General features: G+C 40.7%; 1 protein-coding gene across 3 annotated transcripts; it reads left to right on the plus strand.

Moving 5' to 3' along the window:
- Positions 1 to 427: 427 nt before the first annotated feature.
- Positions 428 to 105,893, plus strand: ylpm1 (YLP motif containing 1). Of its 3 annotated transcripts, XM_080202307.1 has the most exons (22): positions 428 to 1,046; positions 18,112 to 18,192; positions 30,252 to 30,518; positions 37,327 to 37,512; positions 43,319 to 44,658; positions 45,697 to 50,484; positions 57,275 to 57,389; positions 58,046 to 58,271; positions 63,480 to 63,569; positions 64,524 to 64,695; positions 65,148 to 65,296; positions 68,851 to 68,999; positions 72,134 to 72,196; positions 75,485 to 75,604; positions 78,331 to 78,507; positions 79,572 to 79,655; positions 82,044 to 82,127; positions 83,271 to 83,381; positions 86,682 to 86,733; positions 100,455 to 100,588; positions 101,447 to 101,623; positions 105,502 to 105,893. In XM_080202307.1, exons 1-21 carry the CDS (start codon positions 597 to 599, stop codon positions 101,591 to 101,593), a joined length of 8,985 nt encoding a protein of 2,994 aa, XP_080058433.1. In that variant the 5' UTR covers positions 428 to 596; the 3' UTR covers positions 101,594 to 101,623; positions 105,502 to 105,893. The 3 variants fall into 3 exon arrangements, with proteins under 3 accessions (XP_080058433.1, XP_080058434.1, XP_080058435.1); XM_080202308.1 differs by lacking the exon at positions 18,112 to 18,192; XM_080202309.1 differs by lacking the exons at positions 86,682 to 86,733; positions 101,447 to 101,623; positions 105,502 to 105,893 and having other exon boundaries at positions 100,455 to 100,582.
- Positions 105,894 to 144,179: the final 38,286 nt, after the last annotated feature.

A 144,179-nucleotide genomic window follows, 5' to 3' on the forward strand; every position in this document is an offset into this window, starting at 1 on the left:
TCTGATGGCGGCAGGAAAAAAAGCTGATTTGAGTTGGTTGGTAGGTTTTTGTATCTTTTTTTTCCCGGACGTAAGATAATATGACCCAGATGCGTGGAAGAGTCCTTGATTACACTGGCTGCTTTTCCCGAAGCAACGGGATGTGTAGACGAAATCAGTCGATGGGAGGCTATGGGATTGGGCAACATTCTGGTCCTCGGTCCGCGCACCGAATGAAACACCATTGTGCCTGCAACAAAGATGGCGCTCTCAACCTTTCAAAACGTCTTCACTGAAATCGCTTTGCCAGCGTGTCGTAAAACGAAAGAGCGAGGGGCTCACCAAGCCGTTTGCGACGTCGGTGGGAGCGCGTTCCGCGCGGGGGGGGGTGGAGCGTGACGCGATGACGCGGAGCGTCTGTTTCTCTGGTTCTTCGTGTAATGGCGGCCGTCAGCGAAGAATGAAGGAGCGTCTGAAATATTGATCGCCGATTGTGAATGTTTCGGCTCTGATTTGACAGGGGAAGCCTGTCAGAATTTTAATAATTCCCGTCATATTTCACCCCTGTTGAGTTATTTTCCTTGGTTTGAAGTGTTTGGTTTAAAGATTAAGAGCCGATGTATCCGTCGTGGGGTCGGTATGGTGGGGGAGGGGCACACCTTCCATACTATGGCGGAGCTGCAGTTCCGCCGCCAATGCCTCCCGGGCCCCGTGTGCCGGCACCGGGCATGGTGGTTGGCGTCGGCGCCACTCTGAGCCCGACCACCGTGCCCCCGCCAGTTCCTGCTGCCGGCTTAGCGTCCAACTTCCAGACGCTGAGGCAGCAGCACCTCCAGCAGATGCAGCAGCTGCAGCAAATGCACCAGCAGCAGTTGCAGTCGGTACTGCAGCATCCTGCCCATCAGAACCTCCCGCCACCGTCCATCCCACCCCCACCGTTGCCGCCTCATCTACAGCAACCTCCACCGCCACAGAACCTCTGGGACACCAGCAACACCCAGAGCCAACTAACTCAGACTAGCCAATCCACTCAACAACATCATGATTACTCCTCCGTGGCTTTGCAGGTGAGGTGAAGGGAAGGAAAAAGAAGTATTTCAGATTTGCCACCACGTCAAAGACTTTAAAATACATGTATTATAAGCTGAAAAACATCCAGATAGCTTGCTTGATTTGATTTATTATTGTCACATGTATTGGTCTGTAGTGAAAGGTATTGTTTCTTGCACATGAAACAACATATCGTTCATACAGAAGGTGTAAGTGCAGCATGTAGTGTTACAATCATAACTAGGGTATAGAGAAAGATCAACAATACAAGGTAGGTCCATTCAGAAGTCTTAGGGACTGACATTTATAATTTGTAAGAAATCAAATCACTTATGTTTAATTTGTTCTCTTTTTAAAAAAATCAATAGATATTGGAGTTGTGGAGTGGGGAGAACGTTCCTTGAATCACAACCTTGGCCTGTGATCTGTTTGAACCCTTCAACAAAAGTCTTGAAAAGTTTCTACAATCTAATGTAGCACTTAGCAGCAGAAAGCAAATGATCGGATCACTGAGAAGGAATGATTGCGTACTTTACAATGTTCTTACCAGCTGGACACTCAGTATTCCTGAAAATAATATGAATATTGACTGATGAGTTGGAGTTCAGGTTCTATACCCGTGAAGTCATGATGACAGAAATTACGTAAATGGACCAATGTTCAGATTGATTTTCCTTTTCTTTCCTTGTTTCCCTTCCAACAGTTTTTTCCCAATGGAGAATATGTTGGGAGACATATCAAATTTCTGCCCAGTCGTGCTTTTAAGACAATTGATTTGGAGGTAACAAAATAGTTCACATAATAGCCAGTTGTCATGTTTTTGGGTGAGAGCCTGATTTCTGGTGCTACTGATGATGGCATTGTTAAGATTAGGAATTCTTATTTGGAACCGTAACCTGGTTTAATCTTTCATTGGCTTGTTCAAGACATGTAAAGTTTGTTGTTAAAAAACTTTGATTTTCAAGAGATGAGTGATATGCTGTGATAGTTTACAGGATTATGTAAAAATGTTTTGATTGGTGTACAGAAACAGAAAAGTTGACAGCTACCAATTGTCAGTGCAGATTGCTGTTTGAAATTGCAGCTGAAGTTTGGAAGATAAATCATCTTATTTTACAGTACTGGGTGTCATGTTGAAAATTTTTATTTCTCATTTTTAAAAAGTTGGAAAAGGATATATGTTCTATTTTTCCAATTAAAACCAAAGTATTTTTTTCACAAAGCCTGGATAATATATCATTGTAAAAGCTTTTGGTTGTCTTAACTGTGTCCGGACAGTAATTCTTATATTGATAGCTGCCAAAATATGTTGACTGTATTGGCAAAATTTGGGTGAAATCATGCAATGATACTAACTTTTGTGCCCCCCCTGCTGAGGAAAGATTCCTTTAGTTGGTATTACCCAGTGATTGAAGTTGGCAAGTTTTTGTGCATAATTATGAGCAGAAATATACATTGAGCTGTTTGAAAGAACTGTATTATTTGTTTTGTAATTTCTAATAGAACATAAACAATCTGGTAGAAACAGTTACTGTGATGGAGTTACAGTGATTTACATTTCTGATCTACATTATTGTTGAATGTACAGCACAGTAACTGGCATAATAACTTGTCATGTCTGCTGCAGCAGCTGAATTGGAAGGAAGTAGGACTGACTGGATTAGAAGATTTTAGAAGTCAGTAAAATTCTACTTTTCAGATTTTTGGGGCAAAGTGAGAATGTTGAAAGTAGAAACTGATCACTTGTGTATTTAAAATTGCAGTTTATTATGTCAGACAGATACAATGTAAGGGTAAAATCTAATGATGCCATGGAACAGGAAATATGTGAATATTGTATGCTAATATAATGTTTGCTCGGGCCATTTATCTTATTCAGAATGCTATCAAATGAATATGCAGACCTACAAGTTTTGAAAAATCCTTCTATTACAGTTGTTGAATTGGAATTTAGATAGGATTGATAAACACCTCTTAAGATGAAGCTCACCAAGTTCTAAAGATCTAGTTAGCCAAACAAAGATGCTGGTGTGATGGACGTTCAGAGTAGTATATTGCTCCCTGAACATTCTCAGTATGCTATCCTGCTCTGTCTTGAAGTTTACTTGTCTTTTCCAGCATTTTTTCAACTATCTTTCCTGTTCATAAAGTAATGTTATTAGCTTTAATAAATATTATCCATAATCTTCTTGTTCCCCAGCATGTCTAAAGTATTTCAGAAATATTGTAGAAAAGATTTATCTAATGAACATAAGGTAAAATATTGCAAGTACTGGAAATCAGAAATTTAAAATAAGGTCCTCAAAGCATTGAGTAGCTCAGATAGCCACTGAGGGAAAAGGAAAATAGGATTAACATCTTAAGTGTTCTTGCAAAGTGTCCCAGATTTGAAGCATTTAACTGACATTTCTGTTTAACAGTTGAGCTCTGGTAACAGTAATTAGTCATAGTTGATGAGGAACCATAAGCATCTCTCTCCATTAGAGGCAAGTGGTTATCTAGCTTGAGAGGCACCACTCCACATCAAGCATGCACAAGGCAAGGACGTAGTCATCTATGAACTACCCCAACTAGTATAGGGATTGATATTGGTATAATTCTGCACTACACTTTAGCCAATTGAGTTAACCAACCTCTACACAGGTGAATTATGAAGAAAAAATGTCTTGGATTCTATTTTAGACCATGCTGAGATATCTGTTTTCAGTCAAAACACAGATGGCAGGACAGCACAATTGACTTCAGCATCTCGGTTAAGAAAGTTTTCAATGCATGCCACTTCTGATAGTGACTAGAGCTAGGATTACACATCAGTGGATAGCAAATGAGGAGATGATTGGGCTTCATGTTTGAATAGCTGTTTCAGCTGAGTTGTAAGTGCTCGTTCCTTCGAAGAAATATTAAAACATTAATTCTACTTGTGAAACTATAACACAAATTACAATGCAACAGGGAACCAGTGCCTTCAGGAAATCAAAGTTAATTGGTGGAAGAGAAAAGAACTTGTGAAAACTTCGTAAAACATTTTCTTTCAAAGATGTGAGTTGTCTGACAAACCTGTCAGTTCAGGTGGTTCAACCTGCTGGGTTGCTCCCTAATACCACTGAGAGCATCCAAACATGACAGAACAGATTTATTGAAAGCAGTTTTGACCACTGTTTTGGATTAGCCGAGGGAATGTACCCATTTAAATCCAAGCAAATGTACCATTGACACAATGATCAACTAGTAATATAATTTCAAATTTTTGATGCTAGTAAGTGACCAGTAAGAAAAAGTGGAAGGCAATAAAAATAATGTGCATTTCTACGGATCATCTCACATCAGTTCTTAAAAGGGTACAGTGATGGATAATGAGCATGGAAGAGGGAAAAAAAAATGCAGCGATATTAAGGAGGCATTTCAAGAAAACAAAAAAGGTAGCAAACTGAAATTGTTTTGGGAAAATATTTCAAAAGGCAGGGACATAGTGAATCAAAGGCTTACAAGGTGGGACAGAGAGATGAAAGAATGAACAGTAAGCTGGTATTAGCAGAGTGAAGTGTGTAGGCAGAATCATACAATTGCTCAGAAGGTGCATTAAAATCATACAGTATTTGAAATCTAACACCTTGAAGTCAATTTGCTGGACACAGAGCTGACGGTGCCTGGAAATAATCGATTGATGGGTATCTTGAAGAGTTCTGTATTGACTGAAGTCCTTGAAAACTGGAAATTAAGAGGTCCAGTGAGGAATGTGCTGGATCACTCAATCCTGTGATGTGAAGGGGCATGGATAGGGGGTTAGTTAGGCAGTCAAGTCCACGTGGACATTGATACCCTTGGGGTTAATTAGGCTGCTGTGGTTGCACTCTGAAAGGTTTGCACCAAGAGGGTAGCTAAGCTGGTTGATCGGATCAGAGCCAGAAAATGTGGCAACATGGGGAGATGGTGGTGTACTGCTGATGTCACTGAGCTGATAATGCAGAGGTATTGGCTGATGCTTTGGGGAAATGGGTTTAAATCCAATGTCAGTAGCTGATGAAATTTGAATTCAATTAATAAAATCTGGAATAGAAAACTAGTCTAAGTAATAGTGGCTGCCACCATCATTGACTGTCATAAAAATCCATCTGGTTTATTAATATCCTTTATTGAAGGAAATCTGCCATTTTTACCATGTCCAACCTACATATAACTCCAGACACACAGGAATGTGGTTGGCTCTTTGAAATTGCCCAGCAAGTTACTCAGTTCAAGGGTAGTAAGGATGGATGACAAACATATTTTAAGATGTCTTGGGTAAAAATTGTCTCCAAGGTGATAACTAATCAGGGGGTTTGCTGAATTTAACTCTATATTTAAAAAGCTTGCTAGAAAAGTGCAACTGCACCCAACATAAATGCCCAACATCCATTTAATAATTGTTGAAACAACCCAACTGATACAGTATGGTCAGTATTGGTGCTGTGTGTAGAATTTTTTGCATTCACAATGTGATCCCTAATTAGTGGAAAGTTAAAAGAAGAGCAGATATTTTAACAATCAAAATTAGCTAGGAGGAAACACAAGGAAATATCTGCTGGATGACTTTCAATTTACTGGAAACAAAAACATGACGTGGTTTAAGAGCAGAGATGCTTTTTTACATCAAGTATTGGAAAAAAGAAATCAAATCCTTTGGAGAAATAAGTGGAACTCAGGGAAGAAATGAGGAAATGAATTGAAAGACTGAATGAACTAAATAGAATGGTAACCATTCACCCCAAAAGGAGAAAGTAAGCACAGCAATACTAGTGGCACAAATTTTGCCACCAGTACTTTGTGCTGATCTTTGTGCCAACTCAACATCTCTCCCCTAGACATTAATAGATTTATCCTGCAATTATAGCGCTTCTTTTTGTAGAGTGAAAGGAGATTGTAGTTGAGATTTAAAGGAATTAAAACTATTATTCAGGCAGAAGGTTGCACAGTACCCAGGAGAAAGAAGATGTGGTTTTTGGAGTAAATATTGAGCTTCACTGGAAAAGCGCAGAAAGCCAGGCTAAGAAATCAGCTCGAGGCTGTGGCTCATTGGATAGCACACTTGCCTCTGAGTCAGAATGCAATATGTTCCTGTTCCACTCCAGAGACTTGAGCATAAAATATAGGCTGATACTCTGTATCAGCCAGTACTGAGGAATTGCTAAACTGACAGTGCCATCTTTCTAATGAGATGTTAAACTGAGACACTATCATGGGTAAAAAATCCAAATATTTGAAAAAGATCATGGGAGCTTTTGCAGATGTCCTGGCCGCTATTTATTTCTCATCAATGTTTAAAATAGATTATCTGGTCATCATCACTTATCTGTTAATGGGAACTTGCTGTGTGAAAAATGACTGCCATATTTCTTTGATTACAGCAGTATTTTATTAGCTTTGACGTGCTTTGGGGCACCTTGGCATCAAGAAAGACACTATTTGCGTTCAAGGCTGTTTTCTTTGATGCAGGGAAATTGAAATGCCAAGTCACTGAGGTCACATTCACACATATATAAGAAAAAGGTGCTCAGGGAAACAATCATTGGATTTGCGCTTGTTTGCCCAATGTAGAGGAGAGTGTAGTGTGAATAGTGAATGCAGTATATAATTAGTTATAGAAAATAAATGCAAATTACTATTAAAGTATAGGCAAAACGTCCAGGGCTTTGAATTGTAGAATGGGAGGAGGTGAATTAAAAGATATTCCACTTCGTTTGGATGGGAAAGCACTGATGGTTTTCTGTAGATGGTATTGGATGAGTGAACTGGTGTGTCACAGAGGGAATTAATATTTGTGTTGGGTGTGGGAGAGGGATCATGTAGTGACCATGGTGTGGAAACTAGAGACAAATGAGTTTTTTTTCTCAAGCTGGCACTGGAGCGAGGTGACTTTTTGCAAGCTGTGCCCAGCATACCTTGTAATTTTATCTTTTACTGTCATTCTGTGCTTCGAAAACTTCATTCTAATCAAAAATCAGAAAAAAATTAAGTAATTCCCTTTGTCAATTCTGACTTTTCATATTCATTACTGTATTCATCAATTTTGGATGTATTCATCAATTTTAAAGTTTGAATTTGGACAGCTAAGGTAGATAGATCGTGTTGCAATTGCACATTACTTTATCTGTGCAAGGTAATTTACGTCATGAAGTCTTTATAGGTACAATATACCAATAAGAGACAAATGTTTGTATAAGCTGGTTTGACTTTGTCAATTATCCACTTTCTGTACTTGAGTGGTTGTGTATAAATTCTCCATACCAAAGAAGTTACTACTTTTTCTAAGTTTTATAGATCTGTGACTCTTTTATGTTGTCGATGTTCAGTCCATAGTGAGATAGTCAATCAAGTCATGCTTCTTCCTTTGGTATGAACTGGGATTTCTTGTGATTGGGAAAATATGCTCTTAAAGAACTGGGCTCATAATATAAGAACTAGGAGCAGGAGTAAGTCATCTGACCCTCGAGTCTGCTCTGCCATTCAGTAAGATCATGGCTGATCTTTTTGTGGACTCGGCTTCAGTTACCCGCCCGCTCACCATAACCTTTAATTGCTTTGCCGTACAAAAATTTATCGTTGTCTTAAAAACATTCAATGAGGTAGCCTCAACTGCTTCACTGTGCAGGGAATTCCACAGATTCACAACCTTTGAGTGAAGAAGTTCCTCCTCAACTCAGTCCTAAATCTGCTTCCCCTTATTTTGAGGCCATGCCCCCTAATTCTAGTTTCACTGCCAGTGGAAACAACTTCCCTGCTTCTAGCTTACCTATTTCCTTCATATAGATTTTTTATGGCTCATGGAATAAAATGAGCTACAGCAGAATGGATATGAAATTGGCCGAGTAACAGGAAACAGAAATAAAAACAGAAAATGTGGGGAAAACTTAATAGGTCTGGCAGCATCTCTCCATGGATTTGTTTCCAGCATTTTCTGTTTTTATTTCAGATTTTCAGCATCTGCTGTATTTTGCTTTTATAACAGGAAATAGAAAGTAGTCCTGAATGGTTGTTTTCTTTTTGGACCAGAGGAAAGTATGCAGTATAGTTCTGCGGGACTTGGTACAAGCTTCTTTTGTATGTATTAATCACCCAGACAGGTCCACTACAGGGCAAAATATGCCAATGACACAAAACTTGGAGGGATTCTGAACAGTGAGTAAGATGAACTTCATGAGGACATAGCCAGGTTGGTGGAATGGGTGGATAAGTGGCAATTGAAATTTAATGTAGAGAAATGTGAAGTGATTAATTTTGGTCAGAATAACAAGGCAAGAAATAGAAAATGAAGGATACCGTTCGAAGAAGCACTGGAATGGCAATGTCTTGGAGAACTTGCACACCAGTTATTGAAGGTGGCGAGGCAAGAGCAGCAGTTAAAACACGTGGGACCTTGAACTTTATATTCAGGGGCTAGGTGACAAAATGAATGAAAGCTGTGAAAAACCTTAATAAAAATTGGTTTGGCGTCAATTATTGTGGGTGATTACTGTGGCCTTCTCCTGTACTTGTAACTATTCATAGGAATACAGGAGGCCATTCAGCCCATCAAGCCTGTTCTGCCAATCAGTATGATCATTGCTGATTGGACACACCAATGTCCTTTACCCACACCATGGTATTGTGTCCATTCTGAGCACCATACTTCAGGAAGGATGTGAAAGCATTCAAGAGGGTGCAGAAAAGATTCACGAGAATGATTCCAGTGATGAGGAACTTAAGTTATGTAGATGATTGGAGAAGTTGTTCTCTTTGGAGAAGAGATGATGCGGGAAAATTCAATAGAGGTGTTCAAAAACATAAGCGGTATAAAAGTGCAGGTAGGGAGAAACTTTCTGATTGGCAGAAGGGGCAAGAACTCAGACACTCTGAAGGTAATCAGCAAAAGAATTATTGGTGACATGAGGGAAAAATTATGCAGCAAGAGATTGGGATCTAGAATGCACCACCCGAGAGGGTGGCATTGATAGATTCAATTGAGATTTTTCCACAGAGAATTGCATTATTATCTGAAGAGAAAAAAATTGCAAAGCCATGGTGGAAAGTTGGGATTGGGACCAGCTGAGCTACTCTTGCAGAAATCCATCCTGGGACATGATAAGCCAAATGGCCTTCTCCTGTACTTGTAACTATTCATAGGAATAAGAGGAGGCCATTCAGCCCATCAAGCCTGTTCTGCCAATCAGTATGATCATTGCTGATCAGGCACATCAATGTCCTTTACCCACACCATGGTCATGGTCCTTTATGTTATTGTTAATCCAAAGTCTATCCCTTAAATCAGTGGTCTCCAAACTCCAATCTGGATGTGGCCCGCGTGCCGTTGTTTGGCGACCTCTGCCTTAAATATACTAAAGCATGACTCAGCTTCCATAGCCCTCTGGGATGGAGAATTCCAAAGGTTCACAATCCTTTGTGTAAAGAAATTTCTTCTCATTTCTTTCCTAAGCTGCTTCTCTCTTATTGGATGATCCTAAAAATGCCTCGTAGAGCCGTAAAATGTGTGCAGCATAGGAAGAGTCTATTTGACCCATTGAGTCTGTGCTGGTTGTTTGAGAAAGTTACTCAATTGGTCCCAGTGCTCTGCTTTTTTCCCCATAACCATGCATTTTTTGTCCCTCAAATATTTTATCCAATTATCTTTTAAGAATTCTTTCCTAATACTACCTCTTATTGAAAAACCCTTTCAGAAAGTTCGTTCCAGATATTAGCAACTTGCTGTATTTTTTTTCTATGTATTCCCTAAAACCTTTCAAGATTTTGAATACCTATCACATATCCTCTTTATCATTTTCTACCATGTGGAGAGCAATTCCAACTTCTCCAAGCTCTCCACATATCTGAAGTACTTCAGTCTTATGGTATAATTCTAGGAATTCTTCAATGCCGCCACTCTGGCCTTGACATTATTCCTAAAAGGGGGTGTCCAGAATTGAACATGGTTCTCCAGTTAGTGCCTAACCAGTATTTTACGAAAGTTGAGCATAATTTCCTACCTGTTTTATGCTATGTCACTGTTAATAAGGCTGAGAAGCCCCTATGCTTTTCTTAACAGCCTTTCAACTTGTACTACTTGTGTCTGTCTGTGTACCCTGAAGACTGTCTTCAAAATTGTTCCATTTGGTTTATACCTACCAAAATAAATAACTTCACAGTCTCACCTGCCGCATGTCTATCTATTTTACCAGGTTATTTATTTTTCCCAAAATCTGTTTTTATATTCTAGTTTTGTGGTATGTACAAATTATAAAATTATGATGCAGGAATAATGCCATGATTTCAGAATTATTCCTCAGTGGAATTTCAGTAGATTGGAAATTATGGGTTAGGTATTTGAGGTGACTTGAAGGTCACTAGGTTTTTAAAACATTCACAAGCTATGAGTATCGTTGGCAAGCCCAGCATTTATTGCTTGTACCTAATTGCACTTGAAATGCTGGTAGTGTGCTAGTTGGAGTTGAAGAATGACATTGAGATGAAAGCTTGGCCCATCTTTTAAAGTCTGTAACATTTCTTTAAAAAAATCTCCAGTAACCACTTATGATTTGCTGATGATGATTCTTCACTACATCACTAAATTTAATATATCAGTTGGAAAATGATAAAGTAAAATGATTTCTAATCTTTGCGATAGACTTCTATCTTGTATCTCTCTGTTCTTTGGGAAATGCAAATGTGGCATTGTGGAGCAAGTGTCAGTCTGGGTCACTTGGAGTCTTTTTTTATTTCTGATAATCAAATGTAGATTGCTTGTTACTTAGTGATTGCAGTAAATATTTTAGTGCAGGCACAAAATAAATCAACTACATAGTTTGATCTAGCTAATGTCAAAGAGCATATTTATGTATGTTCTTTTAAACTAATGCATCGACTTTCTTAAATTCCAGTATAAAGAAACCTAAAATTGATAGAATGATAGAATAATAGAATGGGTGGCACAGTAGTTAGCACTGCCGCCTCACTGTGCCAGGGGCCCAGGTTTGATTCCCGGCTTGGATGACTGTGCGGAGTCTGCACGTTCTCTCTGTGTCTGCACAGGTTTACTCCGGGTGCTCTGGTTTCCTCCCACGGTCCAAAAGATGTGCTGGTTAGGTGCATTGTTGATGCTAAATTTTCCCTCCGTGTACCCAAACAGCTGCTGGAGTGTGATGAAGGGATTTTCACAGTAGCTTCATTTTAATGTTAGTGTAAGCCGACTTCTGATACTAATTAATAAACTTAAAAAACTAGAATGTTGCAGCACAATCAGCCCATCGAGTTTGTGACAGAATTATCCGATTAGTCCCCAACCTTTGATATAACTGGGAGCAGTTGAGAAAATATTCTCCCAACTCATTTCAGTGATGAGGCTGTTATGGAGAAGTGTTGAACAGGTTGGGTCTGTATTCATTGGAGTTTAGAAGAATAAAAGGTGATCTTACTTTGGGGCAGCATGGCGGCACAGTGGTTAGCCCTGCTGCCTGACAGCGCCACGGACTGGGGTTTGACTCCCAGCTTGGGTCACTGTCTGTGTGGAGTTTGCGCATTCTCTCTGTGTCTGCGTGGGTTTCCTCCGGGTGCTCTGGTTTGCTCCCACGGTCCAAGGGTGTGTGGATTAGGTGGACTGGCCGTGCTAAATTGCCCTTTAGTGTCAGAGGAACTGGCAGGGTGGATGCGTGGGGTCATGGGGATGGATTCTGGGTGGGATTGTGATCAGTGCAGACTTGATGGGCTGAATGGCCTCCTTTTGCACTGTTGGATTCTCTGATTCTATGATTATTGAAACATTTAAGATCCTGTGGAGATTTGACAGGGTAGATACTGGGAGGAAGTCTCCTTAGATGGCTGAGACTCGATCTCGGGGACAGGGTTTAAGAATGAAAGGTCACACTTTTGAGATGGCAGTGAGGAGAATTTTTCTTCTCAAAGGTCATCAGTCTATGGAATTTTCCTCCTCTGAAAGGAGTGGAGGTTGTAGGTCATTGAATTTATTAGATCGATTTTTGATAGACCAGAGAGTCAAAGGGTTTGGAGGGAAAGAGGAGAGTGGAATTGAGGCCACAGTCAGATCAACCACAATCACATTGAATGCTGATGCAGGGCCAAATGGCCTACTCCTGCTCCTAAATCCTGCGTTGCCATGTTCCTATGTTTTGGTGCAGCTCTCCCTCAGTACTGCACTGGAGTGTTGGCCTGGATGATGTGCTGAAGACTCTAGAATGGGGACATGGTCCCAGAAATTCTTGACCCATAAGTCAGACCATTTCTAACTGAGTTTCAACAGAGTCTTTTAAGAGACTTTTAGATAAGTGCATGGAATTTAGTAAGATAGAGGGTTATAGGTAAGCCTAGTAATGTCTAAGGTAGGGACATGTTCGGCACAACTTTGTGGGCCGAAGGGCCTGTATTGTGCTGTAGGTTTTCTATGTTCTATGTTCTATTTAAGAACTTTGGATGGAATGGAAATGGTGAAGATTTGCACTGATTTGGTTATAAATAGGAACAGATGGGAGGCCAGGCTCCAGATTTATGCATTAAACATAGATCTCAGAGATTCTCTGCTTGGAATATTTTGTGTAATTATCACCTTTAAATGGGAATGCAAGGCAGGAAGTGTCCAGTTACTTATGAATCTCACACCCACACTACACTGCATGAATAGAATGTCTTTATGTGTAAGGGGAGGTACTCAATATGGATTCACCATTCTGTAGACCACCTAAGAGCTGATTAAAGTATTCCCAGTCCTCGTTCTGTGTTACATCCGGACCTGATTATTCCAACACTCCCATGATCAGTCTCCCATCTTCCGCTTACCATAAATTTCAGCTCATACCCAACTGCTTTCAGTATCCTAACTTGCACTGAGTTCCATTTAGACATCTGAAATGTGGAGTTTATTCAAGGAGCAGCTACTGCGAGTCCTTGATAAGTATGTCCCTGTCAGGCAAGGAGGAAATGGTCGAGCAAGGGAACCGTGGTGCACTAAAAAAGTTGGTTCGCTGGTTAGAAGGAAAAAGGAGGCATATGTCAGGATGAGGCTTGAGGGCTCAGGTAGTGCACTGGAAAGCTATAGATTAGCCAGGAGGGAGTTAAAGACTGAGTTAAGAAGAGCTAAAAGAGGACACAAGAAGACTTTGGCTGATAGGATTAAGGAGAATCCTAAGGCTTTCCTTAGATATGTTAAGAATAGAAGATTGGTTAGGGCAAGATTAGGGCCAGTCAGAGACAACAGTGGGAAGTTATGTGTGGAACCGGAAGAGATTGGAGAGGCACTGAACAAATATTTCTCTTCGGTATTCTCGCAGGGAGACGTAAATGTAATTGTGGAGAACACTGGGTTACAGGGTTGTAAACTGGGTAGTATTGCAGTAGATAAGGAGGATGTGCTAGATATTCTTGAGGGTTTGAAAATAGATAAGTCCCCTGGGCCGGACGGGATTTACCCTAGGGTTCTCTGGGAGGCAAGAGAGACGATTGCAGAGCCTCTGGCTCTGATCTTCAGGTCGTCGTTGGTCACAGGTATAGTGCCAGAAGACTGGAGGATAGCGAATGTTGTCCCATTGTTTAAGAAGGGGAATAGAGACTTCCCCGGGAATTATAGACCGGTGAGTCTTACTTCTGTTGTGGGCAAAGTATTAGAAAAAATTATTAGGGATAGGATTTATAGTTATTTAGAGAGTAATGGATTGATTGGAGATAGCACGGTTTTGTGAAGGGTAGGTCGTGCCTTACTAACCTTATTGAGTTTTTTGAAAAAGTGACCAAAGAGGTGGATGGGGGTGAGGCAGTTGACGTGGTATATATGGACTTTAGTAAGGTGTTTGATAAGGTTCACCATGGAAGACTTCTGCAGAAAATGCAGATGTATGGGATTGAGGGTGATTTAGTTAATTGGATCAGGAATTGGCTAGCTGATAGAAGACAGAGGGTGGTGGTTGATGGAAAGTATTCGTCATGGAGTTCGGTTACAAGTGGTGTGCCTCAGGGATCTGTTTTGGGGCCACTGCTGTTTGTAATTTTTATAAATGATCTGGATGAGGGTATAGAAGGATGGATTAGTAAATTTGCTGATGACACCAAAGTCGGAGGAGTGGTAGATAGTGAAGAGGGGTATCATAGTTTACAGAAAGACTTGGACAAGTTGCAGAGCTGGGCCGAGAGGTGGCAGATGGAGTTTAATGCGGAAAAGTGTGAGGTAATTCACTTTGGCAGGAATAACAGATGTGTAGAGTATAGGGCTAACGGTAGGACTCTGAATAGTGTTGACGAACAGAGGGATCTAGGTGTATATGTGCATAGATCCCTGAAAGTTGGAAATCAAGTCGATAAGGTTGTTAGGAAGGCATACAGTGTCTTGGCGTTTATTGGTAGGGGGATTGAATTTAGGAGCTGCAACGTCATGTTGCAACTGTACAAAACTCTGGTGCGGCCGCACTTGGAGTATCGTGTACAGTTCTCGTCCCCACATTATAGGAAGGATGTGGAGGCATTGGAGAGGGTGCAGAGGAGGTTTACCAGGATGTTGCCTGGTATGGAGGGAAAGTCCTATGAGGAGAGACTGAGGGATTTGAGGTTGTTTTTGTTGGAAAGAAGGCAGCTAAGGGGAGACCTTATTGAAACATACAAGATGATTAGAGGTTTAGATAGGGTGGACAGTGATAGCCTTTTTCCTCGGATGGAGAAAGCTAGCACGAGGGGACATAGCTTTAAATTAAGGGGTGGTAGTTATAGGACGGATGTCAGAGGTAGGTTCTTTACCCAGAGGGTGGTGGGGGAATGGAATGCCCTGCCTGCTGCAGTTGTAGATGCGCCTAGTTTGGGGGCGTTTAAGAGATCCGTGGATAGGTTTATGGATGGAAAGGGATTGGTTTAGGTTAGAGGGTCATTGCTTTTTTCTTAATTGGTCGGCGCAACATCGTGGGCTGAAGGGACTGTTCTGCGCTGTAATGTTCTATGTTTACAGAACTCTTGTCCCAGGCCTAGATTTTTCTCTTACGTATTTATCCAATTCTGTCTTGAAATTTATCAGATCTGCTTCCAGCACTTTTTTATGCAATTCATTCTAGTTCACCATAACTTTCCTATGTGATTTTTCTTTTCTCTCCCAAGCCTCTTCTAGTTATTTTTCCATTTACCTTAAATCTATATCCTCTTGTTTTCAACCCTTTCTGCACAGTTTTCCCTTATTGATTCTCATCAAAAATCTTTCATGCTTCTGAACATCTCTATCAATTGCCTCTTAACATTTTTCTATAGAAACAATTCTCTAATTTCTCCGTGTGGCTGAGGTATTTCATTTCTGATACCATTCTAGTAAATCTCTTGTATATTCTGTCCTAAGGTCTGAGAGTATGATGGCCAGCATTGGCCTCATTACTCCAGCTTGAGCCTTACCAATGTACTTATAAAGGTTTGGTGTAACTTGATTGTTTTTATACTCCATGTCTCTATTTATAAAATTCAACTTGTGGCAAGACTTGGGATTTTAGAACATCGAAAAACTACAGCACAAACAGGCCCTTTGGCCCACAAGTTGTGCTGATGATATCCATACTGACTAGGCTTACCTATAACCCTCAATTCTATTAAGTCCCATGTACTCATCCAGAAGTCTTTTGAAAAACCCTGTCATATTTGACTCCACCACCACCGATGGCAGCGGATTCCATTCACCCACCACCCTCTGAGTGAAAAACTCACCCCTGATATACGACACGACAGCTCAGTGACTGTCACTGTTTGCTGTGCAGATACATGGATTTGGGCCAGTATCTGTGGGAGTTTGCGCATTCTCCCTGTGCTTGTGTGGGTTTTTTCCGGGTGCTCTGGTTTCCTCCCACACCCCAAAGATGTGCTCTTAGGCTGATTGGTGTAACAAATTGTCCCTAAATTAGTCTCCCCTCAATCTGGTTTCCAATGTGGAGTGCCATAAGCGTAGACAAAGGTCATGGGTGGAAGAGGAAACTCACAATGTTAAAATGGCGGCGCGGGCTCGTTGGGCCGAAGGGCCTGTTTCCTGTGCTGTGTTGTTCTTTGATCTTTGTTCTTTGATATCTCCTCTGTCCCTACTCCCCAGCACCTTAAACCTGTGTCCTCTTGTAGCAATCATTCCAGCCCTTGGAAAAAGCCTCTGAGAATCCACCCAATTTATACCTGTCAACATCTTATACACTTCTATCAGGTCGCCTCTCAAAATTTTTTTAATTTTAATTTTGATGGTTTTAAACCTCTTGTTTTTCCAAGTATGTTATGACACCATTTGGAGATCCTTGATTTAGATTTATTATCATGTAATCACACCATGCTTTGCGTCTTTAATGTAGAAAAGATGTTTCTCAGGAGTGTTATCAACAGAATCTGACGCCAAACCACATAATTTTTTTGGGGGAGTGGTGTCAGTGGCGAGAATGATGGCTTTTAAGGAGTGTCTTAAAGAAGAGAAATTGAAAGATTTTGGCAGAACCAACGGGATGAACGAGTACACTATCAAGGGCAGGAGTCTTAGTAGTGTTGAAGAGCAGAAGGATCTTGGGGTCCGGGTCCACAGGACTCTTAAATCGGCCTCGCAGGTGGAGGATGTGGTCAAGAAGGCGTATGGTGTACTGGCCTTCATTAATCGAGGGATTGAGTTTAGGAATCGGGAGGTAATGCTGCAACTTTATAAGACCCTAGTCAGGCCTCAGTTGGAGTACTGTGCGCAGTTCTGGTCGCCTCACTATAGGAAAGACGTAGAAGCTATTGAAAGGATACAGAGGAGATTTACAAGGATGTTGCCTCGACTGGGAGGCATGCCTCATGAAGTTAGGTTGAGGGAGCTGGGACTCTTCTCCCTGGAGAGACGAAGGTTGAGAGGCGACCTGATAGAAGTTTATAAAATGTTGAGAGGAATAGATAGGGTGGATTCTCAGAGGCTATTTCCCCGGGTTGAAATGGTCGCTACGAGAGGACACAGATTTAAGGTGCGGGGAGGAAAGTACAGAAGTGATGTTAGGGGTAAGTTTTTCACTCAGAGGGTGGTGAGTGAATGGAATTGGCTGCCGTCAGTGGTGGTGGAGGCGAACTCGTTGGGGTCTTTTAAAAGACTTCTGGATGAGTATATGGGGTTTAATGGGATTGGGGGTTATAGATAGGTCTATAGATTGGTAGGTGTTGATGTGATTGGCGCAACTCGTGGGCCGAAGGGCCTGTTTGTGCTGTAGTGTTCTATGTTCTATTTAGCAAGGGAATTCTCGAACGTAATTGTCACCAATGGTGCAGTAATTGAGAAGGGAATGCGCAAAAGGAGATATTGAAGGACTGTAGTTATCTCAGAAGATTTTAGGGCTGGATGAGATTGGAGGTACGGAGGGTCAAGGTCATAGAGAGATTTAAATATAAGTTTGAGCAATGTCTTGGATTTTAAATACTCAATCTAGAGCTACTGTGGGCGAGGGAGAGGGTAGATGGAACTTTCTGCTAATTTGACTATGTGTAACAGAATTTTGGATGAACAGTAGTAGGAGCTGACAGGCTGATTAAGGAGCTCATTGAATGGTCAGCCCCAGAGGTTGCAAAGGTTTTCAAGAAAGATACAAGAATACTTGAATGGGCCATAAACACCAGCATGGACTGGTTGGACCAAATGGCCGGTTTCTGTGTTGAATATTTTATGTAATCCTAGGCAGTTATAGCAGCAGAATCAACTGATAAGATGCTGAAATTCAATACATTGTTTTCAGAGGAGTTAGAGTTAATAACTTTGCACAAGCATTAAAACAATTTGGTTAATAGAAAGATCCCACATGAAGGATTCTATAAAGATAATTTTGGGGTTAAGAAAATGCTAGAAATATTCAGCAGGTCAGGCAGCACCTGTAGAGAGAAATAAAGTTAACATTTCAGGTCAGAAGACTATTCGTTGGAATTGATTTAAGATCACCTTTGATTTCCTAAAAGAATAGAGAAGTAACGATTTATGTTTTCCTTGGAAAATTTAGTAATTTGTTTGATCTAAATTTTGCTGTTTGTTGTGAGAGAACATTGTATTACTTCCAAAATACACATTTAAGCTCTAGTGAAAAGCCTACTGTACTTACATTCCTAGTTTCCTATGTATTTCAGTCAGTGACAGCGAACACTGTGACGGCATCTGGTGACAAGAAGTCAAGTGATTTCTCCAAAGCAATAAATGGCTCCTATCAGGTAAGTATAAGACATCCTTTTACAAATCTGTGTCGCCCATTATACGATGTATATCAGCTACAGGTGTGTGGGTACAGTGATGCTGTTTTAGCCACTTCATGTCTGCATATTTCTGTGACAAATATCTATTACTATGTGGCAAGCAAGGAAGGCAGACACACGATCAAAAAAATCACACATTTTGCAAATAATGCCTAAAAAGGTTAAAGATGTACCCAACAACAGTAACCCATCATTATTTTTGTTTACTAATCAAAAATTTAATATGCCATATCTGGATTCCAATTTCACCGCATGTGGCCAGTGGCTAACGTATTGAACAGCACGAGTGTAGATAAAGTATTAGGAATTTCGTACTATGAACAAGGTACTTTGTTTGAAAAGCTCCTTCCTATACTTTATGATCCGACAATACGTTCATGTTTTTAAAAATTAATTTATGGGATGCAGGCATCGCAGGCTAGTCCAGCATTTACTGCTCATCTCTAATTGTGCTTGAGAAGATGGTGGTGAGCTACCTGTCGGGCCACAGCAGTCCCTGTGGTGTAGGTGCACACATAGTGCTGTTAAGGAGGGAGTTGGAGGATTTTGACCCAGCGATAGTGAAGTAATGTTGATATTTTTCCAGGTCAGGATGATGAATGGCCTGCAGGAGCAATTCCAGATAGTGGTGTTCCCATGTATCTAGTAATCTTGTTCTACTAGATGGCAGTGGCCATAGGTTTGGAAGGTGCTGCCTAAGGCACCTTGGTGAGTGCCTGTTGTTCAGCTTATTGTACTCGCTGCTGCAACAATATTCCTAGCTTCTGACCTGCTTTTGTAGCCACAGTATTTATAAGGCTACTCCAGTTTCTGGCAACTCCCATGATGTTGATAGCAGGTTATTCAGCAATGACAATGCCACTGAATATCCAGGAGCCATAGATTCCCACTTGCTGGCGATGGTCATTGCTTGACACTTGTATGAAGTGAATGTTACTTGCCAGTTGTCAACCCAAGCCTGGGTGTTGTCCATTTCTTGCTGCATTCCTCGGTATCTGAGGAATCGCACAATTAGTGCTGAACATTGTACAATCATCAGTGAATATCACTATTTCTGAACTGATGATGGAAGCAGCTTATAACGGTTAGGCTGAGCACACTACTCTGAGGAACTACTGCAGTGATGTTCTGGAACTAAGATGACGAATCCCAACATCCACCATCATGATCCTTTATACTAGTATGACTCCAGCCAGTGAAGAGTTTTCCCGTGATTCCCATCGACTCGTATTTTGTTCGGGTTTCACGACAATACGCTTGGTCAAATGCTGCCTTGGTGTCACGAGCAGTCACTCTCACTTCACCTCTGGAATTCATCCCCTTTGTTCATGTTTGAGCCAAGACTGTAGTGATGTCAGACGTTGAGTGACCTGGCCGAATCCGAACTGACCATCAGTGAGCAGATTATTACTGAAGTGCCAATTGATAGTACTAGATCAAGTAGTTGGTCTGGTTGCATTTGTCCTGCTTTTGTATTCAGCACATACCATGGGCAACTTTCCGCAAAACCGGTAAATGTCAATCACTAGCTGCGGTAGAACAGCTTGACTAGGGGAACAGCAAGTTCTAGAGCACGTCTTCAGTATCATTGCTGGAATATTGTCACGGCCCATATCCTATGCAGTATTCATTGCCTTTAGCAGCTTCTTGATATCGCATGGAACGAATAGAATTGGTGTCTGTGAGGCTGGAATGGATTATCCACTTGGCATACATGGCTGAAAACTGTTCTGATTGCTTCAGCCTTATTTTGGCACTGATGTACTGGGCTCCTCTGTTTTGCATTGGGGATAATTTTGAAGTCTTCTCCAGTGATTTGTTTAATTGCCACCACTGTTCACAACTGGATTTGGCAGGACTGTAGAGTTTAGATGTGATCCGTTGGTTGTGGAATCACTTAGCTCAGTCTTTCACTTGTTTATGGTGCTTGACACAAGTAGTCTCATGTTGTAGCTTCACTACGTTGACACATCATTTTTAGGAATGCCTAGTACAGAGTGCAGGATGGCATGCCAGAATGCTTGGCATGCCATCCTGCACTCTTGCTTGAACTACTGTTGATCCCCTGGCTTGATAGTAATGGTGGAATGGGGGATATGTCAACTTATGATGTTACTATGGTGAAAATAGTGCAAGTAATATATTATTTTTAAGGGAATGTTAAAAATTCAGTTTTATGTTACAGGCAGTCGGTATGTCTGGAGGGCATGTAGCTCAGATTTTGGGAGAGGAGGATAATTACTAATTTCAATCTTGCAAGTGTTTATTTTAAGTAGAGCTAATGGCCTTTTGTTTTCTTAAGTTTCCCTGGGACTTATGATTTCAGTGATTGACAGGGTTAATGTGCAGAGCTGGGTCTGTAGCAGAAAAAATTTGCAGAAAGCAGTTAGTTGTAGTTGAAGCCTGGTTGAAGTTAGAAGAATTTTGCAGGCTTCTGTAACTCTATTTCTCTGAAAGCTTTAAGACTTAATTTATAGCAAGTACGCTGGGGTTTGCTAACTATTTATTTGAAAGTGATTTTGATCTATGCACGAATGGGGATAATTTGGAACTGGAACAGTCTTAGTGTTTCATTTTTAAATATTGTTCAACTGTTAATGGCTAAGCTGCTTCATTTATCAGAATTTATTTGCGTTGGCAGCAATGATGCACCCCCTCTCCGATGAGTTTAATGCATTCTATGCTAGTTTACAACAAGAGGTCAGTGGGAGAACATCATCCGCCCTAACACTCTCGGTTGAACAAGCATCCAGGGTCACATCACTGTCGTCAAATCGGTCTTCTTGAAAGTTAACTCATGTAAAGCGATTGGCCCGGACGAGCACTCAGATCCTGCGTGGATCAGTTGGTGGTGGTATTCACAGACATTTTCAATTTCTCCTTATTCTAATCTGAGGTTCCTAACTGCTTCAAGAAGATGACCATCATCCTTGTACCAAAAAAAATCCAGGCAGTATGCCTTAATGACTACTGAACGGTGCCTGACACCTATCATCATGAGGTCCTTTGCAAGGTTAGTCATGGCACATATTAGCTCCAGTCTCCCAGATTGCCTAGACCCACTATAGTTTGCCCATTGGCGCAACAGGTCCACAGCAGATGCCACTTCCCTGGCCATATACTCAACCTTGGAAAACCTGGAGAGCAAGAATATTTGCATCAGATTCCTTTTTGTTGACTACAGCGCAATCTTCAACGCCATTGTCCCAGCAAAACTCATCTCCAAACTCCATGGCCTAGGGCTTGACTCTTCCCTATGCAACTGGATTCTAGACTTTCTAATCTACAGACCACAAAAACTAAGGATAGTTAACAACACCTCCTCCATGATTATCCTCAACACCAGTGCCCCGCAAGGCTGTATCCTCAGCCCCTTACTATACTCCTTAGAGACTTATGACAGCAAGGCCAAATCCTGCTCCAATTCCATTTTTAAGTTTGCTCATGACACCACTTTGTGGGCCAGATCTCTAACAATGCGAGATGAAGTACAGGAACGAGATAGAGAATCTAGGGAATAGTGTGATGACAATAATCTTTTCATCAATGTCAGTAAAACAAAAGAGATAGTCATCGATTTCAGGAAACGTAATGGAGGACACGCCCCTGTCTACATCAATGGTGATGAAGTGGACATGGTCAAGAGTTTCAAGTTTCTAGGTGTTCAGATCACCAACAATCTATCCTCGTCCCTCCACACCGACATTATAGTTAAGAAAGTCTACCAATGCCTCTATTTCCTCAGGACGCTAAGGAGATTTGGCATTTCTACAGATGCACCATAGAAAGCATCTTTCCAGTTGCATCACAGCTCGGTATGACTGTTGCTTGGAGCAAGAAATTAGAAAGAGTTGTGAACGTAGCCCAGTCCATCACGCAAACCAGCCTCACATCCATTGACTCCATCTACACTTATCGCTGCCTTGGAAAAGCAGTCAGCATAATCAAGGACTCCCGAACATGCTCTCTCCCACATCCTTCCATCAGGAAAAAGATACAGAAGTCTGAAAACACGTACCAACCGATTCCAGAACAACTTCTTCCCTGCTGCCATCAGAATTTTAAGTGATATCATAGCACATGAGCTGATCTTTCTTTTCATCTTATCATTAACTGCAACACTATATTCTGCACCCTATCCTTTTCTTCTCGCCAGTGTACTCTATGAACAGTATGTTTTGTCTGTTGCAGCTTACAAGAAACAATACTTTTCACTGTATCCCAGTACATATAGTAAATCAACTCAAGTTATATTTAAACTGTTATTAAATAAAGTTTGCTTTACTGTAAAAGCTCCCTACCATGTCAGTTAAATCATTCCTGGAAAGAAATATCCTATCCCTTCATTTATGACAAAAAGAAAAAAATGTTTGAGTCCAACCTAGCTAGGATGTAACTTGAGGTTCTGGTCCAGGCCACTAACATGACAGATTGTGATTGAGTGCAATTTTACTGCTGCTGAACATCCACCATGCCTCATGGATGCCCAAACTTGAGTTGCAAGATATGTTCCTGTTTAGTACTGTGGCAGTGCACCACGACATGATGGAGGCTATCATCTATGTGAAGATGAGACTTAGCCATTTGAATGGCTTTCTAGACAAAAGTCAACCACGTTACTGTGGGTTTGGAATCACGTGTAGGCCAGACCAGGTAAAGATTTCAGTTTGTCTTCTCTAAAGGACATCAGTAAACCCGATGGATTTTTATGACAATTGACAATGGTTTCATGATCATCATTAGACTTAAAATCCAGATTTTTGTTGAATTCAAATTTCATCATCTGCTGTAATTAAATTTGAGCTCCTGCTCCTGGACCATTCCCTTTCTCTTTGGATTACTAGTCCAGTGGTAATACCATTGCACCTTCATCTCCTTTAGAACTGTTATGAACTTTTAAGTGGGAAAAACAAAAGATATATTCATGCTTGATTGGATGCAGAAGGAACGCATGGCTCCCACGGTCAGTATTGTGTGCGTAGGAGGGGCATTGGTTTAGTGGTATTATCGCTAGACTATTAATTCAGAAACTCAGTTAATGTTCTGGGAACCCGTGTTCGAATCCCACTACGGCAGATGGTGGAATTTGAATTCAATAAAAAGAAATCTGGAATTAAGGATCTACTGATGACCATGAAATCATTGTCAATTGTTGGAAAAACCCGTCTGGTTCACTGATGTCCTTTAGGGAAAGATATCTGCTGTCCTTACCCGGTCTGCCTACATGTGACTTGAAAGTCACAGCAATGTGCAGTTGACTGTCAACTGCCCTCCAGGCAACTAGGGATGGGCAATAAATGCTGGCCATCCTGCGACGCCCATGTCTCACAAATGAAAAAATAAAAAAATCAGCACGGATTTCACTTCACGTGCCCTTGCTTTACATGCATGTCACTTCAATTATATCATAGGAAAAATGCTACGTGGATTGAAACCAATGGAATGTAACAACTTTGCTTGTGGGCAACAGTCACGAAATGTCTTGTAGGTTGCACTTAGAACACTGATGGATCGCATGCGGCCCCCCCAGGTTGCCTCCCACTGCTCTACTGAATAACCTGTATCAACAGGCCAAATGATAGTGTTTTATATAATTGTGGTTGTTTCAATCTAATGTTGCAGAGTCAGGAAAGTGTCAGGCAGGCTGAATTGAAACAAAGGTGATGGAGTTGGAAATAGGACATGAGCTGGAAGAGAAGTTGCATACTCAAAATTTTTGGAAACAAGCTTCCCAGAGATTAAATCTTCTAATTTTTTGATCAAGTGGGAATTGGTGCTGTATGCCTAAAGTTTAACAAATTGAGGGGGAAACTAGTGGTCGGCAGCCTTCATGTAAAAAGTATAATTTTCTAACTAAAAGGAGAACACACAAATCTTGATGAAATTGCGATTTTAATTTATTTTTGGATACGTACAATAGGTGACCCAGCCCTGATGGAATTGTAGTCATTTTTGTAAGCCAGTGGAGGTGTACATCGCATATCTGAAGCTTGACATAATCTAAACTGTCACTTCAGTACTGACTGAGTGCTGTCTTCCTACTAAGATATTAAACCAATACTCCAATCTACCCTTTTAGGGTAGATTGCACGTTCCAGTCCTCTCTGGCCCAGGCCAATTTTTATCTCTGAACCAACATCACTGACAGGTTAACTGGTTCAACTCAGTGTTTTGAGAGACCTTACGTGCAAATTAGTTGCTGCATTTTTTTCACATTACAACAGTAACAACATATCAAAATGTTTATTGGCTGTAAAGCACTTTAGGACAAACAATATGAAAATGAGACCTTTCTTTATGGAATGCTGGCTCCCGAATATAACTGAGATCCTATTTTGTAAGATGCCATCTGAATTACAAACTGATTTCTTTCACATGATTGGCTTTGACTCTGCCTTTCCATTAAAGTCAGCCAGCTAAAGTTGAGCAGTAAAATATTATTTACGTTGTCACAACCTTACAGAGAACAAGATGGTGGTGATGAAAATTTTGAGTCCTGTTACTACAATGTATCTTTCTTCAAAGATTCATTTGTTTCATAAATGCTCATGATTAAGGTCATTCTTGATTTACTTAATATGCTGCAAGCTCCTAATTGGTTATTGTATCAATAAAAGTAGCTATTGGAAACTATCTTCTGAACAGCTTAGTTGTACACAGGCTCCATATTGTCTACATCAACCTTATTATTTATAGACCTAATGTATTGAAGTTCCTTTGTGAGCGGAAGCTGTTAACTGTGTGGTGAGATTGGGAGGAACAATATATTAACTTGTGTGGAATTAGATAATTATTAGTAGCATTGAGAAACAGCGCACTGATATGTATATTTATGTACCCATGTATTTCAACCATTACAATGTTACTCTTCCTATGTACGAAATCACTTCTTATGCTACGAAAATAATATTAATATTCAGTGACATTTGGAAATAACAGTATCTAGTTACGAAAAGAAATGGGCCAACAGTAATACATTACAGCCATGCATTCATGACTGAAGCATCTGAGTCTACTAGGTAGTTTCATTACCAGATTAATCTGGAGTTGGATAAAATCTAACTGTGGCTGTTTGTGAATTTGAATTTAGTTTTAATAAAAATACTGGCAGAAAAAGCTGGTATCAATAAAAAGTAAATAAAACTGTCAGATTATCATAAAAATTCATCTGGTTCATTTATGCACTTCAGGAAAGGAAACGTGCCATCCTTCCCTGATCTAGTTTATAAGTAACTCTATTCCCTTACTAATCTGACTCTTAACTGCTTGGAAATGCCATGGCAATTCTTTAACTGTATCAAATTGCCAAAAGTAAGAAAAAGCAGATAGCCCACCCAGCTTCAAGTTAAGCATCAGATTTGAGTACAGTAAGGGTACAACCAGTTGAGTTGACCCTGCAAAGTCCCCCTCACTAATGTGGTGACAGGGCCAAATTTTGGAGAGTTGTTTCTGTTCGAAAATAGAGCTGGTTTAAACAAGTTCATATTTGTATTCTGGATATTGCAAATAATGTATCAGTTTAAGTATAATTTGCGTTTCTGTACTTGTGTGCTATGCCAAAGAAAGGTACCTGCATGTCTACTGATTTTGGTTTCACTTTAATTGTAATTAATGTTTATGATGTAAAAGCAATTATATAGCTTATAGAGAATTAAGCTGTTGCATTGGCCAAGGCCCACACTGAAAAACACACTCAATTAGGTTGAGTTGGCACCAGGTATTTGAGAAGAAAGCAGCTCTCGCAGAAACGGCCATTAGAAACAGGACAGGAAGTAAGGGGCAGAAAGCAAATTCCAGAAGCTAAAGAACAAAGTTCTAAAACAAAACAGGGGAAAGAGAAGTCCCAGGAAGTTTGAAGTCAAAGGAACAAAGAACTGAAATCTGAACAAGGTATTGTTCATGGAAGTTAAATAAAGTGGGAGAGAGAGAGGCTGCTAGTTAAAGATAGAACTGCAAGGTACAGACCTGGTGATGTTGGCTAGTGAGAAGCCAGATATCGGAAGTAACCCTAATGTTAGTGACACCTTAATATAACCTGTGAAGCGGTAGTGTTCTGTTGGACTAGAAAGGGCTCTCTTGGCATGGGCTGGGTACCTGAAAGATTATGTGGAAGCTTGAATGTGTATAACAGTCCAAAGCAGAGGAATACTGAAAGGTGAAGTTGGAATTCTGGATGTAGATCCTTGTGATGGCACCAAAGAGCCTTGTATGAGATAAGATTTCAAAATGTGTTCTTTGAGAGTGGTGATTGGAAACCTTCAAGTAAAAGTCAGAGTTCCAGTGAGACCTTTTGGCACACTGTGACAAGCATCTGGTGGGATTTGATGAGAAATTCACAGAAATTGAATAGCGTGACATCTGTCACTTGGTTTCAGAGGGTAGTGTGTCAGACTACATATCACCTATTGGTTTACATGGACTGTGTATTTATTGAGAAAATTAGAGTACAAGCTATTTTGTAACTTACAGATCTGTGTATCTGAAGGTGTAATGGGAGTGAAGGAATAAATGTTTTATTCTTTTGTTATAAGTCAGTCTGCAGTCCTGTGACTCTGTTCATCCACATCTCTAAACAAAAATAAAAGTTACAATATGCTGAGTCAGAGTTCCACTCTGAGATCTGACTGTCTGGTAGTGACATCATTTGGGATTATAACAGTTTCACGGACTAAGCAGGCAACAGCCTGATGTGATCATGCTCAGAATCATGTCTATCTGACAAGGTTCCAGATCCTCCATCGCCATTCACGCGTGTGTCTCGCCTCACGAGTGGAGCAGACCCACACGAGGTGGCAGCACATTGGGTGGAAGTGGCCCTGGCTCAGAAACCATCAAGTTTCATGGAATAAGATTAAACAAGGAAAACATCCGATTCCCACCTCTGGCTTCCCTCACTAACAAGTAATCACTCCTCGTGTTGAATAACACTTGGAAGAAGTTTGGACTAGAAGTTCTTTGGATGGGAGACTTCAGTATCTCCCATCCAAAGTGGTTTGGGAGTACTACCATAGACTGAACTCTGAAGAATTTAGGTGTTAGACTGGATACGCAACAAGTGGTGAGGGAGCATTAAACCTGCCCTGGTCTTTACCAATTTACTTATTGCAGATGCAGCTGTCCATGAAGTTAGTGTTATTAGGAATGACAGCATATTTGCTGAGACAAAACCAAGTCTTCACACAGGACACCCTCTGTTGTATTGTTTGGTGCCACATTGTATTAAGTGAGATAAATGATAGTTGAAAATTGAGCATACGTGTGATGCTGCGGGCCATTAGTAGAAATGTATTCAACCAATACCTGTAACTTCATGGTTTTTATAAAATCACTTCTCCAACACCACCTGGCCAATCTTGGTTTGATGAGGAGTTCATGCTAGGAGTAGCACCAAGCATACCTGTTAATGAGATGCCAATGTGCTGAAACTAGAGCACAGACTTAATTTTGAGCTAAATAGCTTAATCAGCATGAGATAAAGCTAAGCAATCCCACAACCATTGGATGAGATCAATGCTGTACAGTCCTGTCACATCCAGTTGTAGATGAATGGGGGGCTGTTGAGTAATTAATTGGATGATTCTATGACTAGAAGCTTCTAATGCACAAACCTTCAGCACAATAAACAGGAACTTGTTGGGTGTGATGGATGGATGTAGTTAACTCTGCACCATCCAGATTAAAACGACCTGCTTTATTGGTAGCCCATCCACCACTTCTAAGTATTCACTTCATCCATCACCGACACAACATGCTTACTGTGTGTAAAATTTAAAATGTGTACTACAGCAGTTCCCCAAGGCTTCTTTGACAGCACCTGTCAAATTTGAAGACTCTGCCACTTGGAAGATCAAGGGCAGCGAGTGTACGGGAATACATTCAGCTCCTAAATTCCTCTCCAAATCACACACCATCTTAACTTGGACATATACCGCTATCCACTCACTGGTGGGTTCAAATCCAGGAAATTCTCCCTAGATAGTTTGTGCGTGACTGACGAATGAACGTATGGACTGCTATCCTTCTGCAAAGCCTAGCCTTTCTGAAACCTGACACAACCCTATCTCCTTCTCTTCACAATTGGTGGTTTTCTAATGAAGGGTCATAAACCTCAAATATTAACAGTCCACAAATGCTATTTGCCTTGCTGAATATTTGCAGAATTTTCTGTTTTTGTTTGAATGCATGGATTTGATAACTGAAGGCTCTTCACATTTTGTAGATCAGAAATATGTCAAAATCAAGTATTTGTTTGTTTGATTGGAATCTTACTTGTAGCTCAGTGCACAGAATTGATTTATTCACTGTTTCTCAGAATTATGAGGAATATGTTTTATAATTCAGCATGCTACAAAGCTTTGTAAGGATTGTTTACTATCCTCTCCTGTTCCTTGGAACAGATCAGTGAGGTTCCAGAAAGTTGCCAAGCCTTTCTTCCAATCATGAGAATCCCTAGAGTGGCTGATGGTTGAATGTAATTAAGAGATATATAGGCTAATTATTGGGCAGTATTACCAAAGACTGTAGATAGCTTGAAGCCAATAGAGATAACTTTAAGGCGTATAGCGATATGAGAGAGTTATGTTCAAGGGACAGTTTAATGTTGAAAATTGACAAGAAGAATGTTTTGTTTAACATTGAGAAGATTTGTAATTACTGTAAATCTTTCAATGCTCTGTAAATTTGTCTTGGAGTTATAGCTTGAGCAAAGTTGGTGTTGTATATTCCTCTGTGCCAAAGGATCTAGATAGGCTAGATAGGCTGGGCGAATGGGCCAGGAAATGGCAAATGGAATTTAATGTTGGCAAGTGTGAGGTGGTCAGGAAGGCGAATGGGATGCTGGCCTTCATCGCGAGGGGGATTGAATATAAAAGTAGGGAGGTCTTGCTGCAGCTGTATAGGGCATTGGTGAGGCCGCAGCTGGAGCACTGTGTGCAGTTTTGGGCGCCGCACCTGCGCAAAGATATTTTGGCCTTGGAGGGAGTGCAGAGGAGGTTTACTAGGCTGATACCGGAGTTGAGGGGGTTGAGCTATGAGGAGAGGTTGAATAAACTAGGCTTGTACTCGCTAGAGTTTAGAAGAATGAGGGGAGATCTCATTGAGATGTATAAGATGATGAATGGGATGGATAGGATAGAGGTGGAGAGACTCTTCCCGCTCAGAAAGGATAATAGGACTAGGGGGCGCAGCCTCAAGATAAAGCGGGGGCGGTTTAGAACGGAGTTGAGGAGGAACTTCTTCACTCAAAGGGTGGTGAATCTCTGGAATTCTCTGCCCGTTGAAGTGGTGGAGGCTGCCTCGCTAAATATTTTTAAGACGCGGGTTGATGGGTTTTTGATAAGAGAGGGGATTAAGGGTTATGGGGAGAGGGCAGGAAAGTGGAACTGAGCCACGACAGATCAGCCGTGATCTTATTGAATGGCGGGGCAGGCTCGAGGGGCTAGATGGTCTACTCCTGCTCCTATTTCTTATGTTCTTATGTAAAGACATGAAAGTTATATTGTGATTTTCAGATCTTTCATATGACGTAATGATCAGGCAGATTGGATTGTAGAAGTTGTTAGGACTGGATAACCAGTTATGCTAGATCAGAACAAACATCTTGCACTGGAGCAGAAAAAGGAATTGGATGATTGTATAGTGAGCAACCATCGAGTGAGTAAACAAAGTTTTGAAATCACTCCCTTGTTCTGGGACACACTGTAACTTAGTGCGGTCAAGACAGAGTAAGACATAATTTATAAAATGGGAGAGAAGCACAGGATGAAAAGTGCAATATTATTGTAATCTTTTTAAAAGTTTAAAATTGGTGCTACTAGGTACTAGAATTTCCCATATCTAAGAATATATTAATTTGATGAGAAAAGTGCTCTTGATATAATGTGCGTTTCAATTTTGGAATATTTTGTGTTATGGTACAACATGGATTGCATAGATCATCAACCCAGCAGCAAATTTACGCTCATGACCCTTGAGTTGTAAATATAAATTAACATAAAATATCTGCATTTCCTTGGCAGCAACAGCAGTATTGGTACCAGCAGCACTTGCAGAACCTACAGAAGCATGGAAACAAACAATATGGAGGCCAGCAGGAACAGAGCCAGGATCTAGAAGTGAACCAGACCAGTGACTCTGTGCAGCAAAAGTCAGATGAGACCAAACCCTCTTACACTACTCAGCCACCTTTGCCACCAGCTCCACCTTATGAGGCCCCCAAAACGCAACCACCACCCCCACCGCCCAAAGAGGAGATACCCCCACCACCACCACCTGAAGAAGCAAAGGTAGGCAATACCTTCTTATATCTTTCGTGCAAATTAATGACGTTTCCTTTGTTTCCATATGGAAGGGAAATGTTGACAGAAGTATTGATGAACTTGACATTATCAAGTTATTCTAAGGATACCTTGGATAAAGGTTGAGGCTTGTGAACCCATTTTTGCAGTTCCATCTGATTGCAAGGAAATTATCAATAATTTTTTTTTCTGGTGATTTCTGATAGTGTATTTTTAAGGGAGCTATAAAAAATGTGCAGTGATTAAATGGATGATAATTGTTTTGAAGTCATCAGAGTAAATCACACAGTAGGTCTGGACATTAGTAACATAATTAGTTCTAAATATTTGACTCCTTTTTGATGAAGTTGCCAGAGGATTGAAAAGAATAATGTGGTTGATGTGCATACCGATTTGTTAAGATATGAGATAAAATGCCGCACTATAGATTTGTTAACATAATTAAAACCCATGGAATTGAAAGGGTAATGGCTGTGTGAGTCAGAAATTTGCTAAGGGACAGAAAGCACAGCAGTGGTGAATGATGGTCTTTTTCAGATTGCAGGGAAATAGTGTCACCCAGGAGTCAACACTGGGATCAGATTTTTTTTTTAATGACCTGGACTTGGGTCTACAGGGGGATTGAAGAAACAGAAAATGCTGGAAATGCTCAGATCTGGTAGCATCTGGAGCGAGAAACAAAGTTTCAGGTTAATTTTTTTATATCAGAAAAGGGCAAAATGAGAGATGTAATAGGTTTTAAGCAAGTGAAAGGGAAGAATGGAAAAAAGAACAAAGGGAAGATCTATGATAGAATTAGATGGCGAAAAGGTTCTCAATGCAAGGCTAAAGGGAGTGGTAATGGGACAAAAAAAAATCCAGAACGGGTGTGGAGGACAGTTGTAAGCAGATGCTGCCTGAAGGCAAAAAATTGGAAGAAAAGAAAATATAATTTTAGATATTGATCTCTGCCCTGCTGCTATTTTGTTCCTACTGGTTTTGGTTTCTCTTTCAGGATTTAGCCGTCTGCATCTTTTGTTTCTTGTCCATTATCATTATTTTTGACATTAGACAATTACATGTTTCATCACAATTGCATTATCGATGTTTGATAGCTTGAATGTTGAATTGTGGAAGATTACAAAGGGGGGGATGGGCATGGCCATGAGGGCATTTGCATTGAATGGAAACATCAGGAGTTTAAATTTGGATTTTTGAGGAATGCAATCTATTGTAAGCCGTTGAGGACAAGGTTGGATGAGTGGAAAAGAAAAATGGTAACGGCTGCAAGATTTTAATTGTGTTGAAGTTTATGGGTGTAAGTGAAACTGGAGGTGAAAAAGGATATCAGTAACAGAAGGTTGTGTTAGGAGTTGGAGACAAATTATTACAAAGGTTCAAGTAGCTAGACTTTGATAACAAGGATGTGACGCGGGAACTCACCATGTGGTTGCTAAGGGTACATCAGTTGCAAATAGTTTTGTTCAATCATCAACAGTGGCTAGATTCAGGATTGCAGTCAGTGTTAAGTTACTTAAGGGACCAATGGAAACCGAGTGTGAAAGATCACACCAGAGGGTGAAGTCTTCTCAGGCAGAATTATCGAGCAGCCATGTTACAAGCACGTATGGACTAGAGCTGTGCCCCAGGACAGCCTTAATCTGCAACCCTCCTGTACCTAAATCCCTCTTATCAACAAATACTTTTTATTTCTAACAAATTCTGGAATCTCTTGACGATGCTAGAATGCCACAACATAACATATTGGTGACGAGGTGAATCAATTGGATGGTACAGCCTACTGTGAGTACCTGGTTTGACTGAAGTTTGGAAAAGAGGGATATCCACCAGAGTGCCTGTTCTAAGCGAATAGACTCAGTAAATTGACTCAGAGGGTGTTGTCTAGATAGTGCCAGATCCTGAGCAGATGAAGTAACAAACCCAGTGTGGCCAGCGATTCAAAGAAATTTGGAAATATACAAGAAAAATTTAAATGGAGAGATTAGCCTTCAGGAGCAAGGGAAGTGTAACCTGATAAAAGCAAAAAAAGGACAGGACTTTGAAATAAAAGGAGGTTATACCCAGCTAGAAAATAGCTGTGTTTCAGATTTGAAGAGTAGAAATCTGGAAATAAATTTTTTAAAGAAGACATTGGCTGCAGTTAAACAAGTTCAGAAGTAAAAGGAGAATAAAGTCTCAAGGAACTGCAAAGCTTGTACTAAAAGCACAGAAAAGTAAAAAGCTGATATCAGCAGATCTTCTCCTGATCCGAACAAAACCTACAGGAAACCATTTCTGTTCCCGCACTAAGGACCTACAGGCAGAGAAGTCCGAAAGTTTTCAGAAGAAGAGAAATCCCTCAGCTACTTAAAAGAATAAAATCTGTTAAAACGTTAGAAGGTAATGGCCCAAAAATGGATAGCTCCTGTATCTGAGTGAAATTAACAGAAAGAGCAGCATCATGAGAAGAAGAGAAAAATTATCTTCAGCCAACCAAAATGAATAAAAACTGCTGAAATTATTGTACAAGTTGTCCATCAGCTGAAAAGAAGAAATTATACAGTTTACAAAGGTACAAGAAGTGTGGGTAAAGCACAGACGCAGAGAGAAACACCAACTGTGGCTGTTTAAAAAAATTAAAATGGTAAGTTTTACAACATTTAATGAAACAGCCTAAAGAAGGAACAAAGGCAAGGGACAAAGAAAATCAGTGATGACCCCAGATAGAGGGCAGCTCTAAAAAGAGAGGAAGGTGGGTAGTTAGGAACAGTGATGAGGTCCTGCAGCAGCAGTTTAGGGAGTTAGGTAGAGAGTTAAAAAGCAGGATCTCTAGGCTTGTAATCTCAGGGTTACTCCCTGAGTCACATGCCACTGAGGCGAGAAGTAGGAAGATAGTAAAGCTCAACAGCTGGTGTAGGAGGGAGGGTTTCAGATATCTGGACCATTGGGATTTCTTCCAGGGCAGTTGGGACCTGTATAAGGAGGACGGGTTGCATCTAAACTGCAAGGGCATAAATATTCTGGCCAGGACATTTGCTAGTGTCCACACAGGAGAATTTAAACTAATTTGGCAGAGGGATGGGATCCAAAGCAAAGGTCAGTTAACTGAAGGGGAACCAGAGAGTAAGGCTAGTAAAACTCAAGAGAAAGAGCAGGCAAGGTGTCGTTGCTAATCAAAGATAGTGTGGTGGATTGAAGTGCATTTATTACGATGCAAGAAGTGTAACAGATAAGGCAGATGAATTTAGAGCTTGGATTAGTACTTGGAACTATGATGTTGTTGCTATTACAAACCCTTGGTTAAGGAAAGGACAGGATTGGCAGCTTAACTTTCCAGGACACACACGTTTCAGGCGGGACAGAGGAGTGTGTAAAAGGGTGAGGGGAGTTACACTATTGATTAAGGAGAATATCACAGCTATACTGCAGGAGGACGTCTTGGAGCGCTCATACAGCGAGGCAATATGGATAGAGTTCAAGAATGGGAAGGGTGTAGTCACAGTGTCGAGGGTTTCTGATACAACAGCCAGAGGGAGATAGAGGGACAGATATGTAGGCAGATTTGGCAAGATGTAAAAGTAACATGATTGTTGTGGTGGGAGATTTTAACTTCCCCTATATTGACTGGGACTCACTTAGTGCTAGGAGTGTGGATGGGGCAGAATTTGTCAGGAGCATCCAGGAGGGCTTCTTGAAGCAGTATGTAGATAGTCCAACAAGGGAAGGGGCTGTACTGGACCTGGTCTTGGGGAATGAGCCCGGGCAGGTGGTCAGTCTTTCAGTATGGGAGCAGTTTGGGAACAGTGGTCACAACTCAGTAAGCTTTGAGGTACTGATTTGGGGAAAGGCTAATTAAAACAATATTAGGCAGGAACTGAGGATTGCAGATTGGGGGCAGATGTTAGAGGGCAAATCCACATCTGGCATGTAGGAGGTTTTCAAGTGTAAGTTGATAGGGATTCAGGACCAGCATATTCCTGTAAGGATGAAAGATAAGTGTGGCAAGTTCTGGGAAGCTTGGATAACAAGAGATATTGTGAGCCAAGTCACAGAGAAAAAGGAAGCATTTGTCAAAGCTGGGAGGCTGGGAGCACACAAAGCAAGTGTGGAATGCAAGGAAAATAGAAAGATACTTAAGCAAGGAGTAAGGAGGGCTAAAAGGGGTCATGAAAAGTCATTGGCCAGCAGGATTAAGGAAAATCCCAAGGCTTTTTACACATATATAAAGAGCAAGAGGATAGTCAGGGAGAGGGTTGGCGCACACAAGGACAGGGTAGGGAATCTATGTGTGGAGCCGGAGGAAATGGGTTAGGTATTAAATAAGTACTTTTCTTCAGTATTCACCAAAGAGAAGGACTTGGTGGATGATGAGTCTGGGAAAGGGTGTGTAGATAGTTTGAGTCATATTGAGATCAAAAAGGAGGTGGTTTTGGGATTCTTGAGAAACATTAAGGTAGAACCCAGAGTACTGAAAGAAGTAAGGGGGGAAATTGCTGGGGGCTTGAGAAAAATCTTTGTATCCTCACTGGCCACAGGGGAGGTACACACAGTAAGAAGTTTCACAACACCAGATTAAAGTCCAACAGGTTTATTTGGTAGCAAACACCACTAGCTTTCAGGGCTCTGCCCCTTCGTCAGGTGAGTGGAGAGTTCTGATCACAAACAGGACATGTAAAGACACACACACAGTTTACAGAATACTGATTAGAATGTGAGTCTTTACAGCTAATCAAGTTTTAAAGGTGCAAACAATATAAGTGGAGATAGCATTAAGCATAGGTTAAAGAATGAACACCGCTCGACAATCACCAGGCAAAACTGTTCTCTTCCTGTTGGTGAACGCTTTAGCGGTCACGGGTATTCGGCTTCTGATCTTCGGATAAGCGTTCTCCAAGGCATCCTTCACGACAAACGACAGCGCAGAGTCGCTGAGCAGAGACTGATAGCCAAATTCCGCACGTATGAGGATGGCCTCAACTAGGATCTTGGGTTCATGTCACACTATTTGTAACCCCCATAACTTGTCTGGGCTTGCAACATCTCATTTACTGTACTGTCTGGAGACAATACACATCTCTCTAACCTGTGCTCAATGCTCTCTCCACTCACATTGTCTGTACCTTTAAGACTTGATTAGTTATAAAGACTCGCATTCTAATCAGTATCCTATAAACTGAGTGTGTGCCTTTATATTCCCTGTTTGTCATCAGAATTTCCCATTCACCTGATGAAGTGGAAGGGTAGCAGTGGAAGAGTGCGTTTCTGAACGGAGGCCTGTGACGAGTGGCATTCCTCAGGGTTCAGTGCTGGGACCATTGCTGTTTGTAATATACATAAATGATTTGGAGGAAAATGTAACTGGTTTGATTAGTAAGTTCGTGGACAACACAAAGGTTGGTGGATTTGCGGATAATGGTAAGGACCATCAGAGGATATAGCAGGACGTAGATTGGTTGGAGACTTGGGCGGAGAGATGGCAGATGGAATATAATCCAGACAAATGTGAGGTAATGCATTTTGAAAAGTCTAATGCAGATGATAGGCAGAGAGATCTGGGTGTACAGGTACACAGCTCACTGGAAGTGGCAATGCAGGTGGAAGAGGTAGTCGAGAAGGCATTCGGCATGTTGCCTTCATCAGCCAGGGCATTGAGTTAAAAATTGGCAAGTCGTGTTGCAGTTTTTTAGGACCTTAGTTGGGCAGCACTTGGAATATAGTGTTCTGGTTGCCACACTACCGGAAGGCTTTGGAGAGGGTACAGAAAAGATTGATTCGGATGCTACCTGGTATGGAGGGCATTAGCTATGAGGAGAGGTTGGAGAAACTTGATTTGTTCTCCCTGGAACGACGGAGGTTGAGGAGCGACCTGGTAAAAATCTACAAGATTATGAGGGACATGGACCAAGTGGGTAGTCAGAAGCTTTTTCCCAGGGTGGAAGAGTCACGAGGGGGCATAGGTTTAAGGTGCAAGGGGCAATGTTTAAAGGAGGCAAGTTTTTTTTTATACAGAGGGTGGTAGATGCCTGGAACTCACTGCCAGGGGAGGTGATGAAAGCAGATATGATAGTGACTTCTAAGGGGCATCTTGACAAATACATGAATAGGATGGGAATAGAGGGATATGGTCCCCGGATGGTGAGGGGGTTTTAGTTCAGTTGGGCAGCATGGTTGGTGCAGGCTTGGAGGGCCAAAGGGCCTGTTCCTGTGCTGTAATTTTCTTTGTTAAGAACATAAGAACACAAGAAATAGGAGCAGGAGTAGGCCATTTAGCCCTTCGAGCCTGTCCCGCCATTCAATAAGATCATGGCTGATCTGTCGTGGCTCAGTTCCACATTCCCGCCCTCTCCCCATAACCCTTAATCCCCTCGCTTATCAAAAACCCATCAACCCGTGTCTTAAAAATATTTAGCGAGGCAGCCTCCACCACTTCAACGGGCAGAGAATTCCAGAGATTCACCACCCTTTGAGTGAAGAAGTTCCTCCTCAACTCCGTTCAAAACGCTCCCCTCCCCCCCCAATCATGAGGCTGTGCCCTCTAGTCCTGTTGTCCTTTCTGAGCAGGAAGAATCTCTCCACCTCTACCCTATCCATCCCCTTCATTATCTTATACGTCTCTATAAGATCCCCCCTCATCCTCCTAAACTCCAAATATGGAGGCATCAGGATCTTTATGCTACGTTTTCTGTGATTCATGTATGTGAGAATTTAAAAGCGATACCAATAATATCATAAGTATAGAATTCGTAGTTTCGCAAAATACATGAATTTGTAGCCTTGCAAAATATTTGCTACTCTTACATAGTGAATGTTCTTTTAGCCTACTATCCAACCTCCAGAGGATCCAGAGGAAGCAGAGAGGTTGAAGATGTTACAAGCAGCAGCAGCTCAATGGCAGCAACAACGCATAGAATACCAACAACAGAACATGATGCAACAGCATAATCAACTTCAACAACTGCTGCAACAGTATCAGCAGTTGATGCAGCAAATACAACACATACAGGTTAGTGTTATCATAACTAGTTCTATCTGGGAGTGTTGTGGTAAATTTTCTTTTTCTTGACGTATTTATTAAGTATTGCAATGTTTTGGCACCACAATATAAGAGGAGCAAAATAGTGTGGATGCTGGCATCTGAAACAAGAAAAGAATATGCTGGAAAAACTCAGCATCTGCAAGCATCTCAGGCGATAGGTGCTTTTCTCTTGAGAGGTGCTGATCAGTTGAGTTTTTCCAGCACCCTCTGTTATAACATAAAGGAGATCTTGGTTCTGAGACTGGAGGAATATTTTGATTTGGCATGGATAACTTTTCCCATGGAAGATTGATATTTATTACTCAAGATCCCAAATGCTGGGTACACCATTTTTAATGGCATCCCATTCATTAGTTAAGTAACCTAACGTAAGTATTCAACATTGTAACAATATTACATCAGAATGTTCATTTTTTTGCTACTTTAATTTCCCCACCTCCCATCTCCTAGTCCCTCTTGTTAGGCATCTTTTGTTGGTTGCAAGGATCATTTAGAGATCCCACAAACTTTTCCAATTAAGCTGTCTGTCAGTCAGTCATGGGGAGAAATGGCCCAAGTTATTGGGACCTCTGATTTTTACAGTAATGCAGGTTGAATTAGACCTGCATGATTGATGTATTCCACTGTCAAATATAGAACATGGAATATAGAACTTATCAGCACACTAGAGGCCCTTCAGCCCCTCGATGTTGTGCCGAGCTATGTCTGAACCCAAGATCAAGCTATCCCACTCCCTATCTGGTGTACTCCATGTGCCTATTGGCTTGATTTCATCACCCTACACTCAGCCCCCTCCTCCAGATCGTCTATATAAATGGTAAATAGCTGAGGCCCCAGCACCGATCCCTGCGGCACTCCACTAGTCACCAACCGCCAATCAGAATAGCACCCATTGATACCAACTCTCTGCTTCCTCTTAGACAGCCAATCCTCTATCCACGCTAACACCTTACCCCCAGCTCCATGCACCCTAACCTTATCAAACGCCTTTTGGAAATCTAAAAACACCACATCCACCGGTTCCCCTCTGTCTACCACACTAGTGACACCCTCATAGAAATCCAATAAATTCGTCAAACACGACTTCCCCTTAACGAATCCGTGCTGCGTCTGCTCTATCAAACCATTCTTTTCCAGGTGCCTCGCTATTTCTTCTTTGATGACGGATTCGAGCATTTTTCCAACTACAAACATTAAACTAACCGGCCTACATTTTCCTGCCTTTTGTCTGCTACCTTTTTTAAACAGCAGCGTAACATTAGTCGTTTTCCAATCTTCCGGCACTTCCCCGGAATCCAGCGAATTTTGGTAAATAATTACTGAGGCACCCACAATCACCTTTGCCATTTCTTTCAGAACCCTGGCATGCATTCCATCCAGTCCTGGGGACTTGTCCACCTTCAGTCCCATTAGTCTATCAAGCACTACCTCTCTAGTGACAGTAGTCACATTCAGGCCCTCAACTTCTACCGTCCTTCTATCTTTAAGATCTGGCAAACTATTTGTGTCCTCCGTGAAGACCGAGGCAAAAAACTTATTTCAAGCCTCAGCCATTTCCTGATCTCCCACCGCTAAATTCCCCCTCTCATCCTCTAAGGGTCCAACGTTCACTCTAGCCAGCCTCCTCCTCTTTATATATTTGTAAAAACTTTTACTGTCCTTTTTTATATTTAGTGCTAGTTTAGCTTCATAGTCCATCTTTCCTTTCTTTATCACCTTCTTAGTCATTCTTTGTTGATTTTTAAATTTTTCCCAATCTTCTAACGCCCACTACTTTTAGCCACTCTGAATGCATCAGCTTTTAATTTAACACTCTCCTTTATTCCCTTAGATAACCACGGCTGGTTATCCCTTCTCCTACATTCCTTCTTTACCATCGGAATATATTTCTGCTGAGTACCGAAAAAGATCGCCTTAAAAATCCTCCTAGTTATGCCCCCTAGTAACAGTGACTTCCACCCGAGGAAATAGTCTCTGAACGTCCACTCTATTTATCCCCCTCATCATCTTATAAACTTCTATTGTTGCCTCTCATCCTCCTCCACTCTTAAAGAGGAAAGCCCCAGCTCCCTCAACCTTTCCTCATAAGACTTACCCTCCAAATCAGGCAGCATCCTGGTAAATATGTGACTTTAGAAGAAATAATTCTGAAATTGTATTTGAATTATTAGTTAGATTAGGCAATGTAATTACGAAAGAATTTTTTGTTTAGAATGGAACTTTTGAGATATATTGGTGAAAGAAAAACAGTTGAAGTTTAGGTACTCAGTTTAGCAAACTGTAAGACAAAATGGGACTTGAATGCAACATTTTACCCATTGTTGGAAGCCTAGCATCAGTCCACATTGAGAGATGAAGCAGGAGATGGACTGCCACTACTGGCTGAGAGGATTCCATGTGTGCACTGATTTATAATTTTTGAGGGAATCTTTGTAAAGTTTGAATTTGGCATTTTAAGATCAGTCCTTATTCATAACTGTGAACATTCTAATTAAGTGCGCATAAGACACAAGTGATGATTAAAATCTTCATAATTGAACTGATTTATTTTTTAATTTTGCAGAAAAAACTCATTCACGAGTTTATTCGCTCTCGTAATTATTCATCAATAGAATGGTTACATTTTCTACTCGTCATTAAATCCCATAAGACAAGCAAATGATAACACATGGTCAATGCATTTTTAATGCAGAGAATTATGATGTGATGTATTTTGACAGAAGGAATTATATAAAGTAAATGGTACAATTTTTAAGAGATTATAGGGCAGTACAGTAAGACCTGGAGCCATGCATATGCAAATCTTTGAAGGTGGTAGGACCAGTTTGAAAAAAAACATGCAAGATCCTTAGCTTTGTAAATAGAGGCAGCAACCACAAAAGCAAAGTAGTTATGGTAAACCATTATAAATCAATGATTAAACACCAGCTGAAGTGTATCTCAAAAGTAGTAATCTGGATTAAGCCCAATACCAGGCATTAGTGATTACAGAAGTCAGCAGGTGAATCCCTAGCCAAGGGAATGCTGCAGGAGGAAGGATATTAGATTCCTGGCCCATTGGGACCAGGTCTTTGGGAAATGGGACCTATAGAAGTTGATTGTACGCATTTTTGGAGCGTATTTAAACTGGGCTGAGAAATGGGAACCTGAGCACAGATTCAGAGGGAGAGAAGCAAAGCTGAAAATGGAAGGCAGGAAATTCGTAAACAAGTCGTCATCATCTTCTTCGATGTTCACTTGCTAATGAGTATGATTGTCCACTTAAGAAGCTTCTGTGTTATTGGACATGGGTTCTGTGGGTCCTTGCATGGCTAATGAGCCAGATACTAGATCCACATCTTTTCACTCTTGACAGGGTTTCCAAGAGAGGAGTGGGTCCTTGGACTCTAAGCTGGGATTCCTTTCTGAGAGTCCTTTACTGCACCTCCTCTTGCTGTCAGATGTCCTTGAAGAATTCTGTCCTTTCAGTCAGTAGATTCCTCCAAGCGGTCTCTACTGAGCAATAGACTCCTAGACTCCTAGGCATTGATGTCTATGTTGCATTTCTTGGGGTAAGCTTTCAGGGTGTCTTTGAAGCATATCCTTTGTCCTGCTCTTGTTCAGGAGTCTTCCTTGAGCTGGGCAAAGAAGAGTTTGATAATTAGGACTCTGACACCCTAAACACGTGGCCGGCCCAGCGGAGTTGGTTTTGGATGATCATGGCCTCAATTCTGCTGCTCTTGGCTCCTTCAAGGATGCTGATGTTAGTACGCCTGTCCTCCCAGCTGATGCGGAGAATCCATCTAAGACAGCGACCTCAATGTGCTATCTGTATGTCATTCAATTTTCTGAGTCGTATAAAAAAGTTGGGAGGGCGACTGTCTTGTAAACGAGGATCTTGGTGTCACTATGAATGTTGTGGTTGTCAATGACAGTCAAACTTAGACGCCCAAAGATGACGCTTGTGGATTGGTTACAATGTTGGATTTCTGCAATGATGTCAGCCTTTGATGAGAGGTGACTCCCCAGGTAGGGGAAGTGTTCCACATGTGGAAGGATTATTCCATTGATTGTGATGAAGGAGGCACTGGATCTTGACTTGGGGCAAGTTGGTAAAGGACTTAGTGTTCTTGAGACTGATTCTTTTGTGTGATTCCTCAGAGGTGTCAAGCATGGCTTGGAAATTCTCTTCTAAGAGAGCAGAGGTGGCGATATCATCTGCACACTGACATTTGAGCAATGTCAGAGTAATTTTCTTCTTGGATTTGAATTGGTCAGTTGAGGTTGAAAGTTTTTCTGTCCATCCTGTTGACCATGTCCACTCAACTGGGAAGCTTTTTCTTGACAAGCTGAAGGATGCTGGCGGTGAAGATGGAGAAAAGAGTGGGGGCTATTACACATCCCTGTTTGACTCCTGTCTTGACCTCGAAGGTCACTGTCTTATTTCTGTTGATGAGGGAATTGGAGGGTGTTAATGAATTTCTCATGGAAAGCAGCTGTTGACAAGGTCTTCCATAAGCACATCCTGATTTACTGAGTCAAAAGCTTTGGTCAGATTGGTGAAGGGCATGTATAAGGGCTGATGTTGCTCCGAGTATTTGCCTTGAAGTTGTCGAGCAATGAGAGTCGTGTCCTCTGTTCCACAGTTTGGTTGAAAGCCACACTGGCTGTCCAGAGTATTACTTCAGAGACTGGGAGAAGGAGGCTAGTGAGGATTCGAGCAATGATCTTCCTGGCAATGGAGAGTAGGGAGATTCCTGCTATTTCCCGTCTCCGTCCTTAAAGATGATGGTGATGATGGCATCCCTGAAATTGGGAGGAATTTTTTTTCTGTCCCAGATTTTCAGGAACAGCTGATGGAGATGATGCATGATCCTTCAAGCTTGAAAAAGTTTTGCAGAATCCTGTCCATTACTGTGGCTTTTCCATTCTTCATGTATCTAATGGTGACTTTGACTTTGTCCACACTTTGATGGGAGTCGAAGATCATTTTTGATGGGGAATTGGGAGATTTCCTCAAACATGACCTCATCTACAAACAAGTATGGAAGGCAGAGAAAACAAAAGCTGGAAAAAAAAACAAGGTAATTGTTTGGTGCTTAGTGAGACGCACAGCAATGCAATAAATCTAATGAATAGACAGATGAATTGAGGACAGAGATAGATGCTTGGAAATGTAACATAGATATTACTGAAGTGGTAGCTCAACACTTCTCGTTGCAGAACTTTGAGAGTTTATGAAACACTCCTTTAAAAAAGAGGGTGAGTTTACATTATTAATTCAAGAAACAATCACAGCTGTGAAGAAAGATTATATGCTAGAGGAATCATCAAATCAAACTGTATGGGTTAAACTGAAGAACCAGAAAAGGGACATTCAGATTAAAATCCCAGACACTCAAGAGGGGAGCTAGAAGGTGAAATATGTGGGCAAGTTACTGAGGAGTGCAGAAACAGTCGTCATGGTTTACAACTATCCTAATACACACTATTATATTAATTAACCAGAGTAAAACCAAACACTTGTCCAAAATAGTTGTATTCTATAAAATTCTAATGTGATTAATAAAATCCTAACCGTTTCAGGGCAGGTCAGCTTTGCAGGTATCTTGCTTAGTGAAATATTCTTTATGGTGACAATATTCATTATCTCGACTAACTTTCACATAACAAAAATGTTTTTAAGTGGAGGAATAAAATCTCAAGCATCTTGATGAATAAGATGATAGTGCAGAAAATCAGTGGACTATTTAAAAAATAGGACTTTCACTGTAATGCATTTCTTTTTCTTTAGTCAATGCCTCTGGAAATGCAGCTGAGACACTTAGAAATGCAGCAACAACAGTTTATCCCTCTTTATCAAGAATGGCAGCGACAGTTCCAGATTTGGAAGGTGCAGCTCCAAGCTTATCCCAACAAAGATCAGCTCCAGCAATATGAAACTCAGTGGAATCAATGGCAAGAGCAAATGGTTTCAACAAATCATCACTTCCAGGAAAGAATGGACGCTCTCAGAAATGTTCAACAGCAGTACATGAACAGTCAATCCCAGAGTTATTTGGGAACTACGTCAAGTGGACTAATGTCTCAAGCACCACCGCTGCCTCCAGTGCCGCCCGTGGGATTGCCCCCTACGCCACCAATAGCTGGTTCTTCTGTAACTTCAACACAAGGAGTGGCCAGCTCACCTGCAGACCCAGCTTCTTCAGAACCAAAAAGTCCACCTGTCTCTCTGGCACCTGCTCTGGTGTCTCAGGCTCCACCGTCATTATCTCAAGCTCCTCCACTGGTGACTCAAGCTCCTCCACCAATGACGGTGGTGCCTCCACTAATGACTGTGCCTCCTCCGCCAATGACTCTGCCTCCTCCGCTGATGACGGTGCCTCCTCCGCCGATAACTCTGCCACCTCCCTCAGTCTCGATGGGTCTTCCTCCGGTCTCTATGGCCCCTCCTCCGGTCTCTATGGCCCCTCCTCCGGTCTCTATGGCCCCTCCTCTGGTCTCTATGGCCCCTCCTCCGGTCTCTATGGCCCCTCCTCCGGTCTCTATGGCCCCTCCTCCGGTCTCTATGGCCCCTCCTCTGGTCTCTATGGCCCCTCCTCTGGTCTCTATGGCCCCTCCTCCGGTCTCTATGGCCCCTCCTCCGGTCTCTATGGCCCCTCCTCCGGTCTCTATGGCCCCTCCTCTGGTCTCTATGGCCCCTCCTCCGGTCTCTATGGCCCCTCCTCCGGTCTCTATGGCCCCTCCTCCGGTCTCTATGGCCCCTCCGCTTGTTTCTATGGCTCCTCCTCCAGTCTCTATGGCCCCCCCTCTGATCTCTATGGCCCCTCCTCCAGTTTCTGTAGCACCCCCTCCGGTCTCTATGACTCCACCACCCGTCACACAGGCGCCTCCACCCATCAAGCAGGCCCATATGCCCAGTTCTCTGGGCCCTTCATCAGCATGCCAGACTGCTACCCCAGTTTCTCAGAACACTACGCTTACCACAGAACAGAAGAGGCCCTTGATTCCAACACCACAGGCTGAAGTAAAGGTGTCTCCTTCAGGTTTAAAACCACATGATAATCGATTTGGGATAAAGCCATCTGAACCATCACAAAGTGGACTGCGGTCTGATGATCTCAGAAAATCAAGGTATTTAAAGTTCATATGTATGTATATAAAAATGAGCTGGTTGTTTTTGTACTAAAGAGGATCGCTCAATTTTATATTGAGCGTGTTCCGTGCTTGTGGTGTGTCTCTCCCCCGTCCCTAGACACGCACCTTTACCAGCTGTTTGATTAATAAATCAAAGCATTATCTCAACTCTAGATAATTGATTTGTTTTTGCCAGTACTGGTGTGTTGCTTCCTGTGCATTGCTGTGTTCCTTTCAGTTTAAGAGCTGCAAATGAATGGCAGGTCTCACCAGCTCATTATTTTGGTGCATTAACTTGCAGCTAGAATTAACTTTGATGTCTTTAAAATGGGTCAAATGAAATTGAATTATGCTTTCTGTGAAATTGTGACTAAATGCATCTTTCATTTGTTCTGTTTTTCACATTGGAATTGAATATTTAGACTTCAGAGTAGCTTTGGGAAGGACTGGTTGGCTAACCCAAACTAAACTTTTTAAGAACCTAGTTTATATTCTATTGTAATAAATTTTATACTACCATTAAATGGTTGAAGTTGCAGTTTATTTCTCTTTACTAGTTTTTGTTTACAGCATATAGGTTCTTTTGGTTCAGTAAGTTGCAGCACTAAAGTGATTATTTTGGAAATATTGCATTACATTTTGCATTTTCTATTAGAGAAGACAAGATAATACTAATGGTCCCCTTTAAAAGGAAAATGTTCTTGGGTTGCAATGTTTAGAATTGTGTAATGCATGCAATACACAGCCTGCATTTCAAGCAATGCATTAAGACTTCTATGCTGGATAAATGAATAGGAAACACTGTTCCTCAAAAGAATCAACTGGAAAATGTGGTGTGAACTGACTAGCAAGCTTACTGCCATTTTACAAAATAATCAAAATTGAAGTAAGTTTTTTGATGAACTTGGATTAATTCATTGTGTAATCTTTTAGGAAAGGAATTTGGTGTACTTTATCATCAAAAGGTTCCCTTAGAATTTGCCAGGAGATTATTAAAAGCAAAAGTGACCTTTATGAATTTTTTTCTCTCCAAAGGTTTGATGGACCACGTGGGAGAGGAATGCAAAGATTTGATGGACCAGGAACAAGAGGAGGTTCTCGTTCACGTTTTGATTTAAAAGGTCCTAGACTCCAAAGTCACCGGTTTGAAGGATCCCAAATGAAATTTGAAGGACAGGCTTCCGGTCAGCATGATGAGAGTGAGGCTGCAAGTCAGCATTCTGAGAATGACGTTCCAGTTCAGAGTGCTGTAGGTCAGTGCACAGCGGATTCATCCAAGGGTCAGCAAATTGAGGATAAAGCTCCTAGTCATTACCATGAGGCTGAGGCTTTGAATCAGGCCTCTGCTCATTGCTTTGAGAAACAGGGTCATAGTGAACGCTTTGAGAAGCAGACTCTTGTTAATCGCTTTGACAAGCAGGCTCCCGGTAATCGATTTGACAAGCAGGCTCCCAGTAATCGATTTGACAAGCAGGCTCCCAGTAATCGATTTGACAAGCAGGCGTCCAGTAGTCACACTGAGGAACAGGGTCCCAGTGATCTTGCTGAGAAACAGGAAGTCGTTAACTGTGTTGAAATGCAGGTCCCCAGCAATCACCTTGAGAAAGAGTGTCCAGGGAATCGTGTTGAGAAAGAAGGTCCCAGTAGGCATGCAGTGAAAGAGGGTCATGGCAGTCGCTCTGAGATGCAGGGTCCCGGAAATTGCCTTCAAATACAAGGTGTAGGTAACCGCGCTGAGGCACATGGCCTGGGTAACCGCGCTGAGGCACAGGGCTCGGGAAACTGCGCTGAGACGCAGGCTCCAGGTAATCGTGTTGAGACACAGGGTTCAGATAATCGGGTCGGGTTGCAGGGTTCGGGTAGTCATGTGAAGAAACAGGGCCCGGGCAACCATGTTGAGGTCCCGGGCCCGGCTAATCGCGCCGAGACGCAGGTCCCGAGCAATCGCGCTGAAGCGCAGGTCCCAAGTAGTCGCGCCGACACACAGGGCCCTGGCAATTACCTTGGGAAGCAGGATGGTTGCTTTGAGGAGCAGGACATCCATAATCCTCTTACTAAACAGGATACAGGCAATCTCCTTAAGAACCCAGGTCCCACTAATTGTTTTGCGATGCAGGGTCCTGGTAGCAACATTGAGGGCCAGGATTCAAATAATCGCGTTGGACTCCAGGTTCCAGGCATTCACTTTGAGAAGCAGAGTACCAATAATCGCATTGAAGCCCAGGGTGATCGCTTAGAACCGCAGGGTGCAGGCAGTTGCATTGAGCCGCCAAGTCTGGGCAATCGCTTTGCAAGCCAAGGTCCTGGTAGTTGTAGTGAGGCCCAGATTTCTGGTAATCACTTGGAGCAGCAGGGTCCCAGTAATCGCTTTGAGAAGCATGGACCTGGAAATTATTTTGAAAAGCAGGGTCCAGGAATTAACTGTTTTGAAGGCCAGGGCCCAAGCAATAATCGCTTTGAGGGCCTGGGGGCCAATCGCTTTGAGGGCCCGGGGGGCAATCGCTTTGAGGGCCCGGGGGGCAATCGCTTTGAGGGCCCGGGGGACAATCGCTTTGAGGGCCCGGGGAGCAATCGCTTTGAGGGCCCGGGGGGCAATCGCTTTGAGGGCCCGGGGGGCAATCGTTTTGAGGGCCCGGGGGGCAATCGCTTTGAGGGCCCGGGGGGCAACCGCTTTGAGGGCCCGGGGGGCAACCGCTTTGAGGGCCCGGGGGGCAACCGTTTTGAGGGCCCGGGGGGCAATCGCTTTGAGGGTCCGGGGGGCAATCGCTTTGAGGGTCCGGGGGGCAATCGCTTTGAGGGTCCGGGGGGCAATCGCTTTGAGGGCCCGGGGGGCAATCGCTTTGAGGGCCCGGGGGGCAATCGCTTTGAGGGCCGGGGGGGCAATCGCTTTGAGGGCCGGGGGGGCAATCGCTTTGAGGGCCGGGGGGGCAATCGCTTTGAGGGCCAGAGGAGCAATCGCTTTGAGGGCCAGAGGAGCAATCGCTTTGAGGGCCCTGGGGGCAATCGCTTTGAGGGCCCTGGGGGCAATCGCTTTGAAGGCTCAGGGGGCAATCGCTTTGAAGGCTCAGGGGGCAATCGCTTTGAAGGCTCAGGCGGCAATCGCTTTGAAGGCTCAGGCGGCAATCGCTTTGAAGGCTCAGGCGGCAATCGCTTTGAAGGCTCAGGGGGCAATCGCTTTGAAGGCTCAGGGGGCAATCGCTTTGAAGGCTCAGGGGGCAATCGCTTTGAAGGCTCAGGGGGCAATCGCTTTGAAGGCTCAGGGGGCAATTGCTTTGAAGGCTCAGAGGGCAATCGCTTTGAGGGCCGTGGGGATAATCGCTTTCAGGGCCCTCGGGGTAATCGCTTTGAGGGCTCAAGAGGTAATCGTTTTGAGAGCCAAGGGGGGAATCGCTTTGAGGGCCAGAGTCCAGGGGATTGCTTTGAGGGCCAGGGTCCAGGGGGTCGCTTTGAGGACCGGGATCGCTTTGAGGACCAGGGTCCAGGGGGTCGCTTTGAAGGCCAGGGTTGGGGGGGTCGCTTTGAGGGCCAGAGTCGGGGGGGTCGTTTTGGGGGCCAGGGTCGAGGTGCCCGTTTTGAAGGCCAGGGCCGGGGTGGGCGCTTTGATGGCTTGGGTTCGATGGGTCGTTTTGAGGGTCGGAGCCCAGGAAATCGCTTTGAGGGCTGGGGCCCAGGGAATTGCTTTGAAGGCCAAGGTCTGGCCCAGCACTCTGCTGGTCCTGGCCAACGGTTTGAAAGTTGTGGTCCAGAGTATCGTTTTGAGGGCCAGGTTTCCGGACAGTCCTTTGAAGATTCTGGTGCAGGTCAGTGGTTTGAGCACCCAGATCAAGGCCAGTGTTTTGATGGACAGGCTTATGGGCAGCGCTTTGAAGGTCAAGGACTGAGGCAGCGTTTTGACGGCCAGGGCCCCGGGCAGCGTTTTGACGGCCAGGGCCCCGGGCAGCGCTTTGACGGCCAGGGCCCCGGGCAGCGCTTTGACGGCCAGGGCCCCGGGCAGCGCTTTGAAGGCCAGGGCCCCGGGCAGCGCTTTGAAGGCCAGGGCCCCGGGCAGCGCTTTGACGGCCAGGGCCCCGGGCAGCGCTTTGACGGCCAGGGCCCCGGGCAGCGCTTTGACGGCCAGGGCCCCGGGCAGCGCTTTGACGGCCAGGGCCCCGGGCAGCGCTTTGACGGCCAGGGCCCCGGGCAGCGCTTTGACGGCCAGGGCCCCGGGCAGCGCTTTGACGGCCAGGGTCCCGGGCAGCGCTTTGACGGCCAGGGTCCCGGGCAGCGCTTTGACGGCCAGGGTCCCGGGCAGCGCTTTGACGGGCCTGGTGGAAGATTTCAAGGTTCACGGTTTGATGGCCCAAAGGGACCAAGATTAACAGGGCCACGTGGGCTTTGCCCCACTGGACCTTCAGTACTCAGTCCAAGACCCAAAGGCCTCCAGGCTACATCTGGGCGCACTGGACAAGGGATGGAAGGACCCAAGTCTTCTCACCCATCTTTAGATAAAGTTGAGGAGCAGGTTAAACCAACTGGAAACAAGAAACTTGAGACCACAGCTGTAGGCAAAGACACAAAGCACAACACTGAAACAGTATCACTGCCTTCAGTAGAACAAACAAATGAAAAAAACGCAGCTCATACACCTTTGGTTGCTGCATGTCATAAAAGTTCAGATTCGACAGCAAATCAAGATTCATTGAAAAAAAATGTCGATTTATCTAAATCACATGAAAATCAGAAGGAAATGGATATTGCTGAGGCAGCAACCCCTTCAGTAACTGTCGCCCAGGACCAAAAACTTCCAGTTGTGCAAAGCCAATCCAATTCATCAGCTACCACTAAGGCTATATCTGACAAATCTGAGTCAAAAACTGTTGAAACAGACAAAAGGTTTGAATCTGCACCATTGCGTCTGAATAATGATCGAGAGAAAGGTCCAGAGCATAGGCCACATACTGGCAAGGACTACCCCTCTATGCATAAGAATGATGTTGACAGTAACATAGATGGTCCAGAGATAAGACCACTGTTACATCATAGGATAGAAATGCAGGGACATTGGCATCAGGGGGAAGAAAGACCTTTAGATGATCATTTCTCAGGACCTAGAGGAGGTCTAGCTTATGAAAGAGAAAGAACTATGTCCTGGGAAAGGGGAAATTGGACTGGCCCTGGCCAAGACTTTTGGGATGAAAGGGATCCATTTAGAAGAGATGAACGCTCACTCCTTCGGCGGCCACCTCTGCCTCATGAAATTTTAGACAGAAGGGAAATTAGAGCTCCACCTCAAATTGATGTTTTTGACCGAGGCTTTGACAGAGAATTTGACAGGAGTGGAAGGTCACGTGAACATGGTTTTAACAGAGACAATGAACATGATAGAGAATACTTCCACAGACGAGAAGAATGGGACATTCATGGTTGTGGAAGGGACTTTTCTCCTTTACGCCCACGATCAGATAGATGGAGAGAAGAACCATGGAGAGATGAACCAGAACGGGGCTACCATCATGAACAAAAACGGGAACTGTGGGGTCAGGGCTATCCAGAAAGGCCAGACTGGAGGAGAGAAGAGCATGATTATCCTCCAGAAAGGCTTGGATGGCAGCGAGAGCAGGTAGATGAAAGAAGATATCCTGATACAGACAACAGACGGTTACCCTTTGACAGCTTGCATGAGTCTGGTCCTGTTCGTGCATCTGTTTTAGCTGAGGAGCCACCAGTGTCCTTCTCTGAAAAACCTCCAGTCGACCAGCCACCTGGTGGACAAAATATAGTCGCATTGTCTGAACGAGAGCATGAAATCATCTTGAAGGCAGCACAGGAGCTGAAATTATTACGGTAAGTGGCTCTTCTTTGTAAAGTGGATATATAAAATGGATATATTTTGAGAGAATATAGCTATGGAATGTGGGAAAACATGGTCAGATAATAGAAACCATTGAGAAAAGTTGATTCAGCCTCTTTAGCTTGCTACCTATCGCAAATGATGTCTAATCTACTAAAATACTGCTGATGCTGAAATCTGAAATAAAAACAGAAAGAGTTGGAAAATCTCAGCAGGTGTGACAGCATCTGTGGAGAGAGAATAGAGCCAATGTTTTGAGTCTAGAGACGCTTCATCTGAGCTCTCCACAGATTCTGTCAGACTTGCTGAGATTTTCCAGCATTTTCGGTTTTTGTTTCTAATCTAAATCATGGTTCGGCGCTATATTTGGGTGTAAAGTTTAATGTAACATGCACCTGCCACCAAAGGTTAAAAATATTTTGGTTTCCAATCATCCTCATCACCACCAAATCTCTTCTAATCCTTTAGCCACCAGTAATCTGTGCAAGATCAGAATAACACCTTAGCGTGTTATACTAAACAATACAAATGAGTACCCCCGGTTTAATCCCCATTTGGTCGACTCTAATCTTCATGCTCCTGAATTAGTGAGAGAAGTATCTGTCAGTCTTTGTCCTCCTGATTATTGTTCAGCAGCCACTCTTAGCAAATGTGCTAATAATGAAGATCTATAGAGGATAGAGTCCATGTTGGCTATTGCAATTATTTAGCCTGCTGATGGTTTCTGTCTAGATTTGGACACAAAAAGAGTAACAAATCCATGTGTCAGAGCTGATATATATGCTTCACATTCCAACAAAAATTAGCACCTTCAGGAGAGAGGAATTTACTTCATCAGAAGTCCTCAGGACACTTTCTTGCTGATAACTTTACAATGGTTTGACACATATTGATCTCATTCTGACTAACCAATTCTGAACTATATTCCATTATTCATGAGACTCCCTAACCATTAACATGCAGAACAATATCAAATGCTGTTTGGAAATTGAGAATTATTTAGTTGCGTACCACCTCTTTTAATTTAGTTATCCTCTCAAGTAATTTGTCTTTGAAGTTTTGGGTTGGTCCCAACACCAGTTGGTACAAAGAAAATCACTGTGATACTTTTATTCTTTGACATAAATTCCAAAGTTACAATTGTGTTCTGTTTATTTATAGATGGACTTGCTTTACAAGTGATATGCTAACTTGTACTTACCTAGAACATTTTATACATGGCAACTATAGCATTGTGCTTATGCTACTGGACAACTAATCGAGAAGTTTGACCTAAAGATGCAGTGACCTTGTAATATCACTGGACTAGTAATCCAGGGGCCCAGGGTGATGCTCTAGGGACATGGGTTCACGTCCTACCATGGCAGCAAATGGAATTTACATTTAATTAATAAATCTAGAATATAAAGCTAGTCTCATTTATAGTGACCATGAAATGATCATTGATTGTTATTAAAAACCAATCTGGGTCACTGATGTCTTTTAGGAAGGAAATTCGCCATCTTCACCTGGCCTAATCTATATGTAACTCCCCTCCCACAGCAATGTGGTTAACTCTTAATTGCCCTCAGTTCAAGGGCAGTCGAACAAGTGCTGGCCTCATCAGTGATGTTCACATCGCAAGAGGATCTATGTGCCAGAGTGAGGATGTCTGCCTACGGTTGTATAGAGGCTTGGTGAGACTGCATCAGGAGCATTGTGTTCAGTTTTGGTTTCCTTATCTAAGGAAGTATGTATTTACTGTAGAGGGAATGCAATGGAGATTCAGTAAAATAGTTTAGGGTTTAGAACCAGGGGACAAAAGTCTTGGAATGAGATGAAGGTCATTTAAGATTGAGATGAGAAGGAATGTCTTCAGTTGGAGGGTGCAAACTCAGTCACTGAGTTTGACAGGAATCAGTAGGTTCCTGGATACTAATGATGTAAAGGGATCTGGAGATAGTGGGGAGAAAATGCTATAAGAAATAAATTATCAGCCATGGTTGTTTGAATGGCGGAGCAGGCTCAATGGGCCAAATGGTCTTCAGCCGCTCAAATTTCTTATGCTTCTATGAACAAATACAAAAAACACAGTTGCTGGAGAACTTTAACTAATTAACTAAATTTCTAATAAGCATAAAGCTGATATTCGTCATATGGCCATAAAATTACCAGATTGTTGTAAAACCTGTTCACGAATGTTCTTTTGGAAAAGAAATGTCACCTGTTTTGACTTGTATGAGACACCAGATCCACACGATTCCAGATCCACAATTTTTGAACAACACTCTGAAATGGTCTCTCAGTTATACTGAACCATTACAAAAAAAACTCCTAAGAATAAAACTGGATTTGTCACATGGCATTGACCTAAGTAAGCACTAGGAAAAGGTCAGCCCAGCCCAATTGATCCTATAGCGTTCTCATTAATGTTGACTGGTGTCGTTGTTAGAGATAAGCCATCAGCAATCTAACAAAGATACGATTCTGAGAGTTTTGACTTTGATGTTCAGACTCCTCCAACATCATCCCTGGGTCGGCTTTGTCCCCCCTATTAGACATAACGGTATCCACTCGGGAACAAGTGACATCGGGAGTTCTCAACACTGACTCTATATTGCATAAAGGGCAACACAGTGGTTAGCACTGCTGCCTCAGCACCGGCCTTGGGTGACTGTATGGAGTTTGCACATTCTCCCTGTATCTGCTTAGTTTTCCTCCGGGCGCTCTGGTTTCCTCCCACAGTCCAAAGACGTGCGAGCTAGGTTGATTGGTCATGCTAAATTACCCTTTAGTGTCAGGAAGATTGACAGGAAAAATATGTGGTATTACGGGGATAGGGCCTGGGTGAGATTATTTATCTGTGCAGGCCTCAATGGGTCCAATGACTCTTCACTGTGGGAATTCTATGATTCTTAGCATCTGATCAAACATGGTTGAAGTGATCCATCGTTGATTGCCCAATGGGGAGAGCAGAAGATGGCAATGAGTCAGTACAGATCCATATTGAATACCATTTAGAAGAAACACTGAGGGTAGCAAGAGCACAGGATGCACATTGGATGGAAACCCTTAAGAGTGGTTCAGTATCACTACTACTGGCTAATCTGGCCAGCCCTGAAAGGCATATTTGCCAGACTGGATTAGTCATGATGTGGAGGTGCTGGCGTTGGACTGGGGTAAACACAGTAAGAAGTCTCACAACACCAGGTTAAAGTCCTACAGGTTTATTTGGTAGCAACTGCCCCTAGCTTTCGGAGCTGATTAGCTGTAAAGACTCGCATTCCAATCATTATTCTTTAAATTGAGTTTGTGTCTTTATATGCCCTGTTTGTGAACAGAACTCCCACTCACTGATGAAGGAGCAGCGCTCTGAAAGCTAGTGGCATTTGCTACCAAATAAACCTGTTGGACTTTAACCTGGTGTTGTGAGACTTATAGACTGGATTAGTGGCAGGGGTTGATAGCATGATTTAAGGAGGGCAGAACTCATTTGACCTTGCCCTCACTAATTACTTGTTGGAGATCCATTTAACCCTGAAAATATTAGGAGTGACCACCTTGCAATCCTTATGGAGACAAAGTACCATCTTCAGACTGAAGTTGCCCTCCACTGTGTTGTGTGGCATGACTGATGTGCTAAATGGGATGTGGAATGGATCTAGCTGCTCAACAGGGTATCCATGTGTACTGTGGCTATCAATAGCAACAGAATTGTATTCCATCCCAACATATTCTCTGGCATACTCCTCATTCTGTTATTGCTATTAACCCAGTGACCATTCTTGGTTCACTGAAGAGAGTTGGAAAGTGTGTCAGAAATATCAACAAGCATACCAAAAAATGAAGTGCCAAGTTGCTGGAAGCTACTAAACAGAGCTGTGTACGTACAGAAAAAAAAAGAGGCTAAGCTTTTACGTTACCAGAATCAAAGCAGTGGACAATTAAACTATTATGAAGGCTCCACAAACATTCCCATCCTTCATGTTGGCAGAGCCCAGTACGTCAGTGTGAAATTCAACAATATATGCTGTATACACCCATCTGCAATCAGAAAATTTGATCTGGCTCCATCCCCTCCAACAGTGACCAGCATCACAGATGCTGATCTTCAAACCAATTCATTTCACCCCATATGGTATCAAGAAATGATTGAGTGCACGTGTACATCAAAGGCTTGTGCTCCAGGACTAGTATGTCCCCCTCCCCCTTCCTTCCCAAGCCAAACCATTCCAACACAGCTACCACACCGGCTAACAAAATGAAATGTTATCTGTGTATGTTGTTGCCACAATGGGACAAATTCAATATTTCAGATGTTATAAGAATGATGAATGGTGTAACTGGAAATGCAATCAAGCTACACTACTCACCAATAACATGCTCAATGATGTTCAGCTTAGATTCTACCAGGATTACTCAGCTCCAGACCCTAGGTTCAAACATGGACGGAATGACGGAATTTTAAAGATGACATTAAGCTAGCGTTTGACAGAGTGTGGTGTTAAAGAACCTTACTAAAGTTCAAGTCAGTGGAATCAGAGGGGAGGACTGTCCACTAGTTGGAATCATACTTAGCACAGTGGAAGATGTTTGTGGTTGTTAGAGGCCAATCACTTTTGTTGCAGGGCATGATTGCAGAAATTCCTCAGGTAGTCTCCTGGGCCCAACCACCTTCAACTACTTCAGTGACCTTCCATCTATCATAAAGTCATGCTTGAGGATGTTTAGTGTTCAATTTCATTCTCAACTCCTCAGATAATAAAGCAATCCTTGTCCAAGTGCGGCAAATCCTGGATGATCCAACTGCCCTACTTCCCCCTGGGCCAACAGATGACAAGTAATATTGTTCCCATGGTATTCTATAGCATTATTATTCCTGAGTTGTCTAATATCAAATCAAGGGGATGCACATTGACAGGATCAGCCACACTTACACATAGACCATGGCTTTTGAGCAGGTCACAGACTAAATATTCTGAGGCAAGAGCTCGCTCCTGTTTTCCCAAAGCCTGTTTGTCATTGACAGGCACATTAGGAATCTGATGCAATGCTCCCCATATCTCCTGGATGAGTACAGCTCGAACAACACTCGAGAAACTTGATACCATCCAGGACAAAGGAGCTTGATTGGTTCCCTACCCAACATCTTAAACACTCCCCACCATCAATTCATTGTGTACCGTCTATAGGATGCAATGGTGCAACTAATTGAGGCTTCTCTGAGTATATCTTGCAACTCATGCCCTCTGCTAGAAAGGCAGCATGGGTATATACTCCTCCAATTGCACGAGTTTATGATTTGAAAATATATTGCCATTCCTTCACTATCATTGAGTTAAAATCTAAACTCCCTACCAGGAGCTCTCCAGATGTATCTACACCATATGGACTGTATCAGTTCAAGAAGGTAGGTGGGTAATAATTGCTGGCCTTGGTCGTAATGCTCACATCCCAGGGACAAGTAAAAAAATATAAATCAGGTTTCCAGGAACTTTACAGTGAAATCATAGGAGAAACTGAACTGTTGAAGGCCTTTTCATTCATTTACGGGATACAGACAGCCAGCATTTATAGAATTCATAGAATTCCTGCAGTGCAGAAGGAGGCCATTTGGCCCATCAAGTCTGCACCCACTCTGTGAAAGGGCATCATACCCAGGCCCACCCATCCCCATAACCTCGCACATTTACCTTGGCTGATCCACCTGATCTACACATCTTTGGACACTAATGGGCAATTTAGCATGGCCAGCCTACCTAGCCTGCACCTCTTTGGTCTTTAGACATATTGTTGCATTTCAGAGGACATATGCTTTGGGTGTGGAGTTCACATGGGACAGCAGATTTCCTCCCTTACAGGACATTAGTGAACCAGAATTTTTTTAAGCATTAATATTGGTTTCATGGTCATTATTAGACTTTTAACTCCAGCACAGCCACCCCTTAAGAGAGTCTTTAAAAGAAGGAACAGAATTGGTTACACAGATTAAGAAAAGGAGAGGAGAAAATGTGTGATTGAAGGCTCCGTCTATCCCTATATTGTCACCACTTAGCATTGCTGAGATCGACAATAGAAAGCCAAAATCCTAAGGCTGAAGCCTGGAGAGGGCTGCAATGCAGAACAAGAGCCCATGGAGAGATTTGGAAACTGGGAAGGAGACTTTAGATTAAATATTTTGGGAAACAACAAGTTTGTGTAGGTCCTTCAAGGTGAAAGATAGGCAGGGAATGGGTGTTCCAGTCACATTACAAACATCTATATTGGACATTTTGGTCTGTTTTCATAAGCTGCATGGCAATAGTTGGGTACCTTAATAGAGAGCACACTGAAGTAAACCTATGTTGAATCTGTGGCATAGTGGAGTGGTGTATTTGTGATTTAATGTATGAACTTATTGAAAAATAACAAGTGAAAGCATTAGATCTTTTGCATATTATTTTAAATACCTCTGATCTTTTTTGAAGAATTAATTGGAAACTTTCCTTCAACAGTGACTTACTTTCAATGTTCATGATACAAGTTAATTCCAGATCAGTTGTACTAGTGAAGGGAAGGGTTCTAAGGAAATAAGTTCAGAATTCAAAAGATGTGCTAAATCTGTGCAGTTCTTAATGTGTATGAAACTGTATTGGCATTTTTATTCAGGAAAAAAAGGCATAAGCATCTCAGGTCACAAGGATCAAGCATAGACTCTGCTGTACTGCATTGTGAACATATGGCTTTCTGATTTTTTTGCTAAAAAATAGCTCCTTTACCAGAGTTATACTCATTACTTTAACTTTTCTTCTTGTGGCATTACAGTGAGTTGCAGGAGATTGAGAGAGTACCTCTTTTACCTAGCAAAACAGACTCAGCAGGAATTCCTCCTGTCATTCAGGATTATCAGAAAGCTAAAACTGGTCAAGACTTTTACAAGGTAAGGAAATAGTTAGCCAGCAGTCCAGTACAAGACTGGATAACACCAGATTTGAACACAAAAATCCAAATATTTGCTCAAAGAAATAGCGAGAAATTAAATTATATGTCATTTTGTCATCTTCAATAACAACATGAGATATTGTTCAAATGCAATCATAGCAGACTATCTTTGAAACGTAAATTACATCCCATAACCTGTTGTGGTGTTTCTGCCTTCTCTGTTTTGAAGAAGAAAGACTTGGTGACCTTTTGTCATTATTCATCTGAAGGACTACTGATCAGTTGGTTTGACTCAATCAAGTGTGCGTGGACATAGTGAGATTGGCAGGATCCCTTCCATGAAGGATGTTAGAGTTTTTCATCATGGCTTTACTGGCAACTGTTTTCTAATGCCATACTGCAAATCACCAAAATTTGCAGAGAGTTTTGCAGTGGAGTTTGAGCACGTGACTTTGGAGAAGCTAATTTATTATCAGTCCTGAATGATAAACCCTCTATTTTCCCTACTTTGTATTACAGTGAGATAGTTAATGCAGTTTATTTTAATCAAGGTACTATAAGCCAAGTGCTTTCTATTACGGTTGGCTTTTGATATTTTGAGTAATGAGGGAATTGTGCTGTAGCCAAATCTCATCATTTTAATTGCTGTTATAGGATATGGCAAACACTGAAAACTCCATACTCGGTCCTGTGCCATCTGAAACTCCCATCCAGTCAGAGCGTTGGGACACAGATACATTCCATGGTTTATGGGATTCTGGGACTGAACCCAAAAATCCTGATTCCAATTATGGTTACAGTGAGCCTTCACCTGTCTCCACCACTCCACTTAACAAGCCACCACCCATTCAGAAAACCGTAGATTATGGGCATGGACGTGGTGAGTATGAAATCAACATCGTCACCCATTTATGTTGTGCCAATAATGTGTTTCACAGGAACATTCCAAACAAAGTTAGACACCCAGCTGCAAGTGCTGTGAGGATAGATGACCAAAAGCTTATTCAAAAAGATAACCTTTAAGGAATGCTTTTAAGAAAGCAAAAAGAGTTTGAGAGGTTTAGGGTAGTAAATCTGAAGTTTGTTAGCAGCTGAAAGCTGGCTGCCAATGGTGGAACCATAAAGTAAGGATGCATCAAAATATTGACGGTTGTAGAACTCGACCAGGTTGGAGTTTGGGATGGTTGAGACCATGGAGAAATTTGAAGACGTGGATGAAAATTTTGAAATACAGATGTTGACAGTTTCAGACTCAATGTAGGTCAGCAAGTACAAGTCTTTTTTTAAGTGTACCTCCACCAAGTACACAGTACATACACTTGCAACTCGGCCAACGTTGTCTACCTGATATGCTGCAGGAAAGGATATCCCAAGGCATGGTACGTTGGAGAGACCATGCAGACGCTATGACAACATATAAATGAACACTGCTCGACAATCACCAGGCAAGACTGTTCTCTTTCTGTTGGGGAACACTTCAGCAGTCCCAGGCATGCAGCCTCTGATCTTTGGGTAAGCTTTCTCTGAGGCAGCCTTCACGACACACAACAATGCAGAGTTACTGAGCAGAGACTGATAGCCAAGTTCTACACACATGAGGACAGCCTCAACCGGGATCTTGGGTTCATGTTACACTATTTGTAACCCCTACGACTTGCCAGGGCTTGCAAAATCTCACTAACTGTCCTGTCTGGAGACAATACACATCTCATTAACCTACGCTTCACCGTCTCTCCACTCACATTGTCTGTACCTTTAAGACTTGATTACTTGTAAAGACTTGCATTCCAACCATTATTTTGTAAATTGAGTTTGGTCTTTACATGCCTTGTTTGAGAACAGAGCTCCCACTCGCTTGAAGAAGGGGCAGCGCTCCGAAAGCTAGTGGCTTGTGCTACCAAATAAACCTATTGGACTTTAACCTGGTGTTGTGAAACTTCTTACTCCATTAAATCTGATAGTCCTTGTCCTAAAACTACGATCTCTTGTTCTAGATTGCCCCACAAAAAGTTTAAAGTTTATTTATTAGTCACACACAGGTAGGCTTACGTTAACACTGCAATGAAGTTACTGTGAAATTCCCCTAGCTGCCACAGTCCGGCACCTGTTCGAGCCAATGCACCTAACCAGCATGTCTTTCAGAATGTGGGAGGAAACCAGAGCACCCAGAGGAAACCCATGCAGACAAGGGGAGAATGTGCAGACTCTGTACAGATAGTGACCCAAGCCGGGAATCGAACCCTGGTCCCTGGCGCTGTGAGGCAGCAGTGCTAACCACTATGCTGCTGTGCCACCCTCCAAGAGAAAGCATCCACTCTACATCTATTTTGTCAATACCTTTTATCATCCTATATACCTCAATTGGGTCTTTTCTCATTCTTCTCAACTCTGCGGTATATAGGCCTAAACTGCTGAGTGTCTCTTCACTTCTGGTTGCTTGAAGTTACTTGGGTTGAGTTTCTGATCATTGCATCATCTGGTTTCTGTCTCCAGCAGCATTTCTGAGATTGGAAGCTGCCATGTTGTAGTTGCATTAATTAGCTTGTATGATACCACTTTGAGCACACCACATTTGAGCTGTACATGTCGAATTAATAGATTGTGATTTTATCTTTGTTGCTTTTGGGTAAGTACCAAACAAATATTCTGGCCTTCTTGAAATAAAAGCACCATTATGAAGCCTTGTTTACTCTGTGTAATTTTATAAATCTGGCTTGATTACTTAGTTGCACATCCTTTATGCATAGTAACAACAAATACTTGCAATGAATTTGAATAGATCTAGAAAACGAAACGGGATGTCACAGATTTGTTTTGGAGAGTAGTTAGACAGAGATTTCAATCTTGATTTTGCAACTTTGTAACTGAAATTCAATACAGATGCAACAAAGAATCCACAATATGAATGTAAAAAAGAACTAATGTAGTCAAAATACAGATTTTTAAAAAATCATTATTCTGTGAAACATGAACAGCTAGAAGGAGTAGATTTGTTCTTTTGGACCGTTTCCTATTGTGACAGCTCTTTATTGTGTTTCACATTGGTCCAGGTGATTTGTTTGGCCTGTTCTATGAGTTTATTTTTCATGTTCTCTTTTCTTGATACCTCTGTAAATGCATAATTTGAAGCTGCCATCTGAAAATTAATGTGGTGAGATATTCAAAACTTCTAGTGTAACTAGTTTGGGAACCAAAATACAAAATTAATGTGAAAAGAAGTACAGAAAATGTTTAGGAAGTAGCAAATTAATTGTGTGCAATAATTGCATATGTAAATTTCTTAAACAACAAAGACAGCAGTCTTGACCTGTTCTTCCTTATTCCCTGTTGTTGACATAATGAGGTGCAACATTTACGCTTCTTGAGCATTATAGAAAGTGTATTCCATTAATTGTTCTTTTGCTTTCAGCCATAATGGCACATTTATTCAGCAGGTAGTAAGTTAAGTTTTAATCATAAATAGGTTTAACATGTGAAATTGAGATCAAAAATGTAAGAAATGTATGTTGTGGAATTAAAATACAGTGAAATATATTGTCGCATTTGGAATGTTGTGCAAACCAGGTAGCTCTTTTTTGAGAAATATTGTTGCCGTTTTGTGAGTTTGAAATAATTCTTAGACTGACCGAGGGTAGGAAGGACAGAAATATGAAGGGATTTTACACCGAATACAGCAGATCAGTCAGACACTGAACTTCGCACTTAGTTCAATACGATATAAAAAATAAAAAGATGTTTCCCAAGAGAGTTGGATAAAATTAGTACTATGAATTGTTTAACATCATCCCACACAATACTTAACCCATCAGTGCCTTTGCTTGCTTCTTCAATGTTCTAGCAACTAATTGAAGTTATTGTTTGCCTTCTACATAAATGTTGGTCTTTAGTTTAAAGGGAATGAAGTATAAAAATAGGGAAATCTTGTTAAAAGTAAACTATGCACTAATTGGACTGCACCTGGAATACTGTAAACAGTTCTGGTCCCTTTATCTGGCACTGGAAGCAGTCCAGAGAAGGTTCATTCAGTTGATCTTGAGTGTGAAGGATCTGAAGAGGACGGATTAAATAGGCTGGGCTCATTGCAGTTTAGAAGAATTATAGGCAACCTCATAGGGCAGAATTATCTGATCTCATCCATGGCCGTCCTGCTGAAGTGAGAACAAAGCATTTGACGTTTCAGCCCAACTCCATTGACTTTCAGCGGCACTGGAGAACATGAACGGATATTTTTGACAAAAGGATTCATTTGGCATGGCAGGGTGGCTGAGAGGTTGCTTCCCTTGTGAAAGATTTGAGGACAGAGGGCATAATTTCAGTAACTAGTCACCCATTTAAGACTGAGAAGAGGAGAAATTTCTTCTCTGAGAACTTACGGAATTCTTTACTACGAAGAGCTGCAGAGACTGGTTCATTAAGTATGTTCAAACCTGAGATAGGTAGATTTGTAATCAGTAAGCGAATTAAGGATTATAGAGATCAAGCAGGAAAGTGGAGTTGAGGAGTACCAGGTCAAATCAATCATGATTTCATTGAATAGTGGAGCAGACTCGGTGCGCCGAAAGGTCCACTTCTGTTCCAGCATCTTATGGTCTTTTTTAACCCACAGCACACCTTTGCTACTCTCTGAAGTTACTGTTTCAGCCCAGCTTCCTTTTTCATGTTAAACATCATGGTTCAAATCTTCTGGTTTCCAGATTGTCAGGGACCACATGTATCCCCCAAACACTTCACTGAACCCTTCAAAAGTCCCAATGCATGGACTCCATGGGAATTAACCAGAAAGTTTCAAGTTTGAATGGGCAATTCTCCGAGACTTTCTGAAAATGTCTCCAACTATGAGTTAGCGTCAGAGACATCTGGCAGAACTTGCTTACCTACCTTAATGACAACTCAGAAAATATTAGACTGAAAAATCCTAATCTAACTCTTGGAAAGCTTTCCAGCTGATCACACCACCCACCCAACCTGACGATCCCAACCACCCTACTCCCCTGACACTCCATCTCCCCCTGACCTGACCTCACCACCTACCCAACTATTACCCCATCCCTTGAGATCTTTACTAGATGTACCTTCCTCCCTTATTCACTTAACTCGCCCCTACCCCTGTAAACCTTTATCAAACCCATGCTACCCTCTTGCTTCATCCACCCTATTCCCTTGTATACCTATCTCATGTGTCCTAAAACACTCACTCACTAACCCTCCAAAGAAGCTGTTTAAATGATCCAAAGCTTTTTGAGTGTATTAGTGAGCACTTAGCCGGAATCTGGCAGCTAGTGCTGTAAAAAGGGCGCGTGGCTTGGCTGATATCTCTGAGGATTTTTACATTGGCTGAGTCCTGCAAGATGTTCTACCCAAGGATTGGCTAGAAAAATTGGTGGAAGGTTAATGGGTATTTTTTTAGCTGATCAAGGTTGAAAATAGGGGTTCCTACCATGATCAGAAAAATTGGGCCCCTGTGTAACTCTGAGAAGTCCCCTTCAGTACAGAGAGACCTTGGCTTATCAGGTTGTTTCTTATAGCTGTTCCCCTCTAGGCAGCTCTATTGTTTTCCTTTGCTTTATCTGTGTGACTTGGATGTGCAGCAATTATAACTAAATCTGCATTCTAAGTAATGTGCCCAGACTGCAGCACTGAGCAATTCCAGTGTCATCCCTAGGATTTTAATTGAAGTGATTCAGTAATGCAGCCTCAGCAACAATTAAGAAATTCTTAAAAGTGTAAATATATTGACAAGTTCACTATAACATTTTGGGGACACTTGCATGACAGAGTTCCATGCATCTTATTGGCAGCACTGTTTACTGTATCATGCCAATATCTAGTCTATTTGGAATAGGTGAATAATTCAGAGTGGATATTTTCCTTTGAAAGCTAATTTTGTTTTCCCCAATTGGTATTAATGATCCTGGACCAAAGCCTTTTTTTTGGGGGGGGTGAAAAAAGTTCAACTATGCTTGTTACTGCAGTGAGATTGTGGAGAACTAATTAAATAAAAAGCTGCAAAATTCTCTATTCAAAATTTGATGGTCTCAATTTCATTTTTAAGGAATATACTTTTTTAAAAAAAAATTTTTGTTTTCAGATGCAGGAGGTGGAAGGATTGAACAGATCCCTTATGGAGAACGGGTTTCACTTGGTCCTGAGCCAATACGAGAGCGGATGTATGATAAAGGTAGTAATACTTACGCCAATCTAGTGCTTTTTATGACCTTTAGCATTTTAAAGCAATTTAAGTTAAAGGTAATTTGCCCATTCTATTTTAGTCGCTCTATTTTTCAGAGTTCATTTGAAAAAAATTGTTCAGAATGAACCAGTTGTTTATTGAATGGAAACTTCATTTTGATACATTTAGATGTAATTACATTTTTTCTACTTCATTTAATTGTTAAGCACCTGTTACAAAAACAAAACTAACTTTTGGAAAAGAGTACATTTACTTTTATTAGAAAGAAGTCAAATTTAATTGATTTTTCTCTAAAAGGAGTGATTTTCTACATTTATGGATTTTCAGTTTGGCTCTATATGTTATCCTTCAATATTATGACACCTTTGGCTCCTTAGAATTTAGTCATCCAAGCATGTTCAAACAGCAAGTTAAGATTATGTGGCTGGTTTTTGTTCCTGATACTCAACTGTTTAGTGATTGGTAATAACGAGCAAGCAAAACTAGAAATGGTGCTAACTTCAGGCAGCCTTTGTAATACAACAGACTGTTTCTTCACTGACAATGATAATGTAGAACACATATGTTTTCCATTGTTTGAGTACTTCACACTTGATATCACTGCAGCATATGCTTCGTAAGTTACTTAGTCATTAAATGAAGCAAAGTCCCCACAGGATCCCTGCAAGCAATATTTTTCAAAAATGAAACCTTTTACTAACATGGAGGTGATCCACTGGTAAAATATTTGCTACTGCAAAAGTTAAACCAGCAAGTGTCTTCTACATTAAATGGTCAGAGTCGTGATAGTTTGCTGACACTTGTTAACTTAACCTTATTACAGACAGCAATCAGTTAATGGTCAACTATTTAAAGCAATTAAGCTTAAATTTCTTAAGAAATAAGACTAAATTAGTCCAATTGTCCTCAAATCTCTCATAAAAATGTTGTTCCCTTATTTAGATTCTCTCGATCCTCGAGATCGTTATGGAGACAGAGATCCATTCCTGGAAAGAAGAGATCCATTTTTGGACCGCAGAGACTATGATAGAGAGCGTGATCTATACAGGGACAGATCCATGGGTGATTACGAGAGGGAAGGATTTGAGCGTGAACGATTTGGGCGTGAGGACAGGTAATCATTGGAAATGTATTAAAAAATTATTATACAAAATGAAGAATTACCATGCGGAGAAAGTGTTTCTGCTTTGTAGCAGTTGAGTTTACAATGGCAGCCAAGCGGCAACATCAAACTTCCCTTATTCATACAGCTGTAAATCCATGAACTAATAGTACAACATCTCACCACGTTATTTCTGTAGTGCAATGTTGTATCATTACTATATGTTCATCTTTACTGAATGCAAATAACAAAACCTGTGTTATAGATTTAATTGACATCTACCAAAACAGTCTTTGGACTTGAAGCCTGACAATGAAGCAACTGCAAATTTCTGTACCAAGGGGAGATGCTTTTCAGTTGCATATTATGGAGGAACCTAGTTCTCTTCTGTTCTTTGTAAGTAAACAAAATTCTTTCACCAGTAAATACAAAAGATCAACTTACTTTGTGTGCTTCATTTGCAGAATGTCCCATGGCCCATCTGGCCGTTCAAGTGGATATCACAACTTTCAGGACAATAAAGATCATTTCAACCGAGGGGGTTTTGACAGACCACAGTTTGATCGCTTATCTGATCGACCACCATTTGATCATCCATCTAGTGGTTTTGCAGGTATTTGATTTTAAGTAGTTGTCTATGTACCTATTGATAATGATTTTGCAAATTTGATTATTGTGGCATTGAAATGACTGCTGACGTATTCTAAATTGCATTAGGTGATTTGAGGTGATAGCTATATCTAAGCTACACAAAATTGTTGCACGGTATGCACACTGGTAGCAGTCTCTGGGAGTATCAATGGTTTAGATCTCCAGTGCTGGTAGATTGATCTGAATGGCATGACTTAAGTAAGGTGGATAGGTTTACCTATGTTTGGAATACCTATGTGTTGGAATAGATGAAATTATCTGTACTTAGAACCATAGAGAGTACAGAAACAGTCCTTTTGGCCCTTCTTGGCTGTGTCAAACCATTTTTCTGCCTAGTCCCACTATCCTGCACCTGGACCATATCCCTCCACACCCCTCTCATCCATGTACCTGTCCAAATTTTTCTTAAATGTTAAAAGTGAGCCCACATTTAACACTTCATCTGGCAGCTCATTCCACACTCCTACCACTCTCTGTGTGAATCCCCCCTGTCAAAATTCCCTTTAAACTTTACCCCTTCATCCTTAACCCATGTCCTCTAGTTTTTTTTCTCCCCTAACCTCAATGAGAAAGCCTGCTTGCATTCACTCTGTCTATACCCATCGTAATTTTGTACACCTCTTATCAAATCTCCCCTCATTCTTCTAAGCTCCAGGGAATAAAGTCCTAACCTATTCAACCTTCCTCTGTAACTCAGTTTCTCAAGTCCCGGCAACATACTTGTAAACCTTCTCTGCACTCTTTCAACCTTATTAATATCCTTCCTTAATTAGGTGACCAAAACTGCACACGATACTCTAAATTCGGCCTCACCAATGCCTTATACAACCTCACCATAATATTCCAATACTTGGATTTATAAAGGCCAAAGTTCCAAAAGCACTCTTTACGATCCTATTTACCTGTGACGTCACTTTTAGGGAATTATGTATCTATATTTCCAGATCCCTCTGTTCTACTACACTCTTCAGTGTCCTACCATTTACCTTGTGTGTTCTACCTTGGTTTGTCCTTCCAAAGTGCAATACTTCACACTTGTCTGCATTAAACTCCAAATGCCATTTTTCAGCCCATTTTTCTAGCTGGTCCAAATCCCTCTGCAAGCTTTGTCCACTGTGCCTCTAATTTTTGTATCATCAGCAAATTTACTGATCTAATTTACCACATTATCATCCAAAGCATTGATATAGATGACAAACAACAATGGACCCAGCACTGATCCCCGTGGCACACCACTAGTCACAGGCCTCCACTCAGAGAAGCAACCCTCCACTACCACTTGCTGGCTTTTCCCATTGAGCCAATGTCTAATCCAATTTACATGTATACCTATGTATACTTGTCCATATTCCAATTGGACAACTGCTCCTTTATGAAAATAACATGGACCAGCTTTAATATAAATTTGCTGAGGGACTTTCTAATTCTGAGAATTGGCGGTTTTCTAACTTCCCTCATAGTACTCAGTTGACATTAGAAAATAATATATATACGTAGTATCGTTGACCCTCTGCACTTTATAAATCTAAGTCATTCTCTATTCACAAGAATACCAGAAATAGAAGCAAGGAGTGGACCATTTTGCCTGTTAAGCCTACTCTGCCATTCAGTACTATCATGGCTGATCTTGGGCTTCAACTCCACTTTCCCACCTACTCCTCAAATCCCTTGATTCCCTGTCTAAAATCTGTATAATCCTGCCTGTGGAAGAGAGAATTCTAAAGATTCACAATCCTATAAATGAGTAACTTCTCCTTATCACAGTCCGAAATGATCAGTTTCCCATGAGAACGTGCCCCCAAGATTTAGGTTCCTCATTAGCAGAAATAATCTCTCAGTACCTACTTTATTAAGTCTTTTCAGTTAGTGTTATTTATTGGAGTTGTGGGAAGGCAGTGGCATAGTGGTATTGTCATTGGGCTAGTAATCCAGAAACCCAGGTTCATCCTCTGGGGACCAGGGTTTGAATTCCACCATGGCAGATAATGAAACTTGAATTCAATAAAAATCTGTAATTAAATGTGGTTGACTCATAAATACAACTCATTGCTTTGGGCCCTGAGTTACATGTAAATCAGACCACATAAGGGCAGCAGATTTCCTTCCCTAAAGGACGTCAGTGAGCCAGGTGGGATTTTACGACAAGCAACAATGACGTCGTGGTCATCGAGATACTTTTAGTTCCAGGTTTCTGGATTACTGCTAGTCCATTGACAATGCCACCATGCCACTGCCTCCCCTCCAGTCCAGTAACATTGAAGATGCTTGGTACCATCCAGCACAAAACTGCCCAATTGATTGATGCTCCATCCACCACCTTAAACATTCACTGTCTCTACCACTGATACACAGTGGCAGCAGTGTGTATCCCAGGATGCACTGCAGAACCTTGCCAAGATTCTTTCAACAGCCCCTTCCAAATTTGTGATCTCTACCAATTTGAAAGACAAGTTGTGGAGATGTCGCCATTGGACTGGGGTGGGCACATTAAGAAGCCGCGTTCCGAAAGCTTATGGTAGCAAGTAAGCCTGTTGGACTCTAATGTGGTGTTGTGAGACTAGAAGGACAAGAGCAGCAGATGCACCACCACTGTACCATCCCCTCCAGCCGAACGACGCGCTGACTTGGACCTATACCACTATTCCTTCTCTGTTGCTGGAACAAAATCCCAGTGCTCCCTTCCTAACAGCATTATGGATATACCTACACCACATGGACTGCATCGGTTTAAGAGGGTGGCTCACTACCACCTGAGGTGAAATTGGTTATGGGCAAGAAATGTTGGCCTAGCCAGTGATGCCCATGGCATGTGATTGAACAAAAATTGCCATCCCTGCATGCTGACTTCCTGGGTTCCTTGAACAAGTGCAGCCAAACTCTCTGAACATCAATATTTATAATCTTCATTTCTTTTTTAAAATAGTCTGCTTATCTATTCTATTTTTATTTACCAAAGTGAATAATTTTATACATTATAATCACCTTGTTGTCCAAGCCACTCTTTGTCGTCCCCACACCTTAACTTTCCACCTAGCTTGGTATCATGAGCAAACATAGATATATTACTCTCTGTCACTTCACCTAAGTCATTAATATAAATTGTAAGTTGCTGAGGCCCCAGCACTGAGTCTTACAGCACTCTCTAACTCGCATTTACTTTTGTTCTTTGCAGTCAAATCTAGTTCCATTTTGTTGTCTTTACAGCTTTACTTTCAAGTTCCAGTATCCTCTCCCGTAATTTTCTCTGCTCTCTTATTAGTATTATCAGTCTGCTTTTGTAAAGATGGTAACCAGAATTGTACAAAATCTAGATTCTCTAAATCAGTACGTTTTGTACCAATCGCTTAACATAACTGTTTACTTTATGTCATGGTCCTGACTTTTGCAGTAAGAATAATTTGTTTTGCAGAATTGCATTGTTGATCTTAACTGCATGCACATCTTTGAAGTTTTTTATGTTTATTGGTAAACTGATACCAGTCTTAGTCAAACCTGTTCACTTACGTAAAATTTCAGGTGAAAGACGTGGGTATTCTGATGAGAGGGTACCCACCTCGGCCCCTCACCCATCACATCCTCCTCCTCCACGTGTTGAAAAAAAGCCAGAGAGTAAAAATGTTGATGATATTCTGAAAATGCCAGGCAGGCAAAGCCGACCTGATAGGGTGAGTTATGCTTGTTTGTTTCTTGTTTACTACTCCCTGTTGAGCTTTTTCCCTTCGTTAGATTATATTTTGAAATTCGTGAGTCATGCTTGTGTGGTGTCTGTGTCAATTTTAGCTCAGTGAAAACACCTTTGCTATTGGGACAAAATGTCAGAATTTCACCCCCACTTTAACTCCATAATTTTGTTGAAGCTGATTACTGAGGCATTGCAATACTATCAGAACTGTTGCCTTCTGGGTGTGATGTTAAACCAAAGTTTAAATGGCCTCCACAATAGAAGACAGAGAGTTTTTCTAATATCATGACTTTGAATTTATTCCTCAATAAACATCTTAAAAAAAAAAACAAGTTATTTGGTCAGTTTCAGCTTGATATTTGTGGGGACTTGCTGTGTGACAGTTGATTTGTTTTTACCTATGTTCAGTTAGATCACAGACCTTATCTCCAGTTATCAGTCTTTGTTCCATATTACTTGATTCTGTTCCTAACAAAAATCTCCCTCTGTTTTGCAATTCCTGACTGTAATATTCTGTCCTGATGTTCTGAAATCTCCACCAGAGGAAACAGGTTCTACATGTACTGTAACCAACCCCTCAATTATTGAAAATGCTCTGTTAGATCACCTCACAACCTCCAAAAGAACAGAGAAGAACTAAGAAAAGTATAGCACAGGAATAGGCCCTTCGGCCCTCCAAGTCTGCACCAATCATGATGTCTGCCTGAACTAAAACCATACGCACTTACGGAATCCATATCCTTCCATTCCCATCATATATTTGTCTAGTTGCCCCTTAAATGCTGTTATCGTACCTGATCCCACCATCTTCCCTGGTAGCTGGTTCCGGATATTCATCACCCTCTGCATCTAAAAACAAAACTTGCCTCACACATCTCCTCTAATCTTTTCCTTAAACCTATTTCTCCCAATACTTGACTTCTCCACCCTAGGAAAGAGCATCTGACTATACACTCTGCCCGTGCCACTCATAATCTTTTAAGCCTCTTAAGTCACCCCCCTCAAGCTCTGTGTGAGAACAAGCCAAGTTTACACAATCTCTCCTCATAGCTAATACTTCCAGACCAGCCAACATCCTAGCAAACCTCTTCTGTATCCTCTTCAACACATCCACATCCTTCTGGTAATGTGGCGACCAGAATTGTACACAATATTTTAAATGAGCCCTAACTAAGGTCCTGTACAGCTGCAGCATGACCTGCTAATTTTTATATTCAATGCTCTGACCGATGAAGGGAAGCATGTATATGCCTTCTTGACTATCTTATTCACCTGCATTGCCACTTTCAGTGATCAGTGGACTTACACGTCCAGATCTCTCTGTCTGTCAGTACTCCTAAAGATTCTACCATTTACTGCATTGGACCTTCCAAAAAGCATTGTGTCTCATTCATTGGTATTAAACTCCATCTGCCATTTCTCTGCCCAAGTCTCCAACCAATCTGTATCTTACTGCATCTTCTGACAATCCTGTTCACTATCTGCAACTCCACTAATTTTTGTGCCATTGAGGGATATGAGCCACTATGGGTAACCTGTCTTTCTAATAAACTGTTGAAGCCCTGGGATTCTGGTCAATCTGCACTGTATGCTTTCCATGGCCAGTTTATCTTCTTTGAGATTTGGTGCTCAAATATGAACATCAAATGAGGTCTGACTAAGGACCTTACAACTGGAGCATAACTTCCTCTCTATTGGACTCCCCTTATAAAGGCCAAATATGCCATTGGATTTCGAGTGATTTATGTAGATGGACACCTGTGCTCCTCCACGGCTCTTAATCTCTCACAATTAAGAAAATATTATTTTTATTTCTCAGGTTCAAAGGGATGGTCTCACTGTTCCCTTTGTTAACTCCATTTTGCTGATTTTGCCCACTCACACTTCCTGTCTTTTTTTTAAACTTATTGTTCCCATTCACAAAACTTTGTCTCCCTACTGATGTATGAAATTTGAATAAGCATTTTTCATCCAAACTGTTGATATACAATGAAAAGTTAAGGTTACAGCACCAATCTAAGAGGAATGCTATTTTTCACATCCTATTATCAGAACAAAGCCTTATTCTCTCTCTCATTAGCAATTACCGAATTACAGATTCTCTAAATATCTATAGCCTTTCAAGCTGATAGAACCAACGTGCTCCAACTTCTTTCCTCTGTTATCCATCCAACTCTGTGGCGCAGGCCTTGTTTGGTTCCATTTTTACATTTTCAGTCATGGCCAAAACATATCTAGCAATGGATTCTTTTCCCACACAGCTTATCACTCTCTCCTTAACTCCCTGATTAAAAAAATTCCAACAGTAATTAAAAACTAAAGGAATGAGATTGCATCCTTGTTTAGGTGAATTTTCAGTGCCAACAAGGTTATTTGATTGTAATTAGGATTTAACTACATTGTTCAAAGGATACATACACTCGAATGAGGGAACTCATTGAGACAAAATTGGTCTGTGCCGATGATGGCACTACAAGAACTTTTTGCCATTCAATATGTTTTAATTGGTACCAGATAGGGCCATTTTCACACAGGCCAAGGTGGAGTAATTCATTTTGAATGGCTTCTTATGGTTTTCATCTTTGGTTATGCATGTGCTGTCACCAGAAGATTTTATCCAATTGTGTATATAGTGGTGAGAACTGTTGCCTCCACCGTTTGTTTCACATCAGAGTCTGGCCCAACCTTTTAGTTGCAATTCAGTAAATTTTAATTTGACTCCTATCAGGGATGAATTTGGTTCATTCTAACATTTGGTTGCTTTAAATGCAGTTACCCATCACTAAGCAAAAACTGCTTATACAGATCTTCAGTCGTATAATGCTTCATGTCCAGTTTCTTTCTACTTCTGTGCAAAGCAATAGCATTTGATTCTTTGTGAGTTTTTAAAGGAATTATTTATCACGCATTTCATGGCTAAATCTTATCATTTGCTGCAATAGATTAGGACAAGTAGAATGTACCTGAGTACATTAGTAATATGTGCTAAGAACCAATTTATTTTCAATGCAAATTTGCTTGTATTTGATTAAAATATTTGAAGAATATGGATCTGATTATTTAAATTTTGCCTCAACTCATAACATTACTTTCCTTGTTGTCCATAATATCTTACAGATTGTAGTTATTATGCGAGGGCTCCCTGGCAGTGGGAAGACACATGTTGCTAAACTAATTCGTGTGAGTATCATCTTTTGGCCATTTTAAAGATTGCAAATTATTAGGGAAAATTATACGAAGAGTGGAATAAAAATAGAGCGCTGTAAATACTCAGGTCTGGCAGCACTTGTGGAGAGAGAAACAGTCACGGACATTTCGTCAGAACAAAGGTTGGAATTCTGTCCATTATAAAAACATTTGAGAGATTCCTTCATGATTCTGTTACTTAGAAGAATAAATAGCCCTGTGCCATAAAGACCAAGGAGCGTGAGTCAATTGACATCATCTGGAAGTGTACAATTTAACTCAGCATTTCTGGTTTGAGAGGAAATGTCCTCAAACATTATCTGCTACTATTTATTATCCAGCAGCTTGGAGGTTGTGTACCTGCATGTGTTCTCTTTGACTGAGCCTAAAGACACTACATACATGGGGTAATTATCTCGGCATGCATAAATCTGTGGGTTCATATTGAGATATACTAGAGGACTAACTATACTCCAGCAATAAGTCAGTTCCTGAATGATGGGGGTGAGAAAAAAACTGGCACGAAGTTTTTCCCTAATGCTTTGCTTTTTCATGGCATGTTTGCAGTGGAAGCTTGTAGATACATGTTATTTAATTGCACAGTTGTTGGAACAACTTTGCATTAATATTCTTATTATAGACTTAATTAGGTTTTTAAAAATATCATGAAATCTTTAGAATTTAGTCAATAGTGGTTGAATGTATTGAACAAAATCTTGACCCTGGTTATCACCAAGTAATACATTATTAGAGATTGTTTTTAATTTCATGGGTGAGTGTGCCTGTCGCTGGCAAGGCCAGCATGTATTGTTCGTCCCTGACTGAAGGTGAACCATGAATCCCTGCAGTCCCTGATACAGGTACACGAAAAGTGCTATTAGGCCCCTTGGTGCTGTACTTGGTCAAATGCTGCCCTGATGTCAAAGACATTTATTCTCATCTCGCATCTTCAGTTCTTTTGTGTGTATTTAAACCAAGGTTTTAATTAGGTCAGAAGTGAGTAGTCTTGCAGAACCTAAACTTGGCATCAGCGAGCAGATTATTATTGCATAAATTACACTTGATAGCTTGGCAATTACTACTTCCATTACCTTGTTGATGATTGAGAGAAATCAGAGGGTGTGGTAATTGGTTGGATTAGATTTATCTTGCTTCTTGTGGGCAGAACCCACTTGGGCAGTGTTGCATATGTGCCAGACTTGTAGCTCTAATGGAAAGCTTAGCTAAGGGTATGGCTAGTTTTAGAGCACAAGTCTTAAGTATGACAGCCAGGATGTTGTCAGGGCTCATAGCCTTGTTTATACCCATTGCCTTCAACCATTTCGTGATATTTAATGGAGGGAATTTAATTGGCTGAAGACTAGCATTTGTAATACTGGAAAAGCTCAGGTGAAGGCAAAATTGGATCATCCGCTTGCTATTTCTGGCTAAAGATGTTTGCAAATGCTTCAGCTTTGTCAGGAAATAGGGCAATAAAACAACTACTTTAGTTCTGTTTTCACAGAAGAAAACACAAATAACTTCCCAAAAATGCTGGGGAACCAAAGGTCTAGTGAGAAAGAAGAATTGGAGGAAATTAATATTAGTCAAAAAAACAATGCTGGAGAAATTAATGGGGCTATAAGCTGAGAAATTCCCAGCATTTGATAATCTATATCCCAGGTTACCAAAAAAGGTGGCCATGAAATTAGTGAATGTGTTAGTTGTCATCCTTGAAATCCTATGGATTCTGGAACAGCTTTGAAGGTGGCAAAAGTAACCCCACTATTTAAAAAGGGAGGGAAGGAGAAAATGGGGAGATATAGACCGATTAACCTAACATTAGGAGTAGGAAAAATGCTGAAGTCTGTTAAAAAGGATGTGATAGCAGGACACTTCAAAATATCAATGGGGATTTGCTAGAGAGCTTTGAGTGCGTAACTAATAGACTAGGTAAGGGGGAACCAGAGAATGTGGTGTATTTGTGTTTTCAGAAAACTTATGAGGTTACTGTGCAAGATTAAGGCATATGGGATTGTGTCTGATATATTGGCACAGATTTGAGAATTGTTAGAAGATAGAAAACAGTAGGAATAAATTGATTGTTTTTACAGTGGGATGCTGGTGGGGTACTGCAGAGATCAGTGCTTGATCTCTGGCTAGTCACAATATTTATGAATGAGAGAACCAAATGTAACATCTCCAAGCTTGCTGATGGCACAAAACTAGGTGGGAATGTGAATAATGAGGAACATGTTCAAGGTGATTTCAGACAAGTTGAGTGAGTGGGCAAGTACATGGTAGATGCAGTTAATGTGGATAAATGTTGAATTATCCACTTTGGTAGGAAAAGCAGAATGGTAGAGCATTATTTAAACAATGATAGATTGGATAATATTGATGTACCAAGGGACTTGGGTTTCTTTCTACTGCAGTACTGAAAGCAAGCATGCAGGTGGAGCAAATGGGTTGGAAGGCAGATGGTATGTTGGCCTTCATTGCAGGGGAATTTTGAGTACAGGACCACGTGTAGTTTTGTGTGCCGCTTTGGTTTCCTTACCTGAGAAAGGATATACTTGCCACTGAGGAAGTGCAGCAAAGGTTTACCAGGATGTTTCCTGGGATGGCAGGATTGTCATATAAAGAAAGATTCAGTCTGTTTCCCTTGGTGGGGGGGCGGTGGAGTTCAGATCTGGAACAAGGAGTCACAGTCTCAGAATACAGGGTAGACCATTTAGGATTGAGATGAAAAAATGAAAAAGAAGGCTGAGGAGGCTAAGTTACTGAATATATTTAAGAAGGAAATAGATTTCTAAGCACTGAAGCCTTAAACAGTATGGGGAGGGCAGGAGTATGGAGATGTGCTAAAAGATAAGCCATGATTTGGTTGAATGGCAGAGTAGACTTGAGGAGCTGAATGCATTACTCCTATTTTCTGTGTTTCCGTGTTTTACACTGAAATACAGGACTCTCTCTCATCATTGAGGATGGTTATATTTGTGAAGCCTCCTCCTTCGGTTAGTTGTTTCATTGCCCACCACCATTCATGTCTGGAAGGCAGAAATGCAGAGCTTAGATTTGATGTGTTGGTTGTGGGATTGCTTTGTTTTCAACATTCAGATACAGATCGATCTGCATAACCCCAAACTTTGAAATAAAAGTTTCTGTTTGGGAATAACGTTTTGTCATCCAACAGCAGATATTAAATCGTGTCTTAGTCAAAGTTAGGTAATAAATTTGAACTTTTCTATAGAGTCTCTTTGTTGTTAAGTAAAGTACTTGTGTCTCTATGCGTATATTTAGGACAAGGAGGTAGAGTATGGAGGAGCTGCACCACGGGTCCTCAGCTTGGATGATTATTTCATGACTGAGGTAGAAAAGGTGGTGAAGGACCCAGACAGTGGCAAGCGAATCAAAAAAAAGGTAAGTGCTGAGAAAAATGGTTGTAGCAACTTCTAGTTTGAATCAGAAAGTAATTACCTTCCTGAGTTTGATTATGCACCAGGTTATGTCTTTGCTATGTGGGGCTTGAGGTTCAAATCTCCTTAAGCAAATGGAGAAAAAATATACTGGCATTAGACGCTGTCCAATGAAGATTGACCTGATTGGTCACCGCTATGGATGGATTTTCTTATGAGGAGAGGTTGAATAGGTTGGGCCTATATTCATTGGAGTTTATAAGAATGAGAGGTGACTTTATTGAGACATATAGGATTCTCGTGGGTCTTGACAAGGTAGATGTTGAGAGGATGTTTCCTGTTGTGGAGGAGTTCAGGAACAGTGGGCATAATCTCAGAATAAGGAATTGCCCAATTAAGACAGAAATAAGGAGGATTTTCTTTTGTCAAAGAGTATTGAATCTGTGAAATTCTTTATTGCAGAGAGGTATGGAATCTGAGTAGTTAATATGTTCAAGGCTGAGATAGATTTTTAAGAACTATGAAGATAAGGCGGGAAAGTGGAGTTGAGGATTATATCAGATCAGCCATGATCTCATTGAATGGTGGAGTGGATGCAATGGGCTGAATGGCCTACTTCTGCTCTTTCAATTTATGGTCTAAAATTAGGTGGCTACTAAAGTTCCACAGTGAAACAAGTTTTCCTGTGAATGTGGATCCATTGTACATTTACGATTGGATTGGATTGAATAATTTAATTTTTTTTCAAAGACTTTATATTTAAAGAGTGGCTTTTAAATTTTCATTTAAGTATCAAAAACTGCAGCAAAGTAGCTGAAGAATTTTTCTGTAATTGCTCAGTCAGATGTGTATTCTGTGATCTCTGTATCATAAAAGAACCTCTACACCACAAATGATTTTTCAAAACTGATAATCTCTCAATATCACTCATGGAATTCCACATCCAAAGGCTTAGTTAATTATAATTTGCACAATTTTACCTACTATGAATCTTGCCAACTCCAGTTAATATTATTGAAGATACAGGTCTGGCCTTTTCTGGGTCTTGCCTCATTATAAACCTGCGCAATTTATCTCATAGAATCATAGAATCCCTAAAATGCAGAAAGAGGCCATTTGGCCATTGAGTGTGCACCGACTCCAAAAGAGCATCTTACCCAGGCCTATCCCTATACCCCCGCATATTTACCATAGTTGATCCACATAACCTACACATCTTTGGACACTAAGGGTCAATTTAGCAGGACCAGTCCACCTAACCTGCATATTTTTGGACTGTGGGAGGAAACTGGAGCACCCGGAGGAAAAACACGCACACGCGCACACACACGGCAGATGTGCAAACTCCACACAGACAGTCACCTGAGTCCAGTATCAAATCTGGGCCCCTGATGCTGTGAGGCAGCAGTGCTAACTACTCTGCCATCGTGCTGCCCTAATCTGTGTCAACAGAGACCTTGAATAATGCAATAGAGAAATGAAAAGATGGGATAAGTGTTTTACACAATTGCTTATGAAGTTGTCATCTTGGCCTATTGTGCAACTTTGCAGATCCCCTTGTCAATAACATTTGGAATCTGGTTTTTATACCTCCACTTCCATTATAAACAATGACATTTCTACTTGAGTCTCATCAACTTTCATGCAGCTGCCACTTAAACCTAAATATAATGGTGCAGTGGTCTGGCAGCAATATAATTTATAGCCAGTGGATTCTTTATTTTAATTGTCTGCATAATTCAATGTCAGCTGGCCTGAAACTAGAAGACAAATTCAGCTCAGTTATAGTAACTACAGCCGGCCAAATGATTCCATTGAAACAGAATCAACCTGTTGGCAATTGCTGAGTGTCGTATTTTAGCTTTGCATAAAAATCAGTTTTCAAGACTTTTCATCCTCTTTATATACAAATCAAACTTCTTGAGATTGTGGGAGTGGCGGGGAAGCAAAATGGGTAGAATGGTTGTTGTGTTTCCAATTCCTGGTGGCCTCCATCCCTGGGGTGACACACTGATCAGAAATGCAGCAAAATATGGAGGAACTTATTAATGGTGAGATTATTCCACTAAATTTGCAGTGCACTTCGTTGATCACGATGTTGCAGGAAATACTTGACTGTTTTGTAATTGAATTCCTTTCCCGAAATTCTAATAAAAATCAGCAGCAGTTTTCGCATCACGACACTATCTCAAGAATCTGGAGAAATTCTTGATTTATCGTGGGAAGGCCCTCTGAAGCCTGCAGTTGAACTCTCACCAGATAAGAATTAGTATCAGTTCTGCCAAAGATTTCCAAGCTTTAATGGATCCTGCACAGAATCAGTTGATCACCTTAGCTATGCCTACAAATGCATCTCTTTGGAACTCAATATTGTTAATACTATTTCTTTGCTCCAAAATTGGGCTCTCAAACACTTTATGGTAATGTGTCCCTGAGCTGCTTGACTTACAAATACACCTTAGGGTGCACATTGCTGAACTGTCCCACTGCATCCATGGCAATGATACCAGTCTCTATGATTTGAAAAGATATGCAGTGCCTTATGCATGGGTGGACACAGATTTTGTCCCATTTCTCATGCCGATGGAATCTGGAGTTTTAGATTTATAGTTGATGCTCATTAGGTGCAATGCAATTATCATTATCGATCCAATTATTTGGAAAGAAAAAGACTGATCTGTTCTTCAATGCTTAATCAAATGTCTGTTTTCTTTCTCTATTTTCCACTAGGTCTTGGAGTATGAATATGAGCCAGAAATGGAGGATACCTACAGAAGCAGCATGTTCAAAACATTCCGGAAAACACTAGATGATGGCTTTTTCCCCTTCATCATTGTTGATGCCATCAACAACAGAGTCAAACATTTTGAGCAGTTGTGGAGTGCAGCTAAAACCAAAGGCTTTGAGGTAAGTTAACAACTTAAGATGTATAAAGAACCCTTAATGTGGATAAACATCCCAAGGTACTTTACAGATTGCCATCAGGAAAATGATGGATGTCGAACTAAAGGAGAAGATGGCAAAAGTCATGTTCAATGTGGTGAATTAAGGAAAATTTTAAAGGAGGATGTAGAAGTGGAAGGATTTAGTATCACAGTTCCAAACATGGAGCTAAGGTGGCTGCATATAAAGCTGCCAAGCTGCAAAATTGTTCACACAAGTTGCTGAAGCTGCTTTTCTTTATTCATAATTTATAAACATTTATGCCAGCTTGAATTTGCTATCACATCCATGGGAATGACTCCAGTCTCTGATTTGATATAACATTCGGTGTCTTATGCATGTAAGGACAAAGGTTTTATGTGCTGATGGAATCCTGGAATTTTTGGTTTATAGCTGATACTCATTAAGTGCAGCGCATTGCCAATTATTATTATCGATCCAATTATTTGAAAAGAAAAGGAATAATCAGGATGGCACAATGGTTAGCACTGCTGCCTCACAGTACCATGGACCTGGGTTCAATTCCCAGCTTGGGTTACTGTTTGTGTGGAATCTGCATGTTCTCCCCATGCCTGTGTGGGTTTCTTGAGGATGCTCTGGTTTCCTCCCACAGTCCAAAAGACATGCTGATGAGGTGCATTGGCCTTGCTAAATTCTCTCCCAGTGTACCCGAACAGATACCGGATTAGAGGATTTTCACTGTAGCTTCATTGCACTTTTAATGTAAGCCTACTTGTGATAATAAATAAAACTTAAACCAGATTTTAAAGTATTTCATTTAGATTCCAAATAATTGCAGCTACATTGATGGAAGGAGGAGAATTGTGGGAAGAAAAGTCATAAAAATCAGTTTAATTAATGGTGCAGATTAAGATGCTTAAATGTTTTCTAAGAATTAAACTGACGACTGAGTTGAGCATTTTCCAGGAAGCATAGTATTTTGCTGTTCTGGCAGCTTTCCCTATCTTCAGTTGTGTTGGAAAGTTGGATGCACTAACAGGATTTTTAATTTCTTTCCCTCTTTACAGGTTTACATCGCAGAAATGAGTGCAGATAATCAGACCTGTGCCAAGAGGAACATTCATGGACGCAAACTGAAAGAAATCAACAAGGTGAATAATCAGGGTTTCTATTTCTTTAAGCCTTTGAAAATAATCTTTGTTCACAATTTAACACAGAGCTGAAGAAAGAGATTGATTTTGGGTTTTCCAAGTTTTGTTCTGAAAAATTCATCTTTGTGCAAGCACTTCTATCCAGTTTGCTCCCTTGCCTCTACGGCTATCTGCTAGGAGAGAAATCTGAGGATGTCATTTGAGATTTTTTGTTCCCTTCCTGTGGGGAAACTCTTATCTACTGTTGGTTTATTCTAATTTTAATACAGCTTGAAACAGAAGCTTGGGTGGAAACAAACTTGCATCCAATCATACCCAACCTCTGTACACAAATCAGAGTGTGGGGGCCTATCAGTGGCCATTATGTTATTCTAGTGAGTATGTTGTGACATTAAAAACAGTCATTTTGATTTTACATTTGCTGTAGGCTGTAGCAGAAATAACATTCATTTTAAAATAAACTACAATGGTTGAAATTAGTACAGTTTTTTGATCAAATTTAACTGATTTTACAAGATCAGAAAGAATCAAGAACAGATATCACGATGCTCTTTACAGCCAGTGAATGTAATGACTGTTGGAATGTAGGAAACTCACTGGCCAATTTGCACACATCAAGCTCCCGCAAGCAGCAATGTGATTTCCAGATAATGTGTTTCTGTGTTTCATTGAGGGATGAATATTGGCCGGAATAACTCCCCTGCCCTTTGAATCGGTACCGTGGAATCTTTTACATCCACCTGAGAGGGCAAGTGGGTCCTCAGTTTGACATCTCATTAGAAAGGCAGCACCTCTATAGTGAAGCATTCCCTCAATATTTTTATTTTGCTTTCTTTTTCATTTTGTGTGCAGTGAATTGCTTTTGTTCTTCATTTGAATTTCATCTGACTTTTATCTGCCTGCATAAAATACCCTGTCCAGCCAACTGTAATTTTTAAAATTTTCCTACGATTCCACTATCCTTCCCAGTTTGCTGGTAGCAAATTTGACCACCTGCATTGAGTTTTTGAGACTGCATCATTTATGTAAATGGAACAAGAGGTATTTTGACACTGATTTTTTTTTGAGCTTTGCTTTTTAGCAATATTCCTGCCCATCCAAAGTAATATGTACATATATAAAAGAATTGATTTTTTTGAAAGGAATATCATGTTTAATGAACCTTATTAAATTCTTTGAAGAAGTAAGCAAGAAAAAGTGACAATGCAGTGGGAGCAGTAAACATTGTTTTCCTGAAGACCTTCAGTAAAGTACCACATAAACTCAAAACCAAGGCATGTGGAATTTGGACCCAGGCAGCAAAATAAATTGAAAGATGGGTACAAAACAGAAAACAAAAGTTAAGTTTTGGGAAGCTTCTCTGTCTGGCAGAAAGTTGGAATTGGTGTCTTGCTGGTACTGCTACTGTACACGTGCATAAATAATACTGAGTTAGTATGGTGTTGAAATTTACTAATGACATTATCTTTGTGCCTACATGCTGGGTAAGTGTAGTGTATGGTGTGGTGGACTACACCACAGTGCAGGCAGGCATAAACCATACTTGCTGATTGGGTAAATAAATAATACAATATAGTAAAACATGCCAGGGCACCTGTTGGTTGGTGGATTAATGAGGAAGATCTTTGGAAAGTAAGAAACTAAATGGGATAAAGAGCTTAAAAAACTGTAGCACCTTGGTTAAAACTCGCTTGTGTTCTGTAGTTCTGGATTCTATATTACATAAAGCAGGTGGAAGTGCTAGAAAAAGTGCAGAAAAGATTTATAAGGATGTTGCCAGAATTGATAGGATTCAACTATTTGGAAAGAACTGTCTCTGGCTCTTTTATCTGGAAAAGAGAAGACTAAGAGGGTACCTGCATAGGATCTTCAAAATTCTGAGCTGGTTTAATGGATTGAATGTTCAAAAATTGCCCCCACTGTGGTAACCTTTAAATAAAGATATACAAGTCATGAAAGCTACTTAGAAATAGAAAAATAATTGGAAAAGAATTTCTTTACACAAGCACTAATGAGAACGTGGAACTCATTGTGTGTCATCATTGATCTGGCCTGAAATATTGGATCTTGTTCGAAGCTCATTTTCAAGAGACTGTACATAAAGTTATATCAAATGTGAAAATTTCACTTTCATTTTTTTAATTCAGTAAGTTGATAGTGTTATGCAGGAAGGTGAGAATCTCTTACTTTATCATTGACATTAAAGACCTGTCAAGATTCTAAGCAAGTTTGGAAAGGAAAACCTAGCCCCAAACGTTGTTCAAATGCTCAGCTGGCAACAAACAATTTTAAGCAGCTGTCCTCATCAACTTGGATATTAATTAAAGAGCTGGTCTATAAGTAACCAAGCACTGAGATTTAATTGTCGTGTTGTTTGATGTTTTATAGATGGCTGAACATTGGGATTCAACTCCCCGTCACATGTTACGTTTAGATATCAGGTCGCTACTCCAGGATGCTGCTATTGAAGAAGTAAGTGGCGTGCAATACATTCAAGCTTGCCATTTTCTATTATTTCAGGATTGTAGTAATCATATACAGGTTTGCAGTTACACCATTACACTGCCAGCTGGATAACTGCCTCATATCTGTGGGTTTCCTCCAGGTGCTCCAGTTTCCTCCCACATCCAAAGATGTGCGGGTTAGGTTGATTGGCCATGCTAAAATTGCCCTTAGTGTCCTAAGATGCTTAGATTAGAGCAATTAGCGGGTAATAATATGTAGAGATATGGGGGTACGGCCTTGGTGGGATTGTGGTCGGTGCAGACTTGATGGGTCAGAGGGCCTCTTTCTGCACTGTAGGGATCTATGATGATGATGAATTGTGGATATAGAAAGATAGGGAGAGAGTAATTTTACCGAAGTTTGTGCTGATCGTTGAAGTTACCTTCAAACTTCTGTGGCACTTTTAATCATTGGAGCTGCACCCTTTGGACCTATATGAAAACAAGTCTTTTCATTTGTTGACGTAATCTCTGTCAGTTAGCTGTGAATTGTTTCCTTTTCTTTAGCACAAGTCTATAGATTCAACAAGTTAATGGCCTTTTAGATGTAGCCTATGATTCAGTCCTGCTGTAATACCATTGAATTTGGATTTTTATTCTCTCTCATAGAAAACTGAAGACTACATTAAAAACACAAAATCCTGGGAATGTTTAGGCCAGGCTGCATCTATGAGAGACAAACAAAGTTAGCATTTCAAAGCTTTCATGTTAACTTCGTTACCCTCTTCATAGATGCTGCTTGACCTGCTGAGTATTTAGAACAATTTCCATTTTTATTTCATTTCTCCAGCATTTGTGGTATTTGGCTTTTGAATAGTGTATATTCTCCTTTGAAAGATATTAAGTATTAAGGAGTATGGTGCAAGTTTTTAATGTTTCCAATGTAAGTTTGTGATCATGTGCTGGCTGGCAGCTATAATATTGAAAACAAGTGCTTTGTGGAAACAGATTAAAATTAGTTGGCAACCATCCATAATGTATTTCTGCACCTCTTATGAGTCTTCTAAGATTGTCAACATCTATCACTTGCATCCCTCCCTCCTGATGTGCAATGAAACATTAAAAGGTAGTAAATTAATTGTAGAATTCCTTTTTGAAACTTATTCTGTAGGTTGAAATGGAGGATTTTGATCCTAGTACTGAGCAGCAGCCACAGCAACAAGAAGAGCAGCAGCAAGATGAATCTAAGAAAGACACTGCTGATGAAGAGGAATGTGAGACGGTAGGAGATGCCGTCTCAAAACTAAATTCTTTAACCTCTTCAATGAAACTTCTTCCTAGTATTTTATACTGGTGTACCTGTCAGTAAGAAATTCAACTCTCTAGTATAGATATTGGTGCAGTGTAAATTATAGGGGCCTTCCCTCGTTATCAGCTATGGAATCTTAGTTGTCAGATCCTTGACCTGTTGACCAGATACTGCAGTTCATGTTGTAGGTTCGATGAGAGAACACACTTATTAGGCATGCATGCAATTCTGATTTTTAAGCTATCTAATCAGTGTTGAATAAAACTGTCTGTTGCAACTATGCAAAAATTGTAATCATGTCATAATTAAACATGCATTATCAATATATGAAGAGGCATTACAACCAAGCAAAATAGTTCTCATTAAATTAATTGACCCAGGATCATAACTGCATTGTGCGATATCATAGTTGTTTATAGATTGAACACAATGGCCTGAATTTTGTTACGAAAGTGGGTGCTCGCTTGAAGATAGCTTCCCACAAATATCTAGTGATTTGACAGAATTTTCCCATTTCCTGTTTGCAGTGTAAATCTGGCGCCAAGTTAAGGGCTTGGGTATCTTGTGTGCAGCAGCAATGATGTCACCAAGTTAGTAACTCATATTTGAGTCTTTACACGTAGCAAGCAAGGAAGCTAAAGCCACCAAACCCCTTCACTTTTAATTTAAATTTTCAGATAGAAAAGTAAATGGCTTACTGCATTATGGTTTATACTAAAATTAAGATTAAAATGTTTCTAAAAAAAATGTAGAGTTTTTTATCATTAGGGAGAAATTTGATATTCCATAAATATAAATTTAGCTTGTCAGGACCAGTGAGTGTGTTTAATAGTGATTATGAAGTTAGTAAAAGTGCATTGAGGTGTAATTTTTTCAAGGGGTATTACGATGAAACTAACCACTAAAACAGAAATTTTCATCAAATCATGATTGCGATGGTGATTGCCATCTCTTGGAGCCTCGACAGCACATGTGGAGGATTCTGGATTTCCACGTTATTTTACAAAGATTGCTGTCAAGTAATAATGGCAATGGCAGATTCATTATCATTACCATCACAAAACTAGACCAATGTTGTCAGCAATCTGCTTTAATGATGTATTTATGCAGTTACCCAAATTCAAAATGTCCAACTATATAACCAAAGGTTTTCTGTATGATTGTAAAATAATAGTCAGTGGACAGTAGCCCCAGTAGGACCTGTCTTTGACTAGTGTCAGTGATTTACAGTTCATATGTCGAATGTTGTTGGTAAACTCATGCAAAATATAAAACATCAAGTTCTTTGCCACTGAAAATACTTGAAAGAAGAAAAATCTTCCATGACCTCAGTAGGTCCCAAAGTGTGTAAATTCATCAGGTCACTGTTGCAGGAAATGTGGCAGTCAATTTGCACAGAGCAAAATCCCACAGATTAGAAGAAACTAAATCACTGAATTGTCTGTTTTAGGTTTTGGTTGAGGGATAGATGTTGACCAGGCCACCAGAAGAACTTGTCTGTTCACTTTCCAATGTCGTTTTGAGATCTTTTACATCTTCATGAGAGGGGAATTTGGATCTCAGTTCAATACCTTGATTGAAAAACATTACCTCTAACAATACACACTCCCACACTACCAATCTAAATCGGCGACACAGTGGATAGCACTGCTGCCTCATAGTGCTAAGGACCTGGGTTCAAGTGACATGTGTGGAGTTTGCATGTTCTTCCCGTGTCTACATGGGTTTCCTCCCACGCTCCAAAGATGTGAGAGTTAGGTTGATTGGCCATACTAAATTGGCCCTGTGTGTCAGGGGGATTAGCAGAGTAAATACATGTGGTTACGGAGATGGGGCCCGGGTGGGTTGTTGTCAGTGCATGTTCGATGGGCTGAATGATCTCCTTCTGCACTGTAGGGATTCTAGGATAAATGATGTGCTAAAGTCTCAGCTGCAAGTCTTGAATTCGCAACCTTCTGACTTGAGCATGAATGCTGGTGGTGAGCCAAGGTTTTATTTTTCAGAAAAAACAACTGCTAATCTCCATAATATTTCATAAAAAATGTTAGCTATAAAACTCACTTCTGGAGTTGGTGATTGAAGCAGAAACAGTTCTAACATTCAAGATTAGGTGGCTAGGAAGTTGGAAGAAAAAGGGGTGGAGAGCATATGCTCACGTAAAGAATAAATGCGATTAGATCTATCTGATTGAAAAGAGAGAAAATAATAGTGTAATTGAGCTAAATGACCTGTTTCCATATTGCAACTTCTATTTTTTTTTGTAGATGCACAATGTAGTTTTGTTGGGTTGATTATGCTTCTACAGATAGTTGATGCTTAATGGCTAACGTATCCCTATATTTCTTACTGACACGGATACCTGATACCTGACTGTCAGCTTACTTTGAAAGATATCGATATGAATGTTTCTCCGTTTCAGTAAAATTAAGTTTAATCTTGATTGTTACATACAGCCTTGGAAGATTTACAGTAGACATGTAGTATCTATAATTCTTTAAATTATGAAATATTGGCAATATTGAATGCATTATGGCCATTTAAGTGTATGTTTACTAGTTACTTATCTGAAGCCTTGGAATTCTGCAAGCCATAGGGAATCTTTCCATTCAGCATGACAAGCATTACAATGCAATTTCATAATCTGATTTCATCAATGTCGTTAATAATACATATCAATACAAGTTCCATTGTATAGCCGCATAAAGCCATTCTTTTATTTTCCAAGTAGCATCTATTTTTTGGTGAGAAAATGTTCTTTCCTCTGATCCAATTTAAAATCCTTTAGTTACATAAAAATAAGCTCTTTACTGATACCTTACCACTGACTTTTAAGCATCTCTAACGTTTGGGATTATGCAGTGCAAGTAGATTAATTTCCAACGCATTTGTTTTACAGTGTTTTGTTTTTCTGATGTGGCATATATGGTGCATATATCTATTTTCAAACTGTTGAATTGTATGAATAGACTTTGAGATAAATTTTAAATTGGAAAAGTAGTTTGTAAGAAGAGTTGACACCTTCTTATTGCTCAACATCTGCCATGTACAGATAATGCGTAACTTTGCGGGGTGGGTGTGATTGAAAGAAAATGATAGACTTTTCGACTGAATCACCATTATTACTTCTGTGCTGTGGTGCCTTGATTGTGTTTTTCTCTTAGCTTGTATTCTATTCATTTTGCTGATGAAGAAAGAATGGTTTTCTTCGATGCTATAAACTGTTAAGCATTTCACTCTAACCAGATGAGCTTCTCTTGTGTGTGTATGATTTAGGGTTTCGTGACAAAAAGCAAATGGGAAATGGACACATCGGAAGAGAGCTTAGGTAGGTACAGATTGTTTGTTTTTTTTTGTTTGACTGAAAGGTCATGGTTTTAAAAGCAAACCACGAAAGTTTTGTGGGCATTGGATTTTCAGTTGACCAAGGAAATTAGTAATCATTTCGATGAGAACAAACACTTAACTAAAGCTATAGCAGTCGCTGCCTTTCAGTGCACCAGGAGATGCTTTGCAGTATTTTTACGAAATTCTTGTATCGATGGATACAGATTTAGATAGTAAGTAATCTATTGATGCCTAGGTAAAAGAAATTGAATTTGACGCTACAGTATTTAATTGTTTTGCTGTGATTCATGTGAGAAAGCTACCAAAAATTTACTGTAGCATTATAAACCACAGAAAAATGTGTACATATGCGATGCATAGCAAAACTTGCAAACTGATACTGCATCAGTCTGCAGTGAGGCATGTAACGATGCTACTTCTGTCCATGATGAGATTTGCTGTAAACAAGAATAATCCATTTGTCGGATTGTACTTCTTTCTGGTTCATCTATGAAAAGTGCGTAATCTCAAATTTCTACTTGAATTTTCACAAAACATATATTGTGCATTTAGTGCATTCTTTTTGCACGACAATACATCAACACTAACCATGCCCATGTATCGCTTAGCGTGTTTAGTGTTAAACATCATGTTGTAGTAATGGTATAGTATCTGTTATTTTTGATGGTTTTTACAGTATTGTAGTTTCATATTGATGATAAATGTGCCGTAGATTCTTTTTTTCTTTAGATTAGAAACTCTGACAGAAACGAAGTTAACAATGCCGCTGTGTTGACAGTTTAAAACTTCCTATGATATTCAAATTTACCTAATTTGGTTAAGATTGGAAGGGTGCCATTTGGCTGACAATCAGATTTGTGTACTTCTTTTGCTTCACTATCTTAGATATACATTGATAACGGATTTGTCACTTTGTATATTGGTGCAGTGATGCAAGTTCAGCTAGCAATTTACTACGAAAAGGTATTTTGTTAGCCAGGGTCGTGCCGATCAGCTTGCGTTTGTTGGAGTTATAATGTGTTACTAAATTTGGTCAATGCTAAATTAATTAATCTTCCACTTTCCTGCGAATATTTGAGAACACGTACACTTAGTATGATAATGGGAGGCTGCACTTGGTATAATAATTGGAGCTGTTTATTGACAATGTGCATTGGCGGGAGGTGGCTAAGGTTTTGCCCAGTAATTTGAAACTTGAGTTGTTTAAGAACGATGTGACAAATTGGTCCTTTTTTGCTTTGCAAATGACAGCAATCCTTTTGGCAGTATGTCCTCCAGTTATTACTGCAATGTTTGTTGTCTAGAAAATAGCCTGCTCATTATGTTGCGTTCTTCTGTTGCATGTATACAATAGGTGTGAATAAACTCTTATGGTAAACAATGACAACTTTCAATGAAATATATTGTCCCATTGCTTTATTGATCCTCCCCACCAGTGCAGTGCACCATTTGTTCACTGGTCGTTGAATGATGCCCCCCTGTAGTCCAGCTACCAAACCCAGGGGTCTTCAACCTGTGGCTTTGGAACCACATTGTCCCCAAATCATAACCATTTAGCCCATAAAGCCAGACATATCAGTTTTGTTTGTGTGTTATCAACCAGAGCTTTGCAGGTACAAGTGCAGTTGTCTCGTTGATGGATAAATCCTGTATCAAAATATTGGGACATATTGTGATATTACAAAATGAATGACAGTGTTGATTAAAATTTTGTTAATGCCCTCAAGGTGCCATTTTCCACACCTATGTGTGAAACTTGGGCAACTCCTGATCTTATTTTCTTGTGGAAGGAGGGTAGGTTTAGCCATAGGAATTGCAATGCATATGTAAATTTACCATTTATTCCTAAGCGATTGTGTTTTTATGATGTTAGTCCAGTGCCTTAAGGTAGAATAATAATTTATAACTACTGCATAGCTGATTGGGTGAAACGTTTTTGTAAAAGAAGGTTTTCCTGTATTGTTTTCTATTCAGTTTGTTATGCTGCACTTTGCTGAGTAGTCAACTACAACAAGTTACTGTGATGTTTACAGTCACATGCAGTGGAGATATTCACAATGACAGGAGTCTTTGCATTTTCTAAGTTCAGTGGTTTTATATATATATATATAAAAATAATTCTGATTCATCTTGTGGGTCTTTCCCCTAATTAGCATCATTTTTCTTTCAGTTTAACATCCAATGTAATTCAGTAAACACTTGTGAACTCAGCAACGATGGCAGAAATGTGTACAAATTTGTAGAAATCAATAGAATAAACTGTTACATTAATCAAAGTGAATAATCTCATGTATGCAATTTTTTTTAAAAAGTTCTGAAATGAGATATTATTTTCCAACATCATTTGAATAGCATGGTCATGTCCTTGATCTCCATAATTTTGAATCTAAACAGGGCTAAAGTTATCTGTCATAACTGTATTTGACTGGATTGTTGTTGGTGTATAGTACGGTAAGTAAGTAGTTGTGATAAATGGCTACTGTCATCTGGTTGAAAACTAAACACCGGATTCAAAAGTCCTGAATGGCTGACAATATAGAATAATAATCTGGGTAATGTTCCTTTTATGACATCCTGCCATCTTGCTGTCTAAAGGAGTTTGCACTTTTGCATAAAATCCTGATTAGGAACAGCTTTGGTATTTGTTCTCTGACTGCTGAGGAAGATGCTACATATCATGTTATTTGCTCTTACCTATTTCTCACCTGTGCATCTTTGAAAGATAAGAATCTAACTTTGATCATTAAAGTTCTTTGCTCATTATGTTCGGAAGGCTGGCTTTTAGTTTCCTGTTATCATATTTCTTTACCAGGCTTGATTTAGTTGCCACTCTTGAACAAGCATATCTTGTTACTTAATTATCTCTTATGCTGTTTGCTTATACTTCTACAGGGTTAAGCACTCAAATACCTATTTGGTTGTTATTTTTATTTAAAAAAAAGCCACTTCATTTATCAGTATATCTGAGGCTAAACAAAAGGAACAACTTGAATGCTTGATTAGGATTTTCTGCTGAAACCTTTAATAGTTTCCAAAAATGCCTGAGAAGGTTCTGCAGTATCAAAATCATTTCGTAAGTAAAATTAATGTGCAATTTATGGACACTTCACCAGATTTCTGACTTTAATGCTCAACTTGCGTTGTTTTAGAAATTTTTTAATGTGCTTTTAATGCAGTGTCTTGTCAGTGTTTTCATTGGTTTTTAAAAACATTTTGTAAGAGTGGACTTGAAAATAAAATGATGAATCAAAATAGATTGTTCATCAAAATCAGTTCTATATTTTTATTAACTCAACATAGAGCGTTCCAAAATATATCATTTGGCTACAAAGTACGGTTGTTGGAGGCTAATCTCCTCAGCCCCAGGATGTCACTACAAAAATCCTATCTACATCAAAAGTGATAGTTTTTACTGATGACACAGACTCCTCCACTATTCACATTTCTTTGATTAATCTGTGCTTGCATTCAGGAAGACCTGGACAAATTCCAGAGGCAGGCTGATAAATGGCAAGTAATAATTGAGCCACACAAGTCAACAGCCAGTGACCTCTGATGAGAGAATCTCACCACTTTCCTTGACATTCAGTGGCACCTTCGGCATTACTACTGACCTGAAGTTTCATTAGATCCGCCACATGAATACTGTGGCTATGAGAACAGATCAGAGGGTGCAAATTCTATGGTGAATGACTTGCGTCTGATATGCCAAATTCTTTCCAGTATCTGCGAGGCACGAGCCAGGCATGATGGAATACTCTGTAGATGCTTGGATGAAAGCAACAACAGCAGCACTTGAAACTCGATACTCTCTCGAAGAAAGCAGCCTGTGTGATCACTTACCTACCACCTTACGCATTCATTCCCTCTCTGTCATGGGCATAATATGGTTGCAGTGTTTACTTTGTACAAGGTGCACTGTAGCAGCTTGCAAAAGCTTCTTCAGCAGCGTCTTCCAAATCTGTGATCTCTACCACCTAAAGAGACAGGGCAGCAAATAGATGGGAACATTGCTACCTCCAGATTTCCTTTCAAAGAAGTAGGAATTTTATCACCATTGGTGACTGAGCCATCAGCTGTTGATGCTCTGGGCATTTCTGCCCAAACCTTTCCATCTTTATCTCACTTTGCTCTTTTAGGATGCTGCTAAAACCTGTCACTTGGATCAGTCTTTTGACCCCCTTCCCTGTTATCTCCTAGGTGTTCAAACTTTGCTTTATAATACTCCTGTGAAGCATGTTGGGATGCCTTATCATACTAAAGGCACTATATTAAAGCAACATCATACTGGAGACCACAACTTCCTTTCCAAGTGCATCATTTGTATGATATATGCTATATACTAAAATGAAACTTTGCCCACTTCACTAAATCCTTAAAGATGGTGAGTTTTGTGACTTGATGGAGCCAAGGCAATACTTGAGCTCAGCAATGTACATATGGTGGGTTCGGACTGGATGAACATTTTCTCCAGCTTGCTCTCATGTAGAATTCTAGTGACAATCAAAATGGTACTCAGAATGTGCATTTGGCTCTTTCCAGATGCCAGGCTTTCCATTACTTCAGACCTAAATATGCACCACCAAAGGAGAACAAGATTAGTTGGTTATTTTCCTTGTTGCTAATGAGTTGATTATGCTTCCTGATGAGCTTAATGCATGCAATGCCCATTTTGAGTAAGGGGTCAGTGAGAGCAAGCCACCCCTGATATCTCGGATGACCATGTATCCAAAGTCACCATTGCAGACGTTAAAGCAGCCTTCTCGAAGGTTGATCCACAGAAAGCGACTGGACTGGATGGGGTACCTGGACAAGCGCTTAGATCCTGCATGGACCAGCTGGTGGGTATTCACAGACCTCTTCACAACAGTCTGAGGTCCCTACCTGCTTGAGGATCATCCCAGTACCAAGAAAAGCCAGACAGCTTTAATGACTATCGTCCAGCGCTGACATCTGTCATTACGAAATGCTTCGAAAGGTTAGTCATGGTACGAATCAATTCTGGCCTGCCAGATTGCCTAGATCCACTACAGTTCGCCTACCACCGCAACAGGTCCATAGCAGATGCCATCTCCTTGGCCCTGCATTCAATCCTGGAACACCTAGATAACACAGACACTGATGTCAGACTCCTATTTATTGCCTACAGCTTAGCTTTCAACATCATTATTCCTACGAAACTCATCTCCATATTCGGCGGCCTGGCACTCGGCGCCTCCCTCTGCGACGGGATCCTGAATTTTCGAATCCACTGACCGCAATTAAGGTAGGCAGCAACACCATCTCTACAATCATCCTCAGCACCAGTGCACCACAAGGCTGTGTCCTCAGTCCCTTACTATATTCCTTATACACCTGACTTTGTGGCCAAATTTTCAAGTTTGCTGATATTACCATAGTGGTATCATCAGCAAACTTGGTGTCAATAAAGATGAGATGGAGTACTGGAAAGAGATAGAGAAACTGGTGAACTGGTGTGAGGACAAAAATCCCTCCCTAAATGTGAACAAAATGAAGGAGATAGTCATCGACTTAAGAAATTTGGCATGTCCACTACAACTCTCTCCAACTTCTACAGATTCTTTCCAGCCACACCTTGGTATGGCTCCTGCTCTTTTCACATCCACAAGAAACTTCAAAGGATCAGAGGCCATGCCCCTATCTACAACAATGGGGACAAAGTAGAAATGGCTGAGGGCTTCAAGTTTTTAGGTATCCAGATCACCAACAACCTGTCCTGATTCCTCCATGCCGACACTATATTTAAGAAAGCCCACCAATACCTTAGTTTCTCAAAAGGCTAAGGAAATTTGGCATGTCTGCTACGACTCTCACCAATTTTTACAGATGCATCATAGAAAGCACTCTTTCTGGTTGTATCATAGCTTGATGTGGTTCCTGCTCTGCCCAAGATCGCAAGAAACTACAAAGAGTCCATCACTCAAACCAAGCTCCCAACCATTGACACTGCCTACACTTCCAGCTGTCTTGGAAAAACAGCCAGTATAACCAAGGACCCCACGCATCCCGGACATGTTCTCTTCCACCACCTTCCGTTATGATAAAGATACAAATGTCTGAGGTCATGTACCAACCGACTTAAGAACAGCTTCTTCCCTGCTGCCATCAGACTTTTGGACCTACCTTGCATTAAGTTGATTTTTCTTTACATCCTAGCTATGACTGTGACACTACATTCTGCACTCTTTCCTTTCCTTCTCTATGTACAATATGCTTTGTATAGTGCGTAAGAAACAATACTTTTCACTGCATACTAATACATGTGACAATAATAAGCAAATCAGAGTAATCTTGTTTCGCATAATAAGGCTCTTGGATTGCGTATATAATCATTTTACTTGATAGTCGTGCTTTATATGTAGATATTTTCAGTTGTTTCAGACTAATGTGATGAAGCACTATAGAAATTGAAGTTTTATTTTTTTCCCCTTTTTTCCAATTTGGTTCTACACAGGAAAATTTCTTTGCAATAAAGAATTTAACCATATCATTGTTCAGATTGCTCCTTTATTCATTTGACAGCAAACTGCAGTACTTTTTTTATAAAATTATATACATTCTTATACAAGTCATTTCACTAATGAGAAATGAAATTTTGATCACACCTGGGATTTACAAGCATCAATTTATCCTGTGTGATAGTTCTTGAAGATTATCTTTAAGTGGGTTTAATTTGGTGTTTCTTCATAAGAAGAGTAAAACTCTAGATTCATGTTAGACGAAGATATTTGTGTGTGTGTGGAGGTTTTGATCAATTCAAAATGTGTTTCTGGTGTGGTGAGTGTTTACAACATGGAAACAAGGCTGAAGAGATGTTGCTTAGCAACCAGAGGCACATCTAGGGTCGGAAGGCCTTTTGTGATTGTGTTTAACTGAATGAATAGCAGTTGGTGACAGGAAGCTGAGGGTGCATAGCTCTCAGCTTTGCTAGAAGAATAGCAGTACAACGGAATAATGTTTAAGAATGCCTTGCAAGCCATCTAAAGGACAATTTGTTATGGGAGTTAGAGAAATGAAGAGGCGTTTCTCAGAAACCTGAAACGAAAGGGAGAGGGGAAACTGGAAGTAGAACAGGATGCTATTAAGTGAAGACAGAATTGAGAAGGAATTGGCTGCCGAGAAGCTGGAAAGATATCTGAAGTTTTTCTAAGGTTTGTGATAACTTAGTACAGTTTGTGAAATGTTAGTTAAAATAATTCTGGAGCAATCAGTGTTTGAAGTTAGCATTCAAGAGAAAGGAATCCTGAAAGGACAGTTGGAAATCCTGGAGGTGTATTCGAGGTGAAAACAAGCTGATGGAAAGCATCAGTTGAAAGAAGATTTTAAAGCATGTCTTTTTGAATGTGGAGTTTGGAAATAATCATGTAACAATCATCTGGGGGAATTTGAGGAGAAATCCATGAAAGGTCAATTGAGTGGCATCTGCCATTTGGTTTCAGTGAGGAGTGTTATGCTTTAAATCTGTACATTTGTGAAGATAAGGGGAGTGAAGGAATATTGTATTATAACCAGACTGTTCATGTTTAATAAATGTTTTCTTTCCTTGTTGTTAAAAAGACTCTTCTTCCATGTTTTTTTTTGAAGTTAAACATTGCAGTCTTCTGAGCCAGGGTTCCATTCTGGAAGCTCCCATCCAGTAGCAATACCTACTGGGATTGTAACGGTTATCGCACACAGTTTCGTAATTTAACTTGAGAGTGGGATTTTCTGTTCGTGCTCCCCCAAGACCAGAAATTCCCATCTGAGGTCAATGGATCTTTATATGGTTTGCCTCCACTTGTGAGGATTCCCATGGTGGGTGGGGCGGGAAAATTCTGTTCGGAGTCTCTAAAGAAGCACAACACTTTTTCACTACTCTTCAACATTACCCAGACCATCTGAATTGGATCAGATCAAAAGTACTTAATATTGCAAATGAAACATCTTGCATATTTTCATGATGGTATATTTGCTTCCTTCATTATTTTTTGCTAAATGTTCCATACAGTAATTGGATTTCTATATCTCGCTGGGATTTCTGTCTATCTAGACATTTTGATTTAAATCTCGTATCAAGTCATCATCAGTCCAGAATGTTATAGGTAGAGGTTAAATTGCAGCAAAATCTTTATAAGAGAACATTGATGATGGAATATCACCACCAATCTCATTCAGACTAATTGGAGATGTAACACAGCATACATCTTTTCACTCTTGTCTTCTACTTGAATGTGTACATTTCCAACTCGAGGGTTCTCTCTTGGACCATCTTTAGTTCAGATGATGATGCAGAGGATAATGAACAGATTGAAGACATTGAGGAAAACCAGTGTCCTGAGTTTTGCAGGCTCAGGGTTCTCAATTAATGACTTTGGACATATTCTTGTTTGCTCCTTTATGAAATTCTTGGAAATTGTTCAATTTCCAATCCAGGGCTTGAGCATTTAAAAAAAAATCAAGCTTGGCACTCCAGTGCAGTGTGGAAGGAATGCTGTACTGTTGGAGGTACCATTTTTCAGAAGGGATGTTAAACTGAAGCCCCAGCTGCCTGTTCGGGAGGATGGGAAAGATTACAGTGACACTATTTTTGAAGATGGAGAAGTAAGTTCGCGTGGTGTCCTGGTGAATATTTATATCTTGATCTGCATTGAAAATATATTACCATTATCACAGTTATTATCATGTTACTGTTGTGGGAATTTGCTGCAGGAATTTTAGGTGCATAATTTCCTGTGTTAAAACAGTGACATCAAAAGCATCCATTGTGCCTTGACATCTGGTGGCTGTGAAAAACACGATATAAAAATACAAACCTTCCTACTCCTATTGGGAATGTTGGAGCAGTGGCCTACAAAGATATAACACCAGGGAATTATCCGGAAAACTACCATACCAATTTGCATCCATTTAAAGGGAAATATTGTTGTGGTTTTCTGAAGGAACAAATGATGAACCAACTGGCGACATACATAACCTTAAGAAGAAATCTATTTTGTTCAATGGGACAAAGATCATGCATGACTGGTCTTCTGGAGTCTTTTCTAAACATTGTATGCTTTTTGGATATGGGACTGGTGGATGTTCAGTTTTTGAAAAATGCTACATAGAAGATGTCTTCACAAGAATGGAAGGCATAGAATTGATAGGTGAGTTTTGTCATCAGGTTACAGAGCTGAGGATGTTTACCCTGGAGAAAAGAAGATTAGGAGGTATTCAAAGATGTATTCAAAAATGTACAGATGAGATAAACATCAGCATATTTAACATACACAAGATTCTAAAAACCAGGCAGAGCCTCAAACTAAATTGAAGAGTGATGAAAAGATGGTTTAGAATTAACAATGCAGAAGATGACAAATGCACTCAAGTCCACTGTACCCCCTTACCAATATTCAGATATACAGGTTGTTTTTTTTTCCACTGATAAGTGCTTCTCTTGAACAGAATTACCTTTTCTTCATTTTCAACAATTAAATCTAGATGTTCCTGCCTTAGGTTTTTAGAATTTTGAACTTCTCTGGCTTCTCTATAGAGGAACTGAAAATTCACAAAACAACAACAGATCTCATTTTGGCACCCAAGTGGACGCAGTGCACATCTTAGGGATTTAAAACAGGAAATATGCATGCACCACTTGATCTAGAGTTTGACTCAGTTAAGTGGATGGCATTAATTTAAAACTTGGGCAGGCTGCTGAATTTGTTTATGGAATTCTTGCTGTTATTGCATTATAAATTGTCAGCCAAAGATGAACGTATTTTATTAATTTTTCCCTTTTAGACATTGGTATTGTTGGAACAAATAGCAATTTCAACATTTTTCGGTTTTATTGCATTTTGTAAATCTGACAATGGAAACCTTGTACAATAATTTCATTTTGATGTCATAACATTGTAAGCATTAGTCAATAAAGTAAAGTCATTATATTATTGCATTTGTTTTGAAATTTTTAAGTATGATTATTTGAATCTATATTTTTGCTAGTTATCCTCAAAAGCAAACACGTTATTTAACTTGAACTATAAGTAATGCATATGCATTTGAATTTCAAGTAAAGAATGAGATTCAAAGTAAGAGTATAGCTCAGGTAGTGGCACTGAGCACTGTTGTACAATATGAAATATGAGGTCCATGAAAATACCAGATGTGGGAGAAATGGGAAATGTTAGATAGATATTCTGAAGGTAGTACTGAAGTTACTTTTGGGACAAACATTTTCAAACTTTTCCTCAAGTTTCCATGGGCCTGGTGAGACTCATCTTTTGCAAGAATTGAATTTGACTTTTTCTCATGGGTTTACTGAAATTTAAAATTACTAACAACTTGGGGAATGAGAGTAGTAAGTGGGAGGACAAAGTACAACAACATGTTCCTGTCTGTGTAAGGCATGAACATTTTTGTGAGTAATGCTTTATCAAATGCTACTGAATGTTTTGTGTAGGCAAGTGATACATGAATTTCTCTAATTTTATCAAGGGAGGTGTGGAATCCTTCTGTTTCAGGCAGCTTGTAATACACAGGAGAACTGATCTCCCTTTGAAACCAATAGAATGAGTCCCCTGACAGCCACTTAAATGTCTTGTGTGTCTGTGTGATATATTAGAAATGTAATAGCTACCAATTTACTATTTTTGTATCTGTGAATTTTGTGCTACGCTTAATTCCTAATGAAATTCAAGGGGAGCCATTATCGTCAATTCTACTTTGGAAGTTTTGTGTTATCCACCCCTACCATTCCTCCATTATCTTGTATCATCATTAGATTTATATCAAATCAAACTTAATTTTGAGCCATCATTCGAACAAATATGTATAAATAGAAAAATAATTGTCTTTCACATATTTGCGCAGATGGATGTTAATTCAAAAATGTCCAATGAGGGGTGGCAGTGGTTTAGTGGTACTGTTGCTAGACCAGTAATCTAGAGACCCAGGGTAATTTTCTGGGGACCCAGGTTTGAATCCCATCACCGCAAATGGTGAAATTTGGATTCAGTAAAAATCTGAAATTAAAAATCTAATGATAACCATTGTCGATTGTAGTAAACACCCATCTGGTTCACTAATGTCCTTATCTAGTCTGGCCTCCATGTGACTCCAGATCCACAGCAATATAGTTGACTCTTGACCCTGAGGACTGAGCAATAAATACTTTCCCAGCCAGCAATGCCCACTTCCCATGAACAAATATTAAAATTACTCCTGGCCATTGAACTGCACGGTATTACACAGATAAAGTAGATCTGATAATTACATGCCTCAGTGGCCTGTATATAAATACAGGAATAAAGTAACTGGCTGACTTTGGTATGTGAGCAATTTGAAACTTAAAGGGGGGAAAAATAAAATATAAAAATGGGATAGACCAATGTCCTTACACCTGCTGAGCTAAGACACCAATTTTATGGATTTACCACTTTTTTTAGGGCAGTTTGTTTAGTTATACCAGAAATTAATAGAAAAATGGAGAACTAATGGATTGAAGTGATGAGGTACTAATCAAGTTCATTTCTTAATCAAGTTTTGTATATAAAATAAATGAATTATAGGATTATAGTTCTAAGAAGAATTGTTGAGATAAAAATGATTTAACTTGCAGTACAGGTAATTTGTTCCGTTATTTTTATTTCACACCTATGTCTAATTAACATGCTTCAGTAAATCTTAAAATTGCAGAACTTGCAGATCTATTGATCTGATAAGAGATCAGACTTTAGAACTCTGAAGGAATTTACAATAGTGACTTTTAAGAGGTGCCTTGATAAATACGTGAATAGAACGGGAATAGAGGTCTCTGGAAAAATAGGTGGTTTTAGTTCAATCGGGCCGCATAGTCGGTGCAGGCGTGGAGGGCCGAAGGGCCTCTTCCTTTGCTGTAATTTCTTTGTTCTTTGAATCGAGGGACGTAGGGATTGTGACGGAAAGTGGAGTTGAGCCATAATCTTATTGAATTATGGAACATGCTGAAGGGACAATACCGGTTTTTCCTCCTAAATCCTATGTTATTATGTTCAAAGAAGTGTTAATTGTCTTTTAGCAACTTTGTTTGTAGAAATTCAAAATATGTAGACGTCATTTACATCTAATATAGTCAGCTTATATTCTGATTTAATTACTCATACGTGTCAAATATTCATCGATGATGATTACAACTGTTTTAAGATTGTGTAAACCAAATGTGATACGAGCATGATCATTCATCTTTAATCTAATTTGTGGATGTAAGTTCAGTACATATAATTTCCACAAAAATGAAGTTACCATGATTATCTATTGCATATATACAGGATGGCATGGAGAATTGTATGTTGGTAATTGCACTAAAACATAATGACACTGCAAATTGTGAGATTAAAATTCAAGCAATTCATCTGTTTATCAGGTCTTTGCAGCCTTCAACCACTGTTTTGAGCTATCCTTGCTTGTAGCATTCTACTATTTTATAAAGGGTTGCTCTCTGAGTTCCCAAATGTGCTTACTTAAGTTTGACACCTAATAATCCTTGGTAATGGAAAGGTAATTTGTTTTTACAATGTTGGAAGCAATCAAGCTGAGCTGTACATATACAAATATTCGTCCAGAGCAGCAATGGTATCACGTTTCGAAAAGCAATTGTTTCTAATTTGTTCGAGCCTGAGAAACCATACCACTGGTGTGCAAGTGTTCCTATGTGAAATAATGTAGGATTTATGCACCATCTTGAATATCAATTAAGTGTGAATTTAACTTTGTCACATTATTTACTGTGAATATGAACAGGATTAGATTAGGTATTTGCAATGCCTCTGGTGCAGTTTTTCGCAAGCTGATATGTGAACTTAATTCAGGATTTACTCAGTTAATGTTATTTATTAAAGAGCTTGTCACAGTGTCTGTGCAGTCTTGATGATTATCACGTACTTAAAAACCATGTGCTAATGATTGTCACATTGAAGAAGGGAAGCATCTCCAAACAAATACTGTTCTTCACAGAAACAGAATTGTGGCATCATTTCATATCACATTATTTCCTGGCAATATATCTTGCTTTGTTATTTCCTTATTTAGAAAGGTGCACTCTGAAACTCCAGTAACTTTTTGTGGTGTGTACCTAATTCCTGATGAATATAGCTTCAGCAATTAGTAACATGCACAGACCATATTTAATGCACATTTCTGAAATGCACATGATGGTTCGGTTTCCCATGCTAAACATCTCAAAATACGACTCATTCTTCTGACTTGAACCTTGGAAGAATAAAAGCATTAACGGTTGAAGCACGATGGACTAGTTTCCTGTCCTTCCAGTGCATTTTTCGTAAAATGGAAGGGAGGGGTCAATTTTGAATCTGTTGCAGTTTATTTTTTTCAATTATTTCAGTACAAATTGTACTGTAAAAAGATGTTTTCTTCATTTGTGGAGAAATTTTGTGTGCAGACATTGTAATCAGAATTATGAGGTTGCACAAAATAAAAACACTGAAAGGTTCAGAGGAGTCTGCTTTGTAAGTTAACGAACTACATCGTGATCTGTTTCGTACTACAATCACGGTCAACCAGCCTGTGCTGTACATTAGATGCAGCAAGGATATTCAGCTGTGAGCTCAACTATAACACCGTATACATGTATGTATATATGTATGCATATATATATATATATAAAATTCCCTCTCATGCATTCACTCTGAACCTGACTGCACAGCCTATGTTTTTGTTGTTCAGACAAGCTGGATGGATTGAGAACCGGCAACAAGCGGAAGCGAGGCTGGCATGACAGCATTGCGCACCGGTTGGAGGATTACCTTCAGCTTCCTGATGACTATAACTCTCGTTCTTCAGAACCTGGAAAGAAACGGGTAAGGAAAATCATTTACGTTTCTTCATTGCTCATTTTGTGTGCATTTTGTTGTGTTTGGTTGGTTGAACAAGCGAAATAGTATTTCCTTTGATCGTTATGGTTTAGAAAAAGTGACAGATTGAATGATTTATCATGTAGAACAAATGTTGCAAAATACTTACCTTAGGTATAAAGCATTCTTCAGCACAAACCATGTTCCAAAACAACCGAAGATGTTTTGAGGTATGAAATTCCTTTGGTTTTTCATTCCCTTTTACTCTCAGCCAGATCTCATTTGGCCATCTTGCCAAACAGTATATCGGTTGTGTTTGTTGCCTCTTGGTATCAACCTGAAATGATTCAAGAACAAGGCAGCAACAACTATCTTTTGCTCTTCCAGTCCTTACATCAGAGCCAAGTGCTTGGTCTTATTTGCAGCAAATTTGAAATGAGTGCTTAGCAGAGTGAAAGTTCAAAGTAGTATTTCACAACTGATTACAATTTCACAGCATCAGTGCCCCAATGCATTGTGCTGCCACATTGAATCCAAAATGTACATTTGGTTAATATATCAAACAGTGAATAGAATCAAATCAAGGGTCCTTGGAAGCCTTGATAACAAAAGAAAAGTTTTTTGTAAACAGGAGAAGTTTGCACATTCGAAGAAGGAAGTGATTATTTGCTGCCAAATGGACATCCACATTTACCAATGAATAATACAGTATGTGAAAAATTAACTTGCAGAATAAAATTCTGATACGTGAATTCTTCTGTGCACAATTATTCATTATTTTGGAAAACAGTATGCTTCAGTTGGGCAAGCTGGAAAAAAATATATGTATCTCAACTTCCCCCCACCCCCCCCAATCTGCTTTAGGTGAGATGGGCAGACTTGGAAGAGGAAAAGGATGCTGAGCGCAAACGAGCCATAGGATTTGTGGTTGGACAAACAGACTGGGAGAAAATAACAGATGAAAAGGGTGAATTAGCCCAGAGAGCATTGAACCGCACTAAATATTTCTAAGAAGAATAATTGAACTTTTTTTACAATGAGGTAAGTGATAAAACAAAGTTGCAGTTTTTAAAATTGAAGGTTTAGTGAAATGTATTTCCTTTCTGCATATGATTTCAGTGAGCTCAACTGCATGGTCCATATGTATAGGTAAACAATTGTTGGCTTCTAGGGCAACTTTATAAAATTTCTATTTAGAATTATTTTGAAAGGACTAGCCATCTTTTTTTTAAAATGGGTTTATCACTGTATAGGATTGTACTTATTCTTGGAATAGGGAACAAAATATTAGTTTCAATATTCTGGATTTGTGTGGAAGATGCTGGAGGAGTTTCTTCAGGGGATTTACTTTAGCCTATTTTTTAAAATGGTTGCTTTTTTCAATGTCAGTAGAATGTTGTGGATTAGTAAGTCATAAAACATTTTGACAGGAAATGTAGCCAATGGAGAGGAAAAAAACATGCTTAAGTTATTGAATGAGTAAATCAGCCTTGGCAGGAGAGAGATGAATATGTCAAAAAGCTGGAGTAGTTTATTACTGAAGGGAATACGCTCTAGAAGCAAGAGCAGCTGAAGTAGAAATTAAAAGTTTAGAAATTTTGGCGCCATGGGATTTGACCATGATAGTATTAGTTCCACACAGGAGCTTTCTACTCAACTCTTTATTTTCTTATTTTTTTCCAATTGCTCTTTTTTCTCTTGTGTTTAATTCTTTCTTCGGGTATTTACTCAACATTGATAGCTGTGGCAAGCGTTACTCTGTTTTTCTCTTTCAGTGCAAATTCTGAGATTAATGCCAATTGAACAACCACTGGAAATTCATGAATCGAAAAACTTCATAAATGTTAATATTCCCTTGAGACTCTTTGCTTAATCCTTATTTTGTGAATAGAACCCCACTAACTGTATCCTCTATTTTTGGTGTTGTTAGTAAATTGATACCTTGTTTTTCTGATGACCCAATTTTATTTTATAATGGAATGCCTGAACTTCTTGAGAAGGTGAGAGGGCATGGGATCCAAGGGGCTTTGGCCTTGTGGATCCAGAACTGGCTTGCCTGCAGAAGGCAGAGAGTGGTTGTGGATGGGTCTTTTTCTGCATGGAGGACAGTCACCAGTGGAGTGCCCCAGGGACCCTGTTCTAGGACCCTTGCTGTTTGTCATTTTCATAAATGACCTAGATGAGGAAGTGGAGGGATGGGTTAGTAAGTTCGCCAATGACACGAAGGTCGGTGGCGTTGTGGATGGTCTGGAAGGATGTCAGAAGTTGCAGCAGGACATAAATAGGATGCAAGACTGGGCAGAGAAGTGGCAGATGGACTTCAACGCGGATAAGTGTGTAGTGGTCCATTTTGGCAGGACCAATGGGATGAACGAGTACACTATCAAGGGCAGGAGTCTTAGCAGTGTTGAAGAGCAGAAGGATCTTGGAGTCCGGGTCCACAGGACTCTTAAATCGGCCTCGCAGGTGGAGGATGTGGTCAAGAAGGCGTATGGTGTACTGGCCTTCATTAATCGAGAGATTGAGTTTAGGAGTCGGGAGGTAATGCTGCAACTTTATAAGTCCCTTGTCAGACCCCACTTGGAGTACTGTGCGCAGTTCTGGTCGTCTCGCTATAGGAAGGACGTAGAAGCTATTGAAAGGGTGCAGAGGAGATTTACAAGGATGTTGCCTGGATTGGGAGGCATGCCTTATGAAGATAGGTTGAGGGAGCTGGGACTCTTCTCCCTGGAGAGGCGTAGATTGAGAGGCGACCTGATAGAGGTTTATAAAATGTTGAGAGGAATAGATAGGGTGGATTCTCAGAGGCTATTTCCCTGGGTTGAAATGGTCGCTACGAGAGGACACAGATTTAAGGTGTAAGGAAGCAAGTACAGAGGTGATGTTAGGGGTAAGTTTTTCACTCAGAGGGTGGTGAGTGAATGGAATCGGCTGCCGTCAGTGGTGGTGGAGGCGAACTCACTGGGGTCTTTTAAAAGACTTCTGGATGAGTATATGGGGTTTAATGGGATTGGGGGTTATAGATAGGTCTATGGATTGGTAGGTATTGATGTGATCGGCGCAACTTGTGGGCCGAAGGGCCTGTTTGTGCTGTAGTGTTCTATGTTCTATGCATACAATACTTCCCCAATAATGAATTGACCAGTATCTTCCACAAAATCATCATCACTCCCTCATGAAATGTATATGTATACTGGTCTTATCTTGCATGGCTCCAAAGTGCAACATTTTGCCTTTATTGACGTTGAGCTCTCTCTCTTCTACCACCCCCTCAAAAATATTGTTTTCATGTCCCTTTTATGCTTATAAGATGATGAATGGGATGGATAGGATAGAGGTGGAGAGACTCTTCCTGCTCAGAAAGGATAGTAGGACTAGGGGGCACAGCCTCAAGATAAAGGGGGGGCGGTTTAGAACGGAGTTGAGGAGGAACTTCTTCACTCAAAGGGTGGTGAATCTCTGGAATTCTCTGCCCGTTGAAGTGGTGGAGGCTACCTCGCTAAATATTTTTAAGACGCGGGTTGATGGGTTTTTGATAAGAGAGGGGATTAAGGATTATGGGGAGAGGGCGGGAATGTGGAACTGAGCCACGACAGATCAGCCATGATCTTATTGAATGGCGGGGCAGGCTCGAAGGGCTAGATGGCCTACTCCTGCTCCTATTTCTTATGTTCTTATGTATACGTTTCATCCCTTCTGTGGGCATGAATCAAAGCTCCAGTTTACCATGAATAAAAATGTTTTGAAATAAATTCTGAAACTTCAACCCAATTTAGAATCCAGTCCAGGTCAATTTAGAACCCAGCCACGGTGGCACAGTCATTAGCACTGCTCCCTCGCAGCACTAGGACCAGAATTCAAACCAGCTTTGATGTCTGTTTGTGCAGAGTTTGCATGTTCCCCCTGTGTTTGTGTGGGTTTCCTCTGGGTGCTCAGGTTTTTTTCCCGCAGTCCAAAGATTTGCAGGTTAGGTGGATTGACCATGCTAAATTGCCCCTTAGTACCCAGAGATGTATAGGTCAGGGGGATTAGCAGGATAAATGTATGCAGTACAGAGGTAGGGCCTGGGTACGATGCACTGTCAGTGCAGACTAGATGGGCCAAATGGCTTCCTGCTGCACTGTAGTTATTCTATGACTCTAGGTGTTTATATTGTAAGGCAGTTCTTGGAAGGCAAACGATTTTTTAGTTAACCTTGCATGTGCAAGTGAAAGCCAAAAATTATTCACCTGTAGTTGGCAAAGCATCTTGAAATCACGTACTGCATAATAACTTTACTTGCCATGTAATTTTGTGAACGTTTTGTAACCAGTTTACTCTGCTGAAAACTTTGCTTGGAGAGATTGGCACCTTGCAGAGCCCATGTTTTCAGTGGATCAAGTTTGAATGAGGATTAAGGGCAACTCTTGCACACAAGGCATGTTGGTGACCAAAGCTGCTGGTATTGCTTCCTCAGTTTTCACAGCCAAGTCCTGGAAGCTGGGCATCATACCCTAGCCAGTACATCCTATTTAAAGGAAGTGGCATTTGGGATGACTTAAAACGATGTGATCCTGCTGTCCCAGCAACACAATCCCAGAAATTTCATATTTGAAAATTTTTTTTTAAGTTAGTGATTCACATACAACTTTCTCAGTTGAGTTCAACCACAATTTAGTATAATACACGCATTATTTCTCTAATAATGTGTTCTAGATTTTCCAAAATGCAATATAATGGTCTTTTGTCATTTTCTGCATTGAGAAAGTTGACGAAAATCTTTGTTGAGCTGTAAATGGTATGTTAATTTATAGGAACTATGCTTGTGGTGAAGCTGAACATTTAATAATGTAACCATTAAAGTTAAATTTTCTTAAGCTTGCTTAAATGTTTAAAATGTTAATTGAGCTCAATTAATTAATTTTTCCATTTCTTCTTAGGCTCTGCATTAACGATGGAGTAGGCTGGAAAAACATCTTGCATAGAGGTTGGGCAGACAAGGAATCACACAAGTGGTTTTGAGTTTTTTTGTTTTATTTTATTGTTACACTGTATGAGCACTAGACTATAGGTGGTTGACTTCTCTTATTAGCAGCCTGTGAGAATATTTTTTAAAAAGTTAATTGATAGTGTTATCAAAAACTAAGTTGAAACCACATTAATTGTAATCCAGTGTGTCCTGAGCCTGCTATCATGGCTTTGCTTCATCAGCTTGTTTTTTTATTATATACTGTGTTGCTGTATTGTTCCTTTTGCTGTCATGCCAACTGTAATTTTAAGGAGCAATAAAGTTAACTTGAAACCATGGAACAGTTCGTGTGTCTGCACGCAATGGGCGTTCCAACAAATGTGTATTTATTAAGTGTTCAGTATTTTTGTTTCTTCTTTGAAAGATCGTGTCTGCCTTTTGATTTTGGCTATATTGAGTTCTCTCACCGATCGACCATCCCAATTTATTTTAATCACAGTCGCAGTTGAGGAACCTATCAATTCTGCAGGGAATGGGGAAATATACTTCACAGTTTGCCAAATGTGCCAAAGGAGAAATGTACTGTTTCAAACTAAATGACATTTCTAGAGTGTGTATGCTTCCAGCAACTACTGTTTCATAATTTTTGCAATTGCACCAGTTAAATGAAACGCTTTTCTTGGTGCAAAATCATTTGAGACAAGCGTAACTTCACTGAATGGCAAGACTGTCTCATAATGTTGCTGCTTGTTTTGGTCCTTTTGGCCATTAGTAACTATTGTAGATATTCCTTATTTAGTGCCTGAAAGAAGCTGTGAAATGGACAGGAGTGGAAATGAAATGTTGCAATTCACATAGTTGTTAGGAAATTTGCATTTTTATTCAGAGTTAAATAATTAAGTTCCCTGAACTGAATGAGGATAAATGTTTCTAAAAGAAGTTGGTTTTGACATCTGTTGTGGGAGTGTATATGGGGAGGGGATGAAGTGTAATCCCCCAAGTTATCACTTACTGTGTGCTTGGTAACTTAGTGTTATTCAGTTTTTTGTTGCTGATGAAATATTTGTGAGATTTTAAAGTTACAAAAACAGATTTCTGAATGCTAATTGGACATAAAGCAAATTTTGAATTTAAATTTCAATGCAAAAAGATTTAAAATTGGATATCTAGGCATGCGTAATATAGTTGCCATTAATTTCAAACTGTACAAATTAAAATGTGGATACCAGTGAGTAATTAATGTAATTATTTACATTTTTATAACACTCTTGCGTTGTGGGCAGAAGCAACAGGCATGTCTCACAATGGTTGGAAAATACTTTAGTGTTTGATTCAACTTAATTAGTAACCCTCCTTAAACAAATGAGAGTTTCTTTTGAAATGAGTGCATGTAAAACTTTGTCACAATCACATGTTGGTAAGAAACAGTAACAAATAAGAACTTTTAAAAATGTTTTCAGTGTTCTCATTTGGAGTATTGGAAGATTTCTTTTGAAAATGAGCGCACTTTATCTGATTTGCACCACTTAATTGAATGATTTATTGCCTTGCTTACTGTTTTTGATTCTCATTTTCTGTGGTTCCTATCGCCTTGCACCATTACCTGACTGAAAGGAAGGCAGATCTCTGACAATTCGTTCTTTAATGTACTATTTGAGCCATTCAGGAATACGTCCAAATTACCTAAAGTAACCCTCCTCCTACTTGGTTATTTCACTGCTGTGAAATAGAATGCATTCATTGCTCAATAATTGATTTTCACATATCCTCTGAGCTTTCTTCATAACTGAGCATCTGAGAAACCATCCATTCATTGGATCACGTGTTGGTAAGCATTCTGCACTAGCAAAACTTCATTATGCATAGTCAATGTCTTCATGCTCTGTGCACCAAACAATTGGGTTTCCGCAGCCACTTCCTGTTCTGTGATTTCTGAGGTACATAGATCTAGAATGTTGAAATTCAGATTAGGATAGTTAAAAGTTAGTGATGCTTTTGGTACCTTTTTAGGTATTTTATTGATAAGGTTAAGAGCTCTGGGAAAGGCCAATAAAACCGCACAGAACTTGGCTTCTAAGAAGGTGAAACAAAGTAGAATGTTCTAGTAATGTCCCACTTTGTTTCATTACTATATATAGAGACACCAGCATCAGGTCTTTATAATTAACTATAACAGCACTATCTCGTGAGTTGCAATTCATTTATATGTATCATTAATTTCTATCCTAAGTTACACACTGTTATTTTGTTTTGGCATTACCCTGCCTTCATTGGAAGGCGTGTCAACCTCCTGCATGTACAACAAAAGTTATTGTCACAATTCATTTTTGTAAACCTCAACGCATAAAAAGCAACAAAAGAGCTATAATTTAAACTATGTTAAATAATCTGCAATTGCTTTGCACCCAAGATAAAAGTGAAAATGCAAAAGATTTATTACAGGACATGATCTTTTAATATTTTAAGTCGCTTCTACTTTACAATTTGTCGTAAACTTTTAAAAAATATTTTGTAAACAAAGATAAAGCATGAATTTTTTTTCAGTGAAGCAGCCTAAGTAATAACTAACTGACTGTCCTGTCTAAAGAACACAGTGGATTAATGCCGGTTTCTTTGTAGGGATCACAGCTTGTCAGAACAGAACTGGCACGAAAAACTATTCTTATGCTACATCAGATGTTTGGCCTTAAATTAAGTAACTTGCAGGCTATTTGATTTTTCTTGTGGATCACATTTGCATTTATAACAGCTAAACAATTAGAGGCTTAGGAGACTTCAAAAACTGCATAATTTTTTTCTTTAAATGCTAAATTTTCAGTATTTCATTGAGAAAGGGACAGATTTGAGATCATTGGGTTATTGAAGGATGAAGAACTGGACGAAAGTGGCAAATCTGTGGCCGTCTTGCTATTCCTTACTTCTGTCTTATTCTTTCCATTTTCATTTTAACGCTTGTGGAGTTTGATTCTTATGGTTTAAAATAGTTACTTGACTATCAACTTTTGCTTTAAAAATAAATCCTCGTCACCATAGTTGATATTTATTAAATATTACTATAACATTTGCACCCTGTTAGAATTTGTATGCAAGCATTTCCACTTTACTAAATAATCAGGTAAACTGTACAAAATTCAATTGATTTCAGTCAACATCTTTGCAACAATATGCTCAGTACAAGGCAGAAAAGTAGCAAAACATACTCAGGAGAACACAGCCATTTTGTGGTGTTGTATAAGTTTCCAAACAAAAAGTTAAAAGCAAATGGGCTATTTTTGCTGGCATCTTCGAAACATGCTTAATGTGTGCATTCTTGATATTTCACGATTTTAGAGTTAAATATTTCTCAATTATGTAAGAATATATTACTGTATTCCCCTGGTATTCCACCACGTAACAATTATGTATACGACTGCTGCTTATGATCTCAAGACTTTGTCGTTTAATCTATTTTCTTCTGTGATATTGACCCATAAAGACCTGAAAAGTCTCACATTTAGACTGGTGTGAGATCCTATAGGATAGCCAAAGGAGTTACTGAAATATTCTGGCACTTCTTTTCATTACTCCTTCAGGAAGAAGACAGGTATGTGAACTTCAAGTGAGAGCAATAGAGGGCTCAGATGTGATGCTGTTAACAGTTAAACACCTACCAAAGCTCAGGATGAACATCTGAAGCATCATTAAATCTTATCTAAGGCATTTGTGGCACTCTTGATTTCTTCAAGAAATAAGGAAAGAAATGCAAATGTATTTCATTAAATTTGTGAAAAATATCCCTTTCATGCTAACACTGAAAACTAACACTGCCCAATGGTACTATTGCTGATATTGTATAACTAATCTCCAAGCTATACTCCAAATGTACTTTTCTGTTAAGTGTAAAGGAAAGCAGTGGTGAAGGCTCTAGTTGCTGCTGCAGACTTTTTTCTAGCTCAGTGCTACTGCACAATTTCAGTTTTTGAATAATTTCTCAAGCTATATTCAGTAATGGAGATTGATCTGAAAAGAAAATGCTAGACTTTCTTCTAAAGAAGAACACAATTCCAGGAAAAGAGTTTGTAAGAACAGTAACAGAAACTAAAATTGTAGGATATATAAAGAGAAAACTCTGCCTTGATATTTTAAGAGAGCTAAATTTGTAAATACAATATGTATCTTTGGGGAGGGGAAAAGCAGCAACAAAACCTGTTAACCTGTTTATATTTTTAGAATGAAGATACCTTCTGTTCTATTAGAATATCATAATTAAAATAAATTTCAGATATTTTCCACAACTATTTAATAGGCTGGGACTGAAGAAGGGATTGGAAGGTATTTGATTTGGACACGACTACAGCATACCCAGCTCAGTACATAGTCCTTCTTGTTAACACCTGGAAATCTGTGCCAGACTGGGAGAACTGTCTACAGACGATTAGGAATCATCCTGACATAGTCATGTTCATAGAATCATGCCTTTCAGCCAATGCTTCTGATTGCACCATCATCCCTGGGTATGTCCTATCTTATAGGCAGGATAGATGCACCAGTGGTGGTGACACAGTAATATACATTTGGGAGGAAGTGACTTTGGGAGTTATGAGCGTTGATTTCAGATCCTATGACATTTGGTATCTTCTCAGGATGTGTATCTCCTGTTGATTATCACCTACAGTCCATCCTCAGCTGATAAATCAACGGTCTGTCTTAAACTACTTGGAAGAAGTGCTGAAGATGATGAAGACAAAGGATGTGCCCTGATTGGCAAGCCTTAATGTCCATCACAAATGTGGATTGAAGCACCATTACTGACCCAAGTCCTGATGATCATAGCTGCCAGACAGGGCTTGCAACAGTTGGTGAGATTACCACCATGAGAGAAAATTAGCATGACAATTTCCTCATTATGCTGCCAATTGCATATGCATCTGTGCATGAACGTATTGGCTAGTGACTACCATGCAGTCCTTGTGAAGACTAAGTTCCAATTTCACAAATGGCATTCCTCATGCGCTATGGCACTGTCACCATGCTAAATGGAATAGATTGCAAATTGATTGGCAAACTGGGCATCCTAGAGGTGCTGTGGAAGCCAAGCTGCAATACTGAAAATTTGTGCTGCAGACGTTGCTAAGTAGTATTCCAATATACCTAAAACACAGCATCTTTCGGACAAATTGTGAATTGCCCAGGTAAGTCCTATCCACTAAAAGCAGGATAAATCCAATTAGTCTAATCTGCATTATTAGTAAAGTTATGGAAAGTACAATTGACAGTGTTGTCAAGCAGCGCCTTCTCTCTGCTCAGTTTGGATTCTACCAGGGTCACTCAGCATCAGATCCCATTAAAGTCTTAGACCAAACATTAATAAAAGAACTGAAATCCAGAGTTGAGGGTTGAGCATCAAGATAAAATCTGACCATGAATTCAAGGAGCCCTAATAAAATTGAAGTCAGTTGAAATGAAGGTGAAAACTCTCCATTGGCTGGAGTCATGCTCAGCCCAAAGAAAGGTTTTCTGCAGCTGTGATTCACCTCTTATCCCTCCAAAGCTTATCCACACCTACAAGACACAAATCAAGACTGGTTGAATATTTCACTCTTGCCAACACTCAAGAAGCTTGAGACCTTACAGGTTAAAGCAGCCCACTTAATTGACACCCCATCAACCACAGTATTCAAAGCCTTCAACATCAATTCACTTTATCCACGAGAGGCACTACAGGACTTCCAGAATTCTTCAACAATACCTCCCAAAGCCGCAAACTACCACATAAACGAATAAGAGAAGCAGGATCATGGAAACACCAACACCTCCAGGTTTCTCGCTCACCCGCACACCATTGTGACTTGGAAATATATTGCGTTCCTTCATTGTTTCTGTATGAAAATTGCCAACACGTTCTTAGCAATGAATAATAAAGGTTGGTCTTGCCAACGGCTCCCGTCCTGTGAATGTCTTTTCTTAATGAACATTGATGATCTGCTTCAGATTACAGATATTGTTATGCTATTGGGAAAATTAAGGATGTTGTATTGATACAGGAAACAGTCACTCAAGAGGTCTGCATCTGATTTGTGCTGTATTTCATGTGGTGCTTGGTAAACATTTCCATCCCAAGCCCTGATGTTCTCCTCCATAATTGGTCCAAGTAATTGTTTAAAAGCAGATAATTTCTTATGGCCAACTAGTCTGAGTAATACAATGTTTTGATAATGTAACGAGATAGAGATGAGCTGAATGCTTATAAATGTTCTGCTAAACTGTTGTGTAACTAAGGTCACACTAAAACATAGTTGCACACAAGAAAACAGTGTTATTAGGAAAAGTTATTTATTTCAGCAAGTTTTTGTAATGTCTGTATGCCTATAAATTGCAGATTTTGTCCAATCCATTTAATCAGAGAAAATAATCGTTTATTGTTCATCAATACCTGAGTTTGTTCCAAATGATAAACACATCACATATATACATTTATATATTTAACTGGATGATGAGTTGGTAGTCTGGTGGTTTGAGAGTTATCACCCGAAAAATCACTATGAAGGTCACTTTGTCTAAAAGCCCAACTTTTCATGTGCCACCTTTAAGGGAGGGAGGAATATCTACCATGCTTATGTGATCTTCCCTCCATGTAACGAGTCCTACAGAATATATTGTTGATTTTTCACACACTCCGGGAGGTAACACCATTGCTTCAAGAAAGTCTACCACCATATCTTCTCAAGCTAACTATGAATTTCAAATAAGTGGCATTTTGTCTGTGTCTCCCATTTCCAAGAACAAGTGGAACAGCTTGGTGCTTTGAAAGAGGAGAGCTGTGATTCTCCCATCCTGCTGTGTGAATCCCACGGGGATGTGATGCATGGGATATGCGTGAGGATTTGAGTCCTACTAGTGTCTCCCAGTGCTGGATTTCCAATGCTTTTTGCTCTGTGCTGGAAATTGGTGAGAAGGCAGAGCTAGCATTTAAATGATAAAATATCACTTAAATGCTACTAGGTGGCCCAGGACTGAATTCTCCAGGTCTGCTAGCCTCTCCCACTCCACCAGAATGCTTCAGTCCAGCCGAGAATTACACTACCCCCCTGCTGAAGTGAAGGGGGGCAATCAAGGCCCCCCAGGGGGCCATATGGTGGAGGGGTGGATCCCCTGGACATAGGCACCCTGGTAGTGCCAGCCTGTGCTCCCTGACAGCCCAAGGGGCAAAGTGCCCATGTCCAGGGGGTACCTTATCACTGCCCATTGGACATGGGGCAGTGCCCAGGGGTCAGGGCATATGGAGAGGGATATCAGTGGGTTAGGGGGTCCTGCTGCCATTCTGCCACTGGGATCAATGGGGGCAGGATGGAGGCCAGTGATCTTGAGGATGGCAGGGAAGTGTCTGCACTGCGGGGCAGGCAGGGGGATGGGAGCAGAGCTGGAGATCATGGTGGTCCGGGGTGGGGGCTGAGGCTGGCGCGAGAAGGATGGAGAGTGGGAGGGTGTGATTGGGTTATGGAATGGGTTGGTGAGACAGGCTGGCCAGCAAATGGGAGGCTGATAGTTCGGGGCCATGGATGTTGACATTTTGCTTTTGTACCAGCCAAAGATGTGACCATGTTTACCAGGCTGATTCCTGGGATGGCAGATCTGTCATATGAGGAGAGACTAAGCCATTTATGATTATATTCACTGAAGTTTAGAAGAGTAAGAGTAATTACAAAATTCTAACAGGGTAGATCCAGAAAGAATGCTCCCAGTGGTGGGGGAATCCCAAACTAGGAGTCATAGTTTGAGGAAACGGGATACACCTTTTAGAATTGAGGTGAGGAGAAATTTCTTCAACCATAGGGTGGTGAATGTGTGGAATTCACTATTACAGAATGTAGTTGAGGCCAAAACATCTGATTTCAAGGAGAAAATAGATGTAGCTCTTGGGGTTCAAGACATACGGGAGGAAGGGGCGGGATCAGGATATTGAATTCAATGATCAAGATGAATGACGGAGCTGACTCGAAGGGTCAAATGGCCTACTGCTGCTTCTAGTTTCTATTATCCTTAAAACCGTAATTTGTGTGTTTTGCCTTCTCTGAAAAGATAGAATGGGTTTTTAAAGTCTTATTATTGTAACAGTTCTCTCCTGTCAAGCACTCTGGCCTTTCCCTTAGCTTCATCATCATTTGTTTGAAAGGAAAGGCTTCGGTCATCAATTTCTGTGAATGTAATTTAAGAAGCTGGGGACTAAATTTGATAGACCCAAAATGAACACAGGAATGTTTATGTCTGATCCAGGAAGAACCATTTTGTAATGATTGGCTATTTCAATGATTTCAACATTCTGTTCATTGGTTAGGTTCATCAACAGGAGGCTAATATTATGAGTGGTTAACACTGCTTAAAGCTAGACAGCCCTTTCAGGGAAGTGTGGTTGGAGTAGAAGTTGGAAGTGACTCTGACCTGGGTAACATTTAACAATGGCACAGTGCGGGAGAATGCAGATACCAAGGATGCTTCAGCAAGAGCCCTGGTAAAAGAACTGGAAAAGAAGACAGATGCATCTACAGGGCCAGGAGCAATGTTCATTCTAAAACGTATGGTTGTGCAATAAACTGGATGTCCCAATACAGCGCACATTAGTTGGCTCCGCTAAGTTACTGCAGATAGGCAGTTGTGAAAAATGTTTAATGGAGCCATGCATTTCAATCACCTGTGTACTGCAAAAAAAAATGTTGGCTAGGATACTAATAACCATGGAGAACAATGCCAGGAATCAAACTTCGAGCAGCTGACTGCTGGAAAGTGCAGTGGCCTTACACAACTGGTCAAGATCAGTGAATGCATTGCAAATGCCACCCCTCCCACTGAACTGCTAGCCTAAGACGGTGCTCAGATTTCCACAGTCTAATCACTCACCTGTCAATAATCTCAGTGAGTCAGGATATTCATGTGCTGTGCTGCATCTTCACACACCAACTTTGCTGCAAACCTTGTATGCGCATTTTTACTGCCTGCGCATCATGCCAGCTATTCAACCGTGACAGCCACATCGTTCAGACGGATTACATGACATTTACTGAGAAAATGCGGAAGTAACAGTGGCTAATTGGAGTGTAACAGGCAGGTGTGCCTGCATGACATAGCCTTGGAGGAGATGATGCTGACCATTATTGGAATGGTCATTGTCGAGGCAGTGGCCAGCAGCAGGACTGAAAACAAACCTAATCATCCTGGACTTCCCACCATCCCACACTCTTTATGATTTCCGAGCTGCAGATGAAATGCTTGATGCATAGGGAAGCTTTCATCCAGTGGCAGGGAGTGTGGAGGAGTCCAGTACTAACTTGGTACAGTGCTTTGCACAGAACTTGAAACCTATCCTTTCCAGCAGGAAACTAGTGGCCGACTTTGCTTGCACAATTGGGATGCAATTATGCAGCATCTGATGGCCAATGTTGTACCTTCAACAGAAGTTCAAGCAGCAGCCACCAAAAATTTGAGTGTGGCTGTGCAAGTTCAGACTGCTGTTGTCAACGGCTGTGAGTGACTGTAGTCAAAAGGACTTGGAGGAGTTTGTAGCAACCAAGCAGTCAGTGCTCCAGTAAATTACTAAGATTTCTGTGTAGTGTGCTAGCTTGGGACACTGGTCACAAATCAGTGCCTTCTCTCAGAATGATAACATTCACCTTCCCATTCTGCCCAGGCTCTTGCTGCTGACTGTCATCCAGCCAGCCCAGATGTGTGTGACCTTATCTTCCAACTGCATCTGCAGTGTCCTCTGCTGAAAGTCAACAGCCATCTACTAGTCATAATGCTAGGAGCATAAGGACAAGCCAAGACACATGGGAGACAGGCAATAAGAGAATGCAAAAGGTGAATATTTGGCTTTTGTGTGTGATATGGCATGAATTGATTTATAAATTTGGTTTGAAATGTTCATTTAGTTATGGCTTTTGTATTGTGGCCAAGTGGATACTGACAGTAATAGGAAAGCTAAAGTATGTGGAACTTTTGGTGAGTGGGAAGTTGGTTTTATGGTTACTGCTATTGTGGGCAGATGAGGTTCTTCACAGACAGCCCAAGCAGGCAACTGCTCGCAATGTAGCTGGTGGCAAGGACTGTCCTCTCAGGATGGCAGGTTGTGCAGCATTATGTTACTTAATATCCACTCTGCTGATGATTACAGGCAGAAGAAGCATTGTTTCTGCGCACTAGTAGTCTCCTCTGTTACATTTTGTTGTATGCATGCTGTGCATGTGGTTTGCACACCAGAGTCATCAGCCCTTGCCATCCATTAGCTATCCTTTGGTGGTTCAAGTGCCGCATACTGCCTCTGAATTAATGCATCATAGGGGCTGCCAAAATAATAACATTGACCTGTATGATTTTCTGCATATGGTCACGCACCAGCTTTCAGTTTTGCTAAAGAGTCAGAGGTTTACAGCATGGAAACAGGTACTTTGGCCCAACTTATCCATGCTGCCCTTTTTTTATAACCAGTAAGCTAGTCCCCGTTGCCCAGATTGGCCCATATCCCTCTATACCCATCTTACCCATGTAACTGTCAAAATGCTTTTTAAAAGACAAAATTGTACCTGCCTCTTCTACTACCTCTGGCAGCTTGTTCCAGACACTCACCACTCTGTGTGAAAAAATTGCCTTTCTGGACCCTTTTGTATCTCTCTCCTCTCATCTTAAACCTATGTCCTCTAATTTTAGACTCCCCTACCTTTGGGAAAAGATGTTGACTACTTAACTGATCTATGCCCCTTATTATTTATAGACCTCTATAACCCCCACCCCCTGAAGTCTCCTACACTCCCAGGATAAAAGTCCCAGTCTATCCAACCCCTCCTTATAACTCAAGTCCCATTAGCATCCTGGTAAATCTTTTCTGCACTGTTTCTAGTTTAATATTTTTTTTATATTAAGGTGACGAGAACTATACACAGTATTCCAAGTGTGGCCTCACCAATATCATGCACAATTTCAACAAGACGTACCAATTTCTGTATTCAATGTTCTGACCAATTAAACCAGGCATGCTGAATGCTTTCTTCACCACTCTGTCCACCTGTGACTCCACTTTTTCAAGGAGCTATGAACCTGTACCCCAGGCTCTCTTTGTTCTATAACTCTCCCCAATCCCTAACACTAACTGACTAAGTCCTGCTCTTGTTTGATCTACCAAAATGTATTGTTTGCCTTTACTTCACCCCATCTGTTGTTGAAACAAGGAAAGACATTTATATTATACTCTTCTTGACGTCAAGAATCCTGAAGCATCCATTTTCTCTTACCTTTGTGGGGTGTTATTCTATATTAAAGATGATAAGTGAATGAGCAGTGTTACTGCTAGCATATATAGAATAAACTTTGGATGCTAGAAAGGGCAGTACATCATTCAATTCTAACCAAATCTTCGCATTTATCTAAATTAAACTCCATCTGCCATTCATCAGCCCACTGGCCAAGTTGAATAGATCCTGTTACCATCCTAGATAACCTCCTTCACTGTCCACTGTGCCGCCAAGCTTGGTGCCATCTGCAAACTTACTAACCATGCCTCCTAAATTTTCATCCAAATCATGAATGTAAATGACAAATAACAATGGACCCTGAGGCACACTGCTGGTCACAGGCCTCCAGTTTGAAAAACAACTGCCTATAACCACCCTCTGTCTTCTGTCATTAAACCAATTTTGTGTACATTTGGCTATCTCAGCCTGGATCCCATGAGATTTAACATTATACAATAACCTATCATGCAGTATATTGTCAAAGAGCAGAATCGACGTACAATGGCTGCAAAATGATTTGTGTGCATTCAGTAGCACTCTGCAACTTAGGAAAGACTGTCATTCTAGTAGATCTCCCTACTTGTGTTTGGCAATAGTGAAATGTATTTGGCCTCTTGCTGAGAGCTATTCCCCCAACTCCTTCCTTATTCAACAGCTTGTCCTCTGTTCATTCACCAAGTCTTGTATATTCCAAGGGGGATGTCTACTTGTGCACCCATACCTGGAAACAACTTATTAGTGTAGAACCTCATAATCAACAGAAACTTCTTCAGCCTTGCTCCACAACCGGCAGTGGACTTGCAACTTGAAGCAACTTTTGGAAGTGTCAAACATTTGTGAAATCCAAGTAATATTGGAGAAATCAGCCAACAATTTATATATGGTTAATACTTGAAGGTAGCATTGGTTAAGAATGAGAGAGGTACATCCTGGTGCTGAACTAATAAGAGGCGATTAGTTTGGAACACTGATCTCCAGATTGATACTGCTGACATCAAATCAGTGGATGTTATATGATGTCAACTCTGCGTACTTCTAGTGATTATTCATTGCATACGCACAGCACCCTCACCTATAGAACCTCTGGTGCCCGTGTACTATAAAAACCAACTGGTTCACCAGTAAGCTTCAGGAAAGCCAATCAACCATCGCTACCTGATTAGACCCACAGTGATGGTAAACTGCCTCTTTAAATAAGCTAGCAAAGTTGTATCAAAACAATTACAGGCTGAAGTGCTTTAAGGAGGCAGCACCACCACTTTCTATGGGAAACTAGGGATGACAAGGAATGCCAACTTTGCTGTAGACACACCTAATTCAAAAAATCAATTTTTAAAGAAAAAGCTCGTTCAAGGTAGGTTCTGTTAAGGGAGGATATTGTTCAGATTTGGACAAGGTTAAAGGTCTGTTCAATTCTCATGACACCTGCTTCAGAAGAAGTTGGAAAAATCTGAACTCGCTAGGTGTTTGCCATCTTCTTCCAAAAGGCGTTCAACGCAATGCCAGACAACAGGCTTGTGAGAAAAGTTTTTGCTCGTGGAATAAAAGGGACTGTAGGAATGTGGATTCAAAATTGGCTGAATAAAAGTTAATGGATTTTTTTTGTCTGAATGAAGTTTTGTAAAGTTCCCCATGGGCCTATATTGGGACCATTGCTTTTCCTGATATATAGTGATGATCTAGATCTTGGTGTTCAGGGGATAATTTAAAAGTTTACAGGTGATACACAACTTGGAATCATTATAAACTGTGAGGAGAATAGTGTAAAACTTCAAAATGATACAGACTAAGTTGGTGGAAAGGGCATATACATAGCAGTTGAAGTTCAGTGTGGAGAAGGGTGAGTGATGCATTTTGGTAGGAAGAACATGGAGAGACAACCTAAGATAAGGAGTACAACTCTAAATAGTGTGCAGGAGCAGAGGGACCTGGGTGCATATGTGCATATAGATCATTGAAGGTACCAGGGTAGGTGAAGAAAGCAGTTAATAAAGCATAAGTATTCAAGGCTTTGTTTAATAGTGGCATAGAGTACAAGGACAAGGAGATTATGTTGAGTCTGTATAAAACACTAGTTAGATATCAGCTGGAGTATTGTGTGCAATTCTGGGCATCACACCTCAGGAAGGAAATGAACGCATTGGAGAGAGTGCAGAGGTGGTTTACAGGAATGATTTCAGGCAGGAGAACCTTCGGTTATGAAGCTAGATTGGAGAAAATGGGACTGTTCTGCTTGGAGAGGAGAAGGCTAAGAGGAAATTTAATAGAGGTGTTCAAAATCATGAGAGGGTTGGACAGAGTAGATAAGGAGAAAATATTTCCATATATGCAAGGATTGAGAACAAGAGGGCACAGATTTAAAGTAATTTGCCAAAGAATCATTGATGTGGAAAAAAAGCGTTTTCACAGTGAGTTGGTTGGTCTGAAATGCACAGTCTGGAAATATGGTGGTGGCAGGTTCAATTGAGGCATTCGAGAGGGTGTTTAGTGAATATTGAAATAGAACCAATGCACAGGGCTATGGGGAAAAGGCAGGAGAGTGATACTTAAGTCATAATGCTCATTTGGAGAGCTGGTGCATACACAATGGGCTGAACGGCCTTCTGCACCATTACAGTCCTGTGAACTGGCCGGTTTAAGTAATTGGAAAATCTTGCTACAGTTTTTTTTAAGTGTCCAGCCTCCTATTTCGTGACTAACCCAAACCTGAAGATTTGGATGTCAAAATAGCACTTCCATTACTTTTTCAGATTACTGATATTGATATTTCATGGTGGTTAACAATTGAAATTTGTATTTATTGTCACCAAATATATCTTGTGCTATGTTGTTAACTTTAAGAATTAATATTAGTTTCAATAATAGTTTCAATAATTTTTCCTTTCTGAAAGGGCACATAAGGTGCAACACCAACAATGAATCCTGCTTTATACTTAGCCAATCATCCTGAAGTGTGGATAACATAGTTCTGCAATAAAGTCCTTTGTTTAATGGGGACATAACCCCTCCTCCACTTACAATTCTATAGTACTGAAGAGGTAATTCAACCTTGGACAGTTAGATAGGTCTTTGTTCTACAAGGGTGTAAATGGAGTTAACGCCACAATCAGATTTGCCGCGATATTATTGTATGTCAGAGCAGACTGGAGGGACCAAATGGCCTACTCCTGTGGATCTATATTATTCTAGTATAATGCACTGCATCAATGTTCTTCCATTCTCATGTTACTGTATAACCTTCCATTTGTATATAAGGAATGGTTTAATATGCCAAATATCCATTTTTGTTTTCATTGGTTCTGAAGTATGTCACCTGTAGTTTGTTTTTTACCTGTATGTTTTTTTTTCTGAAAAATCTATCAAAGTGCAGTAAAATCTGCTATGATGACTGGAATCAGAAAATTATTTCTGCCCAGTGGAATATGGAAATAGGTATAAAGCACATTGAGAGAGTCACTTATTTTTCCAATTCTGTAATTGTAAAATACTTAAGGTTTTGAAAATAACAAGATTGTGTTCTTTATGAAGCTGTACTACACTGAACATAGAACATTACAGCGCAGAACAGGCCCTTCGGCCCATGATGTTGCGCCTACCAGTTAAAAAACAATGACCCAGTAACCTAAACCAATCCCTTTTCGTCCATAAACCTATCCATGGATCTCTTAAACGCCCCCAAACTAGGCGCATTTACAACCGCAGCAGACACTGTCCGATGGAAAAAGAAATCAATCTACTGTCTAAAATCTCTTCAGTTTCATCTTTGCATGAATGAGCGAGAACAGGAGAAAGGCTGAAGTTCATCAACTCCTGTATTAGCTACAGGGCTGTTAACCTATCATTGATAGATTGACCTTTGCTAACTTTTGTCCATCTCCCTCTCTTCTCCATGGCCCTTGAAAATATTAGAATTTCCTAGATCCAAACCATTTTTCACTAGCTCCCTGTTTAGAATCCTTTTGCCAGCCCTTTCCCAGCATCATAACAATCTTAACCATCTTCAGATCTTTGTGACTGCGTCAGTGCCTCATTCTATTTCAACTCTATGACTCTTTATGTTCAAATTCAGCTAATTAGAACTGCCCTCTTTTAGTTATCTATTTGTAGCCAAAACACATGGCAGTTACTTCTCTTGCCATCCTACATGCCACCACCAATTGTCCTTCATTCCTCCTTTCTACATCAATATGTTTCCCAATTTGCAACCTATTTACAAACTTAGGGTCAGCTTTTTGTGTATGCCAATTGCACCCAGCTCCACTCCTACATTGCCTCTGTTGTCAGATTACTTGTCCAAATACCACTTTTGTATTGTGAATTACTCCTAGAACCTGGAAAGACCAAAATTACCATCTTTGGCCCCAGCCACAAACTCCCCATGTCAGGCTAAACTAGACTGCAACCTTGGTATTTAGTTCAATCACAAGCTGAAAATATCTCTGTTGGAAAGATTGCCAATTTCTACCTCTATAACATTGTTTGTCTTTACTTCACCCCATCTGTTGTTGAAACAAGGAAAGACATTTATATTATACTTTTCTTGACCTCAGGAATCCTGAAGCATCCATTTTCTCTTGCCTTTGTGGGGTGTTATTCTATATTAAAGATGATACGTGAATGAGCAGTGTTACTGCTGGCATATGTAGAATAAACTTTGGATGCTAAAAAGGACAGTACATCATTCGTTTGTCAACAATTCTAACCAAATCTGTAACTATTGTAGCAAAGGAGAAAGAAGTGGCGTTGGATACCTTCCTACGGAGTGGAAGGAGTCAAATGGCAAACAGCACAAACTGTTTTAACCTAATAATGAGCACAGATTAGATGCTGATGCCTGGGCTTGATTCAGATGGCAACTGTTGCAGAATTTTAATTATTACTGTATATCTGCAATCAATTTGAAGACTGATTCATTCAGGTGTAATATATGCTTGTATGGAGTGTACTGGGTGCAATATATTAAAAGAAAGTTGATTTTGCTTCAAAAAAACAAGAACAATTGGTATGCCACCCATGCTTTGACATATTGTTTCTTGTTTTGTGTGTCAATTTTATGGATCATGCAACTAGCATAAAAACATTAAATGTCTGTACTTTGCTCTTTAGAACAAAATCTGAAATATTCTTGAAATGACTATTTATGTTCAACTATTCATGAGTTCAACTAACAAATTGTTCACCTCCTGAGTATGATGGCAAAATCAGTGTCTAGAGTGCCAGCTGCCTGGTCACTGATAATGATTCTTGGAAGGGAGAATCATGGTTCTCTTGTTACATTCAAATGTAAATATTCATCACCTTTATGAAGTTTTCAAGTTACTCTAATATGAGTTACTGATTAAGCCCCAGATGACGATTGTGTCCAACACTGGATACCACAATTTCAAAAGGATGCCAATGCTTTGGGGAGGATGAAATGGTATCGGAGTGAGGGACCTCAGTTATATGGAATAACTTGAGGAGCTAGAATTGGTGCAGTTAAAAATGTTGAGGGAAGATTTAATAAGAGAGTTCAAAATTCTGAAGGACTTAATACACTATATGGAGAGAAATGTGAGGAGAGTCAATAACCTGAGGTCACAAAAATAAGCTAATTGAAGAAGTAAAGAAAACTAAGAAATGATTGAACTGTTTTTTGCTCAGCAGCTCTGGAGCGTGCTGCTTGACAAGATGGCAGAAACAAATTGCAAAGAGCTGGGGTCAGTGACTATTTGGATAGTTCTTCAACAGAATCGATACAAGCATATTTAGAGCGGCACGATGGGACAGTGGTTAGCACTGCTGCCTCACAGTGCCAGGGAACCAGGTTCAATTCTGGCTTCGGTCACTGTGTGAAGTTTGCACATTCTCGCGTGTCTGCTGCAGTTTTCTCCCACAATCCAAAGATATGCTAGTTGGGTGGATTGGCTATGTCAGAAGGGAATATCAGGGTAAATGGGGTTACAGGAGTGGGGCCTTTGTTGGATTATGGTGACTGCAGACCTGATGGGCCAAATGGCCTATTTCATAAGAACATAAGAAATAGGAGCAGGATAGGCCATCTAGCCCCTCGAGCCTGCCCCGCCATTCAATAAGATCATGGCTGATCTGAAGTGGCTCAGTTCCACTTTCCCGCCTTCTCCCCATAACCCTTAATCCCCTTGCCTGTCAAAAACCTATCTACCCACGCCTTAAATATATTTAGCGAGGCAGCCTCCACCACTTCAACGGGCAGAGAATTCCAGAGATTCACTACCCTTTGAGTGAAGAAGTTCCTCCTCTACTCCGTTATAAACTGCACCCCCCCCCCCCCCCCCCCCCCCCTTATCTTGAGGCTGTGCCCTCTAGTCCTACTGTCCTTTCTGAGCGGGAAGAGCCTCTCCACCTCTATCCTATCCATCCCATTCATCATCATGTACGTCTCAATGAGATCTCCCCTCATCCTTCTAAACTCTAATGAGTACAAGCCTAGTTTATTCAGCCTCTCCTCATAGCTCAACCCCCTCAACTCTGGTATCAGCCTAGTGAACCTCCTCTGCACTCCCTCCAAGGCCAAAATATCCTTGCGTAAGTGCGGCGACCAAAACTGCACACAGTACCCAGCTGCAGCCTCACTAGTGCTCTGTACAGTTGCAGCAAGACCTCCCTACTTTTATATTCAATCCCCCTCTCTCTGAAGGCCAGCATCCCATTCGCCTTCCTGACCACCTGCTGCACCTGCAGGCTGGGTTTTTGCAACTCATGCACAAGGACGCCGAGGTCCCTCTGCACCGTCGCATGCTGCAGTTTTCGCCACGTAAGTAATAGTCCTTCCTACCATTATTCCTACCAAAGTGGACAACTTCACACTTGCCAACATTAAATTCCATTTGCCAGTTCCTGGCCCATTCGCCCAACCTATCTAGATCCTTCTGCAGACTTTCCACACCCTCCACACAATTTGCCCTTCCACCAATCTTGGTGTCATCAGCAAATTTCGACACCATACACTCGATTCCCGCCTCCAGATCATCTATATAAATGGTAAATAGCTGAGGCCCCAGCACCAATCCCTGGGGCACTCCACTAGTCACCAACTGCCAATCCGAATAGCACTCATTGACCCCCACTCTCTGCCTCCTATTTGACAGCCAATCCCCTATCCACGCTAATACCCTATCCCCAACTCCATGCCCCCTGTACTGTAGGGATTCATTGAACTTCTATAATGGTATGAATGCTTTCCCCCTGCTGCAGGATTTTATGATTGAAGAAAAATGATGGAACAAAAAGGGTTTTTCCACTTCTTCCAGTGTAATGTGATAATTTGGAAACTCTCTATGGTATATTCATGAATTCCATTCATTTAAATCCATCCTTCACAAAGGTTGTTGTCGCTGATGCATTTATTACCTTATTCAGCTATGTAGATAGTGACCTGTGCTGAACTGTGGTTCTACAGATGCAGGCAGTCCTGATATAACTCACCAAGTAGCCAAGTGTAAGGTGTGAATAAGCAAAATATTTTTTGAGTCTGATCCTTTCCTCATCTGGCCTCACAGTACCAGGGATTCAGGTTCAATTTAGGACTTGGGTGACTTTGGACTTTGCACATTCTCCCTGTTTCTGCATGGGTTTTCTCCAGATGCTCTGGGTTTCCTCCCACAGTCCAAGGATGTGCAGGCTAGGTTGATTGGCCATACTAAATTGTCCCTTAGTGTTCCAAGATGTGTAGGTTAGGTGGATTAATGGGGTAAATACATGGGGTTACATGAATGGAGTCTGAGTGTGATGCTCCATCAGACTCGCTAGGCCGACTGACCTGCTTCTGCATTGGAGGGATTCTATGATTTCAGTGATTTGTGCACACATTTTCTGGCATAAATCATTGAATACTGATGAGAAGTAGCAACTCTGCTTGGTCTGGCAAACTTTTCATTTTAAAATAAGTGTATTTAGAACTTCTCCCCTCTTGTTAAGATCAGTTTTGTACAGATAATTTGTGGCCAGATCTTTAGTAGTTCAATTATTGAGCAAATGCAAGAAGATGCAGTAGCATTTCACAATGTGTTTGCAGCACCATTATGTTACCCTTCACTTGTGGGTTATGACAAATAGTTTCCAATAATTTATCTCCTTTCCCTGTAATGTACAACTTATTTAGTTACATGTTTGAATAAAATTAATTTGGTAATAAAAATGGTCTGATCATGCTCTGATGTGAAGATTTAACATAACTTCAACACCTAAATGCTAACATTAACAATTGATGGCATTTTGTCATGAATAACAGCATGGAATTCGAGGAGTCCATTTAGACCCAGCGTCGATTATTGGATTCAAGGCATCAAAATCGAGAAATTCTGCATGGTTTATAGAAACTTTAACTGCTGCTAATAAGTATGATTTCAATTGCTGGATCTCAACTTTTGGGCTGAAAGGTTGTGGAGTCAAATCGTGCTAGAAATTGAAGGTAAAATTAAGCCTAATGTGGCTGAGGGGATGCTACATTGTTGGAGGTGCTTGCCTTAAGGTAAGAAATTCAACTGAGGCCATATCTACCTATCACAACAATTCATCTGAATGCTAACAATACTGTGGCAGCATTCAAAGTAAAGTTTCCCATTTTCTAATATTGTGTTTGTGCCAAAATTTCTTCCTTATCCACCACAAAAACAAAGTTACTCACATAACCAGCATTTGTTGCTCATTCCAAATTGCTCTTGAGAAGATGGTGGTAGTGAGCTGCTGCCTTGAAGAACTGTGTCCATGTGGTCTGGTGCATCCATAGTGAAGTTAGGGAAGAAGTTGCAGATTTTTGACCCAGAGATGAACGAAAGGTGATAAACTTTCAAGTCAGATTGGTGTGTGCCTTAGAGGGGAATGTACAGCTGTTCCCATGCCTGTGCAATTTTCCACGTTGTGTCAATGCCAAATGCAAAATGTATGGCACTTATTGTGAATAATTTCTATTAAGGGAATGGTGACCACTCTATTCCCTGCTCTTGTGTCTGTTCAAAGCCATAAGGGGTGACATGGCCTTATTCTTATGTGCTGTTAACCATCTATAATTCTTAAATAAATTTAAACCTATGACATTTCCACAGTTACAGCATTGAAGATGAATTCACATTAGATAATCTGCTTAACCATGAAGTTCTGAATACCATATTTTGTTGTAAATGTTTTAATTCTGCAAGCCAGCCATGAATGTGACCATTTCAATGAATTTGTTTCATTTGTGGGTGGATACATATTTGCAAAGATAGTTGCACTGAGACTGCCTTATTCTGATTCTTTGTAGCCTACCTTGCTATCGAGAGAAACTTATCAAAGTTGAATTTAAGGTAATTGGTCAAAGAAACAATGGCGACACAAGGAAAAATGTTTTCACACAGCGAGCTATCTTTTTTATTAATTCGTGGGACATGGGCGTCGCTGGCTGGCCAGCATTTATTCACCTGACGAAGGGGCTAACCCGAAAGCTAGTGAATTTACTATCAAATAAATCGGTTGGACTGAAACCTGGTGTTGTCAGACTTTTTACAGCATTTATTGCCCATCCCTTGTTGCCCTGGGACTAAGTGGCTTGCTAGGCCATTTCAGAGGGCAGTTGAGAGTGAACCATATTGCTGTGGCTCTGGAGTCACATATAGGCCAGACCAGGTAAGGAGTTAGGATTTCATCCCCTAAAGGACATTATTGAACCAGGTGGGTTTTTCCAACAATCGACAATGATTTTATGTTTCATCAATAGATTCTTAATTCCATATTTTTTTTTCACTGAATTCAAATTCCACCATCTGCTGTGATGGGATTCGAACGCAAGTCCCCAGAGCGTTAGCTGAGTTTTTGGATTAATAGTCTAATGATAATGCCACTGTCATCACCTCCCCTGAATGTGCTGCCTGAGTACGTGGTGGAGGTGGGACTGTTGAAACTTTCAAAAGGGAATTGGTCATTATCTGAAAAACAAATATTTGTGGAGCCAAGGGAAAAAGACAAGAGAATGGCAGTGAGTGAACTCCTCCTTAACGGGCCTGCACAACTTCAACTGGCCAAATGGTAGGCCATTCTTCTGTGCTATTAACTGTTCTATGATGATTGTTTGAATTTAAACTTTGTGTTGGATAGATAGTCAACAAACTAAACATGCCATCTCCCGCCATGGTGTATTTTGCTCTCATGAGAAACATAGAGAGTTCATTGTGGCCTTATGTAACATGACAGTAGGTAAAACCTAGTTAGGGTGTTTTTATCATTATTTTTGCATAGTTTTAGCCTAGTATTTCACAAAAAAGTTAAATTGTACGACTAAATCTTGGATTTTATCAAGAATCTATACTGTCACCTCAAGATCCACGTAGAGATAGAGAGGAACCTACTTCTCTCACCTACAGAGCCATGGTGTCCACTCATCGTCATGTCATTATCGATGATGTATTGCATCACATTAGAAGGGAGTGTTTGTTCCATGCATTTAAAAAAGAATTACAATGCTCATTCACACAGATGATTCTGCTTAATAATGTACTGTACTTGTTTTGATAAATGGACAAAAAAGGAAGTGAAGAGAACCTACCCCAAAGTTCTTGTGGAGATCACAGGGGGGAATAACAGTGAAACTCATGCAGGATTAACAACTAATCAGCACAACCAAGTTTTAAACCTCAACCAGAACTATGTTAATGGAATATTCACCAGAGGCGAAGTGCGAGAAACAGAACCAGAATTCCTACAAGAGGTGATTATCAATGTACAGCCCACTAACCTGCTAACAATGAGATTTGTGAAAGTGGCTGAGTTCGAGCAAATAAATACATGGGTTGCAGAGGTAGACAGAGTAGTCAAATGAAAGCCTTTGTGAAACACAGCAGGTGGGGGAAAGTACAGAATGTCTCTACAGATAACCCAGAACAGTTTGGCTGTTAAGTAATGACCCAGGAGTTAACAATCAGGTGACCTAATGGAACTCTTTAGTGATGCTTAATCCAGCATTACTGAAATTAACCGGCAAAAGGTTACTGGCCAAGAATGACTACCGCCAGAGATAAAGCAACTTCAGAATCCGGATACCAGTCTAATCTTTAAATGAATGTGACCTACCACATGAAAGGAAAAAATAAGCAATGCACAAGCAGGTTAGCCAAGATATGATGTATTTTGGGGCCACCTGGGCATCAAGCCCAGTCAGGCACAATAGCTGAAATTGACTGAAAGTGAATGGACATGCTGTAATTGCCTTTAATTGCCTTAAAGTTTGAACAATGCATAGCACAGGGGTTAGTACTACATCAGTGCCAGGGACCCAGGCTCAATTACAGCCTTGGGTGACCGTGTGGAGTTTGCACATTCTCCCTGTGTCTGGGTGCTCTGATTTCTTTCCACAGGGCAAGTATGTGCGGGTTAGGTTGTTTGGTTATGCTAAATTGCTGTCTAGTGTCAGGGGGATTTAGAGGTTAAGTACGTGGAGTTACAGGGATAGGGCCTGGGTCGAATTTTGTCGGTGCAGGCTTGATGGGCTGAATGGTCTCTTTCTGCACTGTTGGAATTCTATGAATTTCTGTGAAATTGTAACGAAACATTCATTGAAATTCATGTTTCATTCTCCATGAGCAGTGACCTCAGGTGTGACCTCACTTGCACCCTGTACAGCTGCGACTTGGCTTTGCTGTTTTTAAGCTACATTCTTCTAGCAATGAAGGACAAAATTCCATTTGCCTTAATCACTTGCTGCAACTGCAAACCAACTTTTTGTGGTTCATGCACAAGGACACCTAGGTTCCTCTGCACAATTTTTTACCATTTAAATAATAGTCCATTTTGCTATTATTCCTACCAAAATGGATGACCTCACATTTACCAACATTGTACTCTGTCTACCAGACCCTTGCCCACTCACTACCTAGCTACCTGGAACTTCGCCAGCTAACCAGACATATTGAACTGTTTAAAGAAGACCTTTTTTTTCAAAAAAAATACAACAAAAGACACCGACCAAAACAGTTATGTGATGCCTGGTACTGTAGGTAACTACTTTTCCAGAAAGCTCCTACGTGGATTGCTCTGCAGACCTGCTCTGAGATGTTGCATGCAATTTCACACTTGGTTGGAGGTTGTTGGGGGGGGTGGGGGGCGGCGAGGTTGGTGGAAACAAGATCCACGTCAAACAGGAAGTATCATGAGCTGGAATTTTACCGGTACGCCCACCCTGATGTCAGGGGTTGGGCAAGGTCTGGAGAACGACATTCTCCTTTGGCCTTGGATGGGATTGCGCCAAGACGTGCCACTAAAATTCTGCCCATAGTCCATGTCAAATGGAATATTAAAAGTAATACATTAAAAATGCAAAGTGTTGGGCTTTAATCCATTGCAATTCTGTCAGGACAATGGGAACTGCTACACACCAGTCACTCAAAAACACCTGTGGAGGACAAAATAGTCCCATACTCCGATAAAGGCAAGATACTGCGGATGTTGGAATATGAAACAAAAACAGAAAATGCTGGAAAAACCCAGCAGGTCTGACAGCAGCTGTGGAGAGAGAATAGAGCTAATGTTTTGAGTCAGGATGACTCTTTGTCAGAGTAATCCAGAGTCCCAGGCAAATGTTCAACCCCGTACTCTGTTGGTTTCTACTATCTGAAAATGTATGAAAATCTTTCTGAAATAAAAGATCAGAATAACTGTGATTACTTACGAGATAGATTAATCCAATACCTCCCTGGGAATATACAAATAGAATGTTGAAGAACTGGTTTTCAAAGTCAAACAAAAAAAATCATTGAAGTGATCTGGAAAAGAACTGAAAAAAGCAGAGAATATCTCACTCTCATTATCTTTAGAAAAATGCAGTGCCTGAGCTTCATTTGGACTCCAGGGGTTTAAAGGAAATCACCTCACCTTAAATCAATGCAACATTTAACGAACTGCACCCCACAGACAAGCAAAATAACTTAATCATGTATTCTTTCAACGCTTATTTGGATTAACTTCTTCATTGCCGATGTTTGTGTGTGTTGTGTCTTTTGTCATTTTTTTTGGGGTTTGTAACTAATAAACTTACTCTGGGACTCAAGTAAACCTTGTTTGGCTCCTTATCAATGGTGTAGTGATAAGTCACTCAACTAGTAATCCATAGATAAAAGCAAAATATTGCAGCTGCTGAAATCCGGAAAAAGAAAATTTGCAAAATCCCAGCAGGTCTGACAACATCTCTAGACAGAGAATAGAGACAACATCTTGAGTCTGGATGACCCTGTGTCTGAGTAACCCAGAGGCCCAAGCTAATGCTGTGTGGACGCAGGTCCATATCTATCATGGAAGCTGGTGGAATGTAAATTCAATGAATGAATTGTAACCTTATTCCCCACCAATGCCTTCAGCTACCAAGATCCTGAGCTCTGGAATTCCCTTCCTAAACCCCCTCTCCTCTCTTCCTCACTTTCATCTTTTAAAGCATTCCTAAAAATTTAACTTTCTGATCAAACTTTTGGTCCTGTGCCCTATAATCCATTTTTGTGTTTTAGTTTAAAATTTTGCTTTGTAATGTTCCAATGGAAGCAGCGTGAGATGTTTTCTTTGTGCTAAAGGTGCTATATACATACAAGTTGTCAATAATTGCTCAGCAGAATGCTTGATTCAGTGTTTTGATTCATCAGCTCAGGGTGATAAGTAGTACTCAGCAGGAAGTTTCCTTGTCTGTGCTTGGCCCGATGTTAGGGAAGTTCATGGTCAATGTTCAGGGCTCCCAAGGTCAATCCTTCCTGACTGTATACCAGTGTACTGCCATGTCTGCCTTGTCATGGGACAGGACACTCCCAGGGAGACTTTTGAAGGAATCTGGGATGTTGGCTGAAAGATACGAGTCTTTGAGTATAACTATGTCATGTTTTCGCTAGACTGGTCTGTGGGATAGCTGTCCTAATTTTGGCACAATTCCCCAGATATTGGTGGGGCCAACTTTGCAGAGTTAACTGAGCTTGGTGTGTCTTTGTTGTGTCTGGGTCTAATTTGATAGAGGCAGTCTATCCAATTTTATTCTTTTAGTCTTTTGACACAACTGAGTTGATTTCTCAAGAACATTTTAGAAGGGTAATTAAAAGCCAGCTACTTTGTTGGGGGCCTGGACTTTTATATAGGCCAGAGTCAAAAAGAATATCAGATTTCATTCCTTAAAGGGAATTAGTGAGCCAGATGGATTTTACCAATGTGGTGATTTATGGTCAGTGTTACTTTTCATTCCAGACTTACTTAATAAAATGAATTTCCATTCCTCAACTGCCAAGGGAGTGGTTCGAACTCAGTGTTTCTCAATCATTAGGCTAGAGTTCTGGATTATAAGTCAAGTAACATTACTACTATGCCACATGCCCCGAGCTGAAGCAACAGATCAGCATGGTTGTAATGAATGACTTGATGGGCTGAATGGCATACTCCTGCTTCCTGTTTCTTACACTGATGAAGTATGTTTGTGCTTTCTAACGAATGCTTGGATTTACAATGGTACGGATGAAAAATTCAACTCATTGGTCCCCTTTTCTGAGTACCACAATGACCCAGTGAGCTCCAAAATGGTGCCCATGGCAAGTATACACATTTGTGGGGTGAATTGCAATAGGCACTTTATTGGTCAGGGTATTAATGTGCGCACAGAGAATGTCCATCAGATGAAAAGCAGGTGGATCATGATAATAATTTGCGTACAATGCTGATTTGACACCAGCTGTACCCTTTTGGAATCCAGCACACCAACTAATGTGCTATCTTAACCTCTCACAGCTGAACAGGTATTCATCAGTAAGGACACGCCACCAATGCTATTTAAAGGAAGCATCAATCACTTGCATGCTAGTTGCATGTTGATTTCTTCTGGCCGTGGCTATGATCTTACATGTGTTGGTACTTTCAATGGTTTCATTTTGAGGTGTCTTTGGGGAATAGTATCACAAGTGTTGAAGGAATTTTTCCTGACTTCAAGCTTTCTGAACAAACTAGTTGCTTTCACTCATGGATGCTCCAGTAGGCATTTCCTTGAAATGCTTGATGCTTGAAAAAAAAACACACATTGCTGCTGCTGGAAGAGGAAGGAGTTATTGAAATAGATCATAAATAGATGAGTCCTGATCCTTATGGTTCCCCACAAGTTACATAATAAGCCAATGTGACTTGTTTATTTCTATTCTCTGCTCTTTGTCCATTACAGTAAGAAATCTCACAACACCAGGTTAAAGTCCAACAGATTTATTTGATAGCCAAAGCCACTAGCTTTTGGAGCGCTGCTCCTTCGTCAGGTAAGTGGGAGTTCTGTTCACAACAGGGTTGTTGGACTTCGATCTGCAGTTGTGAGACTTCTTACTGTGTTTACCCCAGTTCACCGCCGGCATTTTCACATTATGACTTTGTCCATTAACGAGTCCTCAATCCATGATAATATGTTATACCCAATCCGTTGAGCCCTAATTTTGTGCACCAAAAATTTAGAAGCTCCTCTGTGATGGGTCAAGTGCCCTCATCTGTGTTTCAAATTTCTACCTTTCCACATGGGTTACAAATAATCTCAGCATACCTAACTAATGATATTATTGGCCTGTAACTTCCTCAGAGCGGCAAATATTGACAGATTGTCACTTTGGAGAGATGTACCCTTGTTGAAACTGCAAAGCTCTTGTTTCACCCAATCTTCCTTCCTTAGGCTGGGTGAGACAAGAGCAGCAAAATATGTCCCTGGCTGCATCAGCACAGAGTAACTGGAGTGCAAAGAAGAAAGTCACTTTTTATGGCACAAGCTCCTTAAAGGAAGCGTTTTACTTCTTCAACAGCATGTTAAAACATAAACTGCAATATAAAGTAATATACTGATACGGGTTCTGGATAACATCATTATTGTTTCCGGTTGGTGAAGCGACATTAGAGAAGCATCAGAAATTCTGGTTAGTAGAGTGCTGGGTAATACACAGTTTACTGTACCATTCCAGTAACTGAATGACTGCTCTCATTTCATATGACTGTTTGATATCCTAGGTGAAAATGAAGGGAATTTTCTAAGGACTTGAAATGAGTTCAGAAAAGAAATAAAAGCACAGTTTCTGCTCCAACTAAACCTCTGGTAAGTATGTGCACAAAATGTAGTTTGAGAATCCCAAAGGTGTGTCTCGTTTTCTTTTATTTCAGTGCTTGAACTGTCAACATACACTATTCGAAGTCTCCATTGGAGCAAAATGCAATTTTTTGTTTTGATTGCAGACTCCTGGCTGAAGTGATTGCTTTCAGCCCTCTACTGTGTTATGATGTAACTCTGTTTCTGTATCTTTTGCAATTAGGTATATGATATCCAGTTTTGTGTTCTTTAACCGAGATGAAATGGTAGAGCTCAATACAGATGATCTGTAAAGTGATTTGATGATCTTATATTAGTGCTCTTTGCATCACAAATTAGTTAAAGGAGCCCTATTGTGACTCCATGTATTAATGTGTCAGCAGATGTGGGTTTCCATTGCCCCAATACCTTCCTTGCCAATATCTGCCCTCTTCCAAAGTTCCCAGGTAAGAGATGATTTAATGATTAATGTTGGAAGAGAGGGAAATCAGCAAATCAGAGTGTCATTAGGTCATCAAATGTCCCCATTTGCCTTTCTACCCCACAGCCTAAGAGACTTAGAGATTCCAGCAAAAATAGCAACATTTTTAATCTTTTAGATTGTACACCAACTTTAGCAGAAAGGATCAATGATCTTTCGATCTCTGTTTCGACCAATGCTGCTATGATCTGCTGTTATGAGTTGTCAGATGTTGCAACAATGGATCATAGCCCCAAATTACTTAATCATATTGAACTTTTAAGTAAGATGTGTTTTTTTAAAAGGATATACAAGTAAAAGATATCTGGGAATGTCATTAATTCAGTAACTGTCTGGAAAGTTTCTGTGTAGATTATATTCAGTCCCAACGGAGACCATAAAATGTCATACCTGGAGGGTATCCAGGAACTTAAGACTGAGACACTTAAAAGGAAGCAATGCAATTCTAAAACTGAATTGTACTGACTTGTGCAGATAATGGAGGCTGATTACCATCTCAGCAGAAATCATCACCTATAAATTATTTCCCAGATTATGCACATCATGTGGTTTGAAAGAAAACATTTCTGGGCAAAAGTCATGTTTGTGATTTTCCCCTTTCAGGAGTACACAAGGAAAAGGATTTTAAAAGAACTAGAATGATGTTCTACTTCCATTGTGTGTGCCATGAAGGACATAGCTGAAGAACATAATCTCAGCATCCCTGTGCTTGCAGGTAAAAATGTCTCCCTCTGATTCTTGAAAACAAGCACAAGACAGCAAAACCACAGTGGAAAAGAACACTCGAGGATAAGAAGCAAAGTTCCTTAGGACAAACCTCTGCTGAACCTCCTACGTGACCAGTGTGCCATTTTTACCATTACTCACTCCAATCAGATTCATGACAGTTGGTGCTGAGGACCTATTTCCACCAAAAACTGTTTATATCGTCCAAACCTTAGAATTTATATTACTGTCAGAAGAAGCAGACATCTAATCAATCTGATAAAAGCAAAATTCTGCGGATGCTGGAATCTGAAACAAAAACAGAAAATACGAGAAAACCTCAGCATCAGCATCTGTGGTGAGAGAGAAAATAGACCCAACGTTTCGAGTCTAGATGATCCTTCATCAGAGCTCTGATAAAGGGTCATCCAGACTCGAAATGTTGGCTCTATTTTCTCTCCACAGATGCTGTCAGGTCTGCTGAGATTTTCCAGCATTTTCTGTTTTTAGTATCTAATCAATCTGAATTACAGTTCTGTTTTCTGTGTTCATGGTGCGAAGGAAACACAGAGGGTGCAATGTAATGAACTGCTGCAGCAGTGAGAAAGCACTACTTTGACTTTCCATAAGACATAGGAGCAGAATTAGGCCACTTGGCAGGTCGAGCCTGCTCCATTATTCAATCATGGCTGATATTTTTCTCATCCCCATTCTCCTGCCTTTCCCTATAACCCCTGACCTCCTTATTAATCAAGAACCTATCCATCTCTATCTTAAAGACACTCAACGACCTGGTCTCCACAGCTTCCTGCGGGAAAGAGTTCCATAGATTCACCACTCTCTGGCTGAAGAAATTCCTCCATCTCAATTTTAAAGGATCATCCCTTTAGCCTAAGGGGTTGTGCCCTCTGGTTCTAGTTTTTCTACTAGTGGAAACATCCTCTCCATGTCCACTCTATCGAGGCCTTGCAGTATCCTGTAAGTCTTAATAAGATCTCCCCTCATCTTTCTAAACTGCTGCGAGCACAGATCCAGAGTGCCCAACCGTTACTCATCTGACAAGCTCTTCGTTCCAGGGATCATTCTTGTGAACCTCCTCTGGTCCCTTTTCAAGGCCAGCATCCTTCCTTAGATACGGAGCCCAAAAATGCTCGCAATACTCCAAATGAATCTCAAATGAGGACTCCCAAGTTCCTTTGTGTGATATTAAAGTTTGTCTTATTCATTCAATGTGATGATTCACATGAAACCAACTTAAATGACACACTGGTTTGTTCTGATACTATTCAACTTGCTCCATCAGTTATATCCCTACAACTTTAGCCCTAATCTTCTCCAGGTACATGTGTTACTCTTTTTTACAGGAGTCAGTCATCAGAAGACAATAATATTAATCCAATGTAAATAGATAAAAGTGTTTGGAATTAGGACTTTGCTTTGGAATGTCATGCTGGTGGACACTACACCTGGGGTGTCAACCTACTTTTTTCTTTCTGAGGAATTGTGTTCCAACTTGCCATCTTTTCCCATATTCAGATCAGACCTACCTTATCCTTTGCAACCTTACGTATTCACAATTTCTCCACATCTCTTAAATGTTTTTAAGTTACTGTATTATTCTTTTACCTATCATGTCGGCATGGTGGCACAGAGGTTAGCATTGCAGCCTCATAATAGCAGGGACCCAGGTTCACATCCAGCATTGGGTCACTGTCTGTGCGGAGTTTGCACGTGCTCCCCGTGTTTGCATGGGTTTCCTCGGGTGCCCCCGGTTTCCTCCCACAGTCCAAAGATGTGCAACTTAGATTGGCTATGGTAAATTACCCCTTAGTGCTAGGTGAATTAGCAGGGTTACAGGGATAGGGCCTGGGTGGGATTGTTGATGGTGTGGGCTCAGTGGGCTGAATGGCCTCTTTCTGCACTGTAGGGATTCTATGATCACATATTCAGATCAATTCTGCTGTTTAATCACATTCTGTCTTTTAAGAAACTTACGTAACATTCTACACCATCCATACCTTTTTCCTATTATGTACTGTTCATTTTATGTTTCTCATTCTGCTGAAGAGTCTACACCTGGAAGTAACTAGTCTGTTCTCTCCACAGATGCTGGCTGATCTGTCAAGTGTCCAGAAGTTTCTGTTTTTCTTGCAGTTTCCCCAACATTTGTTGAGCTTGTTTTATTTCAAAGTATTTTTGTCTGTTGTGTTAAGTTAAAAATACCATTTGCAAACTATAATGGCGTACCTCACCCCCAACAATCTTGAGTGTGGATGAAAAAGCTGTGCAATTTTGAAGTTTCAAATTCTAAACAGGAAAGAGTGTAAAAACTCACTGTTTTGCCAACGCTCTGGAATCAGCTAATTTATAGAAGTTTCTCTGTGCTTGTAATTCACATGAAAAATGTAAATATAACTTTCTAAATTTGAATTTCCCCTGTGAAGTGCGTGCATTACAAGAGTGTTCGCAAACCATGGGACTGCCAAGGGCTGTGAAAATTATTTGCAAAACCTGTGAATTATGAACCAATTTCATCAACATAATTGAACATGACAGCGGGAAACTGAAACTTTTGTTCTGCATTTTATGAAGATGAAAAGTGATGAAGTCAAAGAGACATTGTGAAGTTGGAGCGGGCGGACTGAAGGTCGCACGGAGTAAAGGTAAACGATTACCTTTTAAAATTTTTGCGGGCTTTGTAACGGTTTTTCTGCTTTAAAAACCAGACAGGAAGTGGGCCGCGGGACTTTGTGGGAAGGGATTTTTTTTACCGCGCAAAGTTTAAAAGGAGGCTTGCTGTAGACAGCGGGCAGCGGAGTGAGAGGGAAGCAGAGTGAGCAGTTAGGGCTTTGGATCAAAGGGCTTGGGAGAAAAGGGCCAGGTAAGTTTAAATTCTTAACTGTATTTAATAATTACTAAGAGACTGTGATGGAGGGGCATTGATGTGCTGTTTCTGTATGATATGGGAGCTGGTGGACCCCAAGGTCCTTCCCAGTGACCATGTCTGCAGTAAATGCTGGTTGCTTGAAGAGCTCCAGCTCAAAGTAGATGAGCTGAACTCTGAGCTTCAGACACTGAGGCTCATCAGGGAGAGGGAGTGTAACCTGGATAATGGGGTGCAAGAGAGATCCACGCCCCCGAGACTGGCTAACTCTAAGGGTCAGGAACAAGAGGGTGCTGCTGGAGGGAGGAGGGGGGAGTGGGGAGAAAGGGTGAGAGGAAGGAGCGGGGAGTGGGGAGAAAGGAGGGGGGGACCCAAAGGCCTCAGCCTCTCAATCTGCACAACAGGTTTGAGGTGTGGCGAAAAGCTGCAGCAGGCGACAATGCAGAGGGACCTCGGGGTCCTTGTGCATGAGTCGCAAAAACCCAGCCTGCAGGTGCAGCAGGTGGTCAGGAAGGCTAATGGGATGCTGGCCTTCATAGCGAGGGGGATTGAATATAAAAGTAGGGAGGTCTTGCTGCAGCTGTATAGGGCATTGGTGAGGCTGCAGCTGGAGTACTGTGTGCAGTTTTGGTCACCGCACTTACGCTAGGATATTTTGGCCTTGGAGGGAGTGCAGAGGAGGTTTACTAGGCTGATGCCGGAGTTGAGGGGGTTGAGCTATGAGGAGAGGCTGAATAAACTAGGCTTGTACTCATTAGAGTTTAGAAGAATGAGGGGAGATCTCATTGAGACATATAAGATGATGAATGGGATGGATAGGATAGAGGTGGAGAGACTCTTCCCGCTCAGAAAGGACAGTAGGACTAGGGGGCACAGCCTCAAGATAAAGGGGGGGCGGTTTAGAACGGAGTTGAGGAGGAACTTCTTCACTCAAAGGGTGGTGAATCTCTGGAATTCTCTGCCCGTTGAAGTGGTGGAGGCTGCCTCACTAAATATGTTTAAGACGCGGGTTGATGGGTTTTTGATAAGCGAGGGGATTAAGGGTTATGGGGAGAGGGCGGGAATGTGGAACTGAGCCACGACAAACCTGCCATGATCTTATTGAATGGCGGGGCAGGCTCGAAGGGCTAGATGGCCTACTCCTGCTCCTATTTCTTATGTTCTTATTATGTTCTTATGTTCTTGCTCCCAGTGTGGACAAGGACGAGGGCTGTAAGGTTGATGAGCAAACTGCCCACAGTACAGTGGTGCAGACACAGGACAAAGAGGAAGAAGTAAAGAGGAATGTAGTGGTAATTGGGGATAGTGTGGTTAGGGGTTTAGACACTGTCTTTTGTCACAATGATAAAGAATACAGAAGGGTATGTTGTCTGCCTGGTGCTCGGGTCCAGAATGTCTCATCTGGGCTGCAGAGGAACCTGGAGTGGGAGGGTGAGAATCCGGTTGTTGTGGTACATGTGGGTGCCAACGACATAGGCAAAATGGGAACTAAGGATCTGCAGAGGGAGTATGAAAAGCTGGGAATGAAATTAAAGAGCAGAACCGACAAGGTGGTTATCTCTGGATTACTACCTGAACCGCGTGCAAATGGGCGTAGAGTAAATAGGATTAAAGAGATGAATGGGTGGCTCAGGGATTGGTGTGGGAGGAATGGGTTTGAATTTATGGGGCATTGGGACCAATATTGGGGCAGGTGGGACCTGTTCAGATGGGATGGTCTTGGTCTGAACTATGCTGGGACCAGAGTCCTGGTGAATCGTATAGCTAGGACTGTAGATAGGGCTTTAAACTAATGGGGGGTGCAGGGGTAGGAGAAATTACAATGTCTAAAGTAAAAGAGAGGGTACGGGCACGGGAAAATGTTGAGGATATCCCAATAATAAAGGAAGTAGGAGGCATGAGAACGGTTGGTAGCGTTCCTTCAAATAGGGTCCAGATAAAGGCTGGGATAAAGACACTTTACCTGAATGCACGAAGCATTCGGAACAAAGTGAATGAGCTGGTGGCGCAGATCAGCACAAATGGATATGATCTGGTGGCCATTACAGAAACGTGGTTGCAGGGTGACAGGGACTGGGAGCTGAATGTCCAGGGGTATCAAGTGTTTAGGAAGGATAGACGGGAGGAAAAAGGGGGTGGGGTAGCTCTGCTGATTAAGGATAATATCAGGGCGGTAGTAAGGGAAGATATAGGCTCCAAAGTGCAGAACGTGGAATCGTTGTGGGTGGAGGTAAGGAACAGTAAGGGGAGGAAGACACTGGTGGGTGTGGTCTTTAGGCCCCCAAATAATAACTTGGAGGTGGGGCAGGCTATAAACAAGCAAATAAATGATGCGTGCAGAAATGGAACGGCGATAATTATGGTGGATTTCAATCTACATATTGATTGGTTGACCCATGTCGGACAGAGTGGGGCTTGAGGAAGAGATCTTGGAATGCTGCCGGGATCGTTTCCTTGAACAGTGTGTGACAGAACCGATGAGGGAGCGAGCTATCTTAGATCTGGTGTTATGTAACGAGGCAGGTAGGATTAGGGATCTTGTTGTGAGGGATCCTCTTGGGATGAGCGATCATTGTATGGTTGAGTTTTTGATGCAGATGGAGGATGAGAAAGTAGGGTCCCAAACTTGTGTCCTCTGTTTAAACAGAGGGGAGTACGATAGGATGAGAGAGGAATTGGCAAATGTAGATTGGGGGCGCAGATTGGTCGGTAGGACTGCTGAGGAACAGTGGAGGATCTTTAAGGAGATCTTTTTCGGTGCTCAGCAGAAATATATTCCAATGGTAAAGAAAGAATGTAGGAGAAGGGATAATCAGCCGTGGTTATCGAAGGAAATAAAGGAGAGTATTAAATTTAAAGCTGATGCATTTAGAGTGGCTAAAAGTAGTGGGTGAGTAGAAGATTGGGAGAGATTTAAAAATCAACAAAGATTGACTAAGAAGTTGATAAAGAAAGGAAGGATAGACTATGAAGCTAAACTAGCACTAAATATAAAAAAGGACAGTAAGAGTTTTTACAAATATATGAAGAGGAGGAGGCTGGCTAGAGTGAATGTTGGACCCTTAGAGGTTGAGAGGGGGGATTTAGTGGTGGGAGATGAGGAAATGGCTGAGGCCTTAAATAAGTTTTTTGCCTCGGTCTTCACGGAGGAGGGCGCAAATAGTTTGCCAGATATTAAAGATAGAAGGATGGTAGGAGTTGAGGGCCTGAATGCGATTACTGTCACTAGAGAGGTAGTGCTTGATCGACTAGCGGGACTGATGGTGGACAAGTCCCCAGGACCGGATGGAATGCATCCCAGGGTTCTGAAGGAAATGGCAGAGGTGATAGTAGATACCTTAGTGATTATTTACCAAACTTTGCTGGATTCCGGGGAAGTGCCGGAAGATTGGAAAACGGCTAATGTTATGCCGCTGCTTAAAAAAGGTAGCAGGCAAAAGGCAGGGAATTATAGGCCGGTTAGTTTAACGTCTGTTGTTGGTAAAATGCTTGAATCCGTCATCAAAGAAGAAATAGCGAGGCACCTAGAGAAGAATTGTTTGATAGAGCAGATGCAGCACGGATTCGTTAAGGGGAAGTCGTGTTTAATGAATTTATTGGAATTCTATGAGGATGTGACTAGTGCGGGAGACAGAAGGGAACCGGTGGATGTGGTGTTTCTCGATTTTCAAAAGGCGTTTGATAAGGTGCCACATAAAAGGTTGCTTCAGAAGGTTAGGGGGCATGGAGTTGGGGGTAAGGTGTTAGCGTGGATAGAGAATTGATTGTCTAATAGGAGGCAGAGAGTAAGTATCAATGGGTGCTATTCTGATTGGCGGTTGGTAACTAGTGGAGTGCCGCAGGGATCGGTGCTGGGGCCTCAGCTATTTACCATTTATATAGATGATCTGGAGGAGGGGGCTGAGTGTGGGGTGACGAAATTTGCTGGTGACACAAAGAGGAGTGGAAAAGCAAATTGTGCGGAGGGTGTGGAAAGTCTGCAGAGGGATCTGGATAGGCTGAGCGAGTGGGCGAGGACCTGGCAGATGGAGTACAATGTTAGCAAGTGTGAGGTTATCCATTTTGGCAGGAATAATAGTAGGAGGGATTACTATTTAAAGGGCGAAAAGCTGCAGCATGCTACAGTGCAGAGGGACCTGGGGGTCCTTGTGCATGAGTCGCAAAAACCCAGTCTGCAGGTGCAGCAGGTGATCAAGAAGGCGAATGGGATGCTGGCCTTTATAGCGAGGGGGATTGAATATAAAAGCAGGGAGGTCTTGCTGCAACTGTACAGGGCATTGGTGAGGCCGCAGCTGGAGTACTGTGTGCAGTTTTGGTCACCACACTTGCGCAAGGATATTTTGGCCTTGGAGGGAGTGCAGAGGAGGTTCACTAGGCTGATAGCGGAGATGAGGGGGTTGGACTATGAAGAGAGACTAAATAGACTGGGTCTGTACTCGTTGGAGTTTAGAAGGATGAGAGGGGATCTTATAGAGACGTATAAGATAATGAAGGGGATGGATAGGGTAGAGGTAGAGAGATTCTTCCCGCTCAGAAAGGACAACAGGACTAGAGGGCACAGCCTCAAGATAAGGGGGGTGCAGTTTAGAACGGAGTTGAGGAGGAACTTCTTCACTCAAAGGGTGGTGAATCTCTGGAATTCTCTGCCCATTGAAGTGGTGGAGGCTACCCCACAAAATATATTTAAGTCGCAGGTAGATAGGTTTTTGGTAGGCAAGGGAATTAAGGGTTATGGGGAGAAAGCGGGAAAGTGGAACTGAGCCACTTCAGATCAGCCATGATCTTATTGAATGGCAGGGCAGGCTCGAAGGGCTAGATGGCCTACTCCTGCTCCTACTTCTTATGTTCTTATTAAGTTCTTCAGGACATTAGTTGCCTATGTTGTACATGGGGTACAAAAGAAGGGCAGAGGAAGATGTGTGCCTTATGATTTTTTTTAGTAACACAGAACTTTCGCTGTTACAGACAGTGAATTGTGACAACAGAAATATGTAAAATCATCTCGCATTTGTTTTCTTAGGTGAAGTGGAGTCAGAGACCATGAATGTTATGGAACATGGGAGATGAAAAGAGGTAGGTGGTATAGCCAGATCCATTCCAGGAAAGTGCGACACAGTGTTTTGGAAGTTAATTAAAATTAGGCTTTACTCCTATCCTCAAATTTGGAGTGAATTTAACAGTGATAGACTTAATTGTTGCCATGTAAATTTGTTCCATTTGAAAGAAAATCCATGGTCAGGCACATATCCTGTTTAGTGGAAATATTCCAACACAAACTGTGAATGAAAATGGCACACCCATTTTACTGAACAATATGCACACACATTTGTGTCAATAAATGAATGCAGAAGTTAACAATTTCATTTCACGTTTCTGTCTCATTTTAAAAAGGAATTGGTTTATTGGGGCCATTAGCACATACTGACATTTGGTTACAAACAGCAGAGAGACACTGGATCATACCTCAGCCCACTTCTGAACTTCCAATTTCACTGTGTGGAAGGCTACAGGAAAAGCAGAACCCCCACCAAGCTGCCTCTCCATATGTCTCAACATCCAACCATAAAAGCATCAGTGGTTCGGGAACAGTCTGTCAGTTTTGTCCTCATTGTTACAAAGAAACTACAGGAGGGGGAGGCTGCCTGCTGTTCAGTGAAGGAAATGTATGCACTTTGTTGCAGTATAAGATTGCCTCAAGATAATTAAAGCACCAATGCCCAATGGCAGGAAATGATGGAGTGTGGGAAAGTACCCATGGCTTGCCCCTGCCCATCCATCACACTGAGTTCTTGATCTTGAGTACGATGATGTAACAGACATGTTTAAAATCATGAATGCCTTTGGTAGAAGAAATAAGGCAAAACCTGTCTCCAGTGGCAGAAGCAACCAAAGGACACAGATTTAAAGTGATCACCAAAAAGAACCAGATGCAACATAAGCAAACATATTTAAAACCAGAATTATGGTCTAGAATGCACTGTCTGAAAAGGTGATGGAAGCAGATTCTAAAGAGAATTGAATAAAAACTTAATAGGAAAAATTTGAGGGCTGTGGGGAAAGAGCAAAAAAAAGAATGAATTGGATAGTTCCACCATAGCATGATGAGCCTAATGGTCCCCTGTTCTGTTTCACTCCATGATGCATGAAGCTGCCAGACGGAACCCAGGAACTTTTCCATTTGAAGAGTCAGAAAATTGCATGAGCTTGTCTCTTGTACCTCACAAAAAGACCAGAGCAGGATTGGCAGCGATGAGAGCAGATTGCTCTCTAATCCTTTGGTTAATGTAGTGCATAACTTGGGATGGGATCATAATATTCAAATCATAATCAGGGTGGAGTGAAAAACACTTTTACTGCTGTCTATGAAGTGCAATAATAGAGAAATCTATGATATCAAAGATGATTACTTGGTTAATTTACAGTTGCCCTCAGCAAGAGCTAACTGCTTAATCAAGATTGAACATACAACATTTATCCCCTTTAACAAGATCTACTTTATAATCCCTGTAATGGATACTATATTCCAGCGGATAGAAACATGCACATATGCAGATTATAAATGGGGGTTTTTATAAGACTATTTCAATGCAAATAGTTTCTTTATAAGATCACAATAAAATGTGCAGTTGTAAATTACCCCCACTGAATGCCATCAAGAGCCAGCAATACAAGGTGCACAGTCTCAGATGACAAAAAGCAATGGCAGACACAAAGCACTAAGACAAATGTTCAAAGTTGCGAATGATATGTGTAACCAAGGTCTTAAGGTACATGGCAAGGGAAGGTATGATCTCATTGAACAACAGAACAAGCTGAATATGCTAAATAGCCTACCACTATGTCTACCACTCCTGGATATCCATGGAATTATTCTCTGTCGCTTGCACTGAATATTGGACATTGTTCTGCCATTAATCTGTTGATTTTTGAGATTAGACCTGGCATGTAATTGCAATTTACATTTGTGATTAAAAGAAGTTCAGATTTAAAAAGAACACTTTAAAAGCACAGTGTAACTAAAAGCTAATTTTGTATTCTGCAATATGAAATAAAATTTAGAAAAAGCGTAACTTGTTTCTTTATCCACAAAGATCAAGTTCAGTGATGCCTCAATGATCTTGAACTAATGTCATTCAGAGTGACGAGGACCAGATTTCAGAGGCCAATTTCAGGTACACATTGGGCCTCATTAAGACATTTAGGTAATGGTACTGCAAAAAAAAAGTATGTTCCTAATATTCACCTCTGAAGACTTAACATTGCA

The sequence above is a fragment of the Carcharhinus amblyrhynchos genome, chromosome 14 (genome assembly GCF_965287045.1).
Source record: "Carcharhinus amblyrhynchos chromosome 14, sCarAmb.v2.hapA, whole genome shotgun sequence".
Lineage (NCBI taxonomy): Eukaryota > Metazoa > Chordata > Chondrichthyes > Carcharhiniformes > Carcharhinidae > Carcharhinus > Carcharhinus amblyrhynchos.

Excerpts from the sequence above, each read along its gene's own strand:
- ylpm1 (XM_080202307.1), top strand. The coding sequence starts at position 597 with ATGTATCCGTCGTGGGGTCGGTATGGTGGGGGAGGGGCACACCTTCCA. Across the intron at positions 72,197-75,484 it reads ATGTTGCTAAACTAATTCGT|GACAAGGAGGTAGAGTATGG; the intron begins GTGAGTATCATC and ends GCGTATATTTAG. Across the intron at positions 86,734-100,454 it reads CACATCGGAAGAGAGCTTAG|ACAAGCTGGATGGATTGAGA; the intron begins GTAGGTACAGAT and ends TTTGTTGTTCAG.